At 43.4% G+C, this 137,535-nt stretch overlaps 4 protein-coding genes across 7 annotated transcripts in view; 3 read left to right on the top strand and 1 right to left on the bottom strand.

The window, feature by feature from the left end:
* Positions 1 to 16,482: 16,482 nt before the first annotated feature.
* Positions 16,483 to 97,396, bottom strand: ABCC5 (ATP binding cassette subfamily C member 5). 4 transcript variants are annotated; one of them, XM_049628490.1, is made up of 30 exons: positions 95,097 to 95,897; positions 93,256 to 93,439; positions 73,456 to 73,613; positions 73,109 to 73,264; positions 72,288 to 72,435; positions 67,148 to 67,381; positions 66,814 to 66,987; positions 65,889 to 66,036; positions 62,596 to 62,744; positions 62,095 to 62,202; positions 57,909 to 58,265; positions 54,843 to 54,914; positions 52,564 to 52,688; positions 52,369 to 52,441; positions 49,513 to 49,716; positions 48,515 to 48,658; positions 46,058 to 46,160; positions 43,211 to 43,395; positions 42,681 to 42,827; positions 42,245 to 42,374; positions 40,660 to 40,813; positions 40,447 to 40,575; positions 38,076 to 38,262; positions 36,718 to 36,807; positions 34,534 to 34,723; positions 30,680 to 30,839; positions 23,242 to 23,320; positions 21,920 to 22,033; positions 21,163 to 21,327; positions 16,483 to 18,558 (listed from the first exon to the last, which is right to left on the bottom strand). In XM_049628490.1, the coding sequence occupies exons 2-30, from the start codon at positions 93,382 to 93,384 to the stop codon at positions 18,457 to 18,459; spliced, it is 4,314 nt and encodes a 1,437-aa protein (XP_049484447.1). In that variant the 5' UTR covers positions 93,385 to 93,439; positions 95,097 to 95,897; the 3' UTR covers positions 16,483 to 18,456. The 4 variants fall into 4 exon arrangements, with proteins under 4 accessions (XP_049484447.1, XP_049484448.1, XP_049484451.1 ...); XM_049628491.1 differs by lacking the exon at positions 95,097 to 95,897 and adding an exon at positions 97,237 to 97,396 and having other exon boundaries at positions 16,484 to 18,558; XM_049628494.1 differs by lacking the exons at positions 16,483 to 18,558; positions 21,163 to 21,327; positions 21,920 to 22,033; ... (21 more) ...; positions 67,148 to 67,381; positions 95,097 to 95,897 and adding exons at positions 67,689 to 68,474; positions 69,751 to 69,825; positions 97,237 to 97,358.
* A 12,124-nt stretch (positions 97,397 to 109,520) lies between these two features.
* Positions 109,521 to 114,923, top strand: LOC125922116 (5-hydroxytryptamine receptor 3D-like). The gene is given in 10 exon segments (XM_049629982.1): positions 109,521 to 109,581; positions 111,510 to 111,559; positions 112,001 to 112,110; positions 112,380 to 112,415; positions 112,417 to 112,563; positions 112,746 to 112,816; positions 112,819 to 112,901; positions 113,708 to 113,960; positions 114,087 to 114,302; positions 114,432 to 114,923. Coding segments are annotated over 10 exon segments (1,257 nt in total). The 3' UTR covers positions 114,662 to 114,923.
* A 6,291-nt stretch (positions 114,924 to 121,214) lies between these two features.
* HTR3C (5-hydroxytryptamine receptor 3C) lies at positions 121,215 to 127,716 on the top strand. The gene is made up of 9 exons (XM_049628489.1): positions 121,215 to 121,281; positions 122,590 to 122,756; positions 123,167 to 123,211; positions 123,688 to 123,797; positions 124,067 to 124,236; positions 125,864 to 126,024; positions 126,545 to 126,749; positions 126,933 to 127,148; positions 127,280 to 127,716. Exons 1-9 carry the CDS (start codon positions 121,215 to 121,217, stop codon positions 127,507 to 127,509), a joined length of 1,371 nt encoding a protein of 456 aa, XP_049484446.1. The 3' UTR covers positions 127,510 to 127,716.
* A 6,722-nt stretch (positions 127,717 to 134,438) lies between these two features.
* The window catches only part of LOC125921131 (5-hydroxytryptamine receptor 3C-like), a 5,455-nt gene continuing 2,358 nt past the window's right edge, over positions 134,439 to 137,535 (top strand). Inside the window, exons 1-4 of the mRNA XM_049628487.1 lie at positions 134,439 to 134,505; positions 135,813 to 135,979; positions 136,400 to 136,444; positions 137,427 to 137,535. The exon at positions 137,427 to 137,535 is cut by the window's right edge and continues 1 nt beyond it. Coding sequence (XP_049484444.1) covers positions 134,439 to 134,505; positions 135,813 to 135,979; positions 136,400 to 136,444; positions 137,427 to 137,535 — 388 coding nt within the window. The remainder of the gene's footprint in view (positions 134,506 to 135,812; positions 135,980 to 136,399; positions 136,445 to 137,426) is intronic.

Raw genomic sequence — 137,535 nt, 5'->3', positions numbered from 1 at the left:
TCTCTTTTTTTTTTTTTCCTTCCCCTCCCCCATGGGTTTCTGTTAAGTTTCTCAGGATCCATATAAGAGTGAAAACATATAGTATCTGTCTTTCTCTGCCTGACTTGTTTCACCTAGCATAACACTCTCCAGTTCCATCCACATTGCTACAAAAGGCCATATTTCATTCTTTCTCATTGCCAAGTAGTACTCCATTGTGTATATAAACCACAATTTCTTTATCCATTCATTAGTTGATGGACATTTAGGCTTTTTCCACAATTTGACTATTGTTGAGAGTGCTGCTATAAACATTGGGGTACAAGTGCCCCTATGCATCAGTACTCCTGTATCCCTTGGGTAAATTCCTAGCAGTGCTACTGCTGGGTCATAGGGTAGGTCTATTTTTAATTTTTTGAGGAACCTCCACACTGTTTTCCAGAGTGGCTGCACCAGTTTGCATTCCCACCAACAATGCAAGAGGGTTCCCGTTTCTCCACATCCTGTCCAGCATCTATAGTCTCCTGATTTGTTCATTTTGGCCACTCTGACTGGTGGTGAGGTGATATCTGAGTGTGGTTTTGATTTGTATTTCCCTGAGGAGGAGCGATGTTGAGCATCTTTTCATGTGCCTGTTGGCCATCCGGATGTCTTCTTTAGAGAAGTGTCTATTCATGTTTTCTGCCCATTTCTTCACTGGATTATTTGTTTTTTGGGTGTGGAGTTTGGTGAGCTCTTTATAGATTTTGGATACTAGCCCTTTGTCCAGTATGTCATTTGCAAATATCTTTTCCCATTCCATTGGTTGTCTTTTAGTTTTGTTGATTGTTTCCTTTGCTGAAGTACCTGACTCTTGATTTCAGCTAAGGTCACAATCTCATGGTTGATAAGATCAAGCCCTGTATCAGGCTCTATGCTGACAGCACAAAGCCTTCTTGGGATTCTTTCCCTCTCTCTGCCCCTCCCCTGTTCGTTCGTTCTCTCTCTCTCTCTCTCTCTCTCTCTCAAAATAAATAAATAAACTTACAAAACGAAGATTAACAGTGGCAAAGCATACAAATTTTATTTTATTTTTACATGTACATAGGAGTCTTCACAATAGAACAAAGATCTGAAGAAGAGACCGGGAAATTTTTATATCTTTTAGACAAAGAAACAATAATTTGTGAATAATTGGCAATGAAGTTCAGATTATAGGTAGTCCAACTAGGGCTAGGTAGTTGCTAGCTACCTAGCTTCCTTCCCACCTAAAGATAAGGGTTAGTTTTACAAGGTTTATTTGCAGATTACTCCGGTCCCTGGTCTCTGGCTTTTGGGCTGTTAAGAGTCTGTCTCGAGGAAAGGAGACATTTCCTGCCTTTAGGCAGAAAAAGGGGAGCTTTTTCTGCATTTACTTCTTAATTGCCTTCAGCTCAAAATAATTTTTATGTCGAAGAGGCATATTTTGGGGTGACATTCTGGCTTCCTTTGAGATATTTCTCAGTCCTCCACTCTGATTTATATGACCTCTATTTGTGATTTCATACTGCTTTATGCTTATCACTCTAATACTGTATTCATCCAATACATATTTATTAAACACCTTCAGTATACCAGGCAATGTACTAGGATGTGTTTTGGAAGACACTATCTCTGACCTCCCAGAGATCCTGCTCTATTGGTGGAGAAGGGAGCAAGTAAATAAACAGGCAATTACAACACACTGCAAGAAGTGCTATGAGCCAAGAAACAGAAGGCTCTATGGGAGTTTAGAAGAAGGGGGAAATACCACAGAACAGGTGGCAGGGAGAATGCTTCCCAGGGAAACGGATGGAGGTGACCAAAAGTAGGGAAGAACTACAATGTTCTAGGCAGAGAATAGTGTTTGTGATGTCCTTCAGGGCATGGTTTGTTTGAGAAACTAAAATAAATTCACTTTGGCTATGTCATAGGTGTCGAGTCTGGGATTTCATTTTACCTTATTTGCAAGCCAATGAGTTTGGTTGCTGGCAGAAAACAGGAGACTCCAGAGGGGCTCTAACAGGGCAAGAACTGACAGAGGCTTAGGAGAGGGAGGCAAAAAGGGATTGGATTAGGGGTCCTGGATTAGGTGTTTCCTCCACCCTATAGCCTGCCTGGGCCACAAACAGCTGCCAACCTTGAGGAAGGGATGGGGGAGACCCCAGGCAGGAAACCCCCAGTCTTTCTGCTACTTTCTGGGACCCAACTTGCTCAGTGGGTCCCAGTCTGGACTCTCCAGGCCATAGGTATGGTTCCACACAGAAAATGAGTTGTCTGTGAGAAAGCTTCAAGATTTCACAAAGTCTAGAGGAACTGGTAAGCTTGCTTGCGAAAAGGCCAGAGGCTAATTAATACATCAACTTTCCTTAATTCTAATGGGAATCGCCCAGCTCAGTGTAGCAGCAACGATTGATATCCTACTAACTTGAAATGTTGATGAATTCATATGTACATCTTCTAAATACCTCAAAGGAGGAAAAAAAAAGACGTGCCTTTCTTAGAAGTCAGATTTATTGAGACATGATTTATATACAATGAAATTCACCCTTTCAGGTATATAGTTCTATGACTTTTGACAAATACATTCCATGTAGAGCCATCACCAGTTATGATACAGAACATTTCCATCACCCTGATGTCCATCACCTGATGCTCCTTTACAGTCAACCCATAACCCCATTCCCAGACCCCAGCAACCACGTATCTGATTTATGTCCCTATAGTTTTGTCTTTTAAAAAGTATCATAGAATAAGAGACTCTTAAAAACTGAGAATAAACTAAGGGTTGATGGGGGTGGGGGGAGGGGAAAATGGGTGATGGGCATTGAGGAGGGCACCCGTTGGGATGAGCACTGGGTGTTGTATGGAAACCAATTTGACAATAAATTTCATATTTAAACAAAGTATCATAGAAATAGAATCATACAGTATATCTTGGTGTGGACATGTTTTCATTTCTGTTGGGTAAATACCTAGGACTGAGATGGCTGGGTTTTATGGTATAATGTTTAATTGTACAAGAGATTGTCAAAACAATGGTTGTACCATTCATTCCCACCAGCAGAGTATGAGGGTTCCAGTTGCTCTGCACCCTTTCCAGTACTTGGGATTGTCAGGATTTTGTTTTTAGCAGTTCTAAAGCATGTGTAGTGGTATCTCATTTTTATTTTAATTTGCATTTACTTGGGGAGCCTGAGTGGCTCAGTCGGTTGAGCGTCCGACTTCGGCTCAAGTCACGATCTCGCGGTCCGTGAGTTCAAGCCCCGCGTCAGGCTCTGTGCCGACTGCTCAGAGCCTGGAGCCTGTTTCAGATTCTGTGTCTCCCTCTCTCTCTGACCCTCCCCCGTTCATGCTCTGTCTCTCTCTGTCTCAAAAATAAATAAACGTTAAAAAAATTTTTTTTAATTTGCATTTACTTAATATAAGTCAATCTTTTTTAAATAAACAGGCCTTTGTCTGGAGACACGATGTTTCAAAACTTGGCCAGGGGCTAGGGAGAAGGAAAGAGAGTGCTTGCTGGAGAATTTGTTGAGAACAGTTGGCATTGGTCGCTGGTTTTGCCTGGTAACGGACAAGATCTCCTGTCTGCAGTGACCTGCACTTCTTCCCTTTGGTCAGGAGAGGGCAGGAGAGGGCAGAAAATAAACTGCCCAGTCTTTGGCTTCTTAGGGGCCAGCATCCATAGTATTGCCCTCAGCGTTATATTTACAGTTTTTCTCAAATGTCTTTCCCTCTAAACCTATTTAGTTGCTACCTTGTGAGTCTTGACTCCCCAAGCTAATCTTGTCAAGTGATTCAATGCCAAACCTTAAGTAACCTTGTAAAACCCTTTCCTGCCAAAGCATAACTAACCCAAGACTGAGCTACTGAAGCTATTATAGAATCCTTATTAAGTCTATCCTCTAAGGTCACTCCATAGAGCCTGTATCAGGGGATCCATGAGCAGCTGAGCTGGGTAAAACCCTGCTTTTCTTCTACAATTTTGCAGAAGCTGAGAGAGACTGAGGAAGGACTTTGTGGGAGGACAGGTCTCCAGACCCACCTAGGACCTGGGCTAGGGCAGCTCAGATGGGGCACTGCACAGATCCTCGGGGGCTGTGGCTGCAAACTGCCCCAAATGTAGTCCAGCCTGAGCCCTGGGCTCCTCCAGCAGTTAGAACCAAAAGGTCCTGAAGAGGGTAGCAAACATCAGGAAGAGCTCCGTCTGAGCCAGCTGGTCCCTTGGGCACACTTGATGCCCTGGAAGCAGAGGGAAAGGTTAGATGGTGGCAGCTGTCTCTGTGGCTGTTCCATCACACCCCGTACCTACCACCCATAACCCAATGTTTTGCCCAGTATCTGCAGAGAATGGCAGGAAAGCCTCATTGACCAGGAAGTTTCCATCCTTGTCTGATAAGTGGCCTGGGTTGAGCTGTTGTGTGTGTGTGGGGGGGGGGAGGGGGGGCGGTGTCTCCCAACACTCAGGATCGAGGAGCACAGAGGCCAGGTTGGGCAAGATGATGGTACTTTGCAGAGAGACACTGGTGTGGCTTCTGGAGCGTCAGCTGGTCCAGCATCTAGCCCTGACACTGGGCTAAATGAGCTGTGAGAACACCCATTGTGTTGGTGAGAGTGACCCAGGGGCAGGAGGCCTCCAGGAGATTCAGCAGCATCTCTTTCTGGGTTTCTTTTGTCCAGGCTCACATCAGCGAAGTTGCTGAGCATCTTACTTTCCTGGCTAAGGGCCACCTGTCTTTATCCTGAAGACTCCCAGCCCAGATCTAGAGACACAACTGCTGTCACTTATGGAGAAAACCAGCAGCTGAAAAGGACCTGAAAAGGACCAGGTTCTGCATAGGGCAACAAATATAGCATGAGGTGGGGGGGGAGATGAGGGGAGAAACAGAATGGCAGAGAAAGAAAAACTGAGTGATGAGGCAGAGGAAAGGGGATGAGACAAAAAGCTTCCCTCTTTAGGACCAGGGAGTGGAGAACATGAACCCCAACTTAGCCCTAGCCCTAACCCTAACCTTAACTCTTTTGGGGGGTGGGGAGAGGAGAACTTGAACCCTAGCCTAGTCCTCACTCCAACCTCAAAGGAGGAGTGATTGGAAGGAGAATCAGCCTGATCAGGTGGGAGCATAAAGGAGCCAAGTGTCCCTACAGGGTGACTTCTGCTCTTTACCATGTGGCCCTGGGCTAAGAGGAAGGTCAAAGTGGAACCAGGATGGGGTTGGTCATGCATCCAGGACTTGGGACACTCAGCTCCATGGATTCTGAGGAAGGGTTCATAACTCACAGCTCATTTAACTAACACCTGAGAATTAAATTAGCCACTCCTGTGGAGGCCAGAAGACTAGCCATAGGATTCTTGGTTTCAATAGGGTGTCTTGGAGTTAAAAACAAAAACAAAAAACTTAGCAGAGTTTGATGCCTCCATCGCAAACAGAAGCAAATTAAGAATGCAGAAATTCAGCCGATGTAAACAGTACTTTCAGAAGTCACTTTTCTTTTTTTCCCCTTTTTAAAAATAAGCTATACACCCAATGTGGGGCTCTAACCCACAACTCTGAGATCAAGAGTCACATGCTCTTGGGGTGCCTGGGTGGCTCAGTCAGTTAAACATCTGACTTCAGCTCAGGTCATGTGATCTCATGGTTTGTGGATTTGAGCCCAGTGTTGAGCTCTATGCTGACAGCTCAGAGCCCGACGCGGGGCTCGAACCCACGGACCGCGAGATCATGATCTGAGCTGAAGTCGGCCGCTCAACCGACTGAGCCACCCAGGCGCCCCTCATTTCTTCTTTTAAGTTGCACTACTGCAGACTTAAGCGGGCGGCCGACCCCAGCCATCTGAACCACCAGGCTGGTCTATGGCTTTTAGCAGAGGCATTGGGAGGCATATGTTCTGCCTGAGTGAGCAATATATTTCTTAATTACAGCCCTGGGAATTTCTCCTTGTTTTCCCTACCTGGGATGAAGGAACTTCTGCATTATAACATTTATTAATAATCATGTTTAGATGCGGAGGGCCCTGGCAAGACTCTCTTTTCCACCCGAATTTGTTATTTCCTGTTCTGGGTGACATTCTGGATTCCTTGCAAAGTGACTGATCATAATTCATGGAACAGCCCCAGAGTATAACCTATCCAGTACACAGAAAGGGCAGCTCAAATTACAGAGCCATCTGCCTGCTGGGTACCCCCTGTGGACTCCATGTCAGCTTCTTCCCAGGAAATGACAGTTGGGAGCTTATAATCAAATAGAATGTCTGAGAAGACAGGCTTGAATGCCATCCCTGTATTAGAGATCGTGCTGGTGTTGCTATCATTTGGCTTGATGGAGTAGTTAAAAACAGTTTAGGAATACCTGTAACATTTACTGATCTGCTGGCAAGCTTTGATTTCTCTTTCAGAAAGCATCTCCCACCCAAGTTGCAATAGCTCAGTATCGATCCCAGGCTATTAATGGCTCCTTGGAGCTCTTGTTACAGAATAATTTCCAGAAAGAAACTGGCAGAAATGAGCTCTTAATACGGACATTTCTGATTCCAAGTGGCATAAAACAACTGAACTCTGATTCTCTCCTTTTTAACTTGATCTAATTTGACACAGCTTTTAGACCACCAGGGCTCAGGGCCTCCTACCTGCCAACAGCAAGAGGACCTGAGGACACGTTCCATGGTCCTGTCCTCACATCGTAGTAGACATTTGTCAAACCTATGAACTTGCTGGCCAGTTACTGCCGAGCACAGTTCAATATCCTTTAGTGAGGACTGGATGATATCGTGGGTGCAAAGCCCTTGGCACCCAGTACACCTTGGCAAAGAGCAGGAACCACTGTGTTATTGTCCAGCCCATGTCAGAAACCTGCATAGAGACTGTCTCAGGCTGGGTTGCCAGAGAGCTACAAAGCTCAACGACATGTTTTTTGACTTCGTGTAGGAATGTATTCAACTGGGGCGCTTGGCTGGCTCAGTCGGTTGAGCGTCCAACTTCAGCTCAGGTCATGATCTCACGGTTTGTGAGTTCGAGCCCTGCATCAGGCTTGCTGCTGTAAGCACAAAGCTGCTTCAGATCTCCACCCCGCCCCCCCCCCCCCGCCCCTTCTATGCACCTGTTCTCTCTTTCTCTCAAAAATACACATAAAAAAAGAAACGTATTGAACTTGATGTTAAACTTTTATCTCTTGAAAGGTATTAAGATAAGCAGCTACTATTTTGAAGAATATTTCTGCATCTTTCAAAAACTCCTACTTAAGGCACCACCCAATACATTGTCCACTGACCCTCAAAAGGATATTGTGAATAATGATCAAGGGTTATAACTAATTGGAGATTCTTTTTTTTTTTTTTTTGCCTTGACTCCAAGGAAGCTCAGACTGAAGTTTTATGTACATGTACAGTAGGTGTTCTTGACCTAAATATTTTGATACAACTCTCTTCCTCTATCATGATTTGGTGCTTGTTATCTTAACCTTGTTATCAAATGAAGAAAACAAGATAGGCATTTCTACTAGAAATCAGTTCCAAAGAAATAATACAAAATGCAGACCAAGCTAAAGGCACGTAAACTGCAAATAGCCTAAATGTTCACCAATAAGGGTTAAGAATTATAAAACATCCATTTGGTGGAATGTTATGCAGCCATTAAGAGTGATATTGTTTTTTTTTTAAGTTTTATTTTTAAGTGATCCCTACACCAACATGGGGTTCAAACTTAAGCCACCCCAAGAGTGATATTCTTAAACAGTGATTTTCTTTTTTTTTTTTTAATTTTTTTTTTTTAACGTTATCTCAATTTTTTTTTTTTATTCTTGGGACAGAGAGAGACAGAGCATGAACGGGGGAGGGGCAGAGAGAGAGGGAGACACAGAATCGGAAACAGGCTCCAGGCTCCGAGCCATCAGCCCAGAGCCTGACGCGGGGCTCGAACTCACAGACCGCGAGATCGTGACCTGGCTGAAGTCGGACGCTTAACCGACTGCGCCACCCAGGCGCCCCAATTAAACAGTGATTTTCAAAATGTGGTCCCTGGACCTGAAATATCAGCCCTGCCTGGGACCTGTCACAATGGTGAATTCTTAGCCCCCACCCCTCACGCCCAGACACTGAGGCTGGAACCCACAACAATGTCCATTTTAGCCAACTCCGTGGAGACATGGGTCCCAGGGCTGTAGAGAAAGCCCAGCTGGTCCCAAACAACCCTGGGACCTTCCTCTTGGAGTGAATCTCCTGCCTTCTTGCACTCAACACTCAGTTCAAGTGCACCTTCTCAGAGCACCCCCAACCCATTCCTCACACAAGTCAAACCCACAGTCCACATTGGTGCCAGCTGTGCACTTAGAATAGCCAGGAACCCAGCACTTCAACACATAGCATCTTGTTTGGACCCCAACAGTCCTGGGAGGTGATCTACCCGTTTTACAGATAATGTTAAATTGTAAGTATACTTTTCTTCAGGGCTCAGTGTCCAGTGTGGACTTTCCATACATTACATGAGTCCACCATAAGTGTAAGTGTTGAGGTAGGTATCATCATCTCCATTTTATGAGTTAGAAAATAGAGGCCTGGGGCACCTGGGTGGCTCATTCGGTTAAGTATCTGTCTCTTGATTTCAGCTCAGGTCATGATCTCACGGTTCAGGAGTTCGAGCCTGACATCAGGCTCTGCGTGGGCAGCGTTGGAGTCTGCTTGGGATTTTCTCTCTCTCTCTCTCTCTCTCTCTCTCTCTCTCTCTCCCCCTCTCTGCCCTTCCCATACTCTCTGTCTCTGTCTCTGTCTCTCTCAAAAATAAATACATAAACATTAAAATAATGAAAGAAGAAACAAAGAAAGGAAGGAAGGAAGGAAGGAAGAAAATAGGGGCCAAACAACAAAGCAGAAGATAAGAGCTACGGAAAACCCAGGTTTGCCAACTCCCAGTGCAGTGCTCTTCTCGCTGCATGAGAAGCCTGGGTCTGTCACCTAGTATGCTCCACCAAATCTTTAAAAAGTATTTAGTCAGGGGCACCTGGGTGGCTCAGTCAGTTGAGCATCCGACTTCGGCTCAGGTCATGATCTCATGGTTCGTGGGTTCGAGCCCCGCGTCGGGCTCTGTGCTGACAGCTCAGAGCCTGGAGCCTGCTTCGGATTCTGTGCCCCCCCTGCACCCTCCTCTCTGCCCCACCCCTGCTTGTGCTCTGTCTCTGTCTTTCAAAAATGAATAAACATTAAAAAAATTTTTTAAAGTATTTAGTCAACATTGATTGAGGGCTGACTGCTGTCATGGGGAAGGGAATCGTTCTCAGCAGCCATTCACCTCTGGCTTGGATTTCAAACCCCACTTAACATAACAGAAGCCCTCCAACCGATGAGATCCATCTACCCTAGAAGATGGCTTAGTATAAAGTTGTTTCTTGGGTGTGCCCTCATCCCACGTGGCTTTTCAGAAAATTCCTCCCATCCATAAACGCACCCTCCTGAGCAGAATCCTGTTAGTTTTCCCTGCTGTGTTACATCCATGGGCAGCGGGCTTCCACCAGCTCAGAATTTTCTGCACAGAGGTAGGCTCTGCACAGTCCTAACCTTCAACTTTTGCAATCCCCTCCCAAATCCCACATTTGAAGGGTGAAGAAACTGAAGCTCAAGGCCGCAGAGTGAGTGGCAGGACCAGGATTCACCCCCACATTTCTGACCTCAGTTCCTTCCTTCTAGTGTCCCTGGACTGAGAGAGGGAGGCTCATCTGCCTACCCCTTTGGGGCCTCCAATCCAGGACAGAATTGCCACCTGGAGCAGTGTCTCTGGGTGCAGCTGAAAGCTTGGCTGCCACAGGTTTCCTAGGATGGGAAGGGGAGGGAACCAGCAGGAAGTGCCCTTCCTCAGGAGAAGGTGCCAAGTTTCCGGAGCAGGAGGCCAACGTGAGTAAAGCCAGCCCATTGAGCAGGGGCTACATCTTGGACCTGCACCTCCCCTCACCCCTCTGCTTCCTGGTCCCAGGGCTTCTAGTTCATTCCAGTCTCCTTCTTAGTCCCCTCTGGCCACCTTCCTCGCCCACCCTGCCTGACCTCAGCATTTATGCCAGCGCTCTCAGCAGGTGGTGTCTCGGAGGATTGGTGTGGAGGGACTCAAGTTCCGGAATCTTTCCCAATGGAGCAAATCCATCTGGTCATACCAGTCACACTCAGGCCCTGCTGCTCAGCCTGAGGCAGGTTGAGATACTCTCACTCTCACAGTAACCTCACCTCTGGCCCATGGAGCCCAACCCTAGTCAGGCTCCTTTCAGCCTCTACCTGGGAGTCTCAGCTGGCTGCGTGGGTCTGCTCAGGGAGGGATGGGGGCAGCCCCTGGAGTGGCATCGTCTCCCTTCAGGATATGCTATTCCTGCTATGAGGAAACCCGAGCTCATGGTTCCTTCTCTCCTCTGACCAGGCACTAAGCAGCCCCCCGGAGGCCTCGCCAGCATCCCCTGTCACCGCGCTCTACCCAGCTCTAAGCTCTGGTTGGCTTGGACCCTTACCTTGCCTGGGGTCCCCATGTTCATCAGTCGTCAGGTTCTGCAGCCTTTGCTTTTGTCTCAACCGTCCTGGAGCCAGACTGCTGGGTCTAGATCCTAGCTTTTCTCTTACTAGGTGAGTGACTTCAGGCAAGTTATGCAGCCTCCATTTAACTGGGTGTGCTCGTTTGTACAACTGAGAAAGCCAACTGCCCTCACAGAACTCTATACCTGTACCAGTAACGGCAGGAGGCAGACGGTATGCTCAGGTTGGTAAATTGAGGGTAGTTTAATAAAAGATGGTTTACAAGAAGGTGTGTGGGCAGGGGTGAGGGGAACCATAGAGCATAGCAGTGCTCAGGGCTAGCCACAGTGAAGGGCCTTTTCCACCTGAGGCTTAAAGAGTGAAGGGACATTGTTTACTGGGTGCAGAATTTCAGTTTGGGCAGATGGGAAAGTTCTGGAGATGGTTGCTGGTAACGAATGCACAACAGTGAATGCACTTTATGCCACTGAACTGTACACATAAAAATAGTTCAAATGGTAAATTTTATGTTATGTATATTTTACTACATTAAAATTTTTTTAAGTTTATTAATTTTTGAGAGAGAGAGCTCAAGTAAGGGAGGGGCAGAGAAAGAGAGAGAGAGAATCCCAAGCAGGCTTCACACTGTCAGCGCAGAGCCCAATGCAGGGCTCGCACCCACAAACCACAGGATCATGACCTGAGCTGATACCAAGAGTCAAACACTTAACTGACTGAGCCACACAGGCGCCCCAAGGGATTTTATTTATTTATTTATTTATTTATTGACTGACTGACTTATTTACTACTATTTTTTTTTTTAAGTTAAAGGAAAGGGATGTTGGAAGAACCTGGAGCCCCTAGCTTGGTGGAGAGGGTCACTGGCAAGAGCTCTGGCCTTTGATAGAAGAACGCGGCTGGTTCATGGCAATTCTGTAGGGATAAATACCCCATCCTCACTTTTCCTTCACCCTCCGATCAATCTAATTAGCAGCTGGAGGGTGAGTGATCCCATAGAGAATGTAAAATAGTGCAGCTTCTTTGGAAGCAGTTCCTCAAATGATTAATTACAGAGTTTTAACATGTAAACCAGCAATTCATCTCCTAGGTATATACGGAAAAGAAATGATAATATGCACACACAGAAACCTGCACACATATGTGTATAGTGGCATTATTCGTAATGTCCAAAAAGTAGAAACAACCCAAATGTCTATCAGCTGATGAATGGGTAAATAAAAATGTGGTATAATCATACAGGGGAGTGTTGTTTGACAATAAAAAGGAATGGAATACTGATACATGCTATCACAAGGATGAACCTGAAAAATTTATGCTAAGTGAAAGAAGCCAGTCACAAAGAACATATTGATTCCATTCATATGAAATGCCCAGCATAGGCAAATCTATGGAGACCAAAAGTAAATCAGTGATTGCCTAGGACTGGGCAGAATGGGGGGATTAGACCTTACGTGTGGATAATGTACAATGCTTGTACAATATTTGTTGCTGCTGCCATTCCCACAAAACTGCTACCTGTTTGTTAGAACTTCCCTTCCCCTCTCCCATAAATCATGTTCTTCTTCCTCATAACATTGTTTCAGAAACTAACCTCTCCGAAGACTTCTCTAGTCAACCCCACCAATCCCTCACCACTTTCGCTAAACATGCCAACCATCACCTATAAGGACCTAAGGTCCTTGCCTTGTTCTGGGTGACTCCTCAGTTCTGTTGACCACGTTTTGTGCCTCCGTCATCTTTTCCACAATGTGACAAGCACCTAAAGGCGGGTACCAGGTCTCCCTTTCTTTGGGTTTCTCCAGCATTGTCAGAGTCCTCAGGTGTCATTGGGTGATGTGGACTCGTTGACAGGACATGGTGGCCCCCAGGACCCAGTCCCACAGTGCACAACCTTCCTCCGTAGCACACCAGTGACCTATTTATAGGAGCTTCTACATTGGGGCTCCTTTTATATATGCCCAGACTCTTTGACCACTTCCTCTCCCACTGCAGCATGAGCTACTCGAGGCCAGCAACCATTCTCAACTGAAATATTACACATGTAGCCTAGAATACTCTTCTAGCCTTCGATGAAATTCAGACAGTTTGGTGGTTTTGGTATACGTGGATGGTAGTTGGGGGTGCTAGTAGTCATGGGGGTTTTGTTAGAGGCTTTAGTGCTGATGAAGGTAGTTGGGCAGGGGCTGTGATGGTAACTCCTACTTTTGGAGATCGGGGTGACATAGAAAGATGGATATTTCATCTGTCTTTGACTCCACTGACCACATTCCATTTGGCTTCAGCTGTCATTTGGGTATCTTGGCCAGGAATGTTGTCCAAAACCTCCTCAAAATCAGATAGGGCATTTGAAGACTTTTCTTTAAGTTGCAGAAACGTATTACCCTAGTGGGAGGCTTGCCTACTCAATGTTCCCAGATGTGTTGAACTTTAAACTCCCCCTCCTTCTTCTCTTGCCCAAGGTCACACTGTCTGGCTGCAGAGGGTGGGATGCAGTTCCTAAGCCAGAGACACACCCAGCACACAAGGCCTGACAGCCTTCAGATTCCAGGGGTGGCAGGTCCAGGGGCACGGATCTGGAATGGAGACCCCAGCAGGGTACCAACTCCTTCATTTCTTGGCCAAGGCCCTCAGTGTCAGACTGTGTGCTGTGGGCTCCTGAGATGGTGGAGGTGGGCCACAAGTTACCCACCTGAAGGGAAGCTCCCATGCAGAGTATGTCTGACCCCGTGGGAGTCCACCCTCAAGCTGTACCTTCATAGGCAGCCTCCCTGTGATTCTAGCCATCATTGCCACCCAAGCCACGGGGCCCCCTGTTTTCTCTTTAGGATTCTAGGCCAAGGATGGACAAAACTCAGACCCCTCTGTCTTGGTCCTCTAGGAACAACTCAAATCAACTAAGATGTTTTTGGCTGGGCACCTTCCCTGCATGAGGTATTTTCACATCAAATTTCTAAACCAGTCCCCTCTATACTATGAAGAAAACTGCTTCCACTTTACAGATGAAGAAAGCAAGGCTTAGAAGGGTGAACTGATTTGTTTAGTAATCCAGATCTTCTGTCTCCAAATTCAGTTTTCTCTTTCCACAGCTGCCTCCCAGCTGGGACAAGCCTGCATACTCAAAAGGAAGTTTGTTAAAGGCTAACAGAAAACAGATGTTTTCTAGAAGCTAGTCATGCTTCTAGAGGCTCTGATGCAGCTGTAGGGGACTCCTTTGCAAGGCCTCACCTGTCTGATGCTGCCCTCAGAAACCCCTTCTTCAGAGCCAACATGACCTTTCCTCTCTGCCTCCCTTCTCTGCCCACAGACCTCCATCCAGGTGAGAGCCCTTTCTGTGGCCTTTGAAGAAAGTGGATAAGGAGTGCACATCACAGACTCATCCCAGGGGGCTGTGCCCCAGGCAGGAGCCATTTCCCGTGACAGACTGCCCCCCACTATAGAGCTCTCAGCCCCCACCTCAATAGATGGGCTCAGGTGGCTTCTCCCACCTCTAGATCTACCCAAATCCAGTGCCTAATCCATGTTCAGTGCCGAGAGGATGTTCCATCCTGCCCCCCACATCTCCATCCACGGGAAAGAACCCAAGTATCAGGAGATACAGAGACCACTAGAGATGGGAGAAATGAGAGGTGAGGCAGGAGAGGTCCCCAAACTTATCTCCATACACCTGAACAAAGAGGGGCCTTTATTTCTTGTTTGTGTTTAACTTGTGCAATGTGCCCCAGTGTCCCACAGGAGTGAATGGAAACAAATACAGGTGGCCTGATTGGCCCCGGACAGTTAGGTAAAGTCCCCAAGGGACTGTAGCTATGACTAGGGAGGGTTGGAAGACCCAGGGACCTCTAACCAAAGGAGGGATTCTAGTCTCAGACACTATATCCAGGCAACCAGGGCAAAGGTCAGTGCTAGAGGGCATGGCACTGTTTTGCACATTTTATTATTAAACTTTTTTTTAATGTTTATTTTTAACAGAGTGTGTGTGTGTGTGTGTGTGTGTGAGAGAGAGAGAGAGAGAGAGATGGAGACAGAATCTGAAGCAGGCTCCAGGCTCTGAGCTGCCAGCACAGAGCCCAACGTGGGGCTCCAACTCATGAGCCATGAGATCATGACCTGAGCCAAAGTCAGATGCTTAACCAACTGAGCCCCCCAGGCGCCCCTGCACATTTTATTATTTGTGCCTTCCTTCACTCTTGCAAGTATCCGCTCTGCTTCCTGTAAACACTCTACAACTGCTGACTCTAGTCTCCAGCCTTTCTAGAAGGGGAAATAGTGATGTGACATCTGACAGTTTGCAATGAACTTGGCATTTAGAATTCTGCTGAGTGTTCCAGGAAGCTTCCCCACAGGGAGCTGCTCTCTTTGAACCTCAGCTTTGAAGGCAGGGCAGCACTATTCAAGAGTCAGCTGAGTAGCATGACAGTTATTAAGCACCCATTATATGTAAAACATAGTATTTAAGCCAGGAATTATAAAGCATACAAAAATAAGATTTGCTGCCTTTAAATTTATATTCAGATAGGTGGCTCAGTCAGTTAAGCGTCTGACTCTTGGCTTCAGCTTAGGTCATGATCTCAGTTTGTGGTTTGAGCCCCACATCGGGCTCTGCAATGTCAGCATGAGGCCTGCTTGGGATCTCTCTCCTTCTCTCTCTGCCCCTCCCCCACTCATACTCTCACTCTCAAAATAAATAAAAAATAAAAGAATTTTATATTCATGGGCAGAAATATAAGAAAATGATCCATTATAATATGCAAAGAAAACAGAAACAAACCCTAAAATGGATGCGTAAGGAAAAGGTTATAGGAACCCAGAGGGATGTGAAGAGAAAGGTTTTGTGGGGGAGATAATAGTTGACCAGTTTTGAAAAATATAGCTTATTTATTTACTTTAGGTGCATTCTATGCCCAATGTGGGGCTTGAACTCATGACCCCAACATCCAGAGTTTCATGCTCTACCGACTGAGCCAGCGATGTGCTCCAAAACATGGCTTTTTTAAATAAGAGAGATTCCAAGCTAATAGCCAAGACTTAAAGGTGTGAAAAATATTTTTAGGAATACTGAATAGAAAAGGAGGGTTAGAGCCAGATAATGGACACCCTCAATGCCAAGCTAAGGAATATGGGCCACTTTATAGGCAATTGTTCCTTGAAGATTTTTGATGGGTAAAGCATTTGACCAACTTGCATTTTTGGTCAGCATTTGGGCAGTAGGACAATGAGGCAGGGAGACTAGTTATGAGCTGTAGCTACAATATGAAAAAAGAAGGGAGGTGGGCCTTAATTAGGGCAGAGAGAGAGAGAAAGGGGTGGTGGTGGTGATATGTAGGACCTGGAATGACAGAATTTATTTGGGAAGAGACAGGAGAGCAGAAATAATTCAAGGCTTCTAGCCTGGAAGACTAAGGAGGCCCTGGGACTGCTAATTAAGACAGGGAGCATTGTTAGACTTTCGAGAGGCTATTTGAGGCACCTGGAGGACGCCAGTGGCGATGCTCGGCGCTAAGACAGGCCAAGCCCGCAGCTGAAGGTATGTCACTGTGCCTGTAAGAGTGAAAGATCCACTCAGGAGAGAAAAGGCAGGAAACGTCTCCATTTAAGGGGCAAAGCAGGGAGAGGGAGGTGAGAAAAGACCAAGAGAGATAAGAGAACAGCACCAAAAGGAGGGACACTGGAGGAAGGGTCGCATGCAGCAGGGGACTTCAACAGGGTGACCGTGTAGGGGCTCTTCTTGCTGACTCTGTCACCTTCTTGGAAGGTAAACTCAGGGAATCAAAAAACGTGGCTGTTTACCTTAGTGCTATCCAACGGAACATTCTGCAATGATGGGAATGTTCCATACCTGCACCGTCCAGGCCACATACGCCTACCAAGCACTTGCTACGTGACAAGGAGCTGAATTTTTTTAATTTTAAAGTTTATTTATTTTGAGAGAGAGAGAGAGAGGGAGAGAGAACCCCAAGCAGGTCCTGCACTGTCAGCACACAGCCCGATGCAGGGCTCGATCTCACAGGTCATGTGGGATCATGACCTGAGCCGAAGTTGGATGCTTAACTGACTGAGCCACCCAGGAGCCCCAAGGAGCTGAATTTTTACACAAATGGCTAGGCTTAAGATATGATTTCCGCTGGTGGTCAGCAGAGCCACTACAAATAGTTTAAAAGCTTTCTTGGCTGCATTCAACACAATATATCGAGAAACTTTAGAATGAGTACCTTTTGAATGGTACTTAATTCTCAATGAGTTAACCTGAATGACCTGGCTGAAAGGGCGATTGCATATTGTTTGAATTGCTGAGAATTCTCAGCTAACTGTTCATTTGAAATCTACTTCACCACAATTTCCCACCTCCCCACAGCCATTCACCTTGCCCTTCCGCACCTCTTATTAGTCCCACGGGAACTTTGTCTGGTGACCATGCCCAAGAACACAGGCTATAGGAACTAAAGCCCACCACAGAGGATTCCAGGCATGCCAGGCCCCGCCCCCCTTGTCAACCAGCCCACTCCGTTACGGGTCTTTCTGGCACATGACTCCCTCGTTGGATATTCAGATCCAAGGCTCTTGTACACCAAAGCCACTACAAAGACATCTTGCTCCCTTCCCAGAAAACTATTTTCTACACCAAGAGTTTTACAAAATCCAAAATAATTTTATTCACTTTTTCAGATTTTTGCTTCCACGAGGTGTTCAGCAAACATGCTAAGGCGACAGAATGTCTAGTTGGTCACGACATGCAACTCTGACCATTCAGTTGATGACAGCAGCGACCACGCCCACCTGAGCTACTGGTCCCACAGCACAAAGGGGGTTTGCGGGAACACACGGAACCACACAGCAATCAGCAACCTGAGGTAGGTCTCTTTACAGTACAAAAAACTTCTACACCAGTGTGAGACACTGATTAGCAAGAGCTGCTTAAAGTCGCAGACTTTGGAGAGAGACAGAGACTGTGTGACAACTGCAGGGAGAGAGAACAGACCCACAAACTCCTGAACCCTGTCACTGAACCGTGGAGGCGTGGGACCAGGCAAATGAAAAAGTACCACCGAAGAAAGCAGCAGCTGGCTCCCGGGTTTGGAGCCAGTGGGTGTAGGAGCTGGAGAGCTCTGTGCAGTGGCCAGCGTTAGGAACCTGAGGCAGTGGGACACTCGGAATAGACTTGATTCTGGTTAAGAAACAACAGCAAAAAGAGGAAGGCAGGAAAAAAAACGCCCCCTGTCCGAGGAATGCTCTTCTGTGATTCTCATTCCCGACGGAGGGAGTGAAAAGGGGTCTGGGGCTTTACCCCACTGCTCTCCCAACAGAAACAGTGAATGACAACAGGACAGAAAGCAGGAGCCCTGAGAATTCACGGCGCTCTGCATGGCCTCCAGCCGCCCCCTCTACCCCACCTGGGAGTGGCTGGGCAGAGGCGCAGAGGGGGCCGCTGGAGGGCCCGCTATTGCCACACATCTTCCTTTTGGACATCCAGAGAACCCGGCACCGTGAAACCACCAGCTGAAGAACAGTATGCTACCCTTCCTACAATCTAATAGCAAAATCAGATCTCTAGTACAGCAAACTGTACAAAAATGATAGAAAGGAATTTGCACTGTTATCAGCACAGTGCTTATTTTAATATAAAATAAACAGCTTACATTTTCACTGTAAATATAGGCTATGTACAGAATTATATATAGATATAGCTACACGTATAAAGCTTCATTATAGGCCTCTGATACATTTATAATAACGGTTCCCTGAACCTTTTAGAGTGCAATTAAGAACAAAAACTAAATTTTGTTTACATGAATATGGAATAAATACGATAATCAAAATATGACTCTCCCTAAAATTGAAACACATAAGCCAATCCTGAACTGCTGTGCGAAAGATAAAATTGGGAAAGGCAAGGTTTCGGCAGGAGGACGTGATGAGGGGCCCGCCCTAGGCAGGGAATGGCAATGCTCCAAGGAAAAGAGACGTGGCAGCAGCAGGGAGGAGTTAGCCCTTGACAGCGACCTTGTTCTCCACAGCGGCAAACATGGCATAGAACCGGGAGCTGTCGTTGGACAGAAGGACTGATGGGGTGTCGAACTCCACCACCTGCAAAGGAAAGAGACACATCACTTGGGGTCATTCAGAGGACCACTGCCAGGAAGGGGGCAAACCCCAAGTCCCCCTGGGGAAGAATCGCAGTGACACTTTGATCAGTCCTGCCACGCCCAAATGGGTTCTGCATTTGGTTTTTTGTTTTTACTAACTAGGGTATAAGGAAAGGTTAGGGACAAAGACATCCAGACTTCCTTCACATAAATCTCAGGGGGGGGGGGGAATAAATTACAGCTCAAGTCAACGGCATAGCAGGCAAATCTCATCTTGTTATACAAACTGATCCCAACCCGATGATGGAAAAAGAACAGCCCAAAATACTGGGTCGGTGGAATAAAAAAGGAAGTAAGGGATCCATCCAGTCGATTATCCATTCTTATGACAGACTTCAGTGTAGCCACTGAAAATCATATTGTAGCAAAAAACTGAATGATATGCTGGCAGAGCCTGCCTTCCACCATAGAGGCAGAAAATGTCACATATTCACTTTCCCAGCTTTTCTTGCTACAGGGCCAAGACATGGGGCATAGCCTTGACCAAGGAGCAGTCTCTGTGGTGCTCCTAGGAAAGGCTGTCCTGCCCACTAGATACAGACATAAGGACAAAGCCTTCCACAGGATTGCCTGTGTGAGGATATGACATTGGGAGCTAGAGCAGACATCCTGCACCATGAGTGGGAGAGAAGGTAGGAGCTGGCTGGAAGCTGACGTTGCTGAGCTGCTGAATAACCAACCATCAGGCCTCCTGCCATGGGATAATGAACTCCTGCCATCCAAGCCTCTTTCATTCTGGCATTGTGTGTCTACAGCAAAGCACATCCTATCTGCTGGAGTCTGTGTGCATACAGGCATGAAAAATGCTGGCAGGGTGCAAATTAATGTATTAATGATGCTTATCCCTGGGGGCGTAAATGACTTATTTTTGCTTTTATGCTTTTTTTTTTTTCCATGTTTTCCTAAAATTACAAGGAATTTTAGTGAACACAAAAATTAAGGGATGGGAAGGACAGAGTTCCTCATTAAGAGCCAATCAATCCCCATTCCAAAACATTGAGCCACTCATAGAAACAAAGTGGTGTGCATGTGTGTCTTTAAGAAAGAACTTCCCAGAAGGTGTTCTTGGTCCCATCTACTTTTATTTCATTATATTCTATTTAATACCTATGTACAGAGTAGTAGCTCTGTATATCCAATGTGTAACAGAATCTCACTAAACATTTAGGATAATGCAAACAAAGATGGTAACAAAAGACCATTAATGTTAACATAATTTCAATATGAGGAGAAAAATCATTAACCCTATGTCCTCTCAAACCAAGCTGTGAAGCCCAGACTAAATCTGCAGTGTTAGATGTTTTTCTCAGTACTTCTCTACAAATAGAGGGATAGTGCAGTCCAGTACTGGAAAGCATGGTTTTGGAGTCACTGGCCTACCTTGCCTCCAACTCTCCCTTCCTGCGGACTGGAGACAGGTTAAATTCCCTGAGCCTGTCTCCTCTTCTGGAAGGTAGGGTTAAAATATCTGTAGCTTTCTCAGAGGTTGTGATGATTAGTTATATATTGAGAGGCAGTATATAAAAGCACTTAGTGCGGTGCCTGACATATAATAAACATCCAATGAAAGTGGCTATTATGGTAGAAAGTGGTATTATGGTAACTTGTCTCATATAACACAAGACAAGTTATATATCATAACTGGCTTGTTCCTGCTACCATCAATTTGCTGCCATCCCAGGGGCACACAAAGGAGGTACCCGGCCAACACAAATCCGCTTAACATCTTAAGTGACATACTTAGCGTCTATCATGTGCAAAGAACATAGTACAGAGCCCTGCCAGGGACCCAAGGATGAATGAAGTATGACCCATGACTCTAGAGAGCTTACAGTCTAATAGGGGAGAAAGAGCATTAGCCAGTTACCATCAGAGGAGGCAGAAGAGGTACACATACAGTTTAAGGTGGCAGAGGCAATCAGGGCATTTAAGCCGTGTCTTTCTTGAGAGACAGGCAGACTGTATGCAGACAGATGTAGGGATGTGGGCGAGGGGACAAGAGGAAAAGGTGCTGGAGGTAGATGGAACCAAGTGAGGGAAGAACAGAGGAGAGAACCAGCTTAGGGTATGCAAGACTGGTTAGAGCCACCGGCACCTGCAAGGAGAGAGGGGGAAATGAAGGCGGCTAGGCTGGGCCAGATTGTGGGAAAGTTTGGAACAGCCAGATGAGAAGTTTGGCAACACCACATGATTGCAGAGAGCAAACAGAAGGTGGCTGGTCTCAATATGTCTTGGGCAATTCCTGCCTACGTGAGTGAGTTAGTATGAACACATGCTTTCTGACCTAAGTCAAAGTGTCACTTTTACAAGCAACAAAAAAGCAGGTAGTAAAGTATAATGAGAACCCAGGAAGAGTGCTCCTACTCAATCTCTTGATTGGGGGGGCTGTATCCCTCCATGCAGCCGCCAGGTTAGAGCTGCTAAGGATGTTTATCTGAAAGCTAAGAATCGCCCTGAGATGGCAATCAGCCCAGTCCTGCCAGGGGCCAGTTTTCCTCCCAGACAAGGCCACATGCCAAGCCACGGTCCTTCAGGGGCTCAGTACCTGTCCCTGGGCCAGCACCATAATCCTATCGGAGCCTAGGACTGTATGTAGGCGATGGGCAATCGTCAGCATGGTGCAGTCAGCAAATGCTTCTCGGATAGTCTCTTGGATTAGTAAGTCTGTCTCCGTGTCCATGGCGGCTGTGGCTTCATCTAGAATCAAAATCTGCCAGAGAAGAGAGGAGAAAGAGAGATCCAACCAATTTCTTCCTAAGCATTCTACTTAGAATCTAGGTTTCACTAAAATGTATTTTATTATTTAAACCGTAATCTGTTTTTCCTAAGTAAGTACACACATATGCAAAAGAACCATTTTGCTTAGAACGGAGACAACTTCAAACCCATGTGTTCACCTTCATTTCCACAAATAAAAGGAAATGCGTGTAATACTGATCTAACAAAATGCTTGCTCCTGCTTGCTCTGTGACTTGGAAAAACATCTTTCTGGATCTTCCTCTTCTGGTTTACAAAACAAGGCGACTGGATTTGATGGCCTGGATATCTCCAAGTCTATGGTTTCCAACAGTACTACAGCTACTCACTGGTCAGAAACAAAAGTCACCTTTGGAAATTAAAGGCTCAGGGAAGTCTGAAGGCTCAAAAACACTTGTATACCCAGATCGTGTCAAGGTTAATTTAGAAGCCTCTCTGGGCACGCTCCTAAAATGCTCCACTGGGCTTCGTGCCAGGAATGCCTTTGGTTCTCTTATGACAGAGAAAGGCTGTTCTTCCTCCCCACCGCTCACCAAACCACCTACCTTACAGTGACGGAGCAAGGCTCTCGCGATGCACAGGAGCTGCCGTTCCCCCACTGAGAAGTTATCCCCGTTCTCCATCACTTCAGATTCAAGTTTCAGAGGTAGCTGAGCAATCTAAGGAGAAAGGAAGGTCGGGACTTGAAGAGTCCAAAAGTAAATTTTGAAAAAAAAAAAAAACCAACGAATAAACAAAAACTATACTAAATTTTGTCAAAACTCCAGTAGCAAAAATAAATTATTCTGAAATAGATGAAACAATTTTTAGCCACGAATCTGGCTCATCTAGAAAGAAGGTACAGGTGTTACGATCACATGTACGAGGACCCTCATTTTTTTCTAATGTTTATTTATTTTTAAGAGAGAGAGAGACAGAGTGCTAGTGGGGGAAGGGCAGAGAGAGAGGGAGATGCAGAATCCAAAGCAGGCTCCAGGCCCTGAGCTGTCAGCACAGAGCCCGACATTGGGCTCGAACTCACAAGCCGTGAGATCATGACCTGAGCTGAAGTTGGACGCTTAAGTGACTGAGCCACCCAGGTGCCCCGAGGACTCTCATTTTCTAGGACATTCCATATTTCAGATAGATTATTCTGTTAGCCTCATACCATTAAAAGGTCCTAGAAATTCCAGTATTTTCATGTCCCCAAATCCTGTCCGGTGGCGGCCCTAATTTTGGTTCTGAAAATATGGTCATGCAAAGAGATCACTCTTTCTGAATTTCAAAGCTATAGGTCCATGGCTGTTAAATTTGCCTTTAAAATAAGCTATTGAGCCTACTCTTCAAATGAAATTATTTGAGGAAGGTCAATATATAAGTGATAAAGGCACAGCTGATCTAGTTGAGTCAGGGCAGGGGATCCAGAGCTTTACTCAACTCAGGGGCATGAGAGACCTACTCCAGGTCAAGGGGATCACCTGTGGCCTTGGGAGGGTACATACTGAGTTACCCCAAGAAGTCTATGACTCCATATGCATGCTGCATGCTTTTTGTGGATTTGATACGTATTCAGATGCTTCAAAAACATGTTATACTGTCATGATGAATAAAATAGAAATTAACTTAAAAGCATTACAGAATCTGAGTGGTTGTCATTAATATCTTTTTTAATTAATAGGGAGCAAAAGGGCAATATGACCATGGTCCAGAGATATCAACTTTTATGCCCTTTCTGAAATGCCTGGGAAGCCTTATCTAAAGTGCTCCTTCATAGGATTTCACAGACATCCTGGAAATAGAGCAACAGGCCAGGCTGGACACATGTGTCACTGCATTCCCCCCCTGCCCCCAGATTTCCAGAAAAGTGCTCCCTCTGTGCTTTACTTACACATTCTTTCATGTGTGTCCTTTCTAGGGCATCCCAAATCTGGTCTTCAGTGTACTGGTTGAAGGGATCCAAATTTGATCTGGAGAGAAACACAGTAGGAATTTCACAATGATCCAACATGTAAGTGACCATCCTGCAAAGGTTATCTGTCATAGGATCATACATGGGAACAGGCCAGACCTCTCTGTCTTCTTCTTCTTAAGTTTATTTATTTTTGAGAGAGAGAGAGAGAGAGCACGTGCGCGCACATAAGCCCAAGTTGGGGAGGGGCAGAGGGAGGGAGAGAGAAGCCCAAGCAGGCTCCACAGTGCCAGCATGGAGCCAGATGCAGGACTCAATCTCACGGCCCCAGGATCCTGACCTGAGCCGAAATGAAGAGTTGCGCTTAACCAACTGAGCCACCCAGGCACCGCCTCTCTGTCTTCTTTATAAAACTTTATTTAACTTTTATTGTTTTTATTATGTAAATAATACAAGTTAGTTACAGAAAAATTAAGAAATACAGATATGTGAAACACAAAACCAAAGCCAATTGACATTTTAATCACTTCTAATCTGACCCCCCAGAAACAAACACCGTTAGCATTTCGACATATACATGTTGAAATACATCTCTCTGTATGTTCAAACTTAGAAAAACATCCTGATGCACCAGGGTGAGAGCCTGTCACTGAACAGGGACTCGAGGTCAGCTGGCTGACCAGGAGGAGGAGCTGATCCAGTAGAGGAGAAAGAAGAGCGTGAACAGCAACTCAAGAGGAAGGAATTTACTGGAACAGAAAAGCAGGTTGGGGACTATTCTTGCTTACTGTACCAATAGTATCTGCCTTAAGAACATCAAGGATGATACCAAAAAATTGGCCTAGACATTTCTGGAATCTTAAAAGACAGGGGAATCAGCTCTTTGTCCTAGAGGATGAGGGTAAAGTGGTGGGGTGGAACAGATAATTGATAGAAATTGGGATGTTACATGAATTTTGCAGTGCCTTGTCTCCATCTAAACATGACATTTATAGTTCTAGTAACCTGAAAGGTATTAGGTATAATTTGCTTTGTCCATAAAATTATACTTGGCATATAGGAAATAGGAAAGTCTTTGGGAAAACTTTAGCTCTGTGTCACATCCGTCTCCATGCTTGGGGTTAGCAATTCCAGGCACATAAATGCAAGCAGGACATTATCCCAGAACTCCACCTGACAGGAGGAAGCACAGGCTGGCACCGATCTCGCTCATCCCTTTGGGACACTTGTGGACTCTGCTGGGAGACTCTAACTGGCTCTGCTCTCTTATGCCCTTTGAACATGTGCACCTCTCCCCACCCTTTTGCTTGAGAGACACTGGTAAAAGAAAGGGTTCTGGGACCAGACTTGCTGATTCCTGTACAGCTTCTATTACAACTGTGTGACCCTGACCAAGTTAGCCTAACTTCTCTATATTTCAGTTCCCTCACTTTTTTATCCCCATCTTAAATAAAAAAGCACTTGTCTCTCTGTTCATTTGTCTGTCTCCCCCAGTAGATCAGCATCCTTGTCTGGATCTTATTCACTGTTGAAACCCATGTATATTGTCTACTATTTGTTGTAAGAATAAAGGAACACACATTCTTATTTGACTTCCTGGTAAGAGGCATTAGTGTGTCACAATTTAAGCATTTTCTGTAATCACAGAGGCGAAGAACAGTATGATGCAGGGAGGGTGTGAGTACACAGAATCCAGGCAGATTGGGCTCAAATCCCCACTCTGCTTCTTACCATCTGCATGACCTTGGGCAAATTACTCCTCAGTCTCCTGCTCTATAAAATGGGGATATAGTGACATGACTCAGTAAGTTACTGTAAACATTAGAGATAATATACCTACAGTGCCTGGAACAAGGCAGACATTCAATCACTGGCAGCTGTTAAATAGACAAGGTACATGTGGACACATTAGCTGTCTCATTCCAATGCTTGGTGGCTTTCTGATTCATATATTCAATGCATTTTCCAAGTGGACACAATAATCCAGGATCCTGAATACCAGGCTCAAAAGAGTTCTGATAAAGTCCTATCTGTGAAAAGTCTGGATGGGGAAGACTAATCTTCTATAAGCATACCATCTAATATCTATTATCTCTGTGGGCATATCTCTTAAAGAAGAAGGTAGTCCAGGGGACTTAGGTGGCTCAGTTGGTCGAGGGTCCAATTCTTGATTCAGCTGAGGTCAAGATCTCACTGTTCGTGAGTTTGAGCGCTGTGCCAGCAGAGCCTCCTTGGGATTCTCTCTCCCTGTCTCTGTCCCTCCCCTGCATATGCGTGCACGCATGAATGCATGCTCTCTCTCGCTCTTCAAAATAAATAAAACATTAGGGAAAAAAACAGTACAGTGATGCCTATTGTTATGGGTTGAAGTGTGTCCTCTCCAAAAAGACATGAAGTCCTATCCCTCAGTATCTAAGAACGTAACCCTATTTGGAAATAGGGTCATTGCAGGTATAATTAGTTAAAATGAGGTCATTCTGGAGTGGCAAAGTAGAGTGGGCCCTTAATCCAACATGACTGGTGTCCTTATGAGAGAGGGTCACGAGAAGGCCAGGTGACAATGGAGGCAGAGATTGGAATGATGTATCTATAAGCCAAGGAGCACCAAAGATCGCTGGCAAACCACTAGTGGGTAGAAGAGACAAGGGAAGGATCAGAGGAAGCATGATCCTGCTGATACCTTGATTTCAGACTGCTAGCCCCTAGAACTGTGAGACAATAAATTCCTGTTGTTTTGAGCCACCCAATTTGTGGCGCTTTGTTGTGACATCCCTAGGAAGCAAATACACCTAGGAAGTTCACCACATACCTCTTATCAGACACAGAGTATGCACACAAGGGATACAGTTACCTGCTCACTGAGGAGCCTGCCCCAACGGATTGTCTGTGGGTGAAGACTCAGTGGACACATGGGTAGGCTCCACATTCAACCCTCTGAGGCTCATCACACCAGCTGACGGAGCCGCCGAAGGCTGAGCAATGGGCTCCAGATATATAAGGAGTATTTACATACACCAGTAGGTGGTGTACATACACATTAAGACAGACCAGACTGATCTCAACAGGGAGCTCAGTCAGGAATAGAAAAAAATACACTGTCATTAGAGAAGCCAGATGGCCCCGAGTCTAAGCCACAAACAGAAGCGAAAGCAAAGTTGCGCATGCACAACATCAAAAGTTGTAGCTGGCTGGCTGGCTGGCTGGCTGGATGGAGAAAAAAAAGCACCTGAGAATGAAGACACCTATTTGTAATAGTCAGAACTCCTGGAGTCCTGGGGTACCTGAGTGGTTCTGGTGGCTAAGTGTCTGACTTTGGCTCAGGTCATAATCTTCAGTTCATGGGTTCGAGTCCCGCATCAGGCTCTGTGCTGACAGCTTAGAGTCTGCTTCCAATCTGTGTCTCCCTCTCTCTCTGCCCCTCTCCCATTAGCACCATCTCTCTCTCAAAAATAAATAAACATTAAAAAAAAAAAAAGAACTCCTGGAGTCCTAATGCTGCCAGAAGTGCATTTTCATCTTTGGTCTTTCATATTTTATTTTTAGCAGTATTCTAAGCTTGCCTGGTGGCCATGGCTAAATGAGGCTGAGAGTACCTCTGAGAGTGTGAGAGGATACAGGAGTCCCCTCTGCCCCCATACATGGGAAGACACTGCTACGCCACACCGTCCTGCCATGGTGGGGGTGGGGATGAGGGGGCTCCTGAGCAGCCTGGGGCCTCAGAGCAGGGGACTTGGGACCTGCAGACCTTCTTCTGCTATCAGGAAGCTAAAGGAGAGCTCTAGATAGTTATTCAGAAATATGGACTGGTTGTTAAGAGTAAAATTAGATAGAAAAAAGGTTAGAAGTGGAAAAAGAGATATGGGGAATGTAGAGTAAATGAAAAAGACTCAAGAGAATAGCAGAGAGTGCATATTTTTCTTTTTTCAAGATAAGCGAAGCCTGTACAAATCTGGAATCAGATGAGATTTTGAAGATGCTAGAAAAGAAAGGTAACTAAAAGTAAGGCCCCTGAGGAAGCAGGTCTAACTCTGGTTTTTGGAAAGACAGGATACCTCCCAACGTCGTGATTATTAGCAGGTGTTGTGATAGCTTCAGGAGGCAAAACAGTGAGTGTGGCACATAAGAGCCCTGACAACCCAGGTTCAGATTCCTACCTTTGGGCAAATTACTTAACTTCTCTGGGTTTCATTTTTTTCATCTATAAAATTGGCATAATAATAGTACCTACCTCATGGGGTTTTGAGTATTTGATGAATTAATACAATTAAAATGCTTTGGACAACATCTGTCACATACTGTTCTGTTGTTCTTTAGAGCAACAGTATCTGGCACAGAATGACCCCCCCCCTTTTTTTAAAGATAATTTTTTAAGAGCCAATTTAGCTTCACAGCAGAACTGAGAGGAAGGTAAAGATTTCCCATATATCCCCTCTCTCTGGAATGACTTCAGCAAATGTTAGATAACATCTAGTGTTCTTGATACAATTATTCTAGACTTAACATTACTTTCTGATGTTTACACTAAGGAGCTTTTGGGAAATCCCAAGTTCCACAGGGACTAAGACTATCAAAATAAAAAAAATTAAAAAAAGGAAAGGGACACCCTTTCTTAAAATTTATTTTATTATTATTATTTTTTAATTTTAGAGAGAGAGAGAGAGAGAATATCTTATGCAGGCTCCATGCTCAGTGCAGAGCCTGATGCAGGGTTCGATCCCATGACCCTCAGATCATGACGTGAGCTGAAATCAAGAGTCAGCCGCTCAACCAACTAAGCCAGCCAGGCGCCCCAGGCTTTCTAATAGTCTAAGAAAAGCAAAAGAACACCAAAAACTGAATATTCCTTGGGATAAAACCTGGTCTTATGTAAGACCTGAGAAGATAAAAGGAAGAATATCATAGGTCTGTGATTTAATTTCACCTCAGCATCTACTATTGACTTAAAAAGCCAAAATTACAGCTGGCAGAAAATGAAACTTACAGGATTCCCTAAATTTGTACAGTGGATTGCCCAAATAGCACTCTGAGCACAATAACTAAAAACTCAGGGCAGTAGCACACCAGCCATAAGCTTGTCCATCAAGCAGCAACATGTCTCTGGAGTTGGTAACAAACGGCCTCAACTCCCAGAAAAGCTGCACTTCCATGAGGGTTTACAAATACCAGCTGCCATGCCAGCAGGTCAGTTCTTAACCATTAATTCTAGCATATGTGCTGCCAAAGCTAGCACTTAACCATCAACTCTAGAAGCCCCTGATTCACAGCCCCAAATGAAGTGCTGTAAAATTTAGAGATAAAACGTGAGGCATATCAGTGGCAGTGTCCTTAACAGAGTCAAGTTTAACACACTTTGTTTCTTAATGTTTTTCCAAGTGATGATAAAAAAAAAATGGTTCTTTTGTCTGGAGCCAAAAATTGTAAGGCCAATTATATTCTCAAAGGCATTCCTTGTGGCATCTAAAAATGGAGAGATTTATGGGAGGGAAGAGCAGATTTGGCAACAACTCTCAATTTCTTAATTTTAGACCCTAGTCTTCAATAAATTCTAATTCTCTTCTGACATTTGTTTGACTTCGTTATCTCAGTTCCTAAAGGGAACGACTGATCCATTCTACGCTGCCCAAATTCATTGGTGGTTAGAGAAAATGCCAAAATAAACACACCCGAGAGTGTTGACCCTACATGTGTATAGGAGAGAATTCATTTTATCTACCAAACCTCTTTGAATCAGTGAGTTCAGGTGCCATTTCTGAAGAAAGGGAGGGGACCTCATTTTTTTTTAATGGTTATTTATTTATTTTGAGTCAGAGAGTGAGAGAGCGAAAGAGAGAGTGAGAGAGAGAGAGAACCCCAAGCAGGCTCTGTGCTGTCAGCACCAAGCCGGACACAGGGCTCAATCCCACGAACCGTGAGATCATGACCTCATCCCAAATCAAGAATATGATGCTTAATTGACTGAGCCACGCAGGCGTCCAAGGAGGGGACCTGATTTTAAAGATAAGTCTGTGGTTATTTGAAATTAAGTTGGTACCAATTTTTTTATTTTGAAGACCACTAAAAATGAAAGAAATGGCAATACTACTTTCAGAGTGATTAAAAAAAAAAAAAAAAAGAAGTCCAATCTAGGTCAACTATATAGTTAAAGATATTTTTAGTTCAAAGGAGAGGCAACTTGAATAGAAATGGACATGGATTATGGAAAGCCATTGTTTCCAGGAGGCAAAAGCTTAAAGCTAAGGGCAAGGGTGGGATAATTTATAAGGAAAGATATTGGGCTTAAATATCATTTCCTTCTTAGTTACTATTTTAACAGGTTGAGAAGAGGAATTTTATCTTAGGCATCCTGGCAGATTTCAGAGAGGCATCATTCCAGAGGCAGAAAAAACACGAGGAATAATAAGGCCAGAAAACCATCACAAGAACTGCAACTTGGAGCATAGCTAGGGGAGATGACAACGTGGAGTGGGAGGAAGATGAAGGATGATGGTGGTGAGGCTGATGAGCTGCTACTATTCATCGGATGCTCACGGTTTGCCAGACTCAGTGCTTATATAATTTATATGGACCTACCCAACCTTCACAATGAAGATCATCCCCACATTTAATTAATTTAATAATATTAATTTAATATATCCCCACATTTGGGACACCTGGGTGGCTCAGTCAGTTAAGCATTGACTCTTGATTTCCGCTCAGGTCATGGTATTACGGTTGGTGAGACTGAGCCCACACTGGGCTCCGCGCTGAGCATGAAGCCTGCTGGGGATTCTTTCTCTCCCTCTCTCTCTGCCCCTCCCCACCACGTGTGTGGGCTCTCACTCTCTCTCAAAAAATACATAAATGAACAACAAAAAAAGTTTTTTAATCCCCATTTTACAGATGAGGGAACAAGCTTAGTTAGGTATGTTCAGGTAACTTAGTCACAGGGCAGAGATCTGAGCCCAGATCTCGCTGACTTTTTTTTTTTTTTAACGTTTGTTTGTTTGTTTGTTTTTGTTTTGTTTTTTTGAGACAGGGAGAGAGAGAGCATGAACAGGGGAGGGTCAGAGAGAGGGAGACACAGAATCTGAAACAGGCTCCAGGCTCCGAGCTGTCAGCACAGAGCCCGATGCGGGGCTCGAACTCACGGACCGCAAGATCATGACCTGAGCCAAAGTCGGCCGCTTAACCGACTGAGCCACCCAGGCGCCCCTCTCGCTGACTTCTTTACCACCATGCTGCAGGGCCCATGGGCCCTGTTTCGTTAATGAGGTGGCTTGTGCGGGGGAGCTGCCCCTCACTTCTGCAGTAAGAAGCACAGGGTGGTGGGAAAAGCACTAGATTAGAGGTCACTAGATCTCAGTCCCACATGGAGGCTCTAACATGCCCATCTGGCCTCGAAATGCAGCACGAAGCACATGGGCGCTCAGGTCCTTACCTGACAGTGCCACTGAACAGCACTGGCTCTTGAGGAATAATGGAGAGCTTGCTTCGCAGGTCGGCAAGGCCAATGTCACTGATTCTCACTCCGTCAATCTTGATGCAGCCTCCGGATAACTCCACCAGACGAAAGAGGGCCATCCCTAGAGAGGACTTCCCTAAGGAGTCAAAAGACATGCAGAAAAGTAGCTCAATTAGCAAATTCCGTGAAGACAAAACTGGTTTATTCTTAGAGCAAAATCATCTAATTTTCTAGTTCTATTCGAACACTATTTCATCTGATTAGTTAAGATAATGTAGAAAATGATAGCCAGAGGGGCACCTGGGTGGCTCAGTCAGTTAAGTGTTTGACTTCAGCTCAGGTCATGATCTCATGGTTGGTGAGTTTGAGCCCCACATTGGGCTCTGTGCTGACAGCTCAGAGTCTGAAGCCTGCTTCAGGTTCTGTCTCCCTCTCTCTCTGTGCCTCACCTGCTTGTACTCTGTCTCTCTCTCTCTCTCTCAAAAATAAATAAACATTAAAAAAGAAAAAAAAAAAGAAAATGATTGCCAGAAATAGCAAAAAAATGCACTTTCCAGAGCTACCAAGCATATATATTTAAATCACACAGCTTCAGCCTGAGAAGGAGTTTGAGGGACTGTCAGAATTTCACAAGAGTAAATTGGAAAAAGGCCTGCTTTTCACCTTTGGGGTGGGCACACAGGCTGAAATGCATCTCAGGCAAAGTGAGAAGAACAGAGAGCTTATAGTAAGGAACTAGTGGGGCAAACCAGAGGACACGGTGTCTTCTCTCTTTTCTGTCCCCGTATCACAGCCCAGAGAGAAACAAGACAAGGCCTTTCTACCACTGCCGCAGCAGCTGGGAACGGAAGAAGTTCTGGGGTAAACACATAGGGAAGGAGGCTTCGGCTTAAGTAAGTAAGTGGCTGTAGATAACTACTGCGATAAGGAACTGTGATAGAAAAGGAGGTCTGAGGGAGAAACTGATGAGGTCAGAATAGCTTTTCTTAATTGAATCTTCATTTTAAAAGTCATATAAGTAATTCAAGGAGATAATGTTAATCTCCTATAATCTCACTACTGTTATTTTTGATACATTTCCTTTCAGTCTTTTTCTCTGAATTGAGATCACACCAGAGATACAATAATATAATCGCCTTTTCCCACTTATTATATAACAAGCACTCAACCATGTTAAAAAATTTTTCAAAATAAAGTTTTATTGGCTGCAATATATTCCACCATGTGGATGTGCTCTGGCTTACTTGACCAGTCCTCTAACATTGGAAACATATTTTTTTTAATTTTTTTTTTTTTAACATTTATTTATTTTTGAGACAGAGAGAGACAGAGCATGAACAGGGGAGGGGCAGAGAGAGAGGGAGACACAGAATCTGAAACAGGCTCCAGGCTCTGAGCTGTCAGCACAGAGCCCGACGCGGGGCTCGAACTCACGGAGCGCGAGATCATGACCTGAGGTGAAGTCGGCCGCTTAACCGACTGAGCCACCCAGGCGCCCCTGGAAACATATTTAATACTATAATAATGTTATGGCATGTTCAAACTGTGCTGCCACCTCGGATGATTTCCTTGGAAGACATTCTCAGAATTACTATGTCAAAGGATATAAACATTTAAAAAGCTATAGTGCCCCCACCCTCCAAAAACTTAAGACATAGTCAGGTCTGCCTTTCTGCAACTCAGACCCGTGGTTTAGATTTAGAACCACAGGTTTTTAGCTTTTCAACGACTTTTCCTTAGCCAGATGCCTGGTTCTTGACCCCCCCCTTACTCTTCTTCTGCCTCCATGTTTTGAAAGTCCTCTAGTGAGAACTTCATGACTTTGTCTATTTAGCAGTCACTGAGGGCACAAATATCCTTGCCTTCTCCCCAGTGTCTACAGCCACATCTCCACTGTCTGGATTTGTTCCCTGGGCAGACCCCTGTCAAATAACTAACGGGGACCCTGAGAAATGTCCACCTTCCTGAAGCAGTGATCCTTACATGCATCTACTAGAAACAAGCTGGGAAACTGGGTCCACGCAGCAGGATTCTTAAGGAGGCCTTCTCCTCTTATAGGTAAATGCCTTTGTTCAGAATTGGCGGGGGGGGGGGGGGGGTCTGGTTATTGGTCCCGTACCCTCATACAAGGAAGGCAGGGAGACTCTCTCTTAGTGTCAAGGCAGTGCTTTAAGATCTAAACCAAGGGAGGAATTTTCCTCAAATAAATAGATCAAGTTGTTCCACCTTAACAAAAGATGCTACCTGGACTGGAAGATCCTACGGTTCTCTGAATCCAGACTACCTTTGCACTGATGGAATGTACTAGTAAAAGAGGCCATGAGGTCCTCACAGTGATGTCCTTGACTATAGCCATGGCAGAGTCCCGGTCTAACAGTCTTTGTAGAAGCTTGTTAGAATTAGAGTCTAGATTTTGCAAGTCAGGCCATTTATAATTATTTTATTTTTTCTTATTTTTCTTCTGTCACTACTTATGGCTCAATGAAGTCTCAGTGAATACTTCAGTCTGTCTTACCTGTGTCAAAGGGAATCACAGGGGGGGACATCAGTTAGAGCTTTCAGGGGAGCTGAGTACCCCTGGAAGCCAATGTAGCAGAGGGAATTTGAGGGAGGAAAGCATAGGCAGAGCTTTCGGGACAGCCACCCTCCTTGGCTGAACATCCTCCTGCCAGTGTAAAAAAACCTACAAACTGCATTGTTCTGACATGAAATAATTCCTTCAAGCAGGAAGCAGGAAATGGCGCTTTTTTTTTCTCTTCTTAGCAGGTTCTTTAAAGTAAATTGGCCAGAAAAGACACAAGGCTTTTTTTTTTTTTTCTTTAATGGAAAGAAACAGACCTGGAAGAGTTCTGATGCCAGGGAAACATGGAGCCCCAAAAGCTAATGAGAACTGAACCAGAGAGACTCTTAAACCAGGTACACCAGTTAGTAAAACAAAACAAGACTCAATGTTTGAAATGTTATTCAGGAAGGAAAGGGAAAGAAATGAATTACTCAGTTCTTAACCCTAGAAATCTAAAGGGCACATAAGTAATATGATACTAAGGGCAAAGAAGAACGCCTAAAATGAGGGCCAATTCTCAATTTCTTTGCAATCAATATCAGGTTAAGAAAATAATTTCTGTCTTCAAAGGGACACAGGTTCCTTATTTAGAGCTGTGTTGGCTTCTGGTAAATATGAGGCAACACTGGCAATATGTCACAGAAAACTTAACTTTTTTGTGTATTTTGACCTCATAGAAATAAGGATGTTCACTGCAGTACTATTCATAATAGTGAAAAATTGACAACCACCTCAATTCCCCACAACTGGGGATTGGTTAAATATAAATTACGGTATATCCATAAAATAGAATTTTCTATCATGCTGCATAGAATTCATGTCATAGGCTATTCATTGACGTAGAGAAATAACTGGTAGACTTAAAAGCAGCTCATGAGATGGTGTGTGTAAAATGACCCCATTTGTGTAAACATATTTTTTTGATAGAAAAAGCCTGACAAGATACCCACCAAAATATTAATAGTAATTATCTCTGGGTAGTGGAGTTATGGGTGTTTTTCCCCCTTTTGCACTTTGCTATATGCTCCAAGTGTTCTGCATTGAGAAAGTACACTTTTATGATTAGAAAAAGCACTAAATATTACAAAAGCAGAGTTAAGAACACATTTAGAAAATTGGCTTCAGAGACACCCCTCTCCTCATTACTCATCTAATACAGAACTGGTTTGAAGGGATGAGAGTGATAGTCAATAAAACAGCAAATCATGGGCCCCAAGCTTAACTCAGATAGGTTCAAATGTTTCTCCAGAGGCCTTTGCATTCTTACCTGATCCGGTCCGCCCCACAATGCCAATCTTCTCCTTAGGTTTGATGGTGAAGGACACTTTCTTCAGAACCAGAGGGAGATTTTCTTGGTACCTCATCTCTGCATTCTCAAAGGTCACCTCTCCTTCCTGGGGCCAATCAGGGGAGGGAGCCTTATTCTTAATTCTGGCAGGTGCTTCCAAAGAGAGAGTCTGGGGAGACAGAAGGGGCTGGATCAGACTGACCAGATTCTGTGGGGGCTGAAAGGCCTTCAAAGAGAAGTAAAATCAGGACAACCATAGCAGCCACAGAGAGGCAGCTGCTACCCTGTCCCCGCCCTATGAAACGGAGCAAGGGCTTATTACCACTAAACCAGACAGCGCACAATGGCTACTAGCTTTTCACTTAGCAGTTTACAGTGGCTACTAAGCAGCATCTTGGGGAGGACAGCAGCTTTCAAACAGTTTTCTGTCTTACGGAATTTCTCCACAAAACCACCTTGGAGGTTAATGGTGGGGCATGAGACCTTTCACTGGCTCTTCACACACAGCCGTTTTGATCGGAATTCTTTGAAAATATTCTACTTGAAACAAGGTCCCACCATTTGAAAGCCAATGGCCTAAACCCAAAGGAAGGAAACTACCATTTACTAAATACTTGATCAGATCCTGGCATTCTGACATATCGGTCACCCCAGGAGACATGGGCTGTAATCCCAGTTTGCCACCAATAGCTGTGTGACCTGGATATATCACTTCTTCACTCTAGGTCTTAGTTTCTCATCTATAAATCGTGGGACTGGATTAGAGAATGGTGGAAATCCATTCAGCTTTAAAATGCTGTGTTCAATGTAACTGCTTGGGTGATTTTTGTTACCAACAGCCCCACCTTGTAATGTTTGAAAATTCTCTGGCAACTAGTCATGGAGCTTTATAGCCTCATAGGGAAGGGAAGGCCACGGGCTGTGGTGCTCTGGGCAGCAGTAGGGGTGGGGGGTGCGGGTGGAGACTGAAGTCTCAAATTCCAAGCTGGAAGGACTCCATGCCGGCACAGGCATCCAGGTTGGGGACTGGCAGTGGAGTCAGTCCTCAGAAACGTGACTGGTTTGTGCAGGGTCCACTCTGGTATGGCTGACCATCACCCTGACCTCTCCAGCAAGAGACTCTCACCAACGGCAATATTAAATCAAACACTACACACCTGTATATACACCCACATATTATCCACAGACATGAGCACTGGGCAACGAGGCTAACAGATAAACATAAGGAACAGCTATTAGCAGATATATTAGATGGTTATCTGCCATTCTGAGAATAACAGTTTGTAAGCTTAAGAAGTATCCTACAATTAATGAGGCTCATTGTCAAAACAATTCAGTGACGCATGCGTGCTGGAAAATGCAGTTTACGTAATATACTAGTTCTCAATGGAAAGGGTAGTTTTTTAACACTATGCTTGTAGGTCAATTATTGGGAAGTTGGGATATATTCTTCCCATGTAAACAATGATAAAGTCTCTGAGCAGTTCACAAAATAGGTAACTCCTGAGAACTGAGTTAAATTTGCGAATCCTAACTACTCATGACTCTGCTTCTCTCTATAGAAAACTGCTTTCAGAGTTCCAGCTAGGACACCAGCAAGAGGCTGTCTCCTGGCAGCACTGCAGGGAAGGTGGGAAGAACTAGATCATCTCAGTATCCACTAAATTAACTGGTTTCTAAACTATGAGTGCAGTTTAGAATTAACTAGGGGGCTTCTAAAACTTCAGAAGCTGGGGTCTCACCCCAGACCTACTGCATCGGAATCTCCAGCGATGAGGCCCACATCTGTCTCTGCCTAAAGCTCAGTGGGGGACACCGATGGCCTTCCCTGGTTAAGAGCAAGTGAACTAGGCTAAGATTTAAAACAATACGTGGTTTCAAACAGGGTAAAGAAAATGTTACAGTAGTCAGCTTAACCGAACTAACAAAATTCTGAACATTTTAGAAGTTAGCTGATGAACCTACATTCTCAGACACAATTCACAGAAGTATTTAGAAACTCTTAAGCTATTCTCTTCTCCATTCTACACATGCTGAAGAGTCGTCCCTGTGGAATAAGGCAGAGAAAACAAGCATCCTCCCTGCACATCCAGCTGAGGCAGTAAAAGGGCAAAAGGACCCCATGAAGGGTCACATCACAGTAAAAGGACTTCTCAGCCTGACCTTGATGTAGTGGTTGATTCTCTCCACTGAGGTGAAGCGGGCTTCTGTCTCGGATGCCAGTCTGACGGTAAACTGGAACAGCCCCGTTAGCTGATAATGGAAAGCAAAAGCCAAGGGAGAATTCATTATGAATACATGTCAGGCCAACAATAGAAAACCTGCTCCATCTAGGGGATTAGAGCTCAATATACGAACTAACCGGGCACCTGCAGCAGCTAGTTTTAGGGACTGAGTCATTCATTATCTTCCAATCAACTGCAATTCTCAGTGAATGTAGGTGGCATTGTGGTATTGCATGCACTAACTTTCCTGTATCCAAAGGATTTCCATCCATCTTTACATTTCCAGTACACATATCTGCAGCTGAGTAACTTCTGGGCTTCATACTTGCACCTGCAACTGCTCTGGCAGTCCTTTCCTCCTGAGAGGAACGAGTGAGAATGCAGAGCCCCTGTGTACCTCAGACTGAGGACCCTCAAACACAGCACATATAACACATATTCTTCCCCACCCAATAATCAAGTAAGTTTGCCTAACACGGACAGACATCTTTGGGAATCTGTGAAGATACGTATCTCCTCTTGGTTTTCTTTTGCTACTTACTTATTTTGATCTTTCCCATAGGGAAAAATGTCAAACATATACAGGAGTAGAAAGGGAAGTATAGTGAACTCCCATGTACTTAAAAAACTGTCAACTTAAAGGCAATATTGTATCATTTATACCACGCAACCCATCTGTATTATTTGAAAGCAAATTCCAGACATCCTATCATTTTATCCATAAATACTTTAGCTTACATCTCTCTAACATATAAAGACTCTTTTAAAAACACAATACCATTGTCCAACACCATGATGACACCTTAACAGCTTCAAATACTTAGTGCCCAAGTTCCCAATTGTTCTTTGAGCTTTTTAAAGACCTTAAGACTACCCCTAGGGGCCAGGTCTCCACGTGTAACAGTACTGGGAAAATCAGGGGCCTGAAAATAAAATGCATATAAGAAGCATACTGAGGACACAGTATTTTTTAGAAGACCAGGAAAAGGCCAGAGATGGGAGGGTGGTGAACATAGAAACCTACAATTAAGAAACTATTTTCAAAATCATGTTTATTTATGAAGAAACAGCACCTATTTCTTAAACACATGCAACAGACTTAAATCTCTTTGTTCCTATATAGCACTCGGATCTCTCTCCCATTCTCCCTGCCCAACCAAGCCTAGGTTGTTACTAACAAAGAGATGGACAGAAGCTCTAAGAGTCAAAGGCTTAGGGAGAGCCCCCTACCATGCCTCTCCTAGGGCAACACAGGACTCAAGTGAGGAGAGGTAATGCTCTGCCCCAGAGACTGACCTGGACAGCATAAGAGATGGCAAGACCCGAGTAGGCAGGGGGAATCTGCCCATGCATGAGAACAATCATCAGCCCAGTGGTGGTGATCAAGGCAATGCTGATCAGGTCCAGCCGCACAGCCAGCCACCGCATTGCACACGTGAACAAGAAGAAAGGACCTTGGTTGTTATCCAGTAGCTCCTGGTACCTGTGAGGGAGACAGAACACCTAATAGGCCAACAAAGCACTACACAGTCCTGGGGAGGGGTGATGTCAGAGTTCTGGTGGATTATGGATGGAGGGCTAACTTTTAAGTACTTCCTGTGTGTCACCAGGAAAATGCTATGGAAACCTAACGACTGCAGAGTATTCCAGGCTCCATACACAGGACAACTTGTGATTTTCCAGTTTTACTCCTTCAAAGAAACATACTAAATTTGTTAGGGAAAAATATCTACGTTAACGGCACAAGGAATGCACAGGGAAAAGAGACCAAATAAAGAGGCTGGTTAAGCTTTAGCAAAATGTCTTAGCTCAGGGGTCATTTCCTCAAAGAAAGAGAGGTTACACAGGCAAACTGCAGAAATGCCCTAGGGCCTGGAAAAATAAACTCACAGAGTGAATATGGTAAAATGGAAAATGTCTGCTGGGGCACTGATGTTGGGCAAAACGGTGCTTGTTTCCCAAGGCTGCAGAGCACAGAACCAGGAGCTAAACCACAGCAAAAAAAAAGACCTGGACAACCTTTGCCACTGAAGGAGCGAGACACTACTGAACCTGGGGTCCTAGAGAGCAGATCAGACACCATCCAAAGGCTTGGGTGTCACATACAACTACAACTTCAGAGCAGGGAGTCTTGCCAGGCAAATGTGCTTTGTTTAAAAAAAAAAAAAAAAAAAAAATCTCTTTTCTTCTTTATATATTTGGAGAAAATCTAGAAAATGTAGTAAAGAAGAAAACGCAGTATTCTCACCACTCTGTTAAAACCAGGGTTAATATTCTGCCATATCTTCTCTCAGTACTTTTTCTAATACACTTAAATTTATGTGTGCGTGTATATACACACACACAGTGTATTTTACTGTTTTTCTCTTAAAGTTAGGATTATTTTTCTGAGTCATTTAACCTAGACTTTCCATTCTAGATTTTCTTTTAATTAATTACCTAATTCTTGGAGTAGACAAGATATGCACAGAAGATTTAGAAGGCATAAAAAAGTTTGTTTTTTTTTTTTAATATTTATTTATTTTTGAGAGAGAAAGAGAGAGAGAGAGAGCACAAGCAGGGGAGGAAGGGACAGAGACAGAAAATCTGAAGTAGGGTCCAGGCTCTGAGCTGTCAGTACAGAGCCCGACGCAGGGCCTAAATTCTTGAACTGTGAGATCATGACCTGAGCCAAAGTGGGACACTTCATCAACTAATTCACCCAGGAGCCCTGGCATAAAAAGTTTTACCATGAAAAGTCAGTCTTTCTCCTGCCCATCCTCCAGCTACTCAGTTCCCCTTTCCAGTGGCAGCTAGTAGTTCCTTGTGCACCCTTTCAAGGATATTCTAAATGTCATCTATATAAACATATACTTAAAAGGGAGCATACCATGCACACACATCTGTATCTTGCTCTTTCACTAATGTATTTTATTCATTTTTTTAATGTTTATTTTTGAGACAGAGAGACAGACAGAATGTGAGTGGGGGAGGGCAGAGAGACAGAGGGAAACACAGAATCTGAAGCAGGCTCCAGACTCTGAGCTTTCAGCCCAGAGCCCGATGCGGGGCTCGAACTCACAAACATGAGATCATGACCCGAGCCTAAGTTGGATGCTTAACCAACTGAGCCACCCAGGCGCTCCTCACTAATGTATTTTAGAGATTATTCCATATCAGCACCTATAGTACTGTCTCATTCTTCTTAAGGGCCACAGAGTATTCTATTTGGGTATACCATAGCTTGCTTAATCAGTTCTGTATTGAAGGACATTTAAGTTAGTTCCAATCTCTTGTTAATACAAAGCTCCAAAATGACTATCTATGTAGATACATTTCTGATGTAAACAATCTTCAGCAGCTAAAATAAAAATGTCAGTCTAATGTCAATGTTCATCTTCTACTGTTTCAAAAAAAGAAAAGAAAAAAGGAAAACTCCTTCATATATAGCCATTTAGAGTCCAAAGCCAATAGACTCCAAAACCTGTATTTTGCCTTCTCATTTGCTTAGAAAGGAGTTCCAGCAAGTGAGTGAATAAATTTTAATCAGAGACCATTAGATCACTAATACTTTTTTTGTAATGAGCTTTACAATCCCCAACTCTGGCCCTGAAAGGCTTCTTGGACTTATTAAATGCTGGTGTGTTGACCCCCCGCTTTGAGCCCTCTGGCCGCCATCAGCACTGACCTGTGCAGAAATTCCTGCCCTTTGTTGTAGGCATGGATGGTGGCAAGGCCCTGTATGCTGGATGTGATGTGGGAGAGGAAAGGTGACTGTGTGATATTGTCCAGACGCTTCAGCTCTCGAATCAGCACCCTGGAGAGAGAATGAGTTCCATGTCAGAGTGGTAGACCAGCAACTCTGGCTTCATGCTGGAAGATGTAAACACTTCTTGTTTACCTGGAGACAATGTGCAGAACTGAAAAGAGGATGAAGAGGGGCCCCACCGCCACCAGGAACCATGGGAAAACTCCAGCGATCATTCCAACACAGAAGAACACCAGGATGACATTTTGGATGAACATCTCAGCCTGGAAGGGCAGGCGGACATCAACTGCGGAAATCATAAAGGAACAGGGAAAATGAGACCAAAAATTTTAAAAAAACACAAAAAGATTCCACAAATTTTTTGTCTGAAATTTGTGTGTTGTCTTTTAAATCAAAGAAAAATCTAGAAACCTGGTTGCTCTAATTTTTCTTGTCCCAGGAAATTCTAAGTGATCTTTCTTTCCCCAGTCCCTCTTTTGGGTTTACCATGCCACCCAATCACTTTAAACATTTTTTCCCTTTACAAAATAAATATGCTTGTTGCAAAATATTTGGAAAATAAATATTCAAGAAGGAAAATAAAAATGATCTTTATTCTTACCAGTACCAATAAACTGCTGCTAACATTTAAGAAATTTTTCATTATGAAAAAATTCAAACGTACACAAAAATCAAAGGAGTATAGAACCTTCAACAGTTAACAACATTTTATTCATCTCCTTTTAGTTATATCCTCTCCCAACTTTTTCTTTTTTTTTTTTTTTTGTTTTGTTTTTTTGTTTTTGGCTGGAGTATTTCATAAAAATCCCAGACATGTTGATATCACTGATTTTTTTCTTTCCATCTTTTCTCCGTGTGTGTGTGTGTGTATGTTTGTGTGTGTATGTGTGTGTGTAGAAGAAATGGGATCGTGTCATGCATCAGTTCTGTATAGTAGTGATGGTTCTGATCCCTTGTTACTTCTGGTCATAGCTTTACATTGGCTTATCAACATCTGAAACATGTCCTTGGAGGCAACGCAGGGTGACAGTTAAGAGCATTAGCTCTAGGTGAAAAGATCTGGGCTCAATTCCCAGTTTTGTTATCTAATAGCTGTGTAATTTTGGGCAAGTTGTTTAACTTTTCTAGACATCAGCTTTCCCATATAGTCAGTGGATGAAGCAATACCCACCTCCCTAGAGCTACTCTGAAGATGAGGATAATCCATCTAAAACATTCAGTACACTGCTGGTTACACAGTAAGCCATCAATAAATATCAGGTGCCACTACTATTATTCTGGGCTATGAGAAGTATTTAAGCTCTGGTGCTGGCACAGCCCATGTGACATCCAGAAAACCTGCCAGAGGTTGTAGGGGTCCAGGAACCAACACTGCCCTCAAAGTAAACATGTTTTGGAATCTCAGATGCTCCCATCCAAAGCATTTATGCCAACTGAATCCTCAGAACTTATTTTCAGGTTTAATGAGATCAAATGAGAAGTTAGATGGCAGGTAAGAAATCAGATGGGTCCTTAGCCTAAGTACAAGTTGCAATCTGGAGAAAATGCCAAAACTAACATGTTTCTGGTGTGGACACCAGCACACCTGGTGAGAGCCCCTGTGCTCTCAGAATCTAAGGCTGGATAGATGTGCACACCTGGTGAGCATCTAGAAGGCTGGAGAGCACAGGGAGCTGCAGCTTGGGCTCCAGAGCATAAAAGAAGAAGCGAGAAATACCTTCATCCATGTCTTTGGAAAACCTGTTGAGAATCCTCCCTGTGGGGGTGGTGTCAAAAAATTTCATAGGGCTTCGAAGGATCCTTCGGAAAAGTTCATCATGGAGCCGGGAAGAGGCTCGCAGTGTGCCCTAAAGAGCAGAGGACAAAGTGATCATGGCTCAGAGACCCAGGGACTCAGGCAGACTCAGTTCCTATTTATCCAGGTCACAACTCCACAGGACATCCAATCCCAAAGCTGGAGAAGGGCAAATGGTCATGGAGGAAAGAGGTGGGTACTAAGAAAAGGCTGGGGCTAATGGGATACAGGTCATTTCAGCTAGGGCCATCTTGCTTCAGAGATGCTCGCCTGCTCAGAATTGACCTGAGAGAAGCCATGCCAAAGTCTGACCACGGAGTTCCCAGGGAGAGGATGAGCAGAAGTCACCACTGCATACCTTGACAAAGACAACTCCTCGAATGGCTTTCAGGATCAGCATGACTGCCATGGAGAGGGCGTAGATGCTGGCATAGTACTGCATGAGAGGATTGTCCTTCATGCTGCTGCTCATAGAGGTCTTGTTCCCTTGTGTCACCGTGGTGTTCTGTTTGGAGGCAAGGCTGTGTGAGGCAAGACTCCTATAGACAGCAAAGAACTCCTACTCAGGGCCATTCTCAGTTCAAGGGAAGGTGCAGAATAATGACCATGGGATCTGGTTGTGGCAAACACAGGCAGGCTTTGGCCCCCACTTCTCTCTTTTCTAAATGAGGGCAGACAGCTTTCAGGTGTCCTATTGCTGCATGAGCTGGTTAGGGAGCAACTATCTTGTGAGGTTACATTAGGGACTCGTCTTTTTTATCCTGGGTAATCCTTGTTTATTGGTTCTTTCAATCAAAAACTGAGCAGTTTCCCCAAGAACACCCAGAGAATACAAAGAAATGGCCACATTATTAGACATATAATTTTCCCATTAATGAGTGACCTTACCCCACTTCCTTGCTTGATCCAGTAACTCAACCACCAATTGCTGAAAGCTGTGCTGCCCACATTCAGCATGAAAAGGGATATAATGACTAGGAATGCCAAGGGGCCCCCAGCAGCCTGGATGTAGACGCCATATACTGACCAGGGCACTGAACCCTGCCCCTTTTCTTCCAGTTGCACCAGCTGCCCTAGGTAGGAAAAAAAAACCAACAAAAAAAACACCATAAACTCAGCAGAAAAAGGCTACTTTTCTAAAACTGAGTCACCTATAGAAGAGCAAAATCAAAGAAAACCAATAGTTTCACATAGCTCTAGATCAGAATTATTTCCTCCTTATTAGAATATTATTCCCTTTAACATTTACTAAGCACCTATTATCAAGCGGGCCCCAGATGAGTCCCTGGAGCAGTAAAGAGGATTAAGACTATGTCCCTGCCCTTAAAATCCGGCTGAGGATCCTTCCACAGCCTGGTAGGACAGACAGATAAAACAAGCACATAATTATAATAAAATGTGCTAAATGCCATGTTAGAGACATATGCAGGGCAACATGGGAACATCCAGGTGTACCTAAACTATTTGGGGAAACTGTTTCAGGGAAGACTTTCTGTATGGTCTCAAAAGGTATGCCAGGTTTGACCAGGTGGGGAAAAGATGGGCACTGGCCCAGAGGTGGGAAAATAGCACAACCAAATCAGCCAAATCAGCAAGGCTAGAATATTAAGTGCGGCTAAGAGTAGCAGGAGATAAGGTTGATTAGTAGGGAGGCCGTGGTCAGAGGATAAAGGCATTTGAAATTCATCCCTCAGATAAGAATTTCTCCCAGCAGAGCACCTGGGTGGCTCAGTCGGTTAAGCATCCCTGCATCCGGCTCTGTGCTGATAGTTCAGAGCCTGGAGCCTGTTTCAGATTCTGTGTCTCCCTCTCTCTCTTCCCTTCCCCCACTTGTACTCTGTATCTGTCTCTCTCTCAAAAATAAATAAACATAAAAAAAAAAAAAAAAAAAGAATTTCTCCAGGTGCCTGGGTGGCTTAGTCGGTTAAGTGACCAACTTCAGCTCAGGTCATGATCTCTCAGTCTGTGAGTTCGAGCCCCGTGTCGGGCTCTGTGCTGACAGCTCAGGGCCTGGAGCCTGCTTTGGATTCTGTGTCTCCCTCTGTCTCTGCCCCTGCCCCACTCACACTCTGTTTCTGTCTCTCAAAAATGAATAAACGTTAAAAAAAAAAAAACTTCTCAAGAGAATGGGCTACAGGTGTGTGGAGATTTGACTCCTGCCTAGGCTACGGATGGCCAGATCAGCCGCCTCAGGCAGCAAGCAACCTCATCCTGTTGTCCCTGTACAAATAATGGCATTTCCTACGCGTGCCCTATCAGGACAAGGATTAGGAAACACTGCTTTGAAATGGGAGGCTCCTGAAAAGACTTCCTGAGGGAAAGTGAGTTAGTTGGTCTCCTGTTTTTAACTAGATCTCTCAGCTGTCTGTATGGAGGACAGATTTAAAAGGAAGTAGCTATAATACTCTAGGTACAAGATGATAAAGGCCAGAACTAGGGCCGTGGCAATGGGGATGGAGTTTCAGGAGGTACATTCATTCAGACATGGTGATTGGCTGAGGAGGAGAGAAAAGTTCAAGGGTCTCTCCTAGCGGCTCCCAGGGATCAGGTGACTGATGCTGGTGCACTAACACAGAGAAACAGCTCTACAAAAAGCTAGCGCCTCTATATCATGGTCAATGTTTAATTATCTTGGAGCAAGCCTCGTGTGCCTGGAGTACTTGAAGAGTTATGAGTAACCAGGTCAGGGGCTCTGCAGATGAGAACAAATGTTCCCTAAGGGTATTCTGGGTTTTTTTAATACTGCCTATGGCAGGAACCAACAGATAACTCAGGCTTCTGTGCTATGTTTGCTTCCTGTGTAGAGGTATCTTACTTAAACCACACCCCAATTCAAAGTCTCATACATGGTTTATGAAAAGGAAGAAAAGCTCCAGAGTGTACAAAATCAGGGTGGTTAACTCCCAACACCAAACATCCACAGCTTTAAGAACAAGGAAGTGAAAACGGGCCAGGGCCAAAGCACAAGCAAACCCAGGGAAGGTCCTGGTTTCAGAACACTAGGTGACATGATGACACAACAAAACCAGAGCTTTAAAACAGACACATTCCTTTCTTTCCTTTCTTTTTGGTAAACTGATATGCAGCTTGAAATTCACAAAGGTGAAAGAAAAGACCTAAGGTATTGTAAGTAGCTTTCCTAACTCTCAATGTTTGTTTTATTGCTAAGATAAAGGATTTAAAAAACAAACAAACAAAACAAGACTCCCCAGGACTTGTTTCCCCAGGACTCCCCCTGGGGAAAGTGCAACAGGAAAAACCTGCGCTATAAACTCTTCACCACAGCCCAGCTGCAGCCTTGTCAGAAAAAGCCAGGAGTGTATCATTCTAACGAGGGAGCTACTGAGGATACAGGCACTGCTGGTGCTGGAACATCTCTGCCTAGACTGGCACTGACTTCTAAAGAGCAGAGGTGAATCGCAGGAGGAAGGGTGTATCTCTAGCCATTATTCCATTTTTCCTCACTCAAGATGACTCAGCTGATTGTTGACACCTGACCCACACTGCAGAGAGAGGAGGCAGAGGATTAAAGGTCCTTCTTACTGCTTTGGTCTGTTTAAGCAAACAGAGGGTGCGCCTCATGATCTCCCAATATTCTGTAAGACTGTTATTCCAGAGGTAAAAGGCCAGAGACTCTAGAACACACAATGCTGTCAAACATTATGAATCACTACTTGGCATAAAGTTTCTAATAAACTTTAAGGACAAATCTAAGAGGTCAGAAAAGGTCGTTACCTTCCTCTGGCTTCGCTGCTTTCTCCTTCTTTACTGATCCTGTTTTAGGACCCTTGTCTTGTGATTTCTTCTGTGAACCGCTGGTTTCTTTTTTTGAATTAATCTAATAAAAAAAAAAAGTGTCTCCAGTTACAAGGCAGCCATTCAGACAAAGGTCCATAGGACATACTCGAGAATTCATCTGGCAAGCTGCTGCTACCCTTGAGAAGAAACACATGAAAACCTCTCAAAAGGGCCACCTATTCTCATTTCTTGTGCTTCCTCAACTCCTTCAATCTTTGAGATCTGGGTTCCTACCCTTGTCATTCCATTGACATTGCTCTCCCCAATGTTCTCAGCCACTCCAACTTGCCCAAAGTATTAGGGCTGGGGTCATTTCCATTCCTCTCACCTCTTATCTCCACATTACTAAATCAAATCATAGATCTGATCATTTCCCACTGCTACTACAGGATAAAATCAAACTTCTGAGCCTGATTTTGCAAAACCTCCATATTCTCGCCCCAGCCTAACTCTACATGTTTCTCTCCCATTCCCATGGCTTCTACTCTACAGCCACATTGGATTTCATACCATTCCTCACACCACACTGCCATTCTCTACTTCTGGACCTTTGTCCACAAGGGTTCTTCACTTGGAATGCCTCTCTCCTCATCCCAACTCAGTTAGTTGTTCCCATTCAGAGGGATTCAAATCTTATATCCTCCCTGAGGCAACTTAGACTCCTCCAGAAGAGAGCTCACCTCTCCCCTGTTCTCCCAGGCACTTGTTCTCCCAGGCATGCTGCTGTAGATGTGACCTGGTATTACAGTCCCCTGTAAGAGCATAAGAGCATTGATCTTTCCTAGGAGAATGTGAGTCCCTCAGGGATGGAGAGGATGTCGGACTCATGGTGATAACCAACATTCACAGGGCGAGCCCTAAGCACTGCCCATAATAGGGCACAAATGGACTTAATATAAACACTCATCAGGGGCACCTGGGTGGCTCAGTGGGTTAAGCGTCTGACTCTTGGTTTTGGCTCAGGTCATGATCTCATGGCTCATGAGCTCGAGCCCCCACTGGGCTCCTCACATCCGGCTCCATGCTGGCAGTGTGGGGCCTGCTTGGGAATCCCTCTCTCTCTGCACCTCCCCTGCTTGTGTGTATGCTCTCTCTCTCTCTCTCTCTCTGAAAATAATAAATAAACTTGAAGAAAAAAAAAAGAAAAAAAAAAAGATGAGGAAACCGAAGCTCAGGAAAGTTAAGTGACATATTGGAAGTATGTTCTCTCTGCTGCAATACACTGACTCTCAATATTCTTTTATTCCTCAGACATTTCCTATTTTAACTTCTCTCCCTCTCATTTTCCCCTCCATGTCTACAGTGAGGAGGAAAACTTCTGAAGAGTCTAAAGTACCCTAAGACTCATAAGGAGAGATCATAAAATCCAAATCTGGATTCTGGCATCTCTATAGAAGTTCCTGGTGACACTCTGAAATGCTTGAGTTATCCCCAGAGGCCTAAAATACATTGGTCACGAACAATTAGTTGTTCTGTATCTGAAATCAAAGAGGATGACACCCAAAGACTGAAATAGGACTCCCAGAAAAGGCCCCAAAAACTCTGCTTTTATCATGCATAGACATCAAAATGGTAGCTAAGAAGTTGCTTTTAGGCTAGCCTGAGTGCACCCCCAGGACCCAAGGTAGACCACAGAATAAGGAGTTCAATATGAGAGCAGGTTGGTAAGAAGGAAAAACAACGTCTTTGGTGTTTGCCTAACTTGGAGCCTGGAGTAAAGCCATGGAAAGCCGCCATCTTTCTGTGCTGCCACAGGAGGCAGGGTAGCAAGGCAGAAACAGCACCACGGAGTCAAATCACCCCCTTGTTAGTGAGCTGCTTAACTTTTCAGATCTTCCATTCCCTCAGCTGTAAAAGTGGGGGATAATCCCCTTTTGCCACAGAGCTCTATTAAAATGACTAAATGGGATGACATCTATAATGTGTCTAATCCAGTAATTGGGACACAGTAGGTGTGAGTTAGTGAGTGCCAAGTCAGCAGTCAAAGCACCACGGATCATTTTCAAATGTATGCAATATTTAATTTCTCTTCCCTCACTCCTTATTCTCTCTTGTTTATTTAAAAAGGAGCTCCATAATGCTTCAATCAGGATTGGTCGCGTTTATGAAGCTAAGTTATGACTGAACAACACTGAGCCCATATATCCTTCTCCCTGTCATTGCCTTATTAATAAGTTCTCAGTGGCAGAAGACACTGGCTCACCAGCCATATAATCCTGCTCTTCTAGAGTAGAAACAGTATGTGAACCAGCACAGCAGTCTGGTCACCAGAAAATAGGGCCCCTTCCAATAAGACAGACACTGAGTTCAGCTGAGATCTCTCCATCAATCACTATGGTCGTGTCTCCCTTGCTAGAAAAGAGGAGGCACACACAAACACCATGAGAATCTTACCTCAACTGGGGGTGTCTCTCCCAGCAACAGGTTATTAAAAATGGTAGCATAATCACCATTTAAATTCATCAGCTCCTCATGGGTGCCTCTTTCTGTAATACAGCCCTCTTTCATGAAGATCACTTCATCACAATCAGCCAGGTACTGGGGACAAAGGCAGGGACAACACAGTGTTGCTGAGATTTGTACAAATACATTCAATACCTATACCTTAGTTCAGAGGTTCTTAGCTGGAGGCAATGGAGCCTCTCGGGGGACATCTGGCAATATCTGGAAACCTTTCTGGTTGCTACAACTGGGGGCAGGGTACTGCTGTTATCTATCTAGTGGATAGAGGCCAGGAGCTCTCTGGGCCCAAATGTCAATGGTACCAAGAGCGAGAGAACCCTTGCTTTAGTTTATTGTGGCTTGTGACATAGTTCAAAAAACGTCTCCCATTTTTGGCATAAATCTGTCGATGGAGCCACATAAGCCTTGCATTAAACTTCACACCCTTTTGTTGCACTCAGAAGTGCATACAATTACAGACTTTCTGTTGCAGAATGGGGGATTAGCCCCCTAAACTTGACGACATATGCAAAGCAGATGGCAACATCCTGGAGCTGCTCTCCAAAGTGGCTGCTTGTCTTGGAATGACAGAGGGAGAAGAGCTTGTTTTCCTTAAACAGTTCCCACTTGCATATAGATATTAACACAAGCTTTCCAAACTATCTCATACCCAAACTCCAGTTTTAGCCTACTCCTCTTAGCCCTTTTACTTACTGATTTACATGCAAAAGCTAACATGCTCCAAGGATCTCTAATTCAGATGGCCATCTGGTACACCAGTACAATGAGTTTTATTGGTACATTGGGCCGGGAGCTATTTGCTGAGGAAATAAACACTGATGACTCCAGGAACCTCTAAGGAGTCCCGTGAAGGTACCTGGACCAGGCCCACCTCCCTGTTTCTGATTTCCCAAGCCAAGGTGGGCAGCCTGAGGAAGAATGCTCCATACCTGTAACTGGTGGGTAACAAATAGAACTGTCTTAGACTTTAAGTGCTTCTGGATAGCACTGTTGAAGATGTGGTTGCCCACATGGGCATCTAAGGCACTGAGGGGATCATCCAGGATGTAGATGTCCCGGTCACTATACAAGGCCCGGGCAAGGCTGATCCTTTGGCGCTGTCCACCACTCAGGTTCGCTCCTCGCTCGCCAATCTACAGGAGTCCAGAAAGCATAGTGAAACCTCCAGTTCAAGTCCAGTACCTTACTTAGTGATCACCCCAGTCACTGCTCCTCTGTTCCATCCATACCAGCTGCTTCTACTGAATTCCCCACCTGGATGAACTGCAACTCTTGATCCTCCAGGGCCCACACCAGAACCAGGGAAGCCAGCCCAGAGGAAGACAACTCTTCCTCTCCCATAACCAGCTGGTTACTACTCAGCCTTACTACCTCTGGCTTTACACTCCCCCTTGACATACCATCCCAATCCATTATCTATGGGCAGAAAGATCTTTCCAAAACACAAAGCTGACCATGTCCCACTCTCGCTTAAAACTCCCTTTCGAGGGGCGCCTGGGTGACTCGGTCAGTTAAGTGTCAGACTTCAGCTCAGGTCATGATCTCACAGTCTGTGGGTTCAGGACCCGTGTTGGGCTCTGTGCTGACAGCTCAGAGCCTGGAGACTGCCTCAAATTCTATGTCTCCCTCTCTCTCTACTCCTCCCCTGCTCACTCTCTGTCTCTGTCTCTCTCTCTCACTAAAATAAATAAACATTAAAAGAAAAGAAAAATCTCTTTTTCAAGAGCCCTAAGAAACAAAATCTAAACATACATGTCACAGAAGGCAGGCCCTTTGCCACCTGGCTCCACTGCCAACCCTCTCTTCTACTGTCTGGGATTTAAGCCATTTTAAATTGCGTGTGTATCTGAACCCTCACGACTACTGTCATGCCTTTTCTGTTACCATATCTGCTCAGTTCTGACATCCTCTCCTCTGTGAAACATCTCCCACCCTCTTCTCTACTACTACCCAAAAAGGGGGGGGGGGGGACTTTTTTCTTTTTTTAATTAAAAAAATTTTTTTTAAGTTTTGAAAGGGGACTCTTTCATCAACTTATTTTGTGCCTATTCAAGTATCTCATCCTCTCAGCTATAAGCTTTTTGAGGGTATAGATCATTCTCCTATTGCTTTATATCCCCAGTGCCCAGCCGTTTCTGTCTATGTAGCTGGCACATGAACATGTGAATAAATCAATTGTCAAATGGTAACTGGCTCTGTACTTAAAAAACCATTCATTCAATTCAGAGGTTTCAAATTTGAGCATGTATCAGGTCACCTGCAGGGCTTGTTAAAACGGATGGTTGGACCCTGCGCCTATGATTCAGTAGGTGTGAGGTGAGGTGTAAGAATCTGCATTGCTAACAAGTTCCCAGTAACATTGCTGCTGCTGATCCACTATGAATCCGGGAACTAAGATTTGAGTACCACTGAACTAAAGAAACCATTCTGGTTTGAAGGATTTAACTCAAGTCAGATGAAAAAAAGTGCAGGCCCCAGAGACCTCCAGGGTAGGTCACGGGAGACAAATATCAACAGGGAAGGACACAAGCCAGTTCCAAAGACTCACCTCTGCAAACTGCTCCAGGGCAGAGAGCCAAAGAAAGAGGCTTTTGTGCTAAGGCCTCTTTCTTTCTAATTGAAAAGGGCTCTCTGCAGACTGTATATCAGTAAGGATATACAGGATTCTGGTCGGCAGAATGAAGCTCAGAGAAGCTCAACAAGCACATGCTTGACTTATGGTTTTTTAAATGAATAGTGTGGAAAACATGAACTCTGAACCAACAATGGGATTTTGTTTAAAATTTGTATGACGTACAGAATGGCTAAAATTAACAACCCAGGCAACAACAGATGTTAGCGAGGAAGCAGAGAAAGGGAAACCATTTTGGCACTGCTGGTGAGAACGCAAATTGGTGCAGCCACTCTGGAAAACAGGATGGAGGTTCCTCAAAAAATTGCACGATCCAGCAATTGCACTACTAGGTATTTATCCAAAAGATACAAAAATGCTGATTTGAAGGGGCACATGCACCCCAATGTTTATAGCAGCACTACCCAGAATATGGAAAGAGCCCAAATGTCCATTGACTGATGAACAGGTAAAGAAGATGTATATATAATATACATATACAATGGAATACTACTCGGTGATCAAAAAGAATGAAATCTTGCCATTTGCAACAATGTGGATGGAACTAGAGGGTATTATGCTGAGCGAAATAAGTCAGAGAAAGATATCATATGATTTCACTCATAAGTGGAATTTGAGAAATGCAACAGATGAACATAGGAGAAGGGAAGCAAAACTAAGATAAAAACAGAGAGGGAGACAAACCATAGAGACTCTTAAATACAGAGAACTGAGGGTTGCTGGCGGGGTATTAGGTGGGGGGATGGGCTAAATGGGCGATGGGCATTAAGGAGGGCACTTGTGGGGATGAGCACTGGGTGTTATATGGAAGTGATGAATCACTAAATTCTACTCCTGAAACCATTATTACACTATATGTTAACTAACTTGGGTTTAAATAAAAAATAAATAAATAAAATGATATGCAGATAGGGAAAAAATTCAAATGACATATAAAATATGTATACGTTTAACACAAGTAGTGTTGATAACCCCGCCCTAAGGAACACATGCTTTCCTAACATAAAGTTTCAATGAAAGCAAAACTCCCTGTGTGGGTACTCCTGCATTTAAGATGCATTACTAGTAGATGGTTCTGGCACAGCCCCGCAACCCATCTTCCAGAATCCTCTCTGTTAAACACATTGCCCCAACAGGGGCAGAAGGCCTGTACCTCAGTCAGGTCACTGTTGGGAAGAATGGCCAGGTCAGGCCTCAGGCAGCAGCTGTTGAGCACAGAGTTGTATCTGAAGGACATAAAGAGACTAAGCATCAGGGACATGTTTGGAGTAGAGCCTGCTGCCTTGGGCTGCCTTGAGTCTCACACGGCCAAGATGGGAAAGCATGAGAGAAACCAAACATTCCTTGCCTTTCTTCATCAAATTCCTTCCCAAAGAGGATGTTGTCTCTCAGAGTGGCATTGAGGATCCAGGCCTGCTGGGCCACATAAGCGAAGGTTCCACTGACTGCAATGCTGCCCTCTAGAAGTGTCATCTAGGGAGACAGACACCATCCAATGGCATCATGATGCAAAAACACCATCCTAAGCCAACAGAACCCCCCACATTGCACAATGGAGTTCAAAGTTTTGGCAATCTTCTTGGATGCTTTTGGACCCAAATCCAGACCTCACCTTTGTTCCACAGAGAGAGCTACAGCAGCAAATAAAATCAAAGTTCTCCTTGCTTATGTGTGATGGGAACCCAGCATAACCCATGACCTGAATGAACAAACACTTCATTCAGCAACCCATAAGCTACTCGATATCCTGTCTCCCTAACTGCAAACTGTTTTAACTAAGGGAAGCACTAGAGTGGAAGGTCCTTTCAGAATTCCCCTGGGGAGGATGCTGTAAGGATTTAGAGCTAGTCCCTGCCTCAAGACCGGGGCAGGCCAATTCATCTATAAAATTAATTACTCCAGGCTGTTGGCTAAACCAGCTGCTTCTGTAAAATGAGGACCAAAAGGAAAAAAATTTGTTAGACATGAACTAGTATTGCAGAGTATCCATACGATGAGGATGGACCCTCTCGTTCAACACGAAGGCACTGCATGATGAGCCATGTGTTTCGAGTTGTGTTTTCACTCACAGTGATTGATATGATTTATCCATTTTATCCTCTTTCGGGGTTCCTTTTGGGACTGGCAGTAGACATCTGTCTTGAGTTAGGGATGTTATAGCTTGAAACAAAGGTTCATTAGCCAGCCTGCACATTGAAGCTTGTCCTCTCAAACACTGTTAGCAGACAGTGTATGGAGAGAGGTGCACCCACCACAGACCATAACAGTGGTATTAACTGCCCAGAAACTGGTAAGCACGCCGCTATGCACCCCAAGTGTTCCGAAACCCACGGAGGGTCTACCGCAGAAACTCCACACCCACACTGCAGACTGCCAACACAGAGTTCAACTCCAAAGAAGCCAGGGCCACCAGCTTTACCAGCCTCCCTGTCAAAGAGATCGCTGTCAGAGATTTGGTCTAAAAGCAAAGCCCCACTCTGCTTTCAACCTAACCACCACCCACTCAACACCACTGCCCCCTCCCCCCTTCGTTTCCTCTGTGTCTCTCATCATTGACCCTTAAATCTGACCCCTAAGTTATCAGAACATCTAGGAGAGGTTTTGGCTTTTTACAAAGACCAAGGGCTGAGCCCAATCAGTAGAGTCTCATACAGCAGAGGGGTGAGAGGGTTGTCATTCCAGATGATGTGAACACAGCCTTCCTCAGACCACACTAGGTACCACGGCTCTCAAGGAGAGCCACGCTCTACCAACTGTGACAGTGACACTCAACAAGAAAAAATATTCCATAACTGGACGCTACAAAACACCCTTCCCCAACTCCATCTCACATGAGTTTAATCTCCTCAATATGGATAAATGACTCATTGGACCTCATCCACCTGCGGGTAAGAATAAGCTCAAGTTTATCCTTATCTCAACCTTGTAAATCAAGCTGGTTCAATTCAAGATTAAAAGCAGGTGGAAGCACCTTGTGTTTTTTCCCTATTATTTGGTTTTAAAACACAGTAAAAGATAATTTGTCTTAGCTGGATGACCTTTGCCCCTGACAGCCCTGGGCTGGCCTCTGTAAACCATTCACTCTCTGCCCTGGGCTATGCTTGTGGGTCTGGAAGGCATAGCTCCTCAACTAGACCACCAGCTCCTTGAGGGCATAATTCTTTCCACAGTTGGTTGAAAAAGGAGTGCGGCTTTGCTTCTAGATCAAATCCTGATATCAATCTCTCTGACAGGGAGTCCGGTAAGGCTGGTCCACCCAGCTTCTTCAGCTTGTGGGCAGTATGCGGTTTGTTCACCTCTTATATCTGACATCTCCCAACACACCATCTGGCATTATATGCCACTTAATAAATACATGCCGAGTAAAAGAAGGCAGGAGAAATAGAGGACTCCAGCTAGACATCAACCAGTCATTCGTCAGGCGTGCACTGAGCCCGCTTCCAGATGCAACACCGTTAAGGGGTGGAAATGTGGGGGTGGGGGCAGGGGGCATAACGCAGACCAAGGGTTCATTTTGTTTCTGCCTCTCCTCTCTTCGAGAAAAGTAGTTCATTTTCCCCAAGACTCTTGTTAAGCCAATTCCAGAGAAAGAAGCAAAAAATGCCAAGGACAATAACAAAATATTACCTGGCCTAAAATGGCTGAAATGAGAGAGGTTTTTCCACTTCCCACACTGCCACAGATTCCAACCAGTTTACCCTGCACAAAGCACACAGAGAAAGGAGGGTCATTACAGGACCACTGACCACTTATCTCTAGGGACTGCTGATTTCTTCAAGGAAAAAGACATTAACGACAGGCCAACAATATGGGAACTATCATCCTGATGACTCTGCGTGTCACTTACCTCTGTTTCCTCCCTGTCAGCCACCTACTTCCTAGGGTTTCTGTGGGGATACACGGAGGTAACAGATGTGTAAGCCTTTTAGAAAAATTAAATATGCCGCACACATGACGGTCTCCCACATCACTTTTAGAAAGGCTCAGCCTCTTTCCTACTTTTTTTGGCAACCCATATTTTTTTATTATTTTTGCCGTTGTTTTTGGAAATAAGGGCAGGACTCTTAAAAAATTATTTTGCTGATTTTCATTTTATACGATTTTTTTCCTCTAGGGTCTATAAATTATTTTCAATAAAAACTATGTGCACTGTTGTTTCCATTTTTCTACAAAACATTTCCAAGAATCTGAAGAATATTGATACCATCAATTTCACTTAAAAATGGGGAAAAAAAAGCCTGTGATGAACTGAATATCCTCAGGCAAAATAATGAGTTCTCTTGACAGGTGGTGCTAAAAGTTTTCAAGGGCAGACTGGTGATTTTGAAAAGGTCACTTATTTAGCAACCCTGCATCGGCTCAAGCCTCGCAGCAAAGGAAGGAAGAGTGGTATGTAGAAGAACAGGGATTCTGGAGGCAGACAGGTCTCGCTGTGAACCCCAGCTCCATTAGAACCTGCCAAGTGTGTGATTTATGTCTGGTTACTTACACTAACACCGTCTGTCTCTCACTAGGCTTTGAGCAACCGGAGGAAAGGCGTTAACTTTGTAGAACCAAGGACTTTGTACAACCAAAGTATCTTCGTCTCGGACAAAGTATGTTGGACAAAGTTTTTGACGCTGTCATGGAGTTTGAAAGACTACAGCCTAGTGGTCATGAGGAGACCAAGTCACGGGTTCAATCTCTGCTCAAGTCAATTAGATTTACGCAAACAAAACCCTGTTCCCAAGAGTAAACGGCGACAAACAGAGATATCAACAAGGAAGTGCATGCCCGGGGTACAGACAAACATTAACTTCCCTTCCCCTCCCTGAAGAGGGGGGCCGGAAGAATTAAGGTATCCCTCTCCAAATAGCTAAAGGTCTGTCATGTGAATGTGGGCTCTAAAAGGGCAGAATGAAGATCAAAAGAAAGCAGAAGAGTACATTTCAGCTGAATATGAGGAGTAATCCTCTAATAGGGCTGTTTGGAAATGTAACAGAGCTGCCGCACTAATCAAAATCATTATTAAATGAGAAGTCTGTTGTCAAGAGTTAACTGAAGTAAAGAACTGATGTCAGTGGCCTCCAGTGATAAACTACACTAGTGGTTTCAGGTGTTTTCACTAAGGACCATCTCTTGCTCTTGTTTATATCTTTCAAGAGCTGGGAGCTTTTTGTTCTCAGAGTCTATCTCTGGGTCTGTGTAGCATACGTTAGTCGGTGGCTGACTTTGATACACACTGCATTAAAACCCACTGCTCCCCACCTCCAGTTATGTAGGTAAAGTCTCACCACCACCCCTGGTCCAAGAGACACTTCTGGGTTAACTGGTCTCCTTTCTTGTTTCCCTACATACTCTTTTGACTCCAGAGGCTAAAATATTTCTCTCCATACATGAGTCAGATCTTATCATTCTTCTCCAAAGCCTCCAATGGATTCTCTCCCACTCAGAGTAAAGCCAAAGTCCTGTAAGGAGGCTCAGACACCCCAGCTGCCTCTCTGCCCTCAGCATCTACTATTTTCTCCTGTGCCACTCAGTACACTGCAGACTCAGGGCCTTTGTGCTTCTGTTCCTTCTGCCTGGAATGTTCTTCTTCCTCCAGATATCCATATGGCTCAGTCCATCACCTCCCTCCTGCCTTTTGCTCATATATTAGTTTTTAAATGAGGCCTTCCCTCAGGCAGGCTGTTAAAATCGTAACCACACCTACTCCAGGCCCCAGCATTCACAATCTTCCTCACACAGCCTTTATCACCACCTGACATACCATATATTTTACTTGTTTATTATCTGTCTTTGCCCACTAAAACATAAGCTCCAAGAGCACAGGGACTTTTGTTGGTTTGGTTTTCCACTGCTATAGCCCCAGCCCCACAACAGTGTCTGGCAGAAGGCTGGCACTCAAAAAAATGGCTGATGAATGTATGTATATGTATATATATGTATGTATGTACACACACACACACACACACACACACACACATCTCAGACCCTCTAAATGGTGCACCCTTCAATATGGTGCTGGTGGGAACCAGTCATAGACTGTATTTGCAGAGCCCTGAAGTGGAGTCTGTTCCAGCCACTCTGTGCAGGAACCCCTCTGAGAGACTCTAGTCCTGTGCTACCTGGGCTGTGACATCATACACCATAATGATCCTTCATTTACATTAAAAATAAACAATTACAGAATCAATACGTTGTACGCCTGAAACTAATTTAACATTGGCTGTTAATTATACTTCCGTAAGGGTATACAAATAGATAAAAAATTACAATAGATTTGTCACTAATAGTAGCACTGAGAATTCTTCCTATGGGCCAGGTTCTGTGCTATGCACAGCTTGGTGGTAATGAGAAGCTCACCCAGAGTTATAATAACCGGAAATAATTATTACAGCTCACACACAACTCTAACAACTAGAATCTATTCAGAGCAAGATCTCGGAAAATCCACTTGAATGCTTCATTTCCTTGCTTGTAAAATGAGCATCTCATGAGATCAGTTGATATTAATTTCTATTGTTAGATGCCTAAATATGCCTTTGTAGAGTTGGAGCTGGCCAGATTTGCTCTTTAGCTCAAAATGAGTCCCCAGCCACAGAGGACTTTGCTATAAGGAAAGCAGCTGCCTACTCCGGCCGGAAGAGACACCCGCAGACACCTGCAGATGGATGGAGTGCAGGTGGGGAACGGGGGAGGCAGAGGGCTTACCTCTTCGATCTCCAGGTCGATGTTGTACAGGGTCCTCTGCAAGCGGAGGATCCCCAGGTGGATGTGCTTGCCCTCCTCCTCCTCAGGACTGGGCCTCTCGTCGCTGTCCAGGAGGAGGTGGCCTTTCTGCTCTGCCAGTACCGCCTGCTGCTCAGTGCGCTGCAGCTGTCTCACCTTCTCTTTCTTGCCCCTGGCAGCCCTCTTGTCTTTTTTCGTTTTGGGGGTCAGCTTGGGTGAGTTCTGGACACTGCAGTGGGAGGAGTCCCATGCCAAGGTGGCATTTCTCACCTCTATCTTGATGTGAGGGCTGGCTGGTTTTTTCTTTATCATGTGAACCTCTTCCATCAGAAACAAACTCTGATAGGAGTTGTGAGAGAGGTGCAAAGATGAGACACTGGATCAAGACCAGGGGGACAAGCCTAGGGCGCACACTCACGTAGCAAAACACATCAGGCTATACAGTGGAAGGAAGCTGAAGGGCAAAAGGTAGCTCATTAGTGTAGCCCAGCCTCAGGCCCATCGAGAGGTCACAGGGGTGTGGGGACACCCTCAGAAGGGACAGCGGCCGTCTCAATGGCCCAGCGCTCCACACTGCCAATCACATCCTAACCTACCTTTTCCTTTCTACCAATCTATCGTGGCCAAAGCACAATTAACTAACCTGTCTACAGCCCCTCGTTCTCACCCATGACTTGCCAAACAGCAGGTAGTAAAATGCAAGCAGAAAAACCAAAGGGCATGCTTCTCTCCTGAACAGACAGACCTTCATCACTCTGTTTCCCTTCCAGAACACTCCTGTGGAACCTCAAAGCCTATGTTCTTCCCTCACCTACAACATGGCTCATGTCTGGCGGGAAGAGGGAGCTGAGATCACGACCACGCCTAGCTTGATGGGTCGGAAGGGAGTACCTAAGGCCTATATCACAGGCAGAATGCCTCTTCTTGGCAACAAGTTCTCATGTCTTCAAAATCCTGCCTAGAAACTTGAGAGGATTCAAACAACCAAAGGAACAGACTTGGGAGGAAGTGAAGGCTATCTCCTCCCTCAGAAACATCCTTGGGAAACAACAAGATTTTCCTCCCACTTATTCCCAGAGACCCTCTGAGTTATGCTAGGGGAAGAAAAGAAAAGAGGAATGATTGAAAAGCTGAGTGTTTCTGAAATTAGATTCAAAATACTAACTGCAATAAACCTTATATGTGCCCGTGATTTTGAATCCACTTCTGACAGCTCTCTTAAACTGGAGATCACAGAATGCTATCCCAGTTGGATTTCCAATATGATAAAAATAATTTTTTTAATAAAAAAAGGTTAAACATTACAAAGAAAGAAAGCACCTTTAGAGAAAAAGGTGACTTTCAGGATCAGGATTCTGCTTATTTACTGAGAACCCCCAACTATTTTAAAGTTTGTGGGTATTTTTTTTAATTAATTAATTTATTTTGAAAGAGACAGAGAAAGAGTGGGGGGAGGGGCAGAGAGAGAGGGAGAATCCCAAGCAGGCTCCACACTGTCAGCACAGAGCTCGACGCAGGGTCAAACTCACAAAGCTGTGAGATCATATGAACTGAGCTGAAATCAAGAGTCAGATGCTTAATTGACCGAGCTACCCAGGCACCCTTTTGCCGGTGTTATTAAATGTAACATATAATCCCCTTCCCTTAGAGTGAGCCCTTTCCCCTGGATCTTAAACGTGTAGCTTCCTCTTTTCCTTCCTTTGATTCCAACACCTCCTATACATTCCTAATCTCCAATCTTCCCAGAAGTGTCATGGTTCTAAATATCCTCGATAGTCTTCACTCTTGATCAACCTTAGGTTTAATTTCCAAAAACAGCTGTTGGTTTCATTTGTTCAGAGCCTTCTAGAAAGACTGAACTAAGAACAACATGCCAAATATCTTGACCACCTTCACAGAGTACACCCATATGCTGACAGATCTCCCACCATTGCTCTCCCCTAAGGAAATATTAAAAGGCTCTTTCAGGCCTCAAAGGACGATTAAAAAAATAAGCCTTTGCCTCTAGTTTGCACAGCTCCTTCCCCACATTTCCTTCCCATGGGCTCCCTGCAGCCTGCCTCCTCCTGAGACATGCTGAGGCACACAAGGGCCTTATAACACTTGAATTTATGTCTATCTGAACTGACACCTTCCAGGACAACAGACTCTTAGAGGTACATAAACCATAAACCTCAGGGTGCCTGGGTGGCTCAGTCAGTTGAACGTCTGACTCTTGATTTCAGCTCAGGTCATGATCTCACAGTTCATGAGATCAAACCTGGTGTTGGGGTCTGTGCTGCCGGTGCGGAGCCTGCTTGGGATTCTCTCCTTCTCCCTCTGCCCCTCCCTTGCACATGTGCTCTCTCTCAAAATAAATAAATAAACATTTAAAAAAAAAAACCAAAACACCAAACCCATAAACCTCAACTTTACCATAGGACAGTATCAAAACACAACCCTCATTCACTCGGAATGTATCTATTGAGCAGAAGAGGGGACAGAGGGTCGCCAGATAAAATATAGGACACCTCGTTAAATTTTGACTCTATACAACCATTGAGTAATTTTATAGTATAAGCATGTCCCATGCAGTTATTAACTAACTGGGTGTCTTGTCTTTTCATTTGCTAAAACTGGCAACCCTATACTGATGACTATCTTATCAGAAAAGTCACAGGGTGGCTTCTTACTGCCTTTCTACATGTTATCATCCTCCTGGAAGGAGGAGAAGGAGGGGAAAGGGGAGGGTGAGAGAGAGGAGGGGCTGGAGGAGACTGCTAAGAAGAATAAGACAGAATGGAACTGAAGTCTCATGGGGCATATAATACAGCTGTGAGTGATTTTGCTTCTATTATTAACTCTGAAGTTCCCTGGATAGAGGAAGGAGCTATGATGTGAAAAGCCACCTGCTAATACCAAGTCTTCACCAGTAAATGAAGACAAGAAAGCTCTTGAAAAACATGGGGAGGACAAACCTATACTATAAACTCTTATTCTTTCATCCAAGATGCTACCAAATCCATCCACTAACAAGGACAGAGGGACAAACTTATGGTCAAAACATTTACTTTCTTCCAAGACTAGATACTGTAGATTGGGCAAAATAAAGCTCTGATAATAATTATACCATTTCTTTTATATAGCTCTGGCTCTTAGCCTTCTAGCAGCCAGGCTGGAATGAGGGAGGGCACAGAGCTGGGGATGCATTCTTGAGGACTGGCTTTCTTGCCCAAACAAAATTCGCCTTGTTAACTGTAAACAAATAGGATATAAATAAATCACAGAAAGCTATATTCCATTCTTCATATTCTCCATCATTCCAAATTTGTTTTCTCCTGAATATCTAAGGTGAGGATATCAATGCCTCAAACATCTGAGCCTCAAACCTTCAAGCAACAAACATTGCTTTTGCATTGTTCTCACTAGCCAAGAAGGCTTAGCAGGAGTCCAGAAGCTACTCCACACAGGGGCATTGTCAAGGAATTGCAGCCCACACAGGTGCTGTTCCTTTTTAAAAAAGTATTAACCATGATTTTCAAATATCCCTCTACCCTCCTCAACATATCTCATCTCTTTGTATTATTCTGAAGTCACAAAGAACACAACTGAGGCATGATCAACTAACCACCCCCAGAAAAACCCTGCTATCTCCTTAGTTGCACTTTGCAACGTGGTCTCATTTTATGACTATTCCCATATCACTGCATTCCCTGCATCATGAGTGGCAACTACAGGGCAGGGAAAAAAAGTATCAAAAAAAGGCTTAGCGTATTGACCAAACAAAATGACAACAGCATTTTGGTAGAGGCAGACGCTAGACTGAGGTGAAGAAAAGCTGACAGTCACATAACATTTCTGATCTTCCAGGTATGAATCACTGAAAGGCCTAGGAAGTTACGACATATACCCATAGAAGGGCCGGGAAGAAAGGCTCAGCTCTGAAGGGGAACACAAATCCTGGGAGCCCAGAACTAGGTGGGTCATCAATAAGAGGTAAATTTCACGTTCACAAGGTAACTAATCTCGTCCTTTAATTCACTCTCCTCCACTACCCTCTTTCTTACCAACTTGCCAAAAGGTGAAAAACCAAGTGCAGCCAGCCTTGTGTGGCCCATTGGAATAAAGGCAGCAGTAAGCTTTGCCAGGGATGGCTCCTGACATGGAGGAGGGGAAGGGAGCCACTCACCTTAAATCTGTCAACAGCAACCGATGCTTCCGAGAGGGATTTTACAGAGAATGGTGTTACTTTCAAAGCAAAAGTCATGGAATTGAAGACGGTCACCACTGTGAAAGCCTGAAAATAGGAAAAAATAACAAAACATCATCACTTTCCTTTCAGGTTTAAAGGAGGCTGAAACTTGACTGTCAAGTTGGTATGAGTCACATATGCTTTTTTTAAAGGTAGAGCTTTTATGAGACCTTCAATTAAAATTCTCAGTAAATCTGAACCAAAGGATGATCTGTATTTTCACAATTAAATCTGAAGTTGGGTTGACTTAAAAATAACCCATAACTTTATTTGTGCTTAGACCTGAGTCTTTACTCTTCTTACTTCTCAGCTTAATCACATAAAAGAAAAAATACCTTCTGATCATTGGGGGCACCTCCAAATCCAGAAACAAGAGGACCAGAGTATCTCTATATGTGGTATATCTAAAATTTTCCCAAGCCCTGAGGGCTCACCGACCTGTGCTGCCGTCAGGTCAAAGCCAAGGGTCATGTGAACAGAGAATGTCACCACGCTGGCAATCACCATCACAATGGGAGCTACACCAACAGTGATGCTCTGAAAGTATCCAGCTTTTTCCAATATCCGACGTTCCTCCTCTCGGATTTCTAAGAATAAAAAGCAAGCCAATTGCTGAAAAGCAAGCCAATTTGCTCCTCTGTCGCCAAAGACTTGGTAGGTCTTCAGTCACACAGGTTTTAAAACAACTCTTTGGGGTGCCTGGGTGGCTCAGTTGGTTAAGTGTCTAACTTTCGCTGAGGTCACGGTCTCATGGTTCGTTCATGAGCTCGAGACCTGCATCGGGTTGTCTACTGTCTGGGCAGAGCCTGCTTCCGATCCTCTGCCCACCTCTCTCCTTGCCCCTCCCCCACCAGCATGCACATGAGCGCGCTCTCTCTCTCCCTCTCTCTCAAAAATAAATAAGCATTAAGGAGTGGCTGGCTGGCTCAGTCAGTTGAGCATCTGACTTTGGCTCAGATCATGATCTCACAGTCTGTGGGTCTGAGCCCCACGTTGGGCTCTGGGCTGACAGCTCAGAGGCTGGAACCTGCTTCGGATTCTGTGTCTTCCTCCCTCTCTCTCTGCCTCTCCCCTGCTTGTGCTCTGTCTCTCTCTTTCAAAAATAAATAAACATTTAAAAATAAATAAATAAATAAGCATTAAAAAAAAAAACCCAACTCTTTAACACCTATAATATAAAAACCTAGGTCAACGTGACTATCAATTATTACCATTAATGCTGGTATACAAGCCTGAAGTGGGATCAAGTCATAGGAACAAATCTAACAGAAAGCAGTCCCTACATATCAGTGCAGTGATCATCTTCTGCCTTAGTCTGATTTTTCTTGCAAACATCTTACATCTAAAAGGAATGAGCAGAGTAACTGCATCTGCAATCAGCAGTTTTGTTTCCTTACCTGCTTGTTGTTTATTTCCTGCCCAGGTAATTACAGAAAAGACTACCACAGTAATGGAGAATTAAAAAAGAACTCAGATTTACCACAGTGCCTACTGTATGTCAGTCCTGGGTAAAGGCTTTCACACAAAAAGCAGTGAGGATGATTGAGAGAAAGTGAGTGAAATACAACTTTGGTAGGCAGAATGATTTTTCTTAAATATTTGCAAAACTGCGACCTTTATTAACAGAGCAACCCTAGAGTACTGAAGACCACGGAATAGGAAGTATGACAACAAGGTGGTGCGTTTTGTGTATGCAGGGTTTTTTAATGTTTATTTTTGAGACAGAGAGAGAGAGGGAGAAAGTGTGCATGCATGCGAGCAGGGGAGGGGTAGAGTGACACGGGAAAAGAAAGAATCCCAAGTAGGCTCCATGCTGTCAGCATGGAGCTCGACTCAGGGCTCAATCCCATGAGACGTGAGATCAAGACCTGAGCCGAAATCAAGAGTAGGATGCTTAACCAACTTAGCCACCCAGGCACCCCTATTTTTTTTTTTTTTTTTTTAACGTTCATTTATTTTTGAGACAGAGAGAGACAGTGCATGAACAGGGGAGGGGCAGAGAGAGAGGGAGACACAGAATCGGAAGCAGGCTCTAGGCTCTGAGCCATCAGCCCAGAGCCCGACACGGGGCTCGAACTCACGGACCACGAGATCGTGACCCGGGCCGAAGTCGGACGCCCAACCGACTGAGCCACCCAGGCGCCCCCACCCCTATTTTTTTTAAACATATAAGCAATTCTGAGAAGCTTTGCACTGACCTTAAAGGTATTACCACTGCCCAAGACATTGCGAACTATCCTCAGAGCTAGCTCCTAAGTCATATTTTTACAAATCTAACTCATTGCTTTCACATTTACTGTATAACTTGCCTAAGTCCATAATGAGCAAGAATGCTCTTTTCAAACTAACACACACAGGTAAAGACACCAGAGTCAGGGGCTGAAGAAAGAGTGGAGTCTCAGAAATAAAATTATGAAACCACAGAGTGAGAGAGCCAGAAAGGACCGTGGGCAGTCACCTTGCCTAAAACATGCTTGGCAGATATCCAGTTAGCATCCATTTATTCCATTCTATTGGCAATGAATTCACTACTTAACAAAGCTATCTAACCCACTGCTGGACACCTCTGAGTGGCCACCTCCTCCTGATGACCACTGATAAATAAGCGTGTGAATTGGACACAATGTTCCTGAAGATTTAATCGAGAAACCAAGCAATAAAACTAAAATAGCTTCCTTGCTCTGAACACTGTATTTCTATTCAACCTAAAATTGCATTAGCTTTTGTAACTGTAATGTATTCAGGTTAGCTCACTATGAGGTGATGGTCAATTAACAGCCCACATTTTTTATACTTAAATTAAGTTTAAATGTAAATACATCTTCTTTTTTCAACTCCAAAGTGCCTTTAAATATATCCTTCTTAAATGTCACCTTTTTAAAAAAGTTTATTATTTTGAGAGAGAGCACTCACAAGTAGGAGAAGGGCAGAGAGAGAGGGAGAGAGAGAATCCCAAGCAGGCTCTGCGCTGTCAGCACATGGCCCAAAGTGGGGCTCAAACTCATGAATCGTGAGATCATGACCTGAGCAGAAGTTAGATGCTTAACCGACTAACCCACCCAGGCACCCCTAAAGATCATCTTTTTTAAGGTCCATCATTTGGCATTTAAATATTAGACAAGTCTCTGTCTGCGTTGAATTTACTGATCATGATAACCAGGATAGGGCCAGGACAGGCCTTGTGACTCAACATAAGTCAATTGTTTGAAAAGATAAAAATAAAACAACAAACCAAAAACCACAATGAGTGAGGAGCTGAGCTAGACCCAGATCCCCGCTGTCCTGACCCCCCGCCTGGCACTTCTCCTGCTCCCCCAGGATCTTACACTTCACTTACTACCTGTGGTGTACATGCACCTGTGGTGGGGAGGGGAGGGCGAAGCCCTCAATAGCCACTTGATACTGTTTTCTGTAATGTCTTCATGGCTAGGCCACAAAATAATGGGCAGGATGACAGTATAGATAGGCGGCTTTGAAACTGAATGAATTACTCATAACTAGCTTAGTTATCTTGGGAAAAATCATAATTTTCTGGTCTTAATTTCCTCCTGTGTAAGAAGAGATTATGGGTTCAAGTCTCTAAGATCCCTTTCAATATAAGATCATAAGATATTATAAGAATATAAGATATCATGATCCTATGACATTAGGATTCCTAGCAGCTAATGTGCTCAGGAAGCTAAGACACTAAACCCCTTCTACCAAACACACATATAAAATCTTAAACTCACTTTGTACAATTTGAGAAAATGCTTTGACCCAGGCATACATTTTGATAAATTTAATGTAAGTGAGGACTTCATTCATCTTCTGGACACGTTCATCAGTGGTGGTCACACATTTTCTCCTGAAATACGCAGTGATCCGGGATACAAACATCTGAAAGGAAAAGCAATGTTGTGCCAAGTCAGGGCTTATTCAAACTTAAGAACCGTCCAGCCTTTCTGGGAAATAAATCTGCTCAAGATTATTATAAATAAAATGAGCATCAGGTAGGTGTACTGCTTTTTAATAAAAGTGGTCTATTAAATTAGAATAAAATATTATTTAATTCTTACATCTTTGGAAGGAAGTTAAGACAAGTATTTGTTCTCATGGTAATTACAGATATTGAATGCTACCAAAGAGAAGCAGAAGAGCCATATCAGTTAGTATCAACTCGAGATGAAGAGACTCAACACTCCCGTGTTAGCTGGAGGCCTCCTCCTTCACTCAGATTCTCTTTTTTATTTTATTTTGTAATTTTTTTTTAAGTTTGCTTATTTATTTTGAGGAGAAAGACAGAGAGAGCAGAAGCAGAGGAGGGGCAGAGAGAGAAGGAGAGAGAGAATCCCAAGCAGGCTCCTCACTGCCAGCGCAAAGCCTGATGTGGGGGCTCAAACTCAAGAACCGCGAGATCATGACCTGAGCCAAAACCAAGAGTCAGACGCGTAATTGACTGAGCCACCCAGGCACCCAGATTATCTTTCTTAAATCTCATTAAGAGCCACAGTCTTTATTCAAGTGACACCTTAGAGTTTTCCAAACCAGGTACCTGCTTTGAGGAAATTTCCGGTCAGAGATGTAATGCCTCAGTGGTGCCTACTACATAAAACCTAATGGAAATAACTCATTTTAAGGAAAAGCTGCTAAAATACGGGAAGGAGTCGTACTCACCATTGCTGGGTAAAAGAGGATAAAAACAGCTGATCCTAGGAAGCCTGTTGGTCCTAGAATAATTACATTATAAATCATGCCTAAGATGGCAACAATGGGTCCTCCAGCCAACAAGCTGCCAACGGCGGCTGCCTCAAACATCCTCTGCCCGTCATTGGAGCACATGTTGATGAGCTACGAGACATAGAGAGCAGTGAGAGGACCCCGCGAGGATGCTGGCCACTCAGCCACTCGTCTCAGGAGGAAGAGGCAGGACAAAGCAGAGATCCAACAGAAAGAAAGAGCTCAAGCTGGGAGCTTTCCCTCTGCCCTGAAGCAAACACCCTGTACTCACCTCCCCCACGGACTTCTCTTTAATGTTCTTTAATTTAAGGATCTTCTTAAATGCCATGGTTAGGATGGCCCCTCGCAAGCGGACGCCAGTTCGGTAATTCAATGCCCAAGTCAGTGCAAGTGACCAGGAGCGCACGACTTCCGTCAGGAGGAGGCCCAGGACTAAGAGCAAGCTGTACTGGAGGTTAGAGTCTGTGACCTGGGTGTATTCCAAGAGGTGTTTCACCACGAAGGCCTACAGGGAGAAACACACCCCACTGTCAACATCTCCACAGCACCCACACATCACGCCACAGTTTTATGTTAAGTTAGAAAGAGGAAGCAGCTCCACTGTGCAGTGGTACGTACGTACATAAGCAGAGAAAGACCTTGAAGGACCAAATCTTACGGACTACGTGGCCTGCGGGTATTTACTCAGGGCATTTCGCAGGAGGTACGTCTAATCTGAAATTTTCTTCCTTCAGGACACCACCAAAACCGTTACTCTTTCTAATGTAACATAAACCTGTCCATGAGCTGAAATTAATTCTAAACACACGGTCATTAAAAAGTATCTATTTGACCTTACTCCAGTATCTCCACACACTGATACATTTCTTTAAATGAAATTAAGACCTTTTTTTTTTTTTTTTTGGATCGTTTCAAACGTGCTTATTTGATAAAAAGGAACAGTGTACCTACAGTTGGACTGGGGAAGAGTGAGAAGTGCATTTGCAAAACATTCCTGAAAATAAACATCGGCAGTTTAATAGTACAGAAGACAGCAAACAAAGCAGACTATCCAAAATCCAGAAACCCTCCCACGGACCCTCCCCACTCCCCACTCCCTCCCAAAAACAAAAACATGTTACCTCAGGTAGTATATGTCTAACACCACCTGCAGTGAGGGAAGGCAGCCAGCCCCCAAGAACCACCGAGTGCCACCTCCAGCTCTGAGGTCCTGCAACGCCGGAGCACACACTCACACAAGGCACATTCAGCAACAGGATTAAATACCAGGAAGTGGGAGGTAATGTACTTTTATTGAAAATGAAAAAAAAAAAAAGTACCATCTTCAAAGAGCATCTCACAGACACTGTACAACAGGAGGAGCATTGCGGTAACATACATGGGAACATACAGAGTCGAGTTATACAAGGCTAGCCGTCTAACAGGTCATTGGGCCTCCGACTGTTGTTTTAGCTACACACAGTGGAAATACAGAATAGAACCGATATCTGTTTCCAGAGTCCGGAGTAGTACATCAAGCTGACAGCACTTAATCGATTAAGGCTCCCGAAGCTGCAGGGAGGCTGCAGTGGAGGAGATTCTCCAGGAATAAGACCTTGCTGCTAAGGAAAGAGAATTAAAAAACAAAAAAACAAAAAACTAAAAACTCCCCAAAGAGGTAACTCTGCTTAAAATCACTGGCGCTATTGGTTCAGCAGGCTGTGATGAATGACTTCTGTTCAGGACAGAATACAAAAATCTAGGCCTCAAGGAAAAACTGGTGGGATCCTTCAGAGTCTTTTCAAGTCCTTGCAGCTAAAATCGATCTTGCCAAAAATGAAAGAAAACAAGCCACGACAAAAGAAAGCCAAACCAATCCCCCACCCTGAAGGAAGAAAAAAAAATTAATGAGAAACCCATCCACCCAACTACCCCGGATCCTTATAGCAAAAGGTACTGTAGATGGAAGCCAGCTCTGAATGACAGACAAAAATGGAGGCCAGACACAATTGTCCTGAGGCGGCTAATACTGAATTCCAGAACCCAGACGCTCTCTGGTTAACTGGCATTTCTCATTTTTCCTGAAAGGAAATTAATACCAGATGTCCACTAGATCCTAAGAGATCCCCACCAATCATATTTCTGTCAAGTGTCGGCAAATAACCTGATCAAATAAATGAGATTTCAGATTCCAAGCACTATTGTATTCCACCTCTCCCCTCCCTCAGATTTTTAGGTTTATATCCATTGTTTGGGTCACCACTGCATACAGCTGGGTTGTTGGTTTACTAGCAAGAAGATTGGCTTCTTTTCCAGTATGCAATCCAAAATGTGGAACTGAGTCACTGAGTGGCAGGGTCAAAACCCCATTTTTCCTCACGTGAAGCAACTCAGTAAGATGGCGATGCAGTAAAGCATTTTCTCACACACCTCGGCACTGATGGAACAGTCTCCAAAGGAAGGCGTGAAAGGACAGCAGGTTGTAGTTTGGGGTTCCTTCCTTCCCATACCTTTACAGTGCCATCTTTCAGCACCGGGCAATAGCATTAGTACCTCCCGGAGGTGAGGAGCCGGGGGAAAGTCAAAGACATAATGAAGGCTGACATTATGTAAAACTTTCAGAGGGTGGGGGGAAAGAGGAAACAGCAGATTAAAGAATTTCCAACACACAGGGTTTAAAAAAAAAAACAAAAACAAAAAAAAAACAATTACATTTCAAACCATTTGCATGGGATAAAGAAAAAAAGGTTTTTCATGAAAAATCCAACCAAAATTTAGTTTTAAAAAGTTACAAACTTATCATTTAAATGCAAACAAACTGGGAGGAAAACTCGAGATTGTCAGAATAGCTGTCTGGCTGTGGAAAGCATTCCCAGTGAATAAACATTACCTTACCTGAACTCTTGGCGAGAGATTCTGCCCAGCTTGACTCTCTCATTCTGACCGCAGAATACAGCCATCCTGAAAATTCTAAAGAACAGCTTCTGTCACTGGTTCCACTACAGAGAGACTCCCCCCAAATCCAGATCCTGACAGCACCAAGCAAGCTGCAGCTGGGGAGAGGTGGGGAGGGTGGGAAACTTACCTCTCTAGAGGCTATTCACTGCCCTTTCCCCAAAAGGCCCTGGAGCAGAGTTAGCATTCACCGAGATGTAGTGCTGCAGGAGGCAGTCTTCTCTTGCAGATCTACAGGGTGGATGCTAATTCTTTACACAAAAAAATCATAGGTCAGGCCTGGTCTTTTTAAATTGTTTGAATCCAAGGAGGTCACAACTTTAGCAAGACCTTAGCAAGTCTGGCCACTCATGTTAGGTCAGGACCGTACCCACATACGTTCTGCTACTCCGTTAACACTACTGTGACCTTTGGACACTCTGCACAGAGCTCTGGTCCACCGGCATCACTGAAACCTTGGATCATCTCGATGTACAAACGTCCAGCCAGTTAAAAAACATACACACACCTTAACTTCATTGTTTCATATATTCTGCATGTGGCTACCAAGGTTCAGTGAGGCCTGAGAGGAGATCAGAAATATCCCCATATTTGGGGAGTCGGTTCTTACATAGATTTCTAGAAGAACAGACTGAGCCAGTTTGAAAGTCGTGCCACATTAGAAAATGTCCAAAAATCTAAAATGGATGTTCTTCAAAAGGATTTAAATCCACAGAACAGAAGGTATGCTCATTGCTAGTACTAATCTCAAAACCAGCCTGATTCTTCAATTTCCAATTAAAAAAAAAATTTATAAGAACTGGAGCTCCAAAAAAAAAAAAAAAAAAGTTTGCTTTGCTTATAGTTTTAAATCTTTTTATCATTTAGATAGACTACGGGTGGGACCATTGCTTTCTCAATTGTTCTAGGATGGAATCACATGAAATAACACAGGCCTTAAGTTGTTCTTCCCCAAGAGGGTAGAGAGAAGGAAAAGCGTGCTGCAGTTTTCCTATTAAAGGAAGGCTCTCAGTGTTCCCTGGCATCTAGAAGAGTTTACTAGAGTTAGCAATCCAGTATGCAGTGCCTTAAAAGAGAGATTAAGGAATATGCAGATGCTCAAGGGAGTGACTGTAGGCCCCAAACTGAACATGCATAGGTAGCTTTTTTTTCCTCAAAAAAACTTAAAATTGCAGTAATCTATGGAATTTCTTCCCTTTCTTCCTTTCTTTTCTTTTTTCTTTCTTTTTTTTTTTTTTTTTTTTTTTTTTTTTGTATGGGGGGGAGCCAATGAACTTCTTGCACTGGCCAAATGGAATCATGAAAGCCTGTATACTGTGCTATCCAGCTCAAGGAATTCCACAGAAGATCCAGAGCAGCCACCAGCCCTGTAGTGAAACAATGACAGAAGCTCTTCTTGGGGGAAGCTGGTCCTATGAACATGTTTGCCATTTTGGTCAATAACATAATATTCAGGTACATGGTCTCTCTTACTTAAAACTTATACAAAAGTGTGTTAGTTGGTCAATTAATATAGAAACCTAATACCAGGAAAGTAGTGTTCTCTGCTTCAGAAAAGAGATCAGAACTTTTAAAAAGGCATCAAACATTAAAAAAAAAAACAAAAAACAAACAAACAACAATAATGACAAGAAAAAAAAAAGACAGAAAAACTGCAAATTAGTTTTACCTAATCACCATGCATCTTAGGCATATACTTACCAAAACCATGAACCTCCAGCTTACCCACACACGGAAAATGCACAGTATAAGTAGCACTACTGCTCCGATGCCTCAAGGCAAATATGCAGAGAATAGATTTAATCAAAGTCTCAAGTGTAAGGAAGCACAGCAGGTGTAAGAAACAGGTGTCCAGAGAACAGCGTGAACATCACTCTCGTACCTACCCTGCTTCAGTACACACTAGGAAAAAACCATGGCTACCACCCCGACACCTACAGCACAGTTCACACCATACACCAGAACTCAACAGACTGCAGGTCAGACTCTAAAAACCTCAACGCTCCTCTAGTTTCTTCGGGCTCATTTGCCACGGAACCGCCAAACACGTGACAACCCTGCCTCCAGGCATTCGGTGTGACTCCAGCACTGGCTCAGCAACCTACGCCACACAACGCCGCTCTCGCCCACTCACAGCACCGTGAGACACCATCTCCCCAAACCAAGACTGTCATTTCATGTAGACACGCAGCAAAGAAGCACAGTCCTGCACAGGGCTGGAATCATTCATTTTCACCCGCCCCAGGAAAGCAAGCCAGGTCCAGCTCTCCTCTGGCAACATGGCCCCTCATCCTTCCAGCTGCTGACAAGCCACCATTCACTCCAGAATCGATTGTTCCCTTTCAACAGACCTAGAGGCAACTCTAAGGCTGCTAACTAGCCCAAAGGTGAGCACAACCCCTGCAACAGAACAAGAGTGTTAGAGCTGGCCATGGCCGGGCCCCTGGAGACTGTCAGAAAGGATGGTTAGAACTTACTGGTCCACTGAAGCCAGCCAGCTGTGTGATCATCAGGCACACGATGGAGAGGATGAGCCTGGTGCGGCAGAAGATCCACACAACCCTTCGGAGGGAAGCGGCGTCTGGCCCAACTTCATTCAGCTCTTCTTGCCACAGTCTCTCTAGTCTTAACAAGGGCACATGTCCTCGTTACACATCTCCCCAGGTGAACAGACACTCCCTAGATTCCCTCCTGCCATTGCTTTTTGCCTCCAGGCTTTGATACCACTCACACGAGCCTCTCCTTTAAACTGTGTACACGGACTTCACCTTCTGGGAAAAAAATACCCTTCCTGGGTAACTACATATTTACCCTGTATAGGGAGCCCCTCATGACATAGAAAATAATGAGAACAAAAGTCCTTCCTTCCCCCCAGAAAAATTATCCCTGAACAGAATTTGCTCATGGCTAAGAGCTCCTTCCTCAAGGGTCCCCAACCCTTTCTGAAGAGTCCTGTAGTCAAATGTAAAGTTGTAAGCTAGATTTTAATCATGATAATCAGCTACCACAAAAATGTATTCTGTCACAAGGCAGCAACATAATTTCCCTGTCGACTCAGGAAGAGAAGCGGGGCTGAGAGAGAGAGAGAAAGCCCGTGGTTAAAACAGGATTAAAGGTGAAATAGGAGATAAAGCAGAAGAGCAAAGAGAAAGTCATCCCCAGGCTACCCTCCCTCCAGAGGACAGCTCAGATCCTAAATGAACAGAGAGCTGAGGGCGTCACACTGCCGGACCCACCCTCCTAGCTCAGGCCCTACGCACCCAGATGTGGGAGACCAGGGTGGACCAGAGACGCCTACCTTCTGCAGTTCACATCGGAAGACTCGTGCTTGGACAAAGACCACACGTCCTCCATTGAGAGCTCTCCCTTCCTGTGGGCCACACGGGCCAGAGGAGAAAGCCAAGAAAAAGTCATGCAGGAGAAGAGCCCAGCATTGTCCACTGGGTGCTGGTGTCTAAGGAGAGAAAACCCAAAGCACAAAATTGTCAGTGCACACAGACAGGCTAGCCAGCATTTATAATACGCTGTTTAGCAAATGGTTCCTGACTATAAATGGGTCTTCCCAAATGGTCTGATCTTAGCCCGAATTTTCAAAAATGCTTTTGGTGCTTCATAGACAAGTCATTAACTGGCAGAGCCTCTTACTTGGAAGTGGTCCGGATGGGCTTCAGAACACTTAAGCTGTGATGGTACTTTCCCTTGGGATGTTCCTCATCCAGGATTCTGAGCTGAGAATGCATGGAGGCATCCAGGGAAAGACCCTCAGCTCGGGCTGCTGTTTCCAAGGCATCTTGGCATTCCAACTGTTTTAACAGATAGAGAAGGCAGGGGCACAGTTAATGAACCTTACAAAAACAGAGGGGCAAATCTACCTGACATAGTAGCTCAAACTGCAAACCAGATTCGTCTTACCTGAGAAATCCCAAGACTCAGGGTTAAAACTAACTTGTATGATAAGAACTTGCTGAGGAACATTAAACCAGTTACACAGAACTTCCAAACTCTTGAGCACTTTTAGGTTCAGAAAAATTGAGCAAAACGTACAGAGAGTTCCCACATACCTCCTCATCTCCCCACCTCTTCCCCATCTGTTTCCTCCACTAGTAACATCCTTCCATTAGGGTGGTACACTTATTAAAATTGACGAACCAATACTGATATGTTACTATTGACTAAAATCCACCATTTACATTAAGATTCACTCTTTGTGCTATATATTCTAAAATTTATATATATTTTAAAGTGTATTGTATTTATTTTTGAGAGAGAGAGCATGAGCAGGGGAGAGGAGCAGAGAGAGAGAGGGAGAGACTCCCAATCAGGCTCCATGCCCAGCGCAGAGTCTGATGCAGGGCTCGATCTCGGGGATCATGACCTGAGCCAAAACCAAGAGTCGGATGCTTAGCTGACTGAGCCATCCAGGCGCCCCTAAAACTTATATTTTTATCACCAAAATGTTTTATGTTTCATTTTCCAATGTGGACTGAGAGTCAGTTATTTCACTACTAACTGCAAATTCTGTCGCCCATTTTCTATGACAAGAACTTCACAATCATCCCCAATTAAACAGCCCTTGTCACACAGAAAAGCCAGTATGTACACGTGTCTCCCCCCTTTCTCCTTTATCAGCAGCAGGGAGAGCAGAATAGGGGCTCTCACCTGGCTGCACAGCTAAGAGCTCCAAAACCCAGATCTGCAGCATGAAGCTGAGGGTCCCATGAGTTGAAATACAAAGTTAACCAACCATATTTACCACAAAGCTTTTATAAATACCACTTAATCACATTAACAGAAATGCACGTAATTCAAAGTCTGACTGAGGCAGAAGATGGTGGGCCAAGAATCTGAACACCTGTATCCTTGTCTAGTCTAAAAGTAATTAAAAGCTGACACTTTCCTATTGCAGAAGAGAGGTGTTATTTTCCTCCGATATGGATTATAAGCACATCATCCTTTTCTCACACTGTCACAAATATTTCCAGCAATGGTTATGAAACAGCAAGAAAGAATAGATCCCCAAATCAAGAAAAGTTAAGTAGTGCAGCACCTAACACACCGTCTTACACAAAGCAGAGTCTCCGTTTTTATGCACCACTTCTTTTCCACACAGACAAAGGCCACTCAAATGTTGGCAGAAATGAATTCATGCATGGAGGTTACCTGGATGCCTAGGTGGCTCTCTCCTCAAATACAATAGCTTTAGTTCACAACACAGTTATGCATCTTCAGATAAGATAAGGTACTGCTTAGTATTGGGGAAGTACACAGCCTTCCGAACTGGGAAACGCATTTTTTTCCCTTTTGATAAAGGCAAGGTAGACCAGTTTCAAGAACATAACAACATTAACATGATAAATGAATCAATACCAAGAAATGAATTAACTTAAAAAAAATTTTTTTTAATGTTTATTTATTTTTTAAGAATGAGAAAGGCAGGGCGTGGATGGGGGAGAGGCAGAGAGAGAGGGAGACACAGAATCCAAAGTAGGCTCCAGGCTCTGAGCTGTAAGCACAGAGCCCGATGTGGAGCTCGAACTCACAGAACATGAGATCATGACCTGAGCCGAAGTCAGATGCCTAACCGACTGAGCCACCCACGCGCCCCAGAATTAACTCTTTTATAAAGTACTTTGGTATTAGGTGAACACTTATTTTGTGGTTAGGGACTATGGAACCTGATAACGAACTAAGTACAACAAAGGTAGGTTTTTTGTTTTTTGTTTTTTTTAACTTTTAGGCTGCCTATAACCACAACAAGAAGAAAGCCATTGGGTTGAGAAAGGAGAAAGATATACTAAAAATACAAACACACCTACTATAAGGAAGTAGAAACTGGGAATACGTACAAAATAGGTATAGAATGTTGTGAGGACCAGCCTTAGTTGGATATCCAAAGCTTCAGAAGAAGATAAAAATTAAAATAATACCACTTCAAGTGCACACTGGATATTTGCCAAAACGGACTACATGCTGGGCCTTAAAACAAACCTCAACAAATTTCAAAAGACTGACATCACATGGTGTATATACTTTGACCACTTTGGAATTCAGTTCAAACTCAGTAACAACACAAGAGAATCTCCAAATATTTAGAAATCATGCAACACGCTTCTTTTTTTTTTTTATGTTTATTTATTTATTTTGAGAGAGAGAGAGAGAGCTGGAAAGAGAGATAGAAAGCAAGCAGGAGAGAGGCAGAGAGAGAGGGAAAGAATCCCAAGCAGGCTCCACACTGTCAGCATGGCAACCGATGCACGGCTTAAACCCACAAATTGTGAGATCATGACCTAAGCCGAAACCAAGAGTTGGACGCTTAACCAACTGAGCCACCCAGGCACCCCAACACACTTCTAAATAATATGAGTTAAATATATAAAATGGAAATTAGTAAAGATTCTGAACAAAACGCTAAGAAATTATAGCACTTCCAAATTTGTGGGATGGGGCTATAACAGAACTTGGAGTGAAACTGTGAACGTTTTAAAATCATATATTAGAGGGGCACCTGGGTGGCTCAGTCTGTTAAGCATTTGACTTCGGCTCAGGTCACGATCTCGCGGCTCGTGAATCTCAACCCCGCATCAGGCTCTGTGCTGACAGCATGGAGCCTGCTTCAGATTCTGTGTGTCCCTTTCTCTCTGTTCCTCCCTGCTCGGACCCTGTCTGTCTCTCTCTCTCTCAAAACTAAATAAACATTAAACAAATTTTTTGGGGGGTGCCTGGGTGGCTCAGTCAGTTGAGCGTCCGACTTCAGCTCAGGTCATGATCTCAGAGTTTGTGAGTTCGAGCCCTGCGTCGGGCTCTGTGCTGACAGCTCAGAGCCTGGAGCCTCCTTCAGATTCTGTCTCCTTCTCTTTCTGCCCCTCCCCACTTGTGCTCTGTCTCTCTGTCTCTCAAAAATAAATAAATGTAATAAAAAATCTAAAAAAAATTTTTTTATCATGTATTAGAAAAGAAGAAAAAGTGAAAACTTGGGGGAAGAAATTTTATTATTTCTGTGACATCCTTTTTAAAATAATAATTAGAATTATGACTGAACCAGGACATATCAGATTTTTAGGAATTGTGTACAATTTCTGGAACAACATAAAGAAAGTTGAGCATCACTTCTTATTTGACAATGCTTCCCATGAAATGTAACAAACAAATTAAGCCTAATTAGTTCAATGTCTTCCTTTCACAAGTACACAGAATACATCTTTTGAGATGTTTCTAGGGACCCTCTGAAAAATCCCAAAGTTAGTTCAAAGTGAACAAGACTTTATTAGAATTTGATTTGGGGTGGGGCACCTGGGTGGCTCACTCAGTTAAGTATCCAACTTTGGCTCAGGTCATGATCTCACGGTTCATGAGTTTTTTTTGTTTTTTTTTTTTAATTTTTTTTTTTTTCAACGTTTTTTATTTATTTTTGGGACAGAGAGAGACAGAGCATGAACGGGGGAGGGGCAGAGAGAGAGGGAGACACAGAATCGGAAACAGGCTCCAGGCTCCGAGCCATCAGCCCAGAGCCTGACGCGGGGCTCGAACTCACGGACCGCGAGATCGTGACCTGGCTGAAGTCGGACGCTTAACCGACTGCGCCACCCAGGCGCCCCACGGTTCATGAGTTTGAACCCCACATCAGACTCTGTGCCTCCTGCTCTCTCTGCCCCTCTCCTGCTTGTACTCTGTCTCTCTCTGTCTCTCAAAAACAAATAAACATTAAAAAAAAAAAAAAATTAAAAAGAAGAATTTGATTTGGGGGAAGTTTGTCAAAAATATCAAAAGGCTTAAAACACTTGATTAGATTACAGCCACCATGAAACAATACTTAGTTATCCATTTTGCCAAAGTGACAATTAAAGACTTCAAAAGCTAATACAGAAAGCTACAGAGTTGTAAAAAACTTAGCTCTTTTAATAGAGAAGACTCAGCTTTCTAAAATAAAGGTAACATAAGGTGCAATAAATTATTTTCATAAAACATAGAATCTTTGTTTTCTAGGCAGATTACTTAAAAGGTAAAGAAAAACCTTTCACAGTCTCATCTAGAACAGACCAATAGTTCAAGAAAACTTTGTCCTTTTAGCAGAAGAAATAAAATTTTTTCAGTTCTACAGAAGTATATTATTGATATTTAAACTTATTTTTCCTTAAGCCAATTAAATAGAACTCTTTTACATAGTAATTTTGGCAATGCCCTCTGGAGATAGAAAAACACCACATATGTAATATATGTCTATAGACCTACATAACATGCAGACACAGAGACCCTGTAGCTTTCATTCCAAAACTAGCTGTGAATCAGGTATTTCTCACACGGCCAAAGCTTTTTTTTTCTTCTTCTTTTTTTTAATGTTTATTTATTTTTGAGAGAGAGAGAGAGAAAGAGAGAGAGAGAGAGGGTACACATGAGCACAAGCTGGGGAGGGGCAGAGAGAGAAGGGTACAGAGGATCCGAAGTGGGCTCCACGCTGTCAGCACAGAGCCCAGTGTGGAGCTCAAACTCATGAACCGCGAGATCATGACCTGACCCGAGATCGGATGCTTAATCGACTGAGCCATCCAGGCACTCCATGGCCAAAGCTTTCTGAGGCAAGGGAGCTTCTATAGCAGTCGGTATTTTGAAAAGCCTCTTTTTCCCTATTTAAAAAAAATTTTTTGTAACGTTTGTTTATTTTTGAGAGAGAGAGACAGAGAGGCAGATCGCAAGCAGGAGAGGGGCAGGGAGAGAGGGAGACACAGAACCTGAAAGCAGGTACCAGCCTCTGAGCTGTCAGCACAGAGCCTGACATTGGGCTCAAACCCATGATCTATGAGATCACGACCTGAGCCGAAGTCAGACACTCAACAGACTGAGCCACCCAGGTGCCCCTCTTTTTCCCTATTTTTAAATTCACTCTCTGTGGGCAGTGTTTTGGTTATCTCCTGGGGTGTTTACATTTCAAAGACATGATAAAATTTACAACATTAAGGGGCAGAGAAAGTACAAGTTTTCTCTTAGGAGTTTTTTGAGTAATTGCTATTTAGAACTTTCCTCTGTATTAAGGGTTGGACAGCCTTGGGCATTTTGCCTATTTCACTGCCAATCACCATAATATTCTCCCCTTCATTCTCTTCACTTTCCAGCAATTACAACTCTTAGATCCATTTTTTTTTTTTTTTTTTTTTTAAAGAAGGCTCCATGCCCAACATGGGCCTTGAACTCAAGACTCTGGGATCAAGAGGACCCTGGGATCAAGAGTAAGATGCTCTACTGACTGAGACACCTCTTAGAGTCCTAATCAGGCTTTGTCACAAGTACTCAGACCTCAATCCACAGAAGCCTACACCCTCCTAGCTTGGCAAAATGGCAAAATGGAGACTAGGGTCTCCAACTTATTATCCTGCTCTCCCACCTAGTCTGCCAGTCCCAAAACTGAATAGTGGACAACTGCATGTCCTTCTCTAACTTCAGCCCTTATCCGACTTTCTGATCCAAGCTTCAGCCTCTAGTTAGTTGGGCATCAGTGGCCAGCAGAGCTGCCCAGACTAGAGGCCAGCTCACAATGAATGCTCACTGGGCAGAGCGAGCACAGTGTGCTATGTGTAGTTTCTCAAATGTGTATCAGACCTGCTGCCATTTTCAGGGTGTCCTAGTACTCACATGGTGGTCCACAAGCGTCTAACATATAGGCCACCACTCCCCACATCAATGTACATAGCCAACCAGGGATTTCCCCCAAGGAGGATGCCTCTTTCCCAAGGCCATTTATTTGGTCTCCTGACTGGCTTGCCAACAGTTGGTTTGTAAACTGGCCCCCATACATGCAGGGCAAGGAGAGACCAAGGAAAGAGGCAAACCACCTCAGATTGGTAGGTGGCAGGTTTGATAAGCAAGGGAATTTACATATGAGACTTTTCTTGAGTGACAAGATGAGTACATCTCCACACCCACCTGCCAGAGTCTTAAAAGTTTATATAGAAGCCCTAACCAGGTTCAGTCATGTATACAGTCCAGATGGTCTCAACAACACATTATTATCTCAAGGCTGTGTTCCTCGGGAAGCTTCTGGGAGAGGGGAAGGCAAGTGGAAGCACATTCCAAGGATGGGGGAGGGAGTGAGGAGCTTCCAATTGTAAGGGTCCAGCTCACAGGTCAACTGGCAGTTGCATCCTCTTGATGAACCTTCTTCCCCCACTACCATTAGCTTTAGTAATTTCAGTTTTATTTTGTTGACCTAAAGCTGCCTCTATCCCACCTACCCTGGGACTTTAGCAAGAAATAGAAGAAGCTAGAGTAATTGTCCTTGTTTATAGCCAGATCTCATGACTAGCATTTATCTGTAAAGGCAACAGCTTACTTACTCGAAGATGACAGGAATATCTGGGCAAATTAATTTATAACCAGTCAACACAGCATTCCTATGTGCCAAGCATTGTTTCAAATACTTTTTAGGTATTAACTCATTTAAATCCTCATAACAACCCTATGAGGTAGGTACTATTATTTCTCCTATTTTATAGCTGAGGAAAGAGAGGCACTTAGATGTTGAGTGGCAGCAGGGATTTGAGTCCAGGCTCCAGAGTTGAGGCTCTTAATCACTATGCTATGACGCTTTCAAACAAACAAACAAACAAACAAAAAAAGCAAATAAACTATCACTGTACAAGATGACCTCAAATGTACCCTCATAAACAGCTCTCCTCTTTCCCCAGGATGAGTATCAGATTAAAATAAACTATGACTCTCTAACTCTGACTCTCTCAATTAACCTCATGATAAGCAAATGGTAGTTTCAAAGTCAAAGTCACAAGTACATGATTAGAATACTAGAATGCAAAAAAACTATTTTATTTAATTGCAAAAATAAAAAATGTGCTTCCTCATTATTTTTAAACCAAAGATGAACAGATGTTAAACACAGACACATTATAGACTTATACTGAAACAAAATAAAATTATCTTTATACCACCCTGCCAGTAACCACACAGATGTCTCATCCTTCCAACTATTTGATTGTAGGCCTAACTTCTCCTCTCTAGCCTTCCTAAAGAGCTTACCTGGCCAAACAGGCCAGGAATAAAAGAGTATGTCTGTTTAAAGATAAAAATAAACTTATCCCACCACATTAACATTCTGTAAAGTGAGTTATTGACATTTTAAGTTTGAATGGATTAAAGATGGAAATGAACCAAGAGAAAAGACTTAACATATTCAAACTATAAGTGTTTGCTGTATGAAAGCATAAATAACAGGGTAGAGAAACATGATTCAGTGAATATTGTTGGGAAAAACAAATAACAGATTAAAGATGAATTCATTGAGATCCAGGTTTCACATTATGATACTGTGATTTATAAGAAATGTATATTTGGTCACTCACATAACCAAAATACATTTCTCGTATATATTTGGTCTTCAGCCATAGTTACTGGATCATAGCTCCAAAACCCCTTAGCATTTCCTAAGTGCCAAGAGTGATGAAGGTGTCTTTTATTGTCTTAATGAAAGTGACTTTTGGACCTCATCCAAAGCTGGGGGCTGGATGCTGGGAGGACCAACCACGTGATTAAAGTGTTGGAACTTCCAGTCTTGCCCCCTACCAGGGGACTGCAGGCTGAATCAGCCAATGGCCAATAACTTAGTCAATAATGACTGTGTAATGAAACCTCTGTAAAAACTCAAAAACACTGGGTTTGGAGAGCTTCCAGGATGGTGAACACATGGAGATTTCAGGAGACTGGTGCACCTGGGGATCCATGCTCTTTCCCCACACCTCGCCCTGTGTTTCTCTTCGTCTAGCTATTCATTCATCTCTTAACATGTCTTTTATAAACTGATAAATGTAAGTAAGTGTCTCCCTGAATTCTGTGAGCTATTCTAGTGAATTAAAAGAACTTTAACAAGGATGGGGCGCCTGGGTGGCGCAGTCGGTTAAGCGTCCGACTTCAGCCAGGTCGCGATCTCGCGGTCCGTGAGTTCGAGCCCCACGTCGGGCTCTGGGCTGATGGCTCAGAGCCTGGAGCCTGCTTCTGATTCTGTGTCTCCCTCTCTCTCTGACCCTCCCCCGTTCATGCTCTGTCTCTCTCTGTCCCAAAAATAAATTAAAAACGTTGAAAAAAAATTAAAAAGAAAAAAAAAAAAAGAACTTTAACAAGGAAATTGGTGGAACCTTCAATCTATAGCCAGTCGGGTCAAAAGTAAAGATAACAAACAACCTGGGGCAGGCGACTAGTGTCTAACGTTGAGAGATGGAGGGCAGTCTTATAGGTCTGAGCCCTTAACAGGTAGAATCTGATGCTGTCTCGGGAGAGAGTCAGAATTGAGTTGAACTATCAGACATCCTGCTGGTATCCAAGAATTTCTTGGTGTTGTGGGGTGGAGGGTGGGGTGGGGAATGCTCCCCACATTGGAAATTGGCAACTCCAACATCTAAAAGATATACCACACATTAATCCATCTGGGATTAACCCAAAAAGTTACATTAAAAAGATGAAATAAATAGAAGAAAGAGAATTAAATTGCTTACTTAGTTGAGCTATGGGAGGAAAATAGTCTCCATTTTCCCCCAAAGCCAGAAACTTATCAAAGGCAAGATGGATGAGTTTAAATATAAAAAGGAAAATGTTTGCATAATGAAATTAACATTAAGGGGAAGGGGAATAAAGCTAAAGAAATGACAAGGTAACGATATATTTGAACAGCCAATTTTTACTGAAAAATATATGATTTTTTAAATCTATTCATTCAATAAATACTTACTGAAGGACCTACTATGTGCCAGATACTGCTCTAGGTGCTAGGGATGCAAGAGTGGACAGACCCCACACCTCTAAATCACTGCCTTCATGCAGGTTACTTTCTAGTATTCACAAAAGGTCGAAATTCAGAACAGTCTGCTAAACTGGTTCAAAAGCTTCTTTCAGCCTCTAAATTCAATGTCATCAATTGAGAAATAAATTATATTTTAAGATACAACTCTATATACCTCCCATACAAGAAGGAGGGAAGTGTTAACACAAACATACATCATCTGAATATTGAACTGATTTTTTAAAAATCGGTCTTCCTTTTGCTCTTTTTTTTTTTTTTAATGTTTGTTTGTTTATTGAGAGAGAGAGAGAACACATGCAGGAGAGGGGCAGAGAGAGGGAGAAAATCCTAAGCAGGTTCCACGTTATCAGTGCAGAGCCTGACTCAGGGCTCAATCCCACAAACCATGAGATCATGACCTGAGTGGAAATCAAGAGTTGGACACTTAACCAACTGAGCCACCCAGGCGCCCCTGAACATTGAAGTGATTTTTAATATGCCACTGGCAGGTACTCAGGAGAACAAACTGGTGATATGTAACACTCTACATATTCTCTGTCTTTATAACAGTAATGTATGAAGAAAAATTTTCAAAAGAAAAAAATAATTTCAATCCAATGGTTTATTGGGTATTAAATACCTAATACAAAATTAATGGCTAAACTACATTTGATCAATTAGATCAGTTCAGTGCTGTCCAATAGAAATATAATGCAAGTCACAAATGTAATTTAAGTTTTTCTAGTAGCTACATTAAAAGAGTAAAAAAAAACAGGTGAAATTAATTTTAATAATATATTTTACTTAATCCAATAGAAAATACTATCTTTTAAATACATCATTGATAAAATTGTAATAAATGTAATGTTATTTACATTTTAATGTAATATATAATAAATATTACATTAATTATGTAATGTGAAAATATAATAATAAAAATTACTAATGAGATGTTTTAACTTTTTTTTGTACCAAGTCTTTGAAATCTAGTGTGTATTTTTTTAATGTTTATTCATTTTGAGAGGGAGAGAGTGTGAGCAGGGGAGGGGCAGAGAAAGAGAATCCTAAGCCAGCTCCAGCTCCACTCTGTCAGCACGACCATGAGATCATGACTTGAGCCACAAACAAGAGTCGAACGCTTAACCGACTGAGCCACCCAGGCACCCCCACTGTGTATCTTATATATCTAGCACATATCAATTCAGACTGCACATATTTCAAATGCTCAGTGACATGTGGCCGCAGTATCACACAGTGTATGTAGCCCCACAGTTCTCAAGAGAGGGTGCTTTTGCTTGCCCAGGGGACATGTGGCAATGTTTGGAGACATATTTGGTTTTCACAACTGTTTGTCCTGTGGGTAAAGGCCAGAGATGCCAAACATCCTACAATGCAGAGAACTACCCCCCCCCCCCAAACAAAGAATTATCTGGCCTCAAATGTCAATAGTGCTAAGGTTGTCCTAGACAGCTAAACAGATTATACCATTAGTATTTGATGTATGCTGATCTAGGGGGGAGTGTATTTTATTACGCCTATTTGTTTTTTATGTTACAGTATTTTAAATCCTTTTGAGAAGTAACTTTTTACAGTTTCTCCTGAGATAAGAGCGCCCATTTCTCCTTATTTCTCTTGACAGGCACTGCAGACAGAAAGGCTTTCCATGGCCAGATGACTCGGCCAGAGAAAGGCCTCTGCAGCAGTCGATTCATTCCAAAGGGAAAAATACTGCTTGATCCAGGAGTTGAGAAAACATTAAACAAGGAAATACTACTGACATTTATATCTTCCTGAGGATTATGTAACTACAAGATACTGAGCATTTTTTGTGCTACCAAGGCAACGGTGATGGGCACAGTGGGGGGTATTGGGGAGCTAAAAGGGGTCAATGAAATCCAGGTTCTGCTATGGTTCAAATAAAGGTCAGGGAAACACACAGTCATATTCATGTCCATCTGGTGAGGGAAACAAGGAACATTTGATCCATAAGCAAAGGGAGATAACTGCATAAGAGACTTCCCCTCCGCTGTGCACACTAACAGCATCCCAGTGGCTGTGATAATTAGCACACCTATCGCACAGCATGGCCACCGCATAACTAGTTTGTCCCATCTCATTTTAACAGGCTGCCAGAGCGGAATGTCTGCTGACAGGGCAACCATGAGCTGTCCCCTGCATGGAGGCCCCTGGAACAAGATACTAGGGGCCAGAAATCATTCCCCAGGCTGAACAATCCCTTCCTGACAGCAGGACAACAGCAGGGCAGCCTTCCTAAGCCTGGGGGCTGAGGATTCATCCAAGTTGTTCCTGAATGTGGGGACGGCAGGAATCAACTGGCAGTTCAGAGGCGCCTCTCAGCTTTCAAGGGGATTAAAGGATACAGCACTCCTGTCTGGCACACTCCACAAAGAAAGCAGTAATTGAGGGTGCCTGGGTGGCTCAGTCAGTTAAGCATCCGACTTTGGCTCAGGTCATGATGTCTAGGTTTGTGGGTTCAAACCTCTGCTGCCAGCACAGAGCCTGCTTCAGATCCTCTGTCCCCCTCTCTGCCCCTACCCTACTCTCTCTTTCAAAAATAAATAAATAAACTTAAAAAAAAGGCAGTATTTGGGGTACAATCAGAATAGACTGGCCTCAGACGCTACAGCATATTCTCCCTCTCTTCTCCTTAATTCACAAGATCTCCTTAATTCACAGACACAGAATGGGTAGCCTCTTATAAACTTTTCTGGCCCAAGTAAAAGTTTTTCTGAGATGTCCTTCCCCTGAAACTGCCTTTATGACAAACATCTAGATGGATAAACTTTTTAAGGGGAACTCTTGTATGATCAGACATAGGTTTCAAGAGACTCAAAATATTAAAAATTAAATCAAAAAGAAATTAAAATGTGTTTTTAAATCAGAGAAGAAATAAAAAAGTTGACGCCCTCCCAAGACCAGGTGACTTTAGGCATTCCCATCCTCCCTACCTGCAACAAGTTAAAGAAAACTACAAAGGACATTTCCTCTCCTAATTCTCATCCCATCCTTACTGCAATAGGTTAGGAACATGATCCTGACTATCTCAAGCTCTTCCCTTAAGAACTTAGTCCAATAGTGGCCACTTCAGTCAAGAGGGATAGCAAAATTCTAGAAGGCAGCCTCCATGGATTCATCCATAAAACCAATGAATATAACTTAACACCAATACCATGGCAAATAGGTATTTTTCTGCAGTTCATAATCTAGCATTACCCAATAATTGGCAGGAATTTGAGAGTTTTTAGCTGCTTCATATAAAGCTAAATTCCAAGGAACTTATTCAAAGTTTCTATTACACTGGGGAGTAAGATTAACTTTGTTATTACAATGATAAGGTTTCAAAGGATTAAACTGAAAATGAATCAGAAGGGGAGAAAAAGACTTACAGGAAACACTTAGAGCCCCACTGGTGGAGGGGATAGAAGAAACTTTATTCCATGAGATCCAGAGCAAAGATTCTCTGTGCTGGCTACATTACGATCACCAGGGCAAATTTACAACAACATGGATGCTGGAACCCTAATCCAGAGACTGGTTTAATCAGTCTGGTTTAGGGCCCTTCATAGGTATGTTTTTTAACGTTCTTCAAGTGATTTTCATATGCAGTCCAGACTGAGATTTAGATTTAGATAGAATTTTGATATTTTGCATTTGACAAAAGCTCTTTAAGACTGTCAGGCTTTAGCTTTAGAAAAAAAAAAAAATCTGGGCACCTAGGTGGCTCAGTCGGTTAAGCATCTGACTCTTGATTTTGGCTTAGGTCATGCTCTCACAGTTTGTGGGATCGAGCCCTATGTAGGGCTCTGTGTTGACAGCATGGGGCCTGCTTGGGATTCTTTCTCTCCCTCTCCCTCTGCCCTTCCCCCCCCCCCCACACTTTCTCTTTCAAATAAATAAATACATGTTTTGGGGTTTTTTTTATCCAAAGTATAATTCACAAATAAAACTTCCTCCAGGGGCACCTGGGTGGCTCAGTCAGTTAAGTGTCTGACTTCGGCTCAGGTCATGATCTCACTGTTCATGAGTTTGAGCCCCGCTTCGGGCTCTGTGCTGACAGCTCAGAGCCTGGAGCCTGCTTCAGATTCTGTGTCTCCTTCTGTCTGTCTGTCTCCCTCTCTCAAAAATAAATAAACATGGGGCGCCTGGGTGGCGCAGTCGGTTAAGCGTCCGACTTCAGCCAGGTCACGATCTCGCGGTCCGTGAGTTCGAGCCCCGCGTCAGGCTCTGGGCTGATGGCTCGGAGCCTGGAGCCTGTTTCCGATTCTGTGTCTCCCTCTCTCTCTGCCCCTCCCCCGTTCATGCTCTGTCTCTCTCTGTCCCAAAAATAAAAAAAATAAAAAATGTTGAAAAAATTAAAAAAAAAAATAAATAAATAAATAAATAAACATAAAAAACAAAAACAAAAAACTTCATTCAGCACCTTGTACCATACATAGACCCATGTTAAATGCTTAGTATAAGATGTTAGTATATGACGTTAGGGTTCTGTCATGTGACCCCTGTGTTGCAGAGCCCCTACAACTGCTGACAGTGGTGAGAAGCAAGAAGTGAAGATTGGGGCAGTCTGGCTAGCTTTCTACTGTGAGAATACAACATTTAAGAAAACCAAGATATAACACCATATCTGCTTTGGTAAACACAAGTTTTCATCTGATACCTAATAACAGAGTGAAGTTGATTCCTTGAAAAGCTAATTTACACAATAATCTTAAATAATTAAAACATATGTAAGATCTAATTACCTAAATAGGTTAACTCCCTAAAGGGAAGATAAGAAGGGAAGGGACAGACAAGCTTAATTCTGCTAATTAGTGAATTTCAGTGCACCAAATTAACTTCACATTAATCTGTAATTTTGATATTGACCAATTCGATCATTGACAAAGACCTCCGAAGGCCCAGTTTCCTGTTCCTGGCATTGACCTGTTTATTTCTGATTAAAAGAAAGTGGAAGAATGGCGAGACATTAAAGAAACCATTAGCAGAAGGCTACCTAAAAGCAGAACCAAGATTTCATCAAAAAAGTTTTCATTAACCATTTGTAACATCCAGATCATACATCTTAACCAAATAAAGGCTTAGGTATTTAAAACTGCTTAGAATACAGGAAGCTGGTTTCAATACTCTTCTTCCCTTTTGACAGAGCCTCCTTCAGCTCCAGCCAACAGGCTATATTTATTTCCCTGAAGCAGCATTTCCTAGGAAAGAAGCAGCAGCCTCACTGCAGACAGCGTAAAAGAGCTCATGATCACGGCAGCAGGCCAACCTCAGGAGACCCATGGCCCTGTAGATTCATTTCACCATGCAAGAAAGCCACTGGGCTCTGCACCAATAGGAGTGCTGTTGTCATCTCCAGCAGAGGACTCTGGGCTGCTATTGGAAACCAACACCTGGCACCAAGCCAGATAACCGTATCACACCCGTACTGAGCTTTATAAAGCTTTATGGATGCCGACAGGGAAAAGAAAAGGAAAAAAAAAAAAAAAAAAAAAAAGCAGGTGTTCTTACTCATCCTATCACTGACTGTCCAGAAAATCTGCTGAGTCACTGAGTACCAATCAAGAGAAAAATAATGCAGAGTCTGCAAATACTAATCTCCTTCATCCCGCTCTCCTTCCAAAAAGCAAGTAGACTCACAGGTAATATTCCTGACTCTGACAACACAAGGGCATAGACAAATTCACACACCCTTAGTCCATACAGAAAAGTTTTCAGAGTCAAATATCTGAAAATATAATGTACTAGACAAAGCTATTTTTTTACTTAAAAAAATTTTTTTTAATGTTTACTTATTTTTGAGAGAGAGAGAGAGAGACAAAGCATGAGTGGAGGGAAGGGCAGAGAGAGAGGGAGACACAGAATCTGAAGCAGGCTCCAGGCTCTGAGCTGTCAGCACAGAGCCCAATGCGGGGTTTGAACTCATGAACCATGAGATCGTGACCTGAGCCACCCAGGCACCCCAGAACATGACCTTTTAAAAACACTTGACACTTATGCATTCATTTTAACATATATAAAAAAACAGACAGCATAAACTTATGATTTTATTTATTTATTACTTAGGTCAAGGCTGAGCAAAAATAAAAAATCCAGATTAAAAGAAATATTTCAAGTAAGAAAAAAGTTCAGAGGGCACAAGGATAAGATAAAAATCATGAAAACAGTACTCAAATTTAAAAGTCTGGGAAACATGAAAGGAGAGTGAAAATAAAGTTTATGTGGACTCTTGACATTTTATAAAAGTAGTAACAGCCTTCCTGTTTCTTCAAGATAAGACTCGATCACATGAAGGAAACTTGCTGTCTGGCTCCTGACTTAATAAGTTAGGGGACAAAGGGCACAATAGTGATTCTATTTACAGTTCTTTTCCACCTGGAGAGGAAAAGCTGGCTGTTGCCACTGTACGTCCTAATGTCACTTCTACTGTAACCAACTGGGCGGGGACCCTGTCTCCAGAAATTTCACCAGACTACCCACATACAATAGCTTCCCAGCTTCCACTTTTTTTCTGAGCTATAAGCCATCCTTGCTCACTCCCAAGGCTTCATCTATATGGATGCACTAATGACTTCAAATTTTTCTTCTGCTACCTTACTTGCCTGTGCTCTATCTTCTGATCATTTTATCTGGATGCACTCAAATTCAACATGTTCAAAGTAAACTCATTCTCACCTGAATCTTCTTCTCTTCCTATACATCCATTAGTAGTTTTAAACTCTTACCACCAATCCCAGACCTCCCCAATACTTCCTTCTCCTTCCAGAGATGCCCCTGTCTCTCCTCTCTCATCTCTCCTCACTATTATGCTTGGTTGGATGTAGACTCCTGGCCTCTTTCACATAGATTGGCACAGGAGCCTCCCGACCGCTCCCTATATTTTATCTCTCTCCTATGCAGGTTTTTTCTACATTGTCTCAAAACTAATCTTCCTAAGATAAAAATCAAGTCTTAAAAATCCCTTCTCAGCTCCATATCATTAGCCCTTGGGTAACACAAATGAAAACCACAATGAGATATCAGACATACCTATCAGAATGGCTAAGATAAAAATAACAACACCACCAAATACTGCCAAGAATGCAGAGAAACTGGATCACTCATATATTGCTGGTGGGAATGGAAAAGTGTATAGCCAGTCTGGAAAAGAGTATTGAAGTTCCTTATACACTGAAACATGCACTTACCATATGACCCAGCAACTGCATTCCTGGGCATTTATCCAGACAAATGAGAGCTTATTCACACAAAATCCTATATATAAATGTTCAAGGCAGCTTTATTTGTAACAACTACACACTAGAAATAACCCAAAATGCCCTTCAACAAATGAATGGTTAAACAATCTATGGTTCCTCTATAACATAGAATAGTACTCACAATGAAAAGGAAAGAACTACCTAAAACATGGAATACTACTCACAAAAAGAAACTACTGATCCACATATCAAACGAGATGGATATCAAGGAAATTATGCACAGTGAAAAAAGCCAATCTCAAAAGTTACACGCTACGTGATTCCATTTATATAGTATTTTTTTTTTTTTTTTTTTTTTTTTTTTTTAAGACAGAGCAAGCAGCAGGGAAGAGGGGCAGAGGGACAGAATCTCAAGAAGGCTTCAGGCTCAGTGCAGGGCCTGACATGGGGCTCAATCCCACAATGCTGGGATCATGACCTGAGCCAAAATCAAGAGTCGGGCACTCAAACGACTGGGCCACCCAGGTGTCCCTATAGCATTCTTAAAACGACAAAATTGTCAAGGTGGAGAACAGATTAGAGGTTGCCAGAGACTGGGGGCAAGGGGAAGGGAGGTGGCTATGGCTGCAAGGGAGGTGAGAGTAGCATGAGAGATGCTTGTGATGGTGCTGTTTTGTGTTCTGACTGTGGTGATGGTCACAAAAATCTACACATGCGAAAAAACTGCACAGAATATACACATGCAAATGAGTATACACAAAACCATAAAACTGGGGAAGTCTTAATAAGGTGGGTGGATTGTTTTAATGTTGAGATATGGTGCTATAGTTTTGTTTTTTATGTTTATTTTTGAGAGAAAGAGAGCACAGGCAGGGTAGGAGCAAAGAGAGAGGGACACACAGAATCTGAAGCAGGCTCCAGGCGCTGAGCTGCAGGGCTCGAACCCACAAGCAGGGAGATCACGACCTGAGCCGAAGTCGGACACTTGACCAGCTGAGTGACCCAGGTGCCCCTAGGTGCTTGCTATAGTTTTCTGCAAGAAGTTACCACGGGGGGAAGATGGATAAAGTGTATACAGAATTTCTTTGCATAGTTATCTCAAAATAAAAAGGGGGGGGGACAAAAACCCTCCTCAATAACTTCCAATAGTTCCCCAGTGCCCATAGTAAAAGATTCCTTAGCATGGCATGCAGAATTTTCTCTTTCACATCCTAAGCTCTAGACAACTGGTTCTAAGATCTAACATTTAGAATGTTAGAATGCCATCTTAGAATGGCAGGCATCAGTCTAAGCATTTTATATGCATTATCTCATTTAATCTTCAATAATCCCATGAGTCACGTTCTACTATCAAACCATTTTATTCATAAACCATCAAACCACAGATGACATAGTAACCTGAAAGCATCCCTACCTAATCATCCTTCAAAGTCCTGCTCCAATGTCACCTTTGTGACTTTTTCTAGAGTTAAGTGCATACTGACAGTGCCTGGCACTCAGAAGATACTCACCACGTGGTTAATTAACATAAGGCTTAGACAAACAACACAAACCACAAACAAGTTATAAAACTGGCACCTTAAGGATTTGACAGTGATTACATTGACTGTTTTCCAAAGTTCAGCTTGAGTAGGAAAGCACTATATAATAAACAGTGGGGATGGAGCACCTGGGTGGCTCATTCAGTTAAGCATCCAACTCTTTATTTTGGCTCAGGTCATGATCTCACAGTTCGTAGGTTCAAGTCCCATATCAGACTCTGAGCTGGCAGCACAGAGCCTGCTTGGGATTCTCTCTCTCCCTGTTTCTGCCCCTACCCTCCCTCCCTCCCTCTCTCTCTCTCAAAATAAATAAACTTAAAAAATACATATACGGTGGGGACAGAAAACACCTATTACTGAGAAAATGTTGTTTAATAAGGCAACAGCTTTCACATACCAAAGAAGGACAGGTAATGTCAGGCTAATGAAACTCCAGTGTCAGCTGCAAAGTTTTTCTGTTTCTCAAGTTTTCACATAACAAATCTGTACATGAATACAAACCTTACCTTCCTAAACCCAGTCACCCCCATTCTTCCTTATTAGTTACTTTTGCAATTGAAAAAAAGGTATAATTTTTTTTTTTTTCAGAAGAAAGATATTTCTTCCATTTTAAAATGTATACTCACGGCACACCTGGGCATCTCAGTTGGTTAGGTGTCCGACTTCAGCTCAGGTCTTGATCTCACACCTGTACGTTTGAGCCCTACATGGGGCTCTGTGCTCACAATTCAGAGCCTGGAGCCTGCTTCGGATTCTGTCTCCCTCTCTTTCTGCCCCTCCCCCACTCACACTCGGTCTCTGTCTCTGTCTCTTTCTCTCAAAATAAATAAACATTTAAAAAAACTAATTAAAAAAATTTTTAAATGTATTTTAATTATTTCCCTTGGAGAAAACAAAATTCTTATCTAAAGACTCCTTCACATCCATGGATTTCCTTGGAAAACTTACTTATCATACTACCACAGTCTAGAATTGTTCCAGTACTCTGAAATCTGCAGGAGTCCCTCCAAAGGATTCACATTTTAAACACAGACAACAGAGGCAGAGGCAAAAAAACAAACAAACCAATTTTAAGTACATGAATGAAGTTTGGGGGGGGGGGTTTGTTTCTGTTTTGTTTTGTTTTATTTCAGAGAGAGAGAGAGAGAGAGAAAGAGAACATGAGCGGGGCAAAGGGAGAGAGAGGGAGAGAGAGGGAGAGGGAGAGAGAAAATCTTAAGCAGGCTCCACACTCAGCACTGAGCCCAACAAGGGGCTCGATCCCACAACCCTGGGACCAGGAGCTAAGATTAAGTCTGATGCTCAACCAACTGAGCCACCCAGGTGCCCCTAAGTACATGAATGAAGTTTAATGGTTCATATTCCCTCTCTTCCCTCTTCAGCATCCCCACCCCCACCCCTACAAGGTGACTTCTCTCAAGCAAAGCCTTTTCAGAATTCACCACAGGGCAGTACAAGCAGGAGAGAGGAGAACTCAAAAGGAGAAATAGGTGGCAGGCTGAAGCCAACCGACCGCTCCTTTTTTATATGTAACCATAAATTCTTACCAGTGATCTAAAGCCAACAACAGGGATGCCTGGGTGGCTCAGTGGGTTGAGCTTCCAACTTCAGCTCAGGTCATGATCTCACGGTTTGTGGGTTTGAGCCTGGCATCGGGCTCTGTGCTGACAGCTCAGAGCCTGGACCCTGCTTTGGATTCTGTGTCTCCCTCTCTCTCTGCCCCTCCCCTGCTCGTGCTCTGTCTCTCTCTCTCTCAAAAATAAATAAACATTAAACAAATTTTTTTAAATAAAAAAATAAAGCCAACAACAAAAATGAAATTTCGTTTTAATTATGCATTATATGAAAAAGGAAGGTGTAGTCTAATACAACAAGCAGGTAAGAAAAGGAATTCAGGAAAAGGAATACTGACCGGTCGATTTCTCTTATATTTGGAGTCCTCTCGGTCTCTGTGCTGCCCGGAAGTGCTGGTTCTCTCTCTCACGTTTCTATAACCAGGACTGGGGATGATATACTCTTTTCCTATGTCGATATCCTTCATCTTCTCTGAGTAGAGGTGCCAGGGCTCACAGACTTTTGGTTTCACTTGAGAATTTCTGAAATTAAAAATTCATCAAAGAATAACACTATATGTTAATTATACCAGAATTTTTTAAAAATTTTCTTTATTTCCTTAAGGAAAGAGATTTCCTAAATTTGTACTTAATCATATGCAAAAGTACTTTAAACTAGAAAAAAAAAGGGCAAAAGCATTAAAGTTTACTACCATTATACCTATAAAAATAATTTTTCAGAAATGTTTAAAGTGCCATTTCATTTTTTTTAAAGAAAAAAAATATCAGTGTAATAGAACCAAGGATTACCACCTCCCACCCCTAAGGGGGAAAAAAAGATTAGAAAAAAATAAACACACTAGTAAAGAGATATCATCACCTTCAACTAAGCTCAAACCCATGTAAGGAGCACTCAGATAAGTCTTTCAAAAAAAAAAAAAAAGACAACTTTTAAGTTTGTTCCAAGCATTATAAACTCCACAATTTTAAAATGGATATTATTTCTCCTACTAAATGTTACTAAATGAAAATTTACAAAGCACTTATTCTACCAATGATATATCCCACCTCTGCATTTTTATAATTGGGTAATTGGTTTGTTATTTGAAAGCTCCATGAAGTTACATAAATACAAATACAAAACAAATTTATACCTGAAATGCAAAACAAAACAATATTATCACACCTTAACTTAAAAAAAAATTTTTTAATGTTTATTCTTTTTAAAATTTTTTTTTTTAATGTTTTTATTTACTTTTGAGACAGAGAGAGACAGAGCATGAACAGGGGAGGGTCAGAGAGAGGGAGACACAGAATCTGAAACAGGCTCCAGGCTCTGAGCTGTCAGCAGAGAGCCCGACGCGGGGCTCGAACTCACGGACCGCGAGATCGTGACCTGAGCCGAAGTTGGTTGCTTAACCAACTGAGCCACCCAGGCGCCCCTAATGTTTATTTATTCTTAAGAGAGAGACAGAGACAGCACGAACAGGGGAGGGGCAGAGAGAAATAGAGGCACAGAATCTGAAGCAGGGTCCAGGCTCTGAACTCTCAGCACAGAACCCGACACAGGGCTCAAACTCCCGAGCTGTGAAATCATGACCTAAGCGGAAGTAGGATGCTTAACTGACTGAGCCACCCAGTTGCCCCAACAATACTACACCTTAACTTTAAAAACAAATTCCCCTTGGGGTACTGAAAGTGTTCTAAAATTAGACAGTGGTGATGGTTGCCCAAGCCTGTGAATGTACTAACCCAAAACTGAGTTGTAATACTTTAAAGGGGTGCATTTAATGGTATATAATTTATATCTCAACAAAGCTGTTATTAGAAAACAATAACAAAAAGAAATTCCCCATCCTGTCCAACAAAATCTTACCTAATATTTACCTGAAACTCTGTTCTAAACCTCTGCTTGCCTGGCTAACTTTGATCAATATACTGTATCAACTCTGGTTAATTCCGAAAAAATAAAACACACACATTTCCCCCACTCTGAGATGGCTCAAAGTTTCCCAGATACAAGCTGAGAAAACGCCTTTCGCACCAGCCTCACTAGAAATTAAAGAAGTGTAACTGTGTTGCCTTTTGGATTCCATAACTTCCTAGCTATCACTGGGTCTTAAAAGTACTACTCTGCAGACAAAATTCTGACCACTACAATTCATTTTTCTAAGGTATCAGAGAAAAGGAGAATACTTACTAAATAAAAAAGAACTAAATCTCCTCCATACAGACGTGTTTCCAACACACTTCTTGCCTTTCAGAAGTCTAGTTCAACCACCCTGAGTCGATACTGCTAAATTACGTATCTTTAAAAAAAAAAAAAGTCACCTTGTCCAAGGACAAACTGCACCATAAAGCACTCCGGCTTACAACCAAGAGCACAGCAATCACGTCACTGAGACCTCATTAAGCCTAAACTATAAACAGACCTGGGCATCTGCCTGTGTCCCCAATGTCAGGTTGCAGCTGCAGATCAGAGTAATCCCTCTTGTTAGAGGGATCACTGAAGTCCAACCTTCCTCACAAAAGGCTCCCTAACCTAGCTGATTGTGTGGAAGCTGAACAGATAAGTCCCATTTTGAAAAAAGGCAAGAGGAAGGAAGTGGGTTTGAAAGGGGCACGGCCCAACCAACTAATTCACAATTCCAAATGCCATATCAAGAAGAACATAAAGTTCATCCCAATTGTCTAAGAACTCTTGATAACCAAAGTGTGTTTCAATCATTTTATTTCAAGTTATTCTACGTATGAAGGAGGTGGGGAGTAGGTCTCCATTGCCTCTAACACTCTTGTTTCTTAGCTTCCTGGGAAAAGAGGCATAGCCCTGAGAGTAGGCAGGCCTTGAGTAGGCACAAAGTTACTATCTCTTGGCCTTGAATATAAGAATTCCATCTTCTGTGTATCAGGATTATAAGACCAGGCACCCCACATAGAGGCCACCCAAGAGCTAGGAATCCCTATGAGTTTTAGAAAGAAAACAAGCCCAAGTCTGAATAAAGCAACCAAGAAAGGATCACTATAGGCTTGACTCTTTTTGACTCTATTTGTACTTCCCTATTTTTTTCTGTTTTTTTGGGTGTTAAAAAGTTGTTTTGCAATGCTAACTTGACTCAGCTGACAAGAACGGAAAAAAGGAAAGGATTTTTTTTTTCTTTTTTGAGTCAGAGCTATACAATGACATTAGCAGAACAACCAAAGTGGTAGAACCCCAAAGAAGTGTCCAGATTCAAACTCAACAGAGTTGAGGCCAGACAACTGCCTTTTTTTTTTTTTTTTTTTTTTTTTAATCAAGGTTCCCCTTCCAGTGGTAAAAGTGTAGACATTCTCCCAGCACAACGATGCAGAGGAAACTGCATGGGGGAGGGGGATTGCAAGAACTGGAACTAGCCAGACTGGTGTTTCCAAATTGCCTTCATTACAACATTCCCTAGGTATCCAACCTGAGGAATTTCATTCAGGCCCTGAAGCTGCACAAGAAGACCTGAAGCTATTTACCACCCTCTGATAATCCACTTGTGGTGCTTCAACCTTCCGCACCCTTCACTGAGGCAACAGATTCCAGTATAACCTATCCATCTTGTCCTTCAAAACCTTCTGAAACTTTGCCAATCATTCCTGTGCCCTTCTGCCTCCTGCCTCCCCACGTCTGTGCAGAAGCCAGATGACCCCTGTGCAACAAACACAAAGCAACATGCAGCTCTGTGTGGTGGAAGTGGAAAGGCACTGATGACAGTCAAGAGATCAGGACTCCCTCCATTCCTGGCTCTGCCCAGGGTTTGCTGTGCGTACTTGTGTCACGAACCTCCATTTACCCGTTTGCAGAAAACGAGAGGATGACTTTTAAGGTCGCTGCGCTGGCAGCTCAGAATCGCTGGTATAAGACTTGAGCGGGGTGTGCCCCGGGCCGCCCTCCCCACAAGCTTGAGGATGGGGGCTTCTCTCTCGCCAGCTTCACCTGGGATGCCTTGACCCTTGGGCGTTCCCACGGCCAGTTTGGGCCTGACGAGGCCACAGCGACCCACACCCACGGGCCGCGGGCGCAGCACCCCCTGGTGGCCGCATCCGGGTATGTAGCCAGCACTCTCGACCACTCAGCCCACCCTACCTGCCTTCCGACGCCAGGACCTCAGCACCAGCCAGCCCTCAGGGATTGCGTCCCGAGGAGGGGGCGGCGGGACACTAGAAGGAGGCCAGGCTGCGCTTCTCAGGTCTCCGGATTCCCCCCGAACCTCCTCTTATCCCCGATCCCAGTCCGCCACCCCGGGTGGGAACATACAGGGGTGACCCCCGTGACAGCCAACAGAGAAGGAGAGGGTGCGACGTTAGCTGCTACCTACCTGTGCCCCGGCTCCAGGACGGCCGCACCGGCCACTCGACCACGCTCCCGAGCATCAGCCCCGGAGCAAAACAAGCCTTTATAGCGGCATTGGCCGCCACACTGCGCAGGCGTGCTGCACAAAGACTCCCCAAGACTGAAGGGAATTGTAGTCCCTCTTCTAGGAGCCCGAGGCTCGACACGCGGCAAAGGACTATATTTCCCAGAAGCGCTGCAGAAGCCCTGGAGGAGGTGCAGGCTGCTCCTCCTTTCCACCGCGCTCCTGGCTCTGCACCATCCTTCTCAGAGCTTCTGCGAGCCTGTCTGGAATCTTCTCTGAGGCCGTATGCCCCAGTGGGTGGCCGGGAGGGTTGACAGTAGCCCTTGGGGGAGGGTGGGGGGCGCAGCTCGGTGTTTGCAGGCAGGACGGAGCCGACGGTGTGCGGCCATTTATGCACCAGAAAATATCATGAAGGTCATCAGCTATCAACTAGCCCCGACTCGTGTCTTTTATGGCAGTTAACATTTTACGATTGTTTGCTCAGTATTCGACCTGCATCCTGCGCTGATACCACCTTTTTCAGTTTTATCCCACTGCCCGTCACATAACCTTGTGCTACCTGGTTTCTAGATAATGAAACGCCAGGATCACAATTTCTACGGTAGCAAGAGCCTTGGAAATGATGTACCAACTCACTCCTTTTTGTAAATCAAACTGAGGTTCCCAAAGAGACTGATCACAGTATTTCTCTTTGTGTTTCATCTGTACCTTCAACATGATCGTAACATCACTACTCTCTGTTGAGTGCCTACCTACTCTGTACGTGGTGCTTTACATGAAATTCTTGTTTCTTTTAATCTCCACAACCACACTGTACGTATATCTTTTCCATTTCAGAGATTATTTTTAAAAAGGTAAAGTGACTTGTTCATCTTTATACAACTAGCTAGTGTGAAGACACTAAGGTATCATAATTTTTAACGTTTATTTTTGAGACAGAGTATGAACGGGGGAGGGTCAGAGAGAGGGAGACACAGAATCTGAAACAGGCTCCAGGCTCTGAGGTATCAGCACAGAGCCCGACGCGGGGCTCGAACTCACGGACCGCGAGATCATGACCTGAGCCGAAGTCGGCCGCTTAACCGACTGAGCCACCCAGGCGCCCTCTAAGGTATCATAATTAATTAACACAATGTTCCTGCGTGAGGATGGATTAATAGGCCTATGCAACACCACAAAGAGGCTGGGAACAGACTCATGCATATATGTAAACACGATCTGTGACTGAGAAAACATTACAGATCAGTAGGGAAAGGAAGAAGTTTGGATAAATAGTGCTGGGACAATAGGTCATCTGTATTTTTAAAAACTCAGGGATTACTACTTCAGCCCACACAGAAAAATCGATTTCAGGTAGATCAAAGACCGACCTATGAAAGGGAAAACTTTCAAATGTTGGGAAGAAAATGTGAAATAACTTCATGACCTTGGGAGTAGAGAAGAACCTCTTAAGTTGCAAACACAAAAAATAAAGGAAAGATTGATACATTCTTACTATATTTAAATTTAAATTTCTGTACAAGAGCCATAAATTGAAAACCAAAACCACAAGTTATAACCAACAAAATTTTGGATACAAAATATACAAATAGTTTCTACAACTCAATAAGAAAGGGCAAATCACTCAGTCGGAAAATAGGCAAATGCTATGAACAGACAGTGAACACACTGTAAAGGAAACCTGAACAACCATTCAAGCATGCAAAGACACCCAATCAGGAAAAAAAAAAAAAAACAGGGAAATTCAAGTTAAAATAGCAATGAGATACTGTTTTATGCCCTTCTCATGGGAAAACATAAAAACCTGACAACACCGACTATTGTCAAGGATCTGGAAAAACAGGAAATTTTGCACATTGCTGGCAGTGTATCAACTGATAGAACCATATTAAAGAGCAGTTTGGCCATATTTAGTAGATTGGAAAAGGGCTATATATAGGGCAGTATTGTTAGATCCCTGGCAGACACCTAAAATTTAGTGGCTCAGAGTCAAGAAGTTTATTTCTCTCATAAATAAAAGTCTTAGGTAAGTATCCCAGATCAGTAATGTAGTCCTGCTTCCTGCAGGCAATCAGAGACCAAGGGTATGGTGGCTCTGTCAGGTTCAACATAGAGCTCCAAAATTTTTCTACTCATTGCTATTACGAGTCACCCGGGTGGAAGGAAGAATATGGAGATGTGTGACCTGATCTTGAGGCACCAGCAGGGAAGCAATATACATCACTTCCATTCACATTCTACTAGTGACAATTTAATCATCTGGGCACATCTAAGTGAGAGGGAAACTGGGAAGTGCAATCCTCAGCCGGGAAGCTATGAGCCATCTACAATTCCATTACAATGGAAGAAGGAAAGAACAGATTTCAGTGGAAACTAATGGTTTCCACCTCATATGCCTATCCTTGAACCCAGAAATTCCACTTCTACATATATGCTGTAGGGTAGCCTTTCTCTATGGAGGCTTCTGCAAGTGAATTAAGCCCTAAAAAGAATTATTTGAGTGATTATTTTCTCAATTCTCCCAAGGATAACACATATCTAGTATCATTTTGGTGTCCAAGAGAGAAGTTAATTCATTACACACAGTGAATGCTTTAGGGCATCAGGGCTTAATGCTATTAGCTGAGAAAAGATGCCCTAAAGGGCCTCCCACATATATACACAAGGAGATATATTCATTGTGCATTGTCTGTAGTAGTGGAAAGAATCTAAATTCCATTAACAAGAGAACAGACAACTAGATTATGGTATTTGTATAATGAGCTACTATACAGCAAAGAACATGGGCTATAATGTATCACTATGTATAAGTTTCAAAAACAATGTTGAGCACAAATAAGTTACAAAAAGACTCAAATTGTATAACCCCAATTTGTATTTATTTTGCAAATATGTAAAAATGTGATATGTTGTTTATGAATACACATATAAGTACTTAAAAATATAAAAAATACCTGGGCATGATGAACAACAATTTCAAGGTGTAATTGGAGATATAGCTGGTGTTGCAGGTACAAGAATAAGATCAGAGAGGGAGACACAGGAGCTTCATCTGTTTCTGTAATATTTTATTTCTTTTTAAAATGATTTATAGGGGCGCCTGGGTGGCTCTTTTGGTTGAGCATCCGACTTCAGCTCAGGTCATGATCTTGCGGTTCATGGATGGAGCCCCGCGTCAGGCTCTGTGCTGACAGCTCAGAGCCTGGAGGAGCCTGCTTCAGATTCTGTGTCTCCCCCCTCTCTGCCCCTCCCCTGCTCATGCTCTATCTCTCTCGCTCTCTTAAAAAATGAATATACATTTAAAAAATTTAATGACTTATAAATATTCATTTTAATGAGGTTTGGAGTGGGTACACAGGTCCTTCTAATATCATTTGCTGTACGTTTTGGTGGCTTTAAGTATTTCATAATAAAAATGTTTTAGTGTCATAGGAACAAATCATATCTCCTCTCACTGGGACTATATGCACTTGAGCCAAAGAATCTTGCAGGTCGCTATATCTGTATCTGCTGATGAGAATTCCTGAAGTGCCTGTGGCCATCTGGTTGCATAAGATAAACCTCCTCAGCACACCTCAAGCCACCTTGCTGAGGTATACTAGCACTTCCTACCATGCCTCAAACACCGTAGAACCCCAAAGCTGCAAATCTGATACTTTAATATAAAATCAAAACCTTCTAAAAATCTCCCTGAAATACTCCAAATATATTGATCATAGGCTAAAAGAAAAAAAAAACAAAACAATAATAGACGACCATTGCGCAGACCTGGTGCCAAGCCTCAATACCCTAAGGTCTTATCCCTGTCTGTCCACAGATAGCCTGGGCCAAAGAATCGTACTTAACTTATACTTACTTATAAGTATAATTAGACTTCTACTTACTTACATGATACTGATTGCAAAGCATCCCCTCCTTAAAATGATTTTGTGTTGTGAGATGTTTGGGGGAGTGATATTCTCCAATCCTCAGGCAAGGGGCTAGAGTAGAGAATCTATGTAAACCCACACTTGTACATATTTTAAAAATAATACTTATTTTGTGTAATCCACTAAAAATATTCATTCAATATTTGATGGAGATATAATGGAGCGAAAACAGAGAAGTTTCCTGTCCTTATGGGGCTTAGAGTTCCAAATAAACTTGAGTCCAGATTTAAATTATAACTGGAGTAGGTACTAGACAAGGAAGGTATGAGTTGTGCCTGAAGGACAGTGGGAGTTAGTAAGGTGAACATGTGGAGGTGGGCAGAGCAGAGAGCACTCCAAGCAGAGGGAACAACAAAGACCAAGCAGAAGGAAAAGGAAGGGAACATCTCCAAAGGCCTTGTAGACCATGTTATAGGTCTCAGAGGAAGAGCAAATGGCAACCACGACAAGGTTTTTAATGGTGAGTGGGTTAAGGGTTGAGAAATCAAATTTGCATTTTGAAAACTGCACTGTGGCTGGTAGACTGGAGAAAGAGTTAGAAGTATCTAGAAGGGAAGACAATCAGCAGACCTTGGTGATGGAGTAGGTAAAGCGGTGTGAGAAAGAAAGGTGTCGAGGGTACCACCTAGGTTTCTGGTTGCAGAACTGGATGGATGGTGGTACCGCTGCTCATTGACAGAAGTGTTTTATTGCAGTAGCTTCCTCTACCCAGGTTACCAGGACCTAATGCCAAATGGCAATGATCACTCCACATCTGCTGTGGCATTCACAGTTGAATTCTTATGAAGACAAAATTTCACTTTTGCAGATCAATTTTACAATGAAAGTCATTTTCAAGAAATAAGACTTTTTTTTCAAGTTAGCTAATAAAGTGAATATTTTACTTGCCATCACAGAAACAACAGTGTGAGAGAATAATAAACCTCTTTAACGGTCTCTGGCAACTTAAATTTTTTTTTTTAATGTTTATTTACTTTTGAGAGAGAGACAGAGAGACAGAGCGTGAGCAGGGGAAGGGAAGAGAGAGAGAGGGAGACACAGAATCTGAAGCAGACTCCAGGCTATGCTGTCAGCACAGAGCCGGATGAAGGGCTCGAACTCACAGACTGAAAGATCATGACCTGACCTGAAGTTGGTCACTTAACCGACTAAGCCACCCAGGCACCTGGAGAATTCTTTTTTTTTTTTTTAATGTTTATTTATTTTTGAGAGAGAGACAGAGAGACAGAGAGGGAGCGGGGTAAGGACAGAGAGAGAGAGGGAGACAGAGAATCTGAAACAGGCTCCAGTCTCAGCTGTCAGCACAGAGCCCAACGTGGGGCTCAAACCCACGAGCCATGAGATCATGATCTGAGCCAAAGTTGGAATGATCTGAGCCGAAGTTGGACGCCTACTGACTGGGCCACCCAGGCGCCCCTAAATGTTTATGTTTTGAGAGAATGAGAGAGAGAGAGAGAGAGAGAGCGAGCCAGGGGAGGGCAGAGGGAGAGGGGGTGGACAGAGGATCAGAAGCAAGCTCCACACTGACAGCAGCAAGCCTGATGCAGGGCTCAAACTCACAACTGTGAGATCATGGCCTGAGCCACTGAGCCATCCAGGTGCCCCCTTGGCAACTTGGAAAAGAGAAAAGGATTTCACATATCAAAAATTCCAAAATTGGTGCAGCCACTGTGGAAAACAGTATGGAGTTTCCTCAAAAAATTAAAAGCAGGAGCGCCTGGATGGCTCAGTTGAGCTTCCGACTCCAGCTTAGGTCATGATCTCATGGTTTGTGAGTTTGCCCCAGGCTTTGTGCTGACAGTTCAGAGCCTGGAGCCTGTTTCAGAATCTGTCTCCCTCTCTCTCTCTCTGCCTCTCTCCTGTTTGCACACACACTCTCTCTCAAAAATAAACATTAAAAAAATTAAAAATAAAGTTACCATATTATTCATTAATTCCACTACGGGGTATTTACCCAAAGAAAATGGAAACACCAATTCAAAAAGATATATACACCCCTATGTTTATTGTAGCATTTTTTACAATAGTCAGGATATGGACACAACCCAAGTGTCCATCCATAAATGAATGTATAAAGAAGATTTTATATTTTATATAAAATAGAAATATAGAATATAAATATAAATATAGAAGATTATATATAAATATATATACATACAGATTTATATAGAAGATTATATATGCAAATATATATACATATACATATATACATATACACATATACATATATATACATATACACATATACATATATATACATATACACATATATATACACATATATATACATATATACACATAGGTGTATATATATAAAGGAATATTGCTCAGCCATAAAAAAAGCATGAAATCTTGCCATTTACAACAACATGGATGGATCTAGAGGGTATAATGCTAAATGACATGAGTCAATCAGAGAAAGACAAATACCATATGATTTCACTCTTATGTGGAATTTAAGAAACAAATGAACAAAGAAAAAAGAGACCACCAAAAGTCAGATTTTTTTTTAATGTTTAGTTTTTTATTCTGACACAGAGAGAGAAAGCATGCTCACAAGTGGGAGATGGGCAGAGAAAGAGGGAGAGAGAGAATCCCAAGCAGGCTGCACGCTCAGTGCAGAGCCCCATGTGCGGCTCAATCACACGATAGGGAGATCTTGACCTGAACTGATATCAAGAGTAGGTCGTTTAACCAACTAAGCCACCCAGGTGGCCCCAAAACACCAGACTCCTTTTTTTTTCAAGTTTACTTATTTATTTTGAGAAAGACAGAGAGAGCAAGCAGGGGAGAGGCAGAGAGAGGGAAAGAGAATCCCAAGCAGGCGCCACACTGTCAGCATGGTGTCGGATATGGGGCTCAAACTCATGAACTGTAAGATCATGACCTGAGCCAAGACCAAGAGTAGGACATTTAACTGACTGAGCCACCCAGACGCCCCCTCAAAACAACAGACTCTTAAATATGGAGAACCGGTGGTTGCCAGAGGGGTGATAAGTGGGGGAGGGGGGTGGGTGCAATAGGTCAAGGGGATTAAGGGCATGCTTATCATGATGAGCACTGAGTAATAATATATAGAACTGTCAAACCACAACATAGCCTAAGACTAATATAGCCTAAAACTAATATGTTAATTATACTGGAATTGAAAAAAAAAATTTTTAATAAACTAAAAAAAAAAAAAGATGTCAACAATGCCAGATAAAAGCCAAATGACACTGCATATTATATAGACAAAGATTTCACAGTATTTTCAATAGAGAACTGCAATGGGTGAAGCTGAGTGTTCATACAGTACACAGCAGTAGAGGCACGTTATGGTAAGTCATATCACATAGCCACTTTATGAAGGAAAGAATTACATACTTCTCACCTTCGTAGTAATAACATCTCAAATAATTAGCAGTAAAGGTGGTAGTGAGAAAGAAATGAAGAATTGCTTTAAAAAAGCTTTAAGTACAGTTATATTGACATGCACTATCATATTGACCCAATAAAATAACGGATAGGTAGGTGTTCAAAAACTAGCTCCTTGTAAAAAAGATAGGGAAATGGACAGCAGTTATCTAATTTTAATAAAACAATATTATCTACCACATTAATGTTCTGTTGATTCTACAGTCTTGTATGTACATAATTTATAAATTTATTCTAATTTATAGAATATCTAATTTTTAGAATTGTTACTTCTCAATGTTCTCAGACAGTAACATTTTATTTTTTATAAATCAAATAAAAAATTCTAATTTGTAGAATATCTAATATATAATTTTATCTTATAAGAGCTATAAGTATAAGGACTTTATACATGATTTTATGATTATAAATATTTAAGTGATATTATAAATAATTCAAGTTAACATCAGGGGTTTAGGAGTTTTGTTTCTCTTTAAAAAAAAAAATTTTTTTAATGTTTATTTACTTTGAGAGAGAGAGGCAGCGTGAGCAGGGGAGGGACAGGAAGAGAGGGAGACACAGAATCTGAAGCAGGCGAGCTGTCAGCACAGGGCCTGGGGGGGAGCTCAAACTCACAGACCATGAGATCATGAGCTGAAGTCAGATGTTCAACCAACTGAGCCATCAAGACGCCCCTTGTTTCTCTTAAAAGAGGTCTGAATCTTATTCAACTTTGGGAACCACTGAGTGATAGAATAAAACCAAATTTCAGCTAGGTATACAAAGCCTTCCGTGATCTGGCGCCACATAATACCACAGCTTCATTTCCTGTTACTCTCCTACTCAAATCTGAGGTCCTCAATCAACACTGTGATTTTCATGTCTTTACTTAAGCTGTTCCTTCCACCTGGAACAACCACCTAAATCTATTCAACTAAAATAAGCATCACAGCCTATAGACCAGAGCTGGGATTGTAAACCTCCCAGAATGACAGCTAATGGTTACTTACTCAACTGAATAAAATCAGACAGCATGTCTGATACCTCTCCTGGTTAGATGTGCAGGGGAGATTCTCCCACATTATTGAGAAGTATGGAGTGGACACCTGTCAGACACCAACGTGGGAGGCCCCACTAAACAGGGTCCCACTAAACCAGAAGAGCCAAACTAATAAAGAGTGCAGCCAAAATGGAGCCTTCTTTCTAAAACAGGCTGTCACAGGCTGCAGGAATCACTCCCAGTCACTCCCCAAAACTTCTTGCATGTTTTTGCTTTATAAATATGGGCTTCTGATGAGACGAGATAAACCACTTCAGTCTGTTTGTGATAACATTTTTGGCATGAATATTTGTTTAGGAAAACTAGAAATCTGTGAAGGCTGTATTTATTTTTCACTCAAAGTAACTCATCTATTGAATACCATGAGGAAAAAGTATGTATTCTTAAAACACAAATTATATACTTGATTGATTATAAGACCACCAATGAGAAAAATTAGTATTGCTTTTTAGCTACTAAAATGTTACTTTGGGGGTGTCTGAATGGCTCAGTTGGTTGAGCAACCGATTCTTTATTTCGGCTCAGGCCATGATCCTGGGGTTGTGAGGTCAAGCCCCACATCAGGCTTTGCACTGAGCGTGAAGCTTGCTCAAGATTCTCTCTCTCTGTCCCTCTGCTCCTCTCCACCGCTTGTTCACTCTCTCTAAAATAAAAAAATAATAATAATAAATCAAATAAAAAATAAAATGTTACTGTCTGAGCACATTTGAGAAGTAACAATACCAAGACATTTTATCTATGTAATTAATTTATTTTTTAATACTTTATTTTATTTTTGAAGTAATCTCTACACCCAACATGAAGCTTGAACTCACAATCCTGAGATCAAGAGTTACATGCTCCACTGACTGAGCCCGCCAACTGCCCCCCAAAATATGTTTTTAAACTCTCATTCTAAAATTGGATCTAGGCGAATGACATGTGATCTACAGCTGGTAGGTAATTGATCTAAAGGAAAAGAAAGAAAAAGATTCCTTTTCAAGTCAGTCAAGTTTATACTGCTAACGGAATCAGAAACAGCTTAAAATTTTATCTATTTTACTTCCTATTTGCTTGTAGGTTCTTACAGTTCTAATCAAACTTCATGTTTTAGTATATTTACCTAAGGGGCGCCTGGCTGGCTCCATTGGTTAAGTGTCCGACTTCGGCTCAGGTCATGATCTCACAGTTTGTGAGTTGAAGTCCCACATGGGTCTCTGTGCTGACAGCTCAAAGCTTGGAGCCTGCTTCAGATTCTGTGTCTCCTTCTCTCTCTGTCCCTTCTCTGCTCATGCTCTGTCTCTTTCTCCTTCAAAAATAAATAAGCATTAAAAAAATGTTTAGAATACTTACCTAAAATATACTTATTGGGGCATCTGGGTGGCTTACTCCATTAAGTGTCCAACTTCAGCTTAGGTCATGAACTCATGATTCATGAGTTTGAGCCCCGGGCTGGACTCTGTGCTGACAGCTCAGAGCCTGGAGCCTGCTTTGGATTCTGTGTCTCCCTCTCTTTCTCTGTTCCTCCCCCACTTGCTCTCACTCTCTCTCTCTCTTTCTCAAAAATAAATAAAGACTTAAAAACTTTTGAAAACAGTCATCTAAAAAAAAAAAAAGAAAACAGTCATCTAGTTTATTTCTTTAATTTCCTGATTGATTTATACATGTTGCTTGCATTCTATACCCTATCTATAGAATTTTCAAGTTTTTTTCTTCTACATTTACTCTATTCACCTAAAGCATTGTTTCCTCAAAATAGTAGATGAAATACTACTCCTGCAAGATATTCTGAGGAAAACAAATTCTCAAAGTCAACTAAGTCTGGGAAATTATACATAGGATATTCAAGTCACATTAATATTTTAGCTAAATACTCTGAGGAATCCTATAGTAAAAAAAAAAAAAACTCTGCTTAGCCTTATTTAATTTATTGTTTCTCAGACCTCTTTGAAGTTTAAATAACAAAAATAATTTTTTTAGAAAAGAATTTAACATCCAGTGGAACTAGTGTTCTGCAAGAAAATGCTTTGAGAAATACTGATCTAAAGGGGTGCCTGGGTGGCTCAGTCGTTAAGCATCGGACTTCGGCTCACATCATGATCTCACGGTCGTGAGTCAGAGTCCCACATCAGGTGAGCATGAGCCTCACTTCGGGTGAGCCCCCGCTTCTCTCTCTCTCTCCCTTTCTGCCCCTTGTGGGATTCTCTCTGTCCCTTGCTCACTGTGCCCTCTCTCTTAAACAAACAAACAAACAAACAAACAAATAAAGCCATCTTTAAAAAAAGAAAGAAAGAAAAAAGAAACTTCCCAAAGGAGAAGGGATCCTCAAATGATGAAGAGAGCTCCTACGGAGTGAGGGACGACCTTTATGGTAACCTCCAGCTGAGTGAGGATGAGAGAAAAGACTGATGCCCACAGCAGCCAGGGTTGCTTCAGTCAACCCAGACATTTGGAATCCAGAAGATTCCATTCAGGCTGAAACAACCTGAACAATCTCAAGAGAGCCAGGGTAACAATAACAGCTACTATTATTGCCATTTTTACTGTTATTTCTGTTTCAATTCAGTAATTGCTTAGAACAGAAAAGGTAACACACAAACATTATCCCTAACCACATAAAACCCCAATATTAGAGATAAGGAAACCTTTGCTACCTTATTGTTCCAGCTCAGGCCATAAACTTCTTCACTGAAGCAATTGCTCTCTTTGCTCTCTAAGCCACTCATTACTCTCTCTGGAGCTTTCTCTAATGGAATTAATTCCAGAATAAAAGAGGTTAAACCCTCTGATGACTTTGGCCCACTTAACAATAACATGTCTGGTTTCCACCATGAATCAAATATTTGTACATGCTAAATCTGACAAGACCTATTATCACCTAGGCATGGCATGGTATGTTGAAATTACTTCCCAAGGCTCTTTTAAGACTACACGAGAAAGTAAATCTTAACACTCAGAGGCAAATTCAAACACCTACAGAGGATAAGCAGGTAACATACATGAGGGGAGCTGGTCAGGAATAATCAATAGTTGGTGACAGAGACTGTGATGATCTAGAGAGAATGTTCCATCCAAACAGCATAACCATTAGCTTTGGCAAATTGTTGCCAAGCAAAAACGTGAGCCCAGTATTGGTTGATCTTACTTTTTAAATGAAGCCAGAAATATAGGTCTTGCACAAAATCTCCCAATTTTTAATATGTCGACAACTAACTAATTTCTTATAAAAAACAGCAGGGTCTAAACAACATGAATTTGCAAGCTTTCCTTTCATGTTCTCATCAGTCAACTTCTACTAAAAATAGCATTGTCTCTCTACCACCTCCCCTCTACCTCACTGATCACTCCTTCCATCCAGGAGATCTGGGTTGCTTTTGACACACTCACAAAATCAAAAGCTGAGACTAGCCAGTACTGAAGTCATGTTTAAAACCTCAAAGTCTGAAGTTGACTATAAAAACGAGGTCCCAGTTTTTCTGAAAGATGGTAGCAAGGTTGAAATAAGTGCATGTGCCACTTGAAAGCAATGGCAATTATTATGTGTCTGGTCTATGATGCATTGCAGGCCACAGTGATTCTAAAGTATGAGGAGACTATTAGCACTGCTCCAGTGACCAGATATTTTTTCTTCCCCGTCTCCTAACTGATTTTCCAGATTACTTTTGGAGATGAGATTCAGGCCCAGTTAGGGCACAGGGTGGGCTAGTCCCCTGTGACACTCTCTTGTCAGCGGTGCTTGTTAGAGAGACGGCTAATGCCACCTGATACATGTATTATTCAAAACTAGGGTTCAAGGTGTGGCCTGTGGTCTTTTAAGGTCAACATCATCACTAAGTCCCCAGAGATCAACATTATCTCAGAGAAGAGCCAAAGAGAAGAAGATGGAAAGAGGTTGGCTCCATGAACATGGATTCTTCCTTTGTCTCATTCTCCACCTGCTGCTTCAAGGTAAGAAGGGACAAGAACAAGAACAAAGCAAACATACAACTTCTAAGAAACAGACCAACCAGACTAATTTTTATTATTCCTAGATAGTCAATGTCTGGATGTTCGTCCAGGTAAAAATGAAAACTCAAGACACTGATAGCTTTGTACCTCTTTGTAAGATCCTTCTGTCCCTATGTTTCTATTGGGCCTCTTCTCTTTTCTCATGTCTTTCTCTTTCCAGGCATATAATCTAACCACATGGTTTCTGAGTATCAACTAATGTTAAAAAGAAGAAGATTCTTTCTCAGCTCTCTTGAATCAAATTAAATGGAACAGAGAAAATTCTAAAGGGAAGAAGGTGATGAGAAGGTCTGTCATGAAAAAGGGAAATATTTTTAGTAAAAATTTTCAGTGTAGATTATTTTTCTCATTCATTATTGAAAATGAATGATGAAGGAGTACCTGGGTGGCTCAGTCCATTAAGCATTTGACTTTGGCTCAGGTCATGATCTCACAGCTTATGAGTTTGAGCCTTGCATCAGGCTTTTGGCTGTCAGCACAGAGCCTGCTTCGGATCCTCTGTCTTCTCTCTGCCCCTCCCTCTTCTGGTTCTCTCTCTCTCTCTCTCTCTCTCTCTCTCATTCTCTCTCTCAAAGTAAATAAACTAGAAAAAATGAACGATAAGGGTTAGTACAATATCAGAGATAGATACAAATAGACTCTACCAGAAGATGTTATCACATAATTCTCTATTTCTGTATCACAAAGTAGTTCTAACCCTAGAAAAGGGTTAGGTGTAAGATGGGAATCAAGGAACTCTCTTTAAGGTAGTCTCACTGGTGATAACCACTGTGTTTTAGACGAGAGCAATCACAGCACATAGTAGAGATACAGTAAATCCTTATTAACTTGAAAAACTGAGTTCCTTCCTTAGGGTCCCACATACCTCCTACTACCTACCTGATTATTGCCTTCATCATTAATTTATGATTATCTATGCTGCATTAATATAGTGAGGAGAACTGTGATTGCAAATATTGTCACTGACATCACCCAGATGGCTCAAGGACACAGATGAGCAATGGAAGGACACTGAGTGAAGGTGGAGAAGTTTGTGGTGAGATTCAGCAGGACACTGGAAAGTGGTGGTCAAGGCTGAGTTTGCCTACATGTTTGGAAAGATTTTGCATGTGGACAGAAACAAAGGAATTGAGGATGGAGCCCTGACTCAGCTCACCTCATCAACTTCCACCATTTGCCTACCAGCCCAGCCCACACTCCCTGGTCCAGGAAGGAGGAGCTCACATACTTCTCCCATGCCCCCTATTTTCTTTGTGCAGAAATGCTACCTAGCCCCCAGCCCTGACACTCTTCTCACAGGGTCTCTGCTCTCTTCAGGAAGAGGAGACACATTCACCATCAATTGCTCAGGCTTTGACCGGCATGGAGTGGATCCTGTCGCCTTCCAAGCAGTGTTTGACAGAAAGGCCTTCCGTCCAGTCATCAACTATAGCATCCCCACTCGGGTCAACATCTCCTTCACTATGTCAGCCATTGTGGAAGTGGTGAGTCCTGGCTCAACATTGCAATGTGCTGATCAGTGGCAAGCGGTGGTGGGTTCCTCACTTGAATTTTGTAAAATGAAAATCTCATTCCATGAGGTGGGAAGATATGATAGGGCATGCTTCAGTGACATCACAGCAGGTAAAATCTGTCCCTTTTCAGACTATTCCATAAGAAACATGACCCCAATGTACTTTTATACTGCCTTTTTTAAAAATTATGTTTTCCATGTACTCTGGAGTATTTGACCTACATTTTTCAGTGGTTTATGATTAAAAATCATAATTGTGACATAGAAAAGCCATGGAAATGAGAAAGAGGTGGATGGTGGCATTGGACTTGACTTCATGGAGGCAATGATCCCAAGTGAAAATTGTTTTTTCAGGATGCACAACTTCAACTGATGACATCTTTCCTATGGCTAAACATGGTATGATAGACTTTTTCCCCTTTACTGTGGTACCTCCCTTTTCCCACTGCTGGGTCCAACTTTGCAGTTTAAATGGATAAAACTTAGAATACCCACAAATTATACAAATTCAAATGGAAGCAGACCAACAATGAAAACACAAAATTTCCTGATTATTCTGTCAGCTTGGGGCACAGGGAGAAGGTAGCATAAACCAAGGTCATGGAAGATGATACCTAAGTGGCTCCATCCCAGGGACTCCAAAGTTGAGGTCAAGGTCTCCCTTGAAAGAATCAAGGGAGAAGTAGAAGAAAGACTTTGTTAGTGCACTGTGATATCTGTCACCAGAGAGGAGGTAGGAGAGTGAAGAAATGAGAGAAAAAGGAAATATAAAGTGCAAGAGACAGAGTGTGACTAAAACAAGTTCCCACCCTATTGGTCTCACACCATGTTTTCCTATAGTTCTGGTACAATCCATTCATCACGTGGAACCCAGAGGAATGTGGGGGCATCAGGAAGATCAGTATAGCAGCTGAGAATCTTTGGCTTCCAGATATCTTCATCGAGGAGTTGTGAGTATCTGCACTGAGAAAACAGCAGAAAGGAAATGCTATCTCCAAGGAATGGGATGATATAATCAATAGGGGGCACACAAAGACTCAGTTTAGAAGGAGCAGTGTCTGAATTGAGTTTATAAAACCTCCAGAACACAGTGACAGGTGGAAGGGGGAAGTCAGATGAGTGGGGTTAGAGCACAGGAATGGTGTGATCTGAGAGAGAAAGAAGGCCAGGACTGATAGAGAGCTCACAGTACCCACCTTCCCATTCTTCTCACATACAGTATGGATATGGATCAGACAGCTACAGGTCTCATGGTTTATGTCAACAGTGAAGGTCTCATCAAATATGATAAGCCAATGCGGGTGGTCAGCATCTGTAACCTGGACATCTTCTATTTCCCCTTTGATGAACAGAACTGCACACTTACCTTCAGCTCATTCATCTACACAGGTAAGTGAGACTCTGTATAGTAGCTGATTGAGAGGCAGAGAAAGTGTTTTGAGAAAGAAGAGGCCAGGAAGCTGGGAACGGTGAGGGGATTTCCCCTAAAGGGGTGTGGAAGCTAAGTGGTAAGAAATGCAAGTCTGGGTAAGGGGTTTGGGAACATTTGGGAGGCTGAGTTGTCTGGGTCTCTTTTGCAGTGGAGAACATGCTCCTGGGCATGGAGAAGAAAGTGCAGGAGATTTCGAACACATCACAGGACCTCATTCGGAGCAAGGGGGAGTGGGTACTTCTGGATATCCACCAGAGAATGATGAAGATGACTGTGGGCACCAACCAGTATGACCAAATCATTTTCTATGTGAGCTCAGGGGCCATGGCTGTGATCTTCTCTAAGATGCATAACTTATGTCCTCCACCAGAATGTAAGCTCTCCCACTAGAAAGTAAGCTCCGTGAGGGTGGATATTTTTATCACTTTTTTCACTGATAAATTTCCACTACCTAGGACAGTACCTGGCACTCAGTAAATATTGATTGAATAAATCCTCCTTGGGGGAAGAAACAAAGGTCCTATGGCAGTGACTCAGTGAGAGTGAGCTTTCCATCTCCCATGGCTATCAGAACTCTATGGAAGGCAAGGGTTTTTAAGTTTATTTTTAAAAAGAGATGGTGTAAAAGTTATGAAACACTGTCTTAGGGATATTATGCTTTCAAATCTTGGTGACCTCAAAATTATCTGCCACTGTCTTGCCTTCCCTTCACTGGTCTTGAATGGACACCAGCAAAGTCACTAGCGATTAGACCTTGATGAGAAAGCAAGCAGAAATACAGAGATAAAAAGCACATGATACCTAAGAATCTGGTCCCACAGTCCTGCTAAGAGCACATTGGTAGGGCTAAAAGTGGAAGTGGAGAAAGTTGACACCTTGGGTCAAGAAGGAATGAGATACATTTCAGTGGTAGGCAGCATGGCAGAATCAAACTCTGGAAAGGCAGACAGTGGTGATTAAGATGACTTTGTTGAAAGACAGGACAGTGAAAGGGACTTGAGGCAACATTTCCTTCCTAGACAGTGTGGTCTGGGACATATCTCAACTCTTGCTCTTAACTGGCTCAGCAGCCTCCCAGCCTACTCCTCACTTGCGCCCCTCTCTCCTTCCCCCAGGTTGCCATCAGGCGCAGGCCCAGACTCTATGTTATAAACCTTCTGGTGCCCAGTGGCTTTCTGGTTGCCATTGATGCCCTCAGCTTCTACCTGCCAGTAGAAAGTGAGAATCGTGCCCCATTCAAGATGACACTTCTGCTGGGCTACAACGTCTTCCTGCTCATGATGAATGACTTACTCCCTGCAACTGGCACCCCCCTCATCAGTATGGTCCCTTCCTCCATCAGGAGAATGAAAGCAAAGTGGGCGTGGGGTAGGGAGACAGACCAGTGGAACCTGGTCAGAAAAGGGATCCTGGAAAAGGACCCTCTGGGGAAAAAGGAAACACAAAGTCCTAGGAGGTACCTCTGGCCCTCACATTGACCCATCTTCCCTCCAGGTGTCTACTTTGCCCTGTGTCTGTCCCTGATGGTGGTCAGCCTACTAGAGACCATCTTCATCACCTACCTGTTGCACCTGGCCACCACCCAGCCCCCACCCATGCCTCAGTGGCTCCATTCTCTCCTCCTCTACTGTACCAGCCCAACAAAATGCTGCCCCACTGCACCCCAGAAGGGAAATAAGGGCCTAGGCCTCACCCCCACCCATCTGCCTGGTAAGGGGAGTCAGCACTGCCCACACATTCTCTTTCCACACCTCCACTCCTCTGCTCCTGCCTCCTTCCCTGTTCCCTTCACTCCCCAGGTAAACTTCATGGCCCATGGCTGAGTCTCTATCTCTGTAGGTGTGAAGGAGCCTGTGGAGTTGGTGGGGAAGGTGCCAGGTCCCAGAGAGGCAGAGTTAAATGGGTGCCCTGGGTCAACAAGGGCCCAACAAGAATATGAGGCTCAGAAGCGGCACTTGGTCAACCTGTGGATAGAGTTCAGCCACATGATGGACACCCTACTCTTCCGCCTCTACCTGCTCTTCATGGCCACCTCTATCATCACAGTCATCGTCCTCTGGAACACCTAGGCAAATGCCCATCTGCAAGCTCAGGTCTGGAGCTTCTCTTGCCTCTGGAAACCATCCATGCTCCCATGTGTGTCCAAGTCCCAGCCTCACAGGCCTGGCAACCACCTTGTTTTCTGCTCAATCCTTCTGTCCGGTTTCAGACCAGACCTGGATGATTGCCTATGCCTCCCAGGATTAGGTCCTTGCTCCTGCACTCCATCAGCTCCCGTCAGCACTCCCATAAGTGATGGCTGCCTGCCTCATCAGGATTCAAGTTCCTGGAATACTTTCTTGATTTGAATCATCCCCAATAAACCCCTTTGCAGAAAGCATTGGTTCTTCCCTACCTTATATTACAGTGTCAGAAATCTTGGATTGAGAGTCTTCTTGCAGAAACTACTCATTAACAAAGTAAAAAGGATTTTATAAGACTATTATGCAACTTAGGAAAGTGAGGAGAGGGGAGAGAAGGGCTCAAAACCCATTACAAGGAATTATAAGAAAATAGAGCTAAATCTCCTAAATCCAATTTTCCGATTTAAGCTTTAGAAATTAATAATGTGCCAGAATCAGGCATCTCTTACTTAAAGAGTGAAACATTTCATCACAGCCTGACATATGACTCATTCATCCTTAAGCATCTAGATGTTAACGTAATCCCGAATTACCGTTAACTGTCTGCACTGTAATCAAAGTTGACTGCCCTTAATCATGCAAAGGAAAGAGCAGAAGCCAAGGAAAGCACATTTGAAAATGGCATCTGCCTTACTTGAGAATAACACAAATGCCCCCATATGAACTGGAAAATTCCCCTTCCTGGAACTTGCCTTCTGATTTTGCAAGTGTTTGTCTTTTGGCCCATCTCTCCCACTAGCTGTTCCATGGAGCCGTGACATGATTTGTTGGACACCCCAGGTTCAGAAAAGCACAGATGTGAGAGCAAATTAATTACAACTCATACAAAATCTTTTATTTTTAGCAATCATTTCTTTTCTTTTCTTTTGTCTCTTCTACTACTTTCTATTGTAAGCCTAAGAGATTAATGGTGGTCATTACTGAACAATATTTCCCTGGTTCCTCCTCTCCACTGCTCTTCCTCAAACTTCTTTGGCTCCCTCTGGTCACCGTAGATGCCTAAAGAGTGGCAAGACCACCAATGCTCACTAGAAAGGTTGCTGTTGGTGGTGCAGGCCCAGGGTCCTTCCCCAGTGTTTGCTGCAGGAGACCAAGCCAGCAGGGGCAGATATCCCCAGCTGAATGCTGAGTCACCAGGACCAGATATCACTTGTTCTTTCCTTGCAGTCTCCTTCCACAAGGACTCAGACAGGAGTTCATGAGAATCTGGGGGCACTGAGGCAGAAACACCCTGCTAAACTACAAATCACTCCGTGCACATGCCCATGGTCTTCTAACTCAAGTTGTGTTCCTTAATTCTCCTTTTCTTTTCTCTGCATTTTTCTTTTCCAGAAAGGTCTTCGGTTTCTCAGCTTCTAGGGCCCTGTCAAGCACCTCCTCACCAACACCAATCTTCCGGGAATGTCCAAAACCTAGCATCTACACAATCTAGGCTCAAATCAGGAGCCCTGACATTCACCTAAATAAATTAGTGTATCTGTTATTATTTCCGCAACTCCTCAACTCACAGCTTGCTACAATGTGGGGCCTTAGAAAGGATGCAGTATACTAATAATAATACCAACACTTATTAAGTTATGAATATGTGGCAGGCACTCTCCTAAGTGTCTTAGATAAATAACCACATTTAATCCTTACAGTAACTCTATGAGGTGGGAACTGTAGATCCACAAACCCTTGGAGTCAAATGCGTTTTGGAAGTTAGAATTTTTCAGATTTTAAAAAGGAAATATTTATGCACATACTGTATGGGGCAGGGGGCAGCACCCTGAAATCAAACACATTACTATTTCTGCAGTGAGATCTATGAATATTCATAGTAGGGAGCAGAAACAAAACCGTGGATAGACTCTCATCAGTCCAGGTCATCTTTTGCCACCAAATAATTTGTGAAAAATCATTTGGTTTTCAAAGTTCTTTAAGTTTTAGTACTGTGGTTTTGTATTATTATCCCCATTTTATAGATTCAAATAAAGGGGGTAAAATAAATGAAGCAAATGAAGCACAGAGAGGTGAAGGGACAGCCACTGAGTGGGCTCCCAGTGTTCTGAGCTAGTTACATGAGAGTTCTGCGGGGCAACTGACTCCAGACACTGGCCTCTCAGCTCCTGCCACACTGCCCTCCAAACTGAGGAAGAGGGGCACCTGGGTGGCTCAGTTAGTTGAGCATCTGACTCTTGATTTCGGTTCAGGTCATGATCCCAGGGTCATGGGATGGAGTCCCATGTCAGGCTAACACCTTAGGAGAATTAAAACAGAAAAAGCAAGGCCCTGATCAGGGTCCCAAAGACAAACTTTCTTTTACATTTCTTTTAACTCCCTCCCTCAGCCTTCCCCACTCCTCCTCTCTCCCCTCCACCCCCTCCACAGCCGGCCAAGTTCACTACTTGCACTTTTTCCACTCCTTTCTGTAGCATGCATTTCCCCAGATCTCACCTGGGAAATCCACCTTCCCTTTGTATTCTCTATGGATTTAGATTTTTGCTGCTGATACATATTCTATGAATTTTTTTGGATATCTACTCCTATGCCTTATTCCAGGATAGTCATCTCACCTGGAAACTCATCCTTGACTTTGCTAAACAGCCCATTTACCCAGCTTTTGTGAGGTTCTGAAATTATTTAAGATCAATTTGTGGCATTTTGGTTTTCCCACCCATCTTCATGGTACATATTATTCTGCTTATTTTCTTCACGTGCTTTCTAACACATAACTTTATGTTTTATTTGAATAGAAGATACACAATTTATTTTTTTTGAAATGTGAATTAGGAGGCTAGATCTCTTTTCAGCAAGAGAAGGCATGATATGGTGATTTTATCTTCTCCACAAGCAAAATATGAACACATGATATTAATACACAAACAATAATCATGAGGAACCTTAAAACCAGAACTCTCCCAGAAAATTTACAGATATGGTTTCTGCCTTTCTATTCCACCTATAACAGAATCCTATAGGCATGCTTAGTGCTAATGACTTTCCTCTTGTTATTCTTCCACGCATTTGTGCTCACTCCCTTTTTCTCTAAACTATTAGAAGCAGTGTTTCTCCAACTTTTCTACATTTTCTCTTGGCTCCATATTAACCTGACATTAAAATTTATTATCTCCTTACTATCTTTGCTCTCTCTCCTCTTCCTTCAGGTCTACTCTAGGATGTGAAGTCACAGACTTCATTTCAAGCCCATCCTTTTCCTCCTCTCCAATTTCTGATCCTCCCTTTGGTAACCTCTCTTATTGGGTCACTCATTAGTACTGCTTCTTCCAAATGGCAAGTATGAAAATAGTATAGCAGAGAGACTTTGGAATCTGGCAACCTTGGGTTCTAATCTGACTGCATTACTTGTTGGATAAAACCTTATACAAGTGGCTTCACCCTTTATGTTTAAATTCCATTTGTGTTGCTGAGCTAACAGCACAGATGAAATTATTTTTAAAATATGGATTTAAAAATCATTTACAAGCTTACAGAAACTAGAAAACCAAATGTGACGCACCAGAGAACATCTATTTATCATGCAGACTGAGAGTGTGCAAAATCGACTTGTGGGTGAGAGGCAGTAGACATAAAGAATTACTGACTTTCTAGTTCAACCCACTCATTTTTTAGGTGAGAAAAATGAAGTGGAGGAAAAGGAACTGATAAGTGTGGGGTTGTCAGACTTTAAGAGAGCCCGGGATCAGAGCCTGAACCTGTCAAAGGGGTAGCCACAGGTGAATGCTTGTCCATGGGACTCTTCCTAGGTGCATTTCAGAGTCCCAGAACCTTCCTTCTCTTTTGCTTCAGGCATCATAGCCAGCCTGACCCCCAGCTAGTGACCCATTCTGCAGTTTGGATGTTTCAACTTCCTCTGTACTCCTGGATCCTTAGCTTTGGCCAATGGCCTCTGTGTGTGACTGCCATCCATCAGTGCTGCAAAACAATGGTCCTCATTTTCCCCTTCCACCATTTAATTCTGCCCTTGCCAGGTTACAGCTATATTCCCAAACCCAATACACCAAGGTCCCAGATGAGTGGGACCATGCAGCATGATCCTACTTGGAATAAGTTAAGGAGAAAGTTATTGGTGTCTGTGACTTGCAAAGTTACAGCTCCTGTCCCCACTGTTTACCTCTGAATCCAAGCATTGTCTAGGCCTAGGGATTTCACTTGTGGGAAACTAGGGTCCCAATAATCCAGGCCATAAGACTTCCAAGCTATGGAGTAATAAAAAGAGCAAGGAAAAGAAAGAACAATGGAAACAAACCTGGGTTTGAATCTGGATTCTACCTATTTCTACCTGGGTGGACATTGAGCAAGATATTTTGACCTTTTGCACCTCAGTTTTCTAATCTGTAAAATGGGAGAAATTCCACTGACCTCATAAAGCAGTTGTGAGGATAAGAATACTAGGTGGCTCAGTTGGTTAAGCGTCCAACTCTTGATTTTGGCTCAGGTTATGATCTCACAGTTTGTGAAATCAAGCCCCGCATCAGGCCCTGTGCTGACAGCATGGAGCCTGCTTGGGATTCTCTCTCTCCCTCTCTCTCTCTCTGCCCCTTCCCCACTCGCACTCATGCTCTCTCTCTCAAAACAAATACATAAACATTAAAGAAAAAAAAGAATACTGTAAGTAAAGTGCCTAATACCAGTGTAGGACACATGACACAAACTCAATAAATAGTCATTCTGGCTAGACCTTTATTGGAAACTTAGAGGGGGGCATTCAGAAATAAAAGGCTGGGCCCTGGCTCCAGCCCTCTGCATCCCACCTGCTACTTTCACCAACCCCCATCTCTACCATACCGCATCCAAGATGGAACCCACACCTTAGCTACACCATGGGAGCAGCAAGTAACTTCTCTGATATGGCCTCAGGATCCCCATTAGGTTCCCAACCACCTTTCTTACATCTGTCCAAGGCTTGTGTGTCTCTCTCCATCCATAGTGAACTGATGGGCCAGATATTTAACATTTATTGATTGCTAACTACTATATGCCACACACTGGGCAGAGGTGGGGAGTGTGGTGGGGAGAAGGACAAGATGTGCTTCCTGCTTTCCAGGAGGTTATAGAGCAGGAGAGGAGATGCCTTACTGCTTTATCTCTCCTGCCTCTATCATATCCACTTCCTAGAAGCCAAACCTACTTTTAAGTCAACCTATATATTTAGGTCCAGTTTTTCAGCCAACCTTGATAAAAGCAAGGTACACAATTGTCATCAGCTGCCTTTCATTAAGGCTTAAAGTTAACCCTCATTTCCTAGACCCAAGGTCTGGTAGCCCAGCCTACCTGTGGAACTAAGGTGTACTTGAAAGACCTTCACTCTTAGCCATTCCAGGAGCCCAGTGCCCCACAGGTGTGTCTATAGACACAGTAATACTTTGGTCCTACATGGCATAATGACCCAATCCTCTGGCCAAGTTTCTAAAACAGGGAAGAAATGCCTTACAGAGCTAGTGGGGCTGAAGCACTGCAAATATTTCAAACCTTAGACAGAAAATATCTCTCTCCTGTGCTTTCCTACTTTGGGCCCCTTGGTCATTCCTGTCTTCCTCAGCACTTTCTATTTAGGGCTGTCATGATCTTCCATCTAAACAAAGTTTCTTTTGTACTCTAGGTCTGATCCTTTCCCCTTTCTGCAAGAAAAAAAAATTTCCAAGTCTTTCTGGAAATGTAACTAAGATACTTAATATAACAATGCTCCAATTTATTCATTCGGTCCAATTGTGTTTTCTATAGAGATGTCACATAAGACATAATATTGATACATGCCATTAATATTGATGTTATTGGAGATTACTAGTTTATGATAATGTATAACACTACTGACAACACAAAGACATTAAAAAGGGTTATGCTACCTCAATTTTATAACTTCTATTATCATGAAATCAATGCACAAAGTAAAAAATGTATAGAAAACTTGGTTTAGGTAAAATGAATCAGAAAGGCAGAGAGATTGAAAGGAGAAAGTCTAGTTAGGGGCTGTTGGAAAAATATAGACCACAGATGATGAGGGCATGAACAGAGCTTTATGATTTGATGCTTGCAGTTACCTCTAATGAATACATAACCAAATCACTATATATTGTCACCTTTCCAAATCTGCAAATTCCCTGGCCTTAAAAGAATTTAATTCTTACTTCCCCAGCCCACACCCTCTCATTAAGGCAAGTTATTTTGTTATTGATCTCATCACAGAGCTGTCAAACAGGTGCTTCGCCCTTAGTCTTGGCTTACCTTCCCCCCTGCCTGGAGCCCGGAAGGCATACCTGCACAAGGGCAAAACAGGACACTCTGCTGTGACCTCTCTGGCCACAGCCTCTCACGAGGGAGTGGTCACCTGCCATACACATTATTCAAAACCAGGAACCAAGGTGTGGTCTGAGCTCCTTTAAGCTCAAGGGTTTGGGGGCTCCTGGTGAGTCCCCAGAGAAGAGTCCAGAAGAGGAGAATGGAAGGGGGGTGGCCTGCTGGGGGGGGATTCCTCCTCTACCTCACTGTCAACCTTCTGCTTCCAGGTAAGATGGGACAACAAGAGAAGACCAGAGTGGTTCTGAACGACATCTAGAAACTTCTCTGCAGCACTTGGAGGACATTCAGAATTAACATGTTAAATATTTCTTCCCTAATATCTGTGTCTTGAGTGTGTGTATTTGTGTGTGTGTGTGTGTGTGTGTGTGTGTGTGTGTGTGTTTGGGTATATCAGATAGGAAGACATTTTGCTGATCAGTATACACTGACTTCTCTATTCCTGTCTGCATAGGGATCTGCCAAACTGTCCCACTTCACCACCTTCCAATTACACCTTTTCACCCACTTCCGATGCCCCTCCCCCTACACCCTCATCCCACTCTTCCTGTCTTCTTCCCTTGACATAGTATCTGTGAGAAGGGTAGCCACTGATTTTAAATATGTCATCAAGGAGTAGGTAAAACACTGAGGGAAGGTAGGAATCAATCTGAGGTAGGAGTAGATAATTTGCTTCCATGAGGGAATATTTGTTCCTAGCCTGGACATACCTTAAATATTATGAAAAGAGATGGAGTTGTAGAGGAGCAAGCAGAGCAAAAGATCACACAAAGCTGGAAATGGGGCTAAGATTCTGCTCAGGTACTACCAAGATGGCTCCCTGGTCATGGCCAAAACACAACACCTACACAGGCCTCACTATACTATTGGCATATGGTACAAGCTCAGTGATATTGCCTAGTTATCCCAATGCTGGAAATAAAACCCAAGATATCTGAGGTCACTAAATCTGAGAAGGAAAAATAAATGCATAGCACCAAGGTACATACCCATTCAGAATACCTACTACATGTTATCCATATCTACCTAGGAAGTACATTTGTTTACTTCCCTTATTATTTTTTTTTTTTGACAAATCAGTTCTTGTCTTCAGTAAACAGAAGTCCCTGAGAATGAGGAAAATACATTATAGCAGACTTCTAAGTGACCCAGATGACAAGTGTTAGGACAGTGCTGAGAGGTGCTATAGGTAGACCCAAGAAGCCTGTGACATACATTTGAGGACTTGTTGAAGTGAGACCAAGTTTGCATATAGATTTGGGCAGATTTTGCATGAGGATGAAACAATAGGAATGAAAATAGAGCCCTGACTCAGCTTACCACACCAACTTCCACCATTTGCCTACTTGACCAGCCCATCCTCTCTGGCCTGGCAGGAAGGGCTTTGGCCTTGGGAAATCTTGGCCCAGGGAGGAGGGCTCACCATTCCTCCCAGTATGTCACCTGTTTTCTCTCTGCAGAGAGACTTCAGCCCTGGCAATAGAGGCTCTCTCTTATAGGGTCTCTGCTCACTACAGGAAAAGGTGACACTTTCACCATCAATTGCTCAGGCTTTGACCAGCATGGGGTGGATCCTGCTGCCTTCCAAGCAGTGTTTGACAGAAAGGCCTTCCGTCCAGTCGTCAACGACAGCATCCCCACTCGTGTCAACATCTCCTTCACCCTGTCTGCCATCCTGGAAGTGGTGAGACATGGTCCCCACTTTCCATAGATTCTAATAAGGAACAAGGATTCTCTGCCCTGTCAACCCAACATTGTACTTGCCCAGTGGTGAACATTCAGTCCTCTGAATGGATTCTGTACAAATTAGAGGATTTTCCTATGGGATGGGGAGACATAAAGAATAATGCTACAGTAATATTTTTTCAGGATTTGTTCTTGAGCCCTGTCCTTTCTAGAATGCTCCAGAAAAAAAGAGCAGTCTATCAATTAAAACTGAATTGTCCCTAGCTATGAGGGGAGACAAGTAAGGAAAAGACAGTCCAGCATCTAGAACTATGCCTGGCCCAATAAATTATTAAATATACGAATATGAGGTGGGCATAGGTCAAGTCTTTTTGTACTAACAACCCTGGATGGGAATTTCTTTACCAGAATGCACAGCTCCAGCTTCTGACGTCATTCCTGTGGATGAATTTGGTAAGGCAGCCTCAACTATCTCCCTCCCAGTTCCATTTATAAGTGTAAATTTGAGGAGTGACTCAAAGGTTTCCTAGTCCAAACCTCTACTCAATGTATAAATCTTTCTGTGACCAAATAACTCCATCTAGAACTGGACTGGCCTTGGGGACACAAATCTCTCTGGGTAGCTTATGAAGGTGGAAATGGTGACACAAGAAAATGGCCAAATGGTTACAGGCCAGTATATTGGTGTGCTCCTGGGACCAAGGAATTTTAGCCTATATTTAAGGTCTGCCTGGAAAAAAGGCCACTAAAGGGGACTTTACCAGTGACACTTGGCTATATGAAGAGGGGGGATACAGGCTGTGGTCATTAGGGACACAAGTGGGAGAAAGAGGATCAGAGCTCAAGGAAGAACAGGAGGGGCAGGAGAGGCTGATTGCATAAGCTCTGCCATTGCTCACCCGTTTCCTGGCTCACTGCCCTGGCTACAGATGTGGGACAATGCCTTCATCAGCTGGAACCCAGAAGAGTGTGCCAGCATCAATAAACTCACTGTATCAGCTGAAAACCTGTGGCTCCCAGACATCTTCATTGTGGAATCGTGCGTATCTGGGCTGGGGAAAGCCAGTAGGAAGCCCATCTGCAAAAAACAGCCTAGGGGCAGTGCAAGGCACAGGGACATCAAAAGAGTCAGACGGGGCACCGTGTCAATTAATTGACTCCCACAAAACACTATGAGGAGTACAAGGGACAAGATAGAGTGACAGTAGAGAAAGAACCCAACTGGAGAGCATAAGAGAGGAAGACTTGTGAAGGGAAACAAAACTAATGAAAGCACCACAGCACCCTCTCCCTCCCTCTCACAAGCAGCATGGATGTGGATCGAACACCTCCAGGTCTCACTGTATTCGTCAGCAGTGAAGGTCAAATGACCTACGACCGGCCAGTGCGGGTGACCAGCATCTGTAATCTAGACATCTTCTACTTCCCTTTCGACCAACAGAACTGCACCTTCACCTTCAGCTCCTTCCTCTATACAGGTGAGCAAGACATGTGTTGGTAGTTATTCAAGATTTAGGGAAGGTATTTAAGTGGTATAGGTATGATTAGAGAAGGTTTTAGATCAGTGTTTCTCAACTGTGGCCACCCACTAAACCTTTTTAAAAATACCAATGACTATGCATCATTCCAGAGATTCCAATTTAATTGTTCCAGGTGGGGCGCAGGTACTGTTAGTTCTTATATGTCATCAGCTGATGTTAATGTGCAGACAGGATTAAGAATTACTGCTTTAGGGGTGCCTGGTGGTTCAGTCAGCTAAATGTCTGACTTTGGCTCAAGTCATGACCTCATGGTTCATGAGTTCAAGCCCCATATCGGGCTCTGTGTTGACAACCTGCTTCAGATTTTGTGTCTCCCTCTCTCTGTCCCTCCCCCGCTCGACTCTGTGTCTCTCTTAAAAACAAATAAACATTCAAAAAATTAAAAAAAAAGAATTACTGCTTTAATTCCTCAATGAAGTTTATAAAAAAGAACTACAGAGGTGCCTCGCTGGCTGAGTCAGAAGAGCATGCAAGTCTTGATCTCCAAATTTTGAGTTCAAGCCCCACGTTGGGTGTAGAGATTACTAAAAAAAAATAATAATAAACTTAAGGGGTGCCTGGGTAGCTCGGTTAAGCATCCAAATTCAGCTCAGTTCATGATCTCATGGTTCATGGGTTCAAGCCCTGCGTCAGGCTCTGTGCTGACAGCTTGGAGGCTGGAGCCTGCTTAGGATTCTGTGTCTCCCTCTCTCTCTGCCCCTCCCCTGCTCACGCTCTGCTTCTCTCCCTGTCTCTCAAAATAAATAAACATTAAAAACTAAAAATAAAAAAAAAGAATTACTGCTTGATATCTTGGATGGCCCTTGTGCCAAATGAGGTTCATCTGACCCTGAGCTACTGCACCTCCACAATTTTTAGCTTAAACCTTTTATTTTTTTATTTTTTAAAAATGTTTATTTCTTTACTTTGAGTGAGAGAGAGAGCAAGAGCACACACAAGTGGGGGAAGGGCAGAGAGAGGGAGAGAGAGTCTTAAGCAGGCTCCACACTGTCAGTGCAGAGCCTGACGAGGGGGGAGATCATGACCTGAGCCGAAATCAAGGGTCAGACCCTAACCAACTGAGCCACCCAGGCACCCGTAGCTAAAACCTTTTAATTTTGATAGCTAACACACTTTACCAGTAAACACATTGAATGCCACCAGGTGTCATGTGGCAGATTTAGATAAATTAATCATTATAATGAGCATGCATGTAATTATAAAAAGGTTGAGCTGTTCATGTTTGATTCCACCAAAACAACATCATAAAACTAGGGAATGGAGAAGGGAAATAGGAATGATTGCAGAAGTTCTTGACTCATGTTTGAGTCATACCCAACATTCCCATAACAACTTTGACTCATTCTTGTTTTCAACCAAAAAGAAAAAAAAAAAAAATCGATGCTGCAGCCTGCACACCCATGAACTGTGGTCCTGTAATCCATTTTTGAGAAAACTTGGATGCCTTACCTTAAAGGAACAGAGAGGAAAATTTGTTGAAGAAGCTCAATAGGGGAGGAATTGAGTCTGGGGGCAGGAAGCTGGGAGAACTTCTGGACCAAACTGCCTTTGGCCTCCCTTGCAGTGGACAGCATGCTACTGGGCATGGACAAGGAAGTGTGGGAGATAACAGATACATCTCGCAACCTCATCCAGACCCAGGGAGAGTGGGAGCTCCTGGGCATCAACAAAGCCACCCCAAAGATGTTGGTGGGCAGCAACCTATATGACCAGATCATGTTCTATGTAAGTCCAGGGGCCCCTGTTTGACTTCTGATCCCAGTTGCTCTTTGATTTTCCTCTTAATCTAAGGCACTTTAGAATGTAAAAAAGAATTTCCGGGGGGTTAAGCACCTATTCCCCACTCCACCCTCTATCCTAACTGCCCTGAAGAATGATCCCCAGGCCCCCCCCCCCGCCTCTTCCCATCACCTCTTTCCCCTCCCCACCCTGCAGAGAGGAGGCTGGGCTTGGCTGTAACAAGCTCTACTGCTCAGAATGGAGCAGCCACCTCTGTGATGGTCCAAAGGGCCCTACTTTTCCCTAGATGTCTACCATTGTTGTGTTCCCAGCAGGTTGGACATATTTACAAGTGAAAATTAGACAACAAAGTGGGTACTTCTGTACAGGGCACAATTAAATGCATGTGGTACCTAAAGTGATCCTCCCACAGCCAGCCTCAACACATCAGCAAGGATTAGATAGTCAAATATACAAGTCGAGCTCTCAGTTTATTTGCCACATTCTCCACAAATCCTCCCCGCAGGTGGCCATCAGGCGCAGGCCCAGCCTCTACATCATAAACCTTCTGGTGCCCAGTGGCTTTCTGGTTGCCATTGATGCCCTCAGCTTCTACCTGCCGGCAGAAAGTGAGACTCGTGCCCCATTCAAGATAACACTTCTGCTGGGCTACAACGTCTTCCTGCTCATGATGAATGACTTACTCCCTGCAACTGGCACCCCTCTCATCAGTATGGTCCCTCCCACTTTCCAGGGAAGCAAAGGCAGCAGGGCACAGGGAGGGAAACAGGAGAACCGCTGCCTCTCCACTTAAGGAGGGAAGGGGTTCTGAGGAAAGATTGGATTTGGAGAGTATTAAGACAAGTGTAGAAAAGAATCTGCCCTAGTTTACTTAGAATTTGCTTTGTCCTAAGGTGTCTACTTTGCCCTGTGTCTGTCCCTGATGGTGATCAGCCTGCTAGAAACCATCTTCATCATCCACCTGTCGCACATGGCTACCACACAGCCCCCACCTATGCCTTGGTGGCTCCACTCTCTGCTCCTCAACTGTGCAAGCCCAAGGAAGTGCTGCACCACTGCACCTGGGAAGGGAAATAAGGGCCTCAGCCTCACCCTCACCCACCTGCACGGTAAGGGGAGTCAGCACCGCCTACACTTTCTCTTCCCACACCTCCACTCTTTTACTCTTTCTTTCCTCCCTGTCTCCCTTGCTCCCCAGGTGAACTCCATGGCCCATGGCTGGGTCTCTGTCTCTCTGTAGGTATGAAGAAGCCCGTGGAGTTAGTGGAGAAGGTGCCAGGTGCCAGAGGGACAGGGTTAAATGGGTGTCCTGGGTCAACAAGGGCTCAACAGGAAGATGAGGCTCAGAAGCAGCACTTGGTCGACCTGTGGGTGCAGTTCAGCCACATGATGGACACCCTGCTCTTCCGCCTCTACCTGCTCTTCACGGCCACCTCCATCATCACAGTCATCGTCCTCTGGAACACCTAGGCAGGCATTCATATCCACTTGTCCCTGCAAACCACAGCCTGGAGTTTCTCTTGGTCTTAGAGCCAGCCAGTCCTGGGCCCCATTCCTGATCTTAGCCACTTAACCCCAGTGACTACCATGTCCCCATCTATACTCCCCAAACTCCAACACAACTGTACCAAGCAGGTTCAGAATAGCCCCAAACAATTTCCTGATTTCTCATATGTCATTCCTGCACACTTTAAGAGTTCCTTAGCCACACATAACTTCTGACTCTCTTATCAATGGAGCTGAGGGTCAGCAGAGTCTCTCCTTGATTGCTTGTCCCCCAAACGCAACTTTTCAGGAAGCACTGGCTCCTCAGTACATTTGTAATAGGTCCACAAACACTGGGACGTAGAGTCCTCTTGCAGAGGACTTGATAGTTCACTTAAACAGCTGTAATCTGATTTGATTTGAAGACACTTTCAGAATTTTTTTTTTTTCTTTTCAACGTTTTTAATTTATTTTTGGGACAGAGAGAGACAGAGCATGAACGGGGGAGGGGCAGAGAGAGAGGGAGACACAGAATCGGAAACAGGCTCCAGGCTCCGAGCCATCAGCCCAGAGCCTGACGCGGGGCTCGAACTCACGGACCGCGAGATCGTGACCTGGCTGAAGTCGGACGCTTAACCGACTGCGCCACCCAGGCGCCCCGACACTCAGAATTTTAAAAGAACGAAAAGGTCAAGTCTCATTTGTAAAAAGTTACTATAAAATATTTACAACAGGAAAATGTTTCTTGTATCAACTACTTTCACTTCACTTGCCTTCTCTCTCATTCCTGAAATTGCTCTTTGAAATAAATTATATATTGTGTCCTTTTTCCCCCCTCTGAATTCACAAAATCAGAGAGGGCCTTCTGAAAACATATGTTTGGAGGAGGGCTGGGAAGACTAAGGGTTCAGGTTAGGAGCGCCTGGGTAGCTAGTTGGTTAAGTGTCTGACTCTTCATTTTTGCTCAGGTCATGAACTCACAGTTTGTGGAATAGAGCTGTGGGGTATGGAGACTGCTTAAACCTTCCTTCTGCCTCTCTCTCTCTCTCTCTCAAAACAAAACAAAACAAAACAAAACAAAACAAAAAAACCCCAAGGGGGTGGTTCAAGTTAAATCAATTATCCTATAGCCACATAATTAGTTGCTTTGTGGCCATTTAAAGTAAGAATGTAGATCTATGTTCATACCATAGAAACAGGACCATGATATATAAAGTGGGAAAAACAAGTTATTACACATAATTTCTGTTAAAAAAAAAAAAAAAAAGGAGGGCTGGAGAGAAGGGCAGAGAAAAAGGTATGGATGGCTAGAGACCAAAACATAAGCAAACTTTGTCTTGGATTAGGGAATTAGAAGTGTTTACTATTTTCTTTTATATCTTCATTTGCGTTTCCTTTTAAGTTTATTTATTTTGAAAGAGTGTGTGCATGCACTCACATGAATGAGTGGAGGAGGGGAAATGATAGGGAGAGAGAGAGAATCCCAAGCAGGCTCCATGCTGTCAGTGCGAAGTCCAATGTGGGGCTCAAACTCACGAACTGAGAGATCATGACCTGAGGCAAAGTCAGACGCTTAACTGAGTTACCCAGGTACCCTTTCATCTGTGTTTTCTTAATTGTTTTCAACGAGCACATATTATTTCTACTATCCAAAAAAGCCCCAATTTAAAAAAAAAAATTTAATGTTTACTTATTTTTAAGAGAGACAGAGACAGAACATGAGCGGGGGTTGGTGGGGGGCGGGGAGAAAGAGAGGGACACAGAATACGAAGCAGGCTCCAGGCTCTGAGCTGTCGGTGCAGAGCCGGACGCGGGGCTTAAACCCACTAACTGTGAGATCATGACCTGACCTGAAGTCAGACACTTAGCCGACTGAGACACCAGGCACTCCAAGCCCCTATTTTCTTAAGTGCTCTTTACTAATAGTACTTCACACCTTCATAGGCAGATATGATCCTGGGGAAGATTCTAACAGCTGGCCCTGAGGAGAGACAGAAATTGAAGATGGAGGCAAAAGAATACCAAAGACATATTTCTGAATTATATTCCAATTAGGTGAAGACATTTCAGAGATTTATTTACATTTCTGCCTCCCCTAAGAGAATGTGTCTTCGTGAAAGTCAGGTACAGTGTCTCATTCATTTTTTTAACTCAGTATCAGGCATTATGCCTGACATACCACAGGTGCTTAACATAGACTTGCTGAATGATTAAATGTATGAGTGAATGCCAGCCAACCAAGAATTAGTATTTTACTACCTCTAGGTGTAATCTCTTTATCCCATCCTGGTATATTTTATTTTTCCATATCTAACGTGGGAAATAAGCTACCCATTGTTAGGCATCAGCTATCTTTGGGTTCTTAGAGACATTAATTAGAGGCACCGGCAGAAACATTTCTGGTGGCAGATTCTCTTGTGTTTCCTTCTTTCCATTACTTCGAACATATTTCTCACTCAGAAACTTTCCTTGACTTTTGTCAATAATGTAAAATGGAGAGTGTCTTCCACATCTTTGAGGAATTTCCAATTTCTTAAGATGACTTTTGCATCATTTTTTTTTCCTTTCCCATATCCACATTGTATTCCTTTAGATGTCATTTTGCAATGTTCTTCCACCTCACAGAAATGCGACTTTAGTTTTCAGTGGCAAGACCATTATGATTGACAATATCCTTTGCAAAAGAACATCCTGTTTGTATGTTAGAGTTGAGGCGAGGCTTGTGGTCTAAAACACGACCTAAAAATGAAGCAAAATATTTTAAGCCAGTACTAGCCTAGACATGTCATCAGGAACGTTAGGAGTATTTCACAATTTCAGATGGGGTGCTTCTGGTTTCTGACATCCTTTCTCCCACTTAAGATATATACAAACAGCAGCCTTTATGATAATACCTTTATTTCATTTTCCTCCAGTTTCTATTGTAAACCTCTGTTAAGAGTATGCATTGGATGGGGCGCCTGAGGGGCTTAGTCGGTTGAGCTTCCGACTTTGGCTCAGGTCATGATCTCGCCGTCCGTCAGTTTGAGCCCCGCATCAGGCTCTGTGCTGACAGCTCAGAGCCTGGAGCCTGTTTCAGATTCTGTGTCTCCCTCTTCTCTCTGCCCCTCCCCCGTTCATGCTCTGTCTCTCTCTGTCTCAAAAATAAATAAACGTTAAAAAAAAAAAAAGAGTATGCATTGGAAATGTATGAACGGTGTGTAAAAAACAGACCATTGGCCCTAGATTACTACTCACCTCCAATGTTTGATTATGCTTCTAACTTCTCAGATTGTCATTTCTATTAGCTTCCCACTCTCTCCTTTCATTAGCAGTTTCTAGGGGTATCCTCACAAACTTCTCACATCTCAGTGTTTATCTTCTTCTTTCTTTCTTTTTTTTTTTAATGTTTATTTATTTTTGAGAGACAGAGAGAGCCAGAGCTCAAGCAAGGGAGGGGCAGAGAGAGAGGGAGACACAGAATCCGAAGCAGGCTCCGGGCTCTGAGCTGTCAGCCCAGAGCCCGACACAGGGCTCGAACCCATGGACCTTGAGATCATGACCTGAGCGGAAGTCGAATGCTCAACTGCCTGAGCCACCCAGGTGCCCCTTATTTGTTTTTTAACTCAAGCATAGCTGACACACTCGGTTACACCAGTTTCAGGTGTGCCACATAGTGATTTGACACCTCTACACATTATGCTACGCTCACCACTAGTGTAGCTACCATCTGGAACCAGACAACACTGTTGAAATACTATATTCCCTACGCTGTGCCTTTCATCCCTGTGACTTAGTCATTCTACCCTGAAGGCTGTGCCTTCCACTCCCCATCACCCATTTTGCCCATTCCCCCATGCCTACCCCCTTTGGCAACCAGCAGTTTGTTCCCTGTATTTATGTGAATATCTTCTTCTCATTGTTTGTTGGCTGTTTGTGTTTCCTCTTCTATAAAGTGTCAATTTATGTCTTTAGTCGATTTTTCTGATAGGGTATTTTTTGTCACTGCTATGCATTTATAGGTATGTTTTGTATATTTTCTACTATTTTTTTCAGTTATATATGTGTTGCAAAGATATTTTCCCAGTTTATGATTTGACTTTTCACATTTAGTGCCCTTTATTGAAAGTAAGTTTAAGATATTTTAAATTGCTGAATTTATCACTTTTCCTTTATGTTTGTGATTTTAGGGTCTTATTTTAAGAAATCCTTCCTCATCCAAAGTTTTAAATCCTTAAAAATGCAGAGAAACTGGATTGCTCATATGTTGTGGGCAGGAATGTAAAATGGTTCTGCCACTCTGAAAATGAGTATTGCAATTTCTTTAAAAACTATACATGCAAATACCTTACAGTCTAGCAATTGTACTTCTGAGTATTTATTCCACAAGACTTATGTTCACACAAAAACCTGTAGACAAATGTTTATAACAGCTTTATATGTAATAGACAAATAATTGTAAACAGTTCTGTGAAGAAATAGGTATTTGGTCTCTGGTCCCAGTTCCTGACACAGAGTTTATAAATCCCTTGCAATTTCCTAAATAACAGGAGCATCTCTCTAATAAGGTGACTCTTGGTGGCCTCCTGGGTAGCTTCAGGATGGGGACTGGTCATCAGGAAGACCCAGCCATGATTAGAAGCTTGGAACTCTCAGCCCCAATTCCCATCCTTTAGGGAGGGGAGAGGGACTGGAGATTGAGTTAAATTGATCATGCCTACATGACGAAGCCTCCCTAAAAAATCCTTAAACTATGGGGTTTGGAGAGCTTCCAGATTGGTGACACATCTACATGCTGGAATTCTACAGGGACAGAATCTCCTGCCCTTACGACCCTTCCAGATCTCACCCTGTGTACCTTTTCCTCTGGCTGTTCATCTGTATCCTTTATTGCATCCTTTTCAGACTGTTAAGAGAAGTCAATGTTTCCATGAGTTCTGTGAGCTGTTATAGCAAATTATTGAATCTGAGGAGGGGGCTATGGGAATCCCCAATTTATTGTCGGTCAGAAGTACAGGAGTTTGGAGTTGCGATTGGCACCTGAAGTGGGGGTCAGTCTTGTGGGAATGAGCCCTCAATCCAAGGGGTGTGCACTAACTCTGGGCAGTTAATGTCAGAATTACTCGATGTGAGGAAAAAGCCGACAATTTGGTGTCAGAAGTGTTATGAGTAAAGTAGAAATAAGTGTTTTCCCTTAAAACTCAAAGTCCTTCAACAAGTGAGTGGTTGAACAAACTGTGGGACATTCCTACCATAGAATACCAGTGGGAAGTAAAGAGGAGTGCATAATGATACCCATCACAATCTGGGCGGATCTCCAGAGAATTACATTGAGTGAAAAAAAGCCAGTCCCAAAAGATTTATACTGTGCGATTTGATTTCTATAAAATTCTTGAAATGACAAAATTATAGAAATGGAGAACAAATTCATGGTTGCCAGTTAGCAGGGTAGGGGGACATAGGGAGGGAGGAAGGTGGTTGTGGCTATAAAAGGACAACATAAGGGGAAGCCTGGGTGGCCAGTCGGTTAAGTGTCTGACTCTTGATTTCAGCTCAAGTCATGATCTTACAATTCGTGAGATTGAGCCCCACATCGTGGGGTTCAGCCCTGACAGAATGGAGCCTGCTTGGGATCCTCTCTCTCTGCCTCTCTCTCTCTCAAAATAAATAAATAAAACTTAAAAAAAAAAAAAAGGACAACATAAGGATCCTGGTGTTAAAGTTCCATATCTTGACTATATTGATATCAGTATCCTGTTTGTAGTATGGTAACACAGCCCAGCCCAAAGGTTTTCAGTGGAGTGTGAATCAGACCATCTGGGGAGCTTTTAAATACATACATTCTCTGGGGCACCTGGGTGGCTCAGGTGATTAAGCTTCAACCTCCGCTCAGTTCATGATCTCATGGTTTGTGGGTTTGAGGCCCGCATGGGACTCTCTGCTGAACAGCTCAGCGCCTGGAGCCTGCTTTGGATTCTGTCTCTCCCTTTCTCTCTGCCCCTCCCCCGCTTGTGAGCGCACACGCTCTCGCTCTCTCTCAAAAATAAATAAACATTAAAAAAAATTTTATAAATATACACATACCTTCCGCAGGGGTGGATGGGTGGGAGTTCAGATATTTTCAAAAAGTTCATCAAATGATTTTTTACTCACACATTCCTACATGGCCCCAGAGCTGTAGGCCTTTAGAGACATTAGGGTAAGGAAGCACGAGTAGGAGAGGTCTGTTTTAGGAGAATGGCAAAATGGAGGATTAGACTGGGGGTAAAACAGGTAGAGGAAACCTTCTGAAGAAGCTGCCCCAATAGTGCAAACAAGGGATGATGCAGATCATACTAGCTGTGCTGGCCATGGGGACAGACATCTGTCAGCCCGGATTCTGTCCCAGAGAAAGAAACTTACTCTCTCCATATTTTTAGCTCAATATTGACAATAATCCCAAATGTCCACAAGTGGATAAAGAATACATTTCCAAGTATGCAACAAAATAATTACATGTTCTTGCCCCCCAAGATTAGCAGGTGTCTCTACCACACCCCCTTCTATGTGGTCCATGCACTTTCCCTGAGGCACAAGTTAGTTTCAGGAGGACCTGATGAGACCTTTATCCATGGCCTTACCTGCCCGATCTCCCAAGTCCCCCATTTTTTCTGAAGGGTACTTGGAACTCAGATTTCAAACTCATCCTGCTAAACATGTGCTTTTCCCCTGGTTTAGGCCTTACTTCCCCTTGTCTGGGGCCCGGAAGGCATACTTACACAGGGGCAAGCAGGACACTCTGCTGTGACCTCTCTGGCCACAGCCTCTCACCAGGGAGTGGTCACCTGTCATGCACACTATTCAAAACCAGGAACCACGGTGTGGTCTGAGCTCCTTTAAGCTCAAGGGTTTGGGGGCTCCTGGTGAGTCCCCAGAGAAGAGTCCAGAAGAGGAGGATGGAAGGGGGGTGGCCTTCTGGGGGGGCATTCCTCCTCTGCCTCACTGTCAACCTTCTGCTTCCAGGTAAGATGGGGCAAGAACAGGACAAGATGGATATGCTGTTCTGGGCAAAATCCAGAAATCCTCTCATTCTCCAGAACTAGGAGCATCTAAAATAACTGGGTTAAACATTTCCTTTCTCTGTAATATCTATGTTTTGACTTCCTTGGAAACAGATGAAAAACCCATTTCACTGATCAGTACACACAATCCCCCTCTCATTTGCCTGCCTAGGCATCTACTAGACTGTTTGTCCTTCCATTTACCACCTCTCCAATCCCACCCCTTTATAGTGTCCAACTTTTCCTTTCTACCAAGATATAGTTAACTATGAACAGGGTGATCTGGGTCCTGTTGGCAATAACATAGCTCCTTTCCCATCTCACTCAGGAAGATATTGCAGAGGAGGTGATGTGGAGGGGAAAGGGAAATGTTTTCTTCCTCTGGGATAAGTTTCTCCTTAGTTTGGCCATGTACCTTATGAGTCAGCTGATATGGGGAGGTAATGGATGAGGTACGAGAAAGAACTTGCTGGGCCGCAGTTATAGGAATAACCACAGTCATCTGGGGCTGGGATGTGGGTGAAGGGGGCCAACGGGCTTTTACATTTCATTGTACATCTCCACCAAGCACACGGTAGATGATCAATGAAATAGTCTCAAAATGGTGATAATGAAAATGGCTCCCACAGATCTTTGAGGAAGTCACTGAATTTGAGAAGGGCACAGAGCACAGCACATAGTAGGTAGTTGATAAATTCACATTAGTGCAACATTAAGTTCCCACATATTTTACATCACACTTACGATGTACTCATGATTTACTTCTTTCTAAACTTTTCCTTCCAGGACATGGGGAAATGTAAAAGTGGGAAGAGGAAATTAAGAAACAAAATTTTAGGGAAATTTTGTTCAGTGACTATAAGAATGAATCATAACAGAGCTAGAAAGAAAAATGTATGGTCAGACAAAAGCCAAAACTTCAGGGTTGGGACTACAGAAGAAATAGGACTCCCCCCAGAGGCTGTTTGCATATGAATTTGAATAGGCTTTATATGGGAGCAAAGCACAGGAAGAAAGGGCTGAGCCCAGGTTCAGCTTACCACATCAACTTCCACCATTTGCCTACCAGACCAGCCCATCCTCTCCAGCCTGGCAGGAAGGAGTTGGCCTTCAGAAGTCTTGGCCCAGAAGGAGGGGCTCACGTGCCTCAACCCATGTCCACATTTTCTTTCTCTGCAGAGAGGTTCTCAGGCCTCAACCCTGGTACTCCTCTCGCTTAGAAAACATGAAAGCCCTATTCCCACCTCACGGGGCCTCTGCTCTCTACAGGAAGGTCAAACACTTTCACCATCAATTGCTCAGGCTTTCACCGACATGGGGTGGACCCTGCTGTCTTCCAGACTATATTTAACCAGAAGGACTTCCGTCCAGTCATCAACTACAGCATCCCCACTCAGGTCAACATCTCCTTCACTTTGTCTGCCATCCTGGATGTGGTGAGTTCTACATTCTTTCCATAGGCTGCCAGTAGGGAACAAGGAGTCTTCACCCTGATAACCCAACCTTGCACTGGTCTAGTGGCGAGCAATCAGTCTTCAAATGCCCTACAGGTTAGATGTCCATCCTATGGGCTGGAGAGACACGAAGGAGAACACTGCCATGATGTTTCTAAAGGGAACATTTGTCCTGAGTTCTGCCCCTGTAGGCAGATAAAAAAAAAAAATATTTCCAGTGGGCCCCATGCTGGTTTTTTCCCTTACGTTTGCCATACAACCTACATTTTTTGGACCTACCTTTCTTTTGAGACCAGTGACTGAAAGCTGACACACAGGACCACGTAGGAAACAAAGGCAAGAAATAGACTGGGACCTGATCTCAAGGCATTAATCATCCTAAATGGGGACTTTTTTTGTCAGGATGCACAACTTCAGCTGCTGACATCATTTCTGTGGTTAAAGATGGTATGTAGGTCCAATTTTGTTCTCTTTCCTTTTTTTTCTGGTCTCGTTTGCAAAAAGCACATTTGTTGACATTGGCAGTGCCAGAGCGAAGACAAATCCAACCAAAATAGGGCCCATACTGATGACAAATAGCTTTTTGAGCTGCCAAAGAACTTTGAAAGACATCAATGGAAAATATAGGAAGAAGGGGGGGGTGGTGCAGTTGGGAACCCCTAACTAAGCTCCAGGGCCCAAAGGTATCCAGCACCCAGCTTAAGATTTCTCTTGAATGTGTGTGTGGGGGGGAGGGGGTGGCGGGGGCGGTGTGCTTGGGTGGTTCAGTCGGTTAAGCATCTGCCTTCGGCTCAAGTCATGATCTCACGGTTTGGTTCATGAGCTCGAGCCCCACTCCAGGCTCCGCCCTCTCTCTCCCTCTGTCTCTGCACCTAGTGGGATTCTCTCTCTCCACCCCCCCTCCGCCCCTCGCTCTCTCACGCTCTCTCTCAAAAATAAATTAAAAAAAAAAAAAAAAGATTTCCCTTGAGTGGGAAGTGTAAGGCCAATAAGACTTTGTTAGCTAGAGAAAGGGGAACTTATCACCAGGAAGAGAAGAGGAACCAGAGTTTAAAAGGAATGAAGTTTTTTAAAAAAGCGACATGCATAACAATGTGCAAAGTATGAGTTTATCTGTGTAAATAAAAATGAATGCTGGAATATGTATTAATTTATTTTCTGGAAAGATACCAAGAAGCTGTTAAAAAGGAGATTGAGATGGGGCTATGAACTGAGTTGGAGTGAATTGAGAAAGGAGAAGCTTGTTTTTTATATTATACTTTCTGGAATGGTTAAAGTTTTATCCTATGCCTGTAGTACATACATTTAGGAAAAAATACATACATATGAATATATATATATATATATGTAAGGGAACAGAAGGGTAGATGCTGACATAAACTAGCTCCAGGTATCAGCCATAACCAACCTTCTGTGCTCTGTGCTCTAGATCTGGACTAACCCATTCATCAGCTGGGATCCAGAAAAATGTGGTGCTATCAGTAAACTCACTGTGACAACTGAGAACCTGTGGCTCCCAGACATCTTCATCATGGAAT

Source organism: Panthera uncia, chromosome C2 (genome assembly GCF_023721935.1).
Source record: "Panthera uncia isolate 11264 chromosome C2, Puncia_PCG_1.0, whole genome shotgun sequence".
Taxonomy (NCBI): Eukaryota; Metazoa; Chordata; class Mammalia; order Carnivora; family Felidae; genus Panthera; species Panthera uncia.
The sequence above is the reverse complement of the archived record's forward strand: the minus strand, read 5'-3'. Positions and strand labels throughout refer to the sequence as shown.

What these genes read in the sequence shown, in the direction of transcription:
- ABCC5 (XM_049628491.1), bottom strand. Translation starts at nt 93,384, where the DNA reads ATGAAGGATATCGACATAGGAAAAGAGTATATCATCCCCAGTCCTGGT. An exon ending in AAGAGAAGTCCGTGGGGGAG is followed by an intron (nt 66,988 to 67,147) that starts GTGAGTACAGGG and finishes TATGTCTCGTAG; the next exon opens with CTCATCAACATGTGCTCCAA. An exon ending in GGATCAAGCAAGGAAGTGGG is followed by an intron (nt 42,828 to 43,210) that starts GTAAGGTCACTC and finishes GCCTCCAAACAG; the next exon opens with AACACCACGGTGACACAAGG.
- HTR3C (XM_049628489.1), top strand. Translation starts at nt 121,215, where the DNA reads ATGGAAGGGGGGTGGCCTGCTGGGGGGGGATTCCTCCTCTACCTCACT. An exon ending in TGTCTGCCATCCTGGAAGTG is followed by an intron (nt 122,757 to 123,166) that starts GTGAGACATGGT and finishes TTTCTTTACCAG; the next exon opens with AATGCACAGCTCCAGCTTCT. An exon ending in CAGCTCCTTCCTCTATACAG is followed by an intron (nt 124,237 to 125,863) that starts GTGAGCAAGACA and finishes CCTCCCTTGCAG; the next exon opens with TGGACAGCATGCTACTGGGC.